The sequence below is a fragment of the Mya arenaria genome, chromosome 2 (genome assembly GCF_026914265.1).
Source record: "Mya arenaria isolate MELC-2E11 chromosome 2, ASM2691426v1".
Classification (NCBI taxonomy): Eukaryota; Metazoa; Mollusca; class Bivalvia; order Myida; family Myidae; genus Mya; species Mya arenaria.
The window spans coordinates 3,755,698-3,883,217 of NC_069123.1; the positions used below are offsets into that span (position 1 = coordinate 3,755,698).

The 127,520-nt window shown below is 36.0% G+C and overlaps 1 protein-coding gene and 1 pseudogene across 1 annotated transcript; both read left to right on the forward strand.

The window, feature by feature from the left end:
* The first annotated feature begins 16,779 nt into the window (after positions 1-16,779).
* LOC128204515 (chitotriosidase-1-like) lies at positions 16,780-52,322 on the forward strand. The gene is made up of 13 exons (XM_052905932.1): positions 16,780-16,823; positions 19,526-19,580; positions 22,588-22,774; positions 25,797-26,049; positions 28,942-29,066; positions 34,068-34,191; positions 38,174-38,362; positions 39,341-39,460; positions 39,960-40,150; positions 42,116-42,228; positions 50,223-50,455; positions 50,761-50,932; positions 51,997-52,322. Exons 2-13 carry the CDS (start codon positions 19,526-19,528, stop codon positions 52,179-52,181), a joined length of 1,947 nt encoding a protein of 648 aa, XP_052761892.1. The 5' UTR covers positions 16,780-16,823; the 3' UTR covers positions 52,182-52,322.
* Positions 52,323-56,286: 3,964 nt separating this feature from the next.
* Positions 56,287-70,204, forward strand: LOC128205336 (chitotriosidase-1-like; annotated as a pseudogene).
* The last annotated feature ends 57,316 nt before the right edge of the window (positions 70,205-127,520 follow it).

Sequence of the window (127,520 nt, forward strand, 5' to 3'; positions counted from 1 at the left end):
TTATTCATGTGAAATGAAACTATTTATTATGAACCGTGCATAAAGTACATGATTTCACCTCAAGATTTTACCGTTTTATACGACAAATTATTCATTGCATGATAATACCTTGATGGTATTTATGAAATTATTCTGGGAGAAAAGCTATCCTCTTCCCTTAAGATTTCTATAGTGTCGGATATATACCAATATTTACCATTCTCATTTGCAGTTAATTCTTTCAAGATTAACCACTAGAATTCAAAAGAATATACAAGTTTAGGGTAAAAACCCAGGACTGGGTTTATAGCGTATTAAATTACCTATTCTTACCGATAACATCTACATGTGCACTTAATTTGAAAGCAAAACATACCATTGCACAAACAGCAACCAATCGAATCGTGGCTAATATCGAACATATATAATGATCTATTTATAAACACACAAGCGCACTCACCGCAAAGGGAAACTACCAAAAAATCACAGCGGTACTTGAAACAGGGAGTAATGCTATCATTTTAGGATATGCATAAAAATCCCATTCAAAACGATTCAGAAAAATATGAAACTGTTATTAAGAAACGTAACAACTAAATGAACGAAAGGACTTTGTGTCATGTCTCTTTCAAAGAAATTAAGCAAGGTATATTTTCAATTACATATTATACTGTGGCGTAGCTACATAAATTAGGCCTTATAGGCCTCGGCCAACATTTTTTTTGAAAACTGACAAAATTTAAATGACCAAAAAAGCCCTAAAAAATAACTACTCAAAACACTTTGTACAAAACAACACAACAGTTTGTTTGATTTTAATCAAAGCAAGTTTGGTGTTTATTTAAACTAGATGCAGGGTGTATTGCTTAATTTAATTGTAATCATTGCAAGTTTGGTGTTTACTTAAACTAGGTGCAGGGTTTATTGCTTAATTTTATTGTAATCATTGCAAGTTTGGTGTTTACTTAAACTAGGTGCAGGGTTTATTGCTTAATTTTATTGTAATCATTGCAAGTTTGGTGTTTATTTAAACTAGGTGCAGGGTGTATTGCTTAATTTTATTGTAATCATTGCAAGTTTGGTGTTTACTTAAACTAGATGCATGTGTATTGCTTAATTTTATTGTAATCATTGCAAGTTTTGTGTTTACTTAAACTAGGTGCAGGGTTTATTGCTTAATTTTATTGTAATCATTGCAAGAGTGGTGTTTATTTAAAATAGGTGCAGGGAATATTGCTAAATTTTATTGTAATAATTGCAAATATAATTGAGTTTGTGTTATGTGCATATAAAAGTCCCAAAACTCACATGGAATCATCGGGTCTACATGTTGTTGAGGCCCTAGCTACGCCCATGCATAAAGTGTTAGGATTTAAAAATGCACTCTGACAGATTGACCGTTTAGGCAACTTTTTTTGTCTTGGAATGAGCCAATTTAAATGTCTGGAAACCGGTGATATATGACAACTGAAAAAAGATCAGATAGTAATGATTCAGATGTACGCTCGACAATTGATGTTTTATGGCAAAAAGTATTCCCAACGCTTTAAGAAAATTTAGTATTTTGGCAGTTTTCCAAACAATTGTGATCTGTTATTTTGTTAGTTATCTTATATGATTACAATAAAGGCTTTAGTGAAAAAAAGTGAAAAAATAAGCTGATTCTGAGACAAAAATAAAAGAAACGTCAAAACTGTCAATCTGTGTGAGTGCAGCCTTAATAATCGAATCTTATTTCAATAACTGCATCCTAATGCCAGCAAGAAAACATACCTTGCTGTTGTATAGTCATAAGATGCCCTTTTCAATTCATATTTTAATCAATCATGGTCAGGATGAGGAAGTCAAGTGAAAATGATGGCCAAGGATTGCATCATTAAATTACAAACAAATCTTTCACACGTGTAGAAGTCGAAAATATCATAGTCCTTTCTAGGTTAAGCACTATTATTATCTGTTTTCTTTCAAAAAAATTATTTAGAAATTTACGTCAATTACTTGTTTGTTTACATCGGTTGTGACCCGTGGTGACCCAAGTGAGAACCCCTTTGACGTCACGTGATTCCTCACCCTGTGAGTCGTAATTTAAATCATCTCAGTTCCAGACTTGTTACAAACTTGTGTGATTTAAACCTTTTCCAGAATAACAGAAAGAGTATAGAAAATAAGAGCAATCCAATTTGATGCAATTTGTGACGTTTGTATAATATACAGATTTACGATTATTACAGCTGAGGCTAAGAATCCTAATAGTAACGGGCCCGTTTTATAGAAATATCAAGTCTAAGTTCAATAATCATAAACCTGAATAAATGCTACAAATAGCAACAAGTTGAGTGAGTATGTGTTCATTTTTGTGATAGATAAAGTTCCATTCACACACATGGATGTATAAAAAAATAACGAAAATGACACTAAGATCAATTCACGACTCAGGTCGACTAAGACCTTTATGAAACCTGGGCCATGATTACGAACTGTTTAACAGTCTCTAGTCTGAGTTCAGACTCAATTGTAATTTCCTTCTAGCAAAGCATTGATGGTGAACTTTGCCATATTATATCACAATTTGAATGATTTACTTATATTTACATATTTGTTAAATAAATGAAAAAAAATAATAAAAAATGTTTCTTCTTAACAATGTTTATCTGAGCATGAGTCTAGACTCAGACTTGAGACTGTTTTTAATTATGTCCCCTGGGCCCTTGCATGAGTCTAGACTCAGACTTGCGACTGTTTATAATTATGTCCCCTGGGCCCTTGCATGAGTCTAGACTCAGACTTGCGACTGTTTTTAATTATGTCCCCTGGGCCCTTGCATGAGTCTAGACTCAGACTTGCGACTGTTTTTATTATGTCCCCTGGGCCCTTGCATGAGTCTAGACTCAGACTTGCGACTGTTTATAATTATGTCCCCTGGGCCCTTGCATGAGTCTAGACTCAGACTTGCGACTGTTTTTAATAATGTCCCCTGGGCCCTTGCATGAGTCTAGACTCAGACTTGCGACTGTTTTTAATAATGTCCCCTGGGCCCTTGCATGAGTCTAGACTCAGACTTGCGACTGTTTTTAATTTTGTCCCCTGGGCCCTTGCATGAGTCTAGACTCAGACTTGCGACTGTTTATAATAATGTCCCCTGGGCCCTTGCGTGGGTATAAAAATCAGTATAATAAAAAATAAGTATTATAAACCCTGTTAAGAGAAAGGCACAAGGTATGAGCCCTAATGTACCAGTCAATTGTAATACCCCCCCCCCCCCCAGGTCCGGGGATTAGCGCGGACTTTGACTTTCGGTCCAGTCAAACTCGGGTAAAATCCTGGCCCTTCGGGAAATAACAGCTGGTAAAATCTCCGCCAAATGCCCCCGCATCCCAGCTACCCTAGGTAAGGCCCTCCCCCCGCTATTTTTGGCACGAAGACAAAATCACCGCATTCACCAGGCACTGCGGGGCCACCTTGAAAGTAAAAAACATGGTTCATTTCTCCGGCTAACCCCGGTATACCCCCGGACCTGGGAACCGTGGTTACAGTTGACTGGTGCATAAACGACACTGAACGAGAGGCACAAACGTACAAACACCACAAACACCAAAATAGCTTAGATAGATAGATTTATTCCTGTATAAAATGATTAAAACATGGTAACATTATACATGATTAAAACATCAAACATAACTACCGATGCTTTACCGATAAATAATTGGATTACCGCTTGATTTGCTATTGACACCAAAAATCATGCTACCATTGGCTAACATGCTATAACCCAATCACGTTTTTCACATTAAAAAGGGAAATCACCTAAATATCTTATTCTCATTGGAAGAGCACACACGATTGAGTTTTTTTTAATTACTCTAGATATCGAATCGTTTATAACGATTGGTAAATACGGAACTATTTGAGATAAGATATATAAAAGAAAGTTTTTATCAAATGAGTGATAATGCCACAGCGTAGACATTGTCAATGAAATATATATAGGAACCTATTGATAAGATAGGACAAAAATGTCTTTTATTCCCATGATTGTTTTTAATCTGCACTTTCACAGACTGACGGTATTGACAACTTCTTAATTTATTGATTTGTAATGAGCCAATTTTTGTGTGTGGAAACCAGTGATATAAGACTGCTGAAAAAGGCTCAGATCACAGTTTCTATATTAAGGTTCAAAGATGATGTTTTATGTCGAAAAACTCATTCTCAATAAAGCGTTAGTGACGCTTTTAGCCATTAAACATTAAAGCTCTTATTCAAATCAGTACATACACATGTCTGACAAATATAAATTTTGAGTGATAAACCTTTAACTACTTACAAAATAATGCATTTATGGATAATATTAGTTACTGATAACAATATTGTAACCGTGGATTTTATAGCTGAAAACACACAAAAAATATGAGATGAACGGTGAATGCTATGGTGAATTACTGTGGTCTTCTACAATCCCATATAATACTGTGTTTTCTGCACCTTTCTTTCAAATTAAACTCGGTATCCTACGTAAAAAACATTGTTTCGACAGTTATTCATCTTCTTGTTTTTTGTTCAAACAAATGTGTTAAATCTTATTTGGGAGTAAGAGTGCATCTTGAATTTTCGAACGTAAATAGGAAAACTGCGATCTGATCTTTTGTCAGCAGTCGTATATCACTGGTTTCGAGACATTGACGCAAAAATCTGCTGATTCCAAGACAAAAAAGTTGTCAAAACGGTAAATCTGTGACAGTGCTGCTTTAAGGTGTTCGGTGTACAATACTGTGGTGACATTCTGATGCCTGGTAGCCCTATATACTGTTTAAGTATCAGTTGAAATGGTTTTATGTGTATAAAAGGATTGTATATTGTAATTAATGAGGCATACATAACAATATGTAGTTCGGCCCGGAGGTCTCTATGCACTGGATAAAGTTGAGTGGATGGAAAACATGTAAACAATATACCATACAATCACATTTAAGGTTTTCTGGTACAAAACGATTGCAAAATAGATTATAGCAAAATTGATTATTGTTCAATTTCAGGTAAAAATAGAACAAAACACACACACTGCAGTAAATTTATCTATCATCAGTCATCGGCCATTTATTTTACATAATCTTATTATCAGCAAGACAAACCCTGTCAAATGATACCAAAGTTATATCGGATCACCAGGCATAAATAATTAAAATTATTTCCAATGACGCCAAACAGGAAAATGATTATTGTATATCGGATATCTGAAGACTTCCTTAAAGGCCTAGTTAAAGGAATGTTTGGCATGATAATCTCCTGTTGCGCATCTCCTGCTAATTGCACTGATGTCACAGTAGGGGCCAATTTCCTGTTTAATTGGTAATTGGCTCAGGGCCATTTAAGGTCGATTTCTATAATAAAACCTCCAAAACTACACAGCAGGAAACCTAGATCGGAGATCTGATACGATAATTAGGCATTTAGATTAAGATCGATACACAGACAGTGTGTACAATACACAGTTGTTGTTTTTTGTATATAAATATATATATATATATATATATATCATTTATTTTATTTTATTATTTTTTTTTTGGGGGGGGAGGGAGGGGGTCACTTATGGAAGGATTAAACTAGGCATTTAAACTATACATGTGTTTTTGTTAAGGAGTTTAGTCTCGTAAATAAAATCGAATATTATTGATTTCGGGACGTTTTTTAACTGAACAAGTTGATCTCATTGATAACGATTGTTACGTATATATACGTGTATATATAAGCCATTGTATTATATTAATTTGATCAAGGGTCATATGGGCCTATTTCAAGTATGTAGTGTGTTATACATTGCTTTTGAATAAACTTTCTTCTTCTTCTTTTTCTTCTTCTTCTTCTTCTTCTTCTTCTTCTTCTTCTTCTTCTTCTTCTTCTTCTTCTTCTTCTTCTTCTTCTTCTTCTCCTTCTTCTTCTTCTTCTTCTTCTTCTTAATCCATAAGTATGGAATAAACAAGGCTTTTTTTAAATCTAAAGACTTTTTACCCGTAAAAGGGAGGCTGCTGTTCCATCTAACCGAGACTGCTGTTATATCTAAGCGAGACAGTTGTTCTACTTTACCGAGACTGTTGTTCTAGCTATGAGAGACTGTTGTTCTATCTAAGCGAGACTTTTTTTATCTAAGCGGGACTGCTGTTCCATTTATCCGAAACTGTTGTTCTATCTAAGCGAGACTTTTTTTATCTAAGCGGGACTGCTGTTCCATTTATCCGAAACTGTTGTTCTATCTAACTGAGATTGCTGTTCCACTTTACCGGGACTGTTGTTCTATCTAAGCGAGACTGCTGTTTTATCTAAGCGAGACGGCTGTTCCATCTAACCGAGACTTTTGATATCTAAGCGAGAGTGCTGCTTTTTTCTAAGCGAGACTGGTGTTCTTTCTAAGCGAGACTGCTGGTCTACCTTAGCAAGACAGCTGGTCCATTTTAGCGTGACAAATATTCTATCTAACACATAGACCGCAGTTCTATCTCAGCTATGCTACTGTTTCATCTAAGCGAGACTACCTTTCCATGTAAGCTAGACTGTTGTTTTCAAACTCCATGTTTTCTGTGCTTAGAAAGGATCTTTCTAACGTAGAAGCCAGCGTGGGACAACCAAACACACGAACAGCACTCACAACAGTTTATTTGAATCATTTAGTGACTAGGTAAATATTCATGCAGGGTATTCATTTTGCTATACAGTTGAACCCCGATGGTCCGAACTTCCAGGGCCCGGTGAAAATACCTCGATGCTCGAAAAATTCGAGCCAAGCGGGAATGTTTACCTTCAATATTAAAAAATCGGTCCAAGCGAGTTCGAGCCAACGGGTTCGTCTGTGTTGTTGTTTTTCTTTTATAAAAATACAACTTTCTCAGTATATACTGGAGTTCCATTCTGGCGATATACAGAAAATAGAGCGGGCGTTCCTCGGTGGCGGTTTCGGTAGCAGTTCTATTTTCTGTTGGACGCCTAGGCGTACCTAAAGAAATCTAGCAAATACTCGCAATCGGTATGTAGGGGGGGGGGGGGGGGGGGTCCGGGGGCATCCTCCCCCGTGATTTTTTTGACTGGGCAAGTTGGCGTATATTTCATGGCATTTTTGTGCTTTAAAAACTCTAATATTTTACATAAATCACATTCCGACCTTTTTCAACCATTACGTCTTGTACTGAACTGTAACATTTGCTGTACATGTTACTATTATGGGTACCATTGTACCTTACCCGTGTAATGGTTGGAGTTTTACATGAAATATCGCATTTAAAACGTTGTTATTTTTTCAGAGGTACGCGCTCGAGTATTTGTGTAACGGTAGGTACGCCGCTGGTCGCGTAAGTTGAACTCGAACTTATTTGGCTTTGGTATTTCAACCACCAAGTATATGCTACATTATACTACTAACACTAGTTTAACAAGTAACCCATGACGAAAAAGGGGTTAGACTGACTTAAATTCACTCTATGAAACAATTTTATGTGCATTTGTCAGAATCAATCTGCAAAATGAACGAAACATTTGAAAAGTCCTCGTTTGACATTGACATTTTGTCTAAAATTGATACAAATGTGTTTATCTATTTTAACCAACCTTTTCCATATACAGTCTGGACGTTGCCTACAGATATATAAGCATCCGTTTATAACTGTCTTGAGCCCCATTCATAAGTGACTTCTATCTTATTATTCCAACCATTTTACATCTACAATTCCCACAAGATTGAATGTGTTCGACATACAGAAAGATGTGCACTTAACGTCCGTTTATAGACGACTTTATCTCCGTATTAATCAGTGTTTTCTATATTTGGCACAAAAGACTAGCAACTAATTTGTGGAGGGGATGGAATTAATTACGATTGACGAAGGCACGTACGTTTAAAAAATCCATATACACTGTACTATGATTATTCTTATTATGCACCAGTCAATTGTAATCAAGCCACCACCCCCACCCCAGGTCCGGGGGTATACCGGGGATTGCCGCGGAAATTGACCGTGTTCTTACCTTCCAGGTGGCCCCGCAGTGCCGGGTGAATGCGGTGGTTTTGTATTAGCTAAAATATAGCAGGGAATGGGCCTAACCTAGGGTCCCTGGGTTGCGGGGGCATTTGGCGGGGATTTTACCAACTGTACGTCTCCGAAGGACGGGGATTTTACCTGGGGTTGGTTGGACCGAAAGGCAACGTCCTTGCTTTTCGGGTCTCCGAACCTGTGGGGTGGGGGGGGGGGGGGAGGAGTTACAATTGACTTGTGCATTAGCAACAAACAGCGGAATAGGAAGAAACTTAGTTTAACTGAAATGCCTTTATCATTTCAGTAATGCGTCGTCTTGTTCATATATATATCGTGTTTTTCATAATTTAAGAATTTTAAAATTAAAACTATTTAGAAGAGTTGAACAATGGCGTTGTTGGAATTGCAATTCAAACCATGCATGGTCACATGTTGTCAAGTAATAAGAAAGATAACTCTAATTTGTGCACTTTCATACTTTTTACTTGATTAATCTCCCTTCGTGCACTTTCACCCTCAATCCAGTGAGTACTCTCCCTCTGCGTACTAACATCCCTTTTTCTTATCGTTGCCACCTTTATCACGTGAACACTTTCCTTTATGCACTGCCAATCTTAAAGCTGCACTCTCACAGATTGAAAGTTTTGACAACTTTTTTTATTTCTTGAGAGAGAGAGAGAAAGAGAGAGAGAGAGAGAGAGAGAGAGAGAGAGAGAGAGAGAGAGAGAGAGAGCCGATACGAGCAAAGGTATAAGTGGGGTGGGGAAAACTAGGGGTAGTGCAGAGAAGGGAGGTGAGGAGAGAAGGCGACTAGTAAAGGTGTGAGATATCTTCTGTGTGTGGGGAAAGCTTAAGGGGGAACGGGGATCAGAGAAGGGTGATGAGAGTCATAACAGGGAAAGGAGAGAACGTGGGAAGAACGACATAAATGGTAATGGATGGACAGGATGGACAGGATGTTAGGAGGGATGGCATGGAGCAAAGATGGGAGAGAAGGGGGAGAGGGAGATAAATAAGTGGGAAGATCGGGGTGAGAGAAGGGTGATGAGAGTCATTAGAAAGGCGAAGGGTGATGGTGGGAGCTAAGGGCGATGGGTTGGTACGGTTGGGTGATTAGAAGGATAGAAAAGAAAAACGGAAGAACGGTAAAAAAAGGTTGTGGAGAGAAGTCGAGAAGCAAATGATGAAGATAATGGGAAGGAGACGAGAGCGAGAGATCGGGAGAAAACATAGTAATAATAGTGAAAATGGAATCAATAGGTTTCGTAACTCGCGATTACTCTCCCTTTGTGTCATGTCAACCTTATCATGCGATTCCTCTCCATTTGTGCACTGTCACCTTTTCAAGCGATTACTCTCCCTTTGTGTCATGTCAACCTTATGCAATTCCCCTCCATTTGTGCACTGTCACCTTTTCATGCGATTACTCTCCATTTGTGCACTGTCACCTTTTCAAGCGATAACTCTTCCTTTGTGCACTGCCACCCTTACCCAGCGATTACACCTCTTGGGTACTGCCACCCTTACCCAGCGATTACACCTCTTGGGTACTTCCACCCTAATCATGCGATGACTCTCCGTATGTGCACTGCCACCCTTACCCAGCGATTACTCTCCCTTTGTGCACTGCCACCCTTAACATTCGATTGCTCTCTCTTTGTGCACTGCCACCCTAATCATGCCATTAATCTACCTTTGTGCACTGCCTACCTTACCCAGCGATTACACCTTTGTGCACTGCCACCCTTATCATCCGATAACTCTCCCTCTGTGCACTGCCACCCTTACCAAGCGAATACACCTCTTGGGTACTGTTACCCGTATCATGCGATGATACTCCGTATGTGCACTGCCTAATTTAGCATTCGATTACTCTCCCTTTGTGCACTGCCACCCTTAGCATTCGATTATTCTCCTTTTGTGCACAGCCACCCTTAGCATTCGATTACTCTCCCTTTGTGCACTGCCATCCTTAGCACGCCATTACTCTCCCTTTGTGTACTGCCCCCCTTAGCATTCGATTACTTTCCCTTTGTGCACTACCATCCTTAGCATGCCATTACTCTCCCTTTGTGCACTGCCTGCCTTAGCATTCGATTACTCTCCCTTTCTGCACTGCCACCCTTAGCATGCGATTACTCTCCCTTTGTGCACAGCCACCCTTAGCATTCGATTACTCTCCCTTTGTGCACTGCAACCTTAACCATTTGATTACTCAACCTTTGTGCACTGCAACTTTAAGCATTCGATTACTCTCCCTTTGTGCACTGCAACCTTAAGCATTTGATTACTCTCCCTTTTGTGCACTGCCAATTTAAGCATTTGGTTACTCTCCCTTTGTGCACTGCCAACCTTATCATGCGACTACTCTCCCTGTGTGCACCGCCACGCTTATCATGCGACTACTCTCTCTCTCTGCGTGCACTGCCACCCTTAGCATGCGACTACTTCCCCTTTTGTGCACTGCCATCCTTAGCATGCGATTACTCTCCCTTTTGTGCACTGCCACCCTTAGCATGCGATTACCCTCCATTTTGTGCACTGTCACCCTTAGCATGCGTGCACTGCCACCCGTAGCATGCGATTACTCCTCCTTTTGTGCACTGCCACACCTAGGATGTGATTACTCTCCCTTTAGGCACTGCCGCTCTTAGCCTGCGATGCCTTCCCCTTTTGTGCACTGCCACCATTAGCATGCGATTACTCTCCCTTTGTGTACTGCCACCCTTAGCATGCGATTACTCTCCATTTGTGCACTGCCACCCTAATCATGCGATTACTATCCCTTTTATGCACTGCCACCCTTAGCATGCGAATACTCTCCCTTTTATGCACTGCCACCCTTAGCATGCGATTACTTTCCCTTTGTGCACTGTCACCCTTAGCATGCAACTATTCTCCTTTTGTGCACTGCCCCTCAGCATTCGATTACTCTCCCTTTGTGCACTGCCATCCTTAGCACGCCATTACTCTCCCTTTGTGCACTGCCCCCCTTAACATTCGATTACTTTCCCTTTGTGCACTACCATCCTTAGCATGCCATTCCTCTCCCTTTGTGCACTGCCACCCTAAGCATTCGATTACTCTCCCTTTGTGCACTGCCACCCTTAGCATTCGATTACTCTCCCTTTGTGCACAGCCACCCTTAGCATTCGATTACTCTCCCTTTGTGCACTGCAACCTTAACCATTTGATTACTCATTCTTTGTGCAATGCCACTTTAAGCATTCGATTACTCTTCCTTTGTGCACTGCAACCTTAAGCATTTGATTACTCTCCCTTTTGTGCACTGCCACTTTAAGCATTTGATTGCTCTCCCTTTGTGCACTGCCACCCTTATCATGCGACTACTCTCTCTTTGTGCAACGCCACGCTTATCATTCGACTACTCTCTCTTTCTGTGTGCACTGCCACCCTTAGCATGCGACTAATTTTCCTTTTGTGCACTGCCATCCTTAGCATGCAATTACTCTCCCTTTTGTGCACTGCCACCCTTAGCATGCGATTGCCCTCCATTTTGTGCACTGTCACCCTTAGCATGCGTGCACTGCCACCCGTAGCATGCGATTACTCTTCCTTTTGTGCACTGCCACCCTTAGGATGTGATTACTCTCCCTTTAGGCACTGCCGCTCTTAGCCTGCGATGCCTCCCCCTTTTGTGCACTGCCACCCTTAGCATGCGGTTACTCTCCCTTTGTGCACTGCCACCCTCAGCATGCGATTACTCTTCCTTTAGTGCACTGCCACCCTTAGGATGTGATTACTCTCCCTTTAGGCACTGCCGCTCTTAGCCTGCGATGCCTCCCCCTTTTGTACACTGCCACCCTTAGCATGCGATTACTCTCCCTTTATGCACTGTTAGCCTTATCATGCGATTACTCTCCCTTTTGTGTACTGCCACCCTTACCATGCGATTACTTTCCCTTTTACGCACTGCCACCCTTATCATGTGAATACTCTCCCTTTGTGTACTGCCACCCTAAGCATGCGATTAATCTCCCTTTTATGCACTGCTTCCCTTAGCATGCGATTACTCTCTTTTTGTGCACAGTCTCCCTTAGCATGCGATTATTCTCCTTTTGTGCACTGCCACCCTTAGCATTGGATAACTCTCCCTTTGTGCACTGCCACCCTTCGCATTCGATTACCCTCCATTTGTGCACTGCCCCCTTACCATTCGATTTCTTTCCCTTTGTGTACTATCATCCTTAGCATGCCATTACTTTCCCTTTGTGCACTGCCACCCTTGGCATTCGATTACTCTCCCTTTGTGCACTGCCACCCTTAGCATTCGATTACTCTCCCTTTGTGCACAGCCACCCTTAGCATTCGATTACTCTCCCTTACTGCAACCTTAACCATTTGATTACTCAACCTTTGTGCACTGCCACTTTAAGCATTCGATTACTCTCCCTTTGTGCACTGCAACCTTAACCATTTGATTACTCTCCCTTTTGTGCACTGCCAATTTAAGCATTTGATTACTCTCCCTTTGTGCACTGCCACCCTTATCATGCGACTACTCTCTCTTTGTGCACCGCCACGCTTATCATGCGACTACTCTCTCTCTCTGTGTGCACTGCCACCCTTAGCATGCTCCTACTTTCCCTTTTGTGCACTGCCATCCTTAGCATGCGATTACTCTCCCTTTTGTGCACTGCCCCCCTACGCATGCGATTACCCTCCATTATGTGCACTGTCACCCTTAGCATACGTGCACTGCCACCCGTAGCATGCGATTACTCTTCCTTTTGTGCACTGCCACCCTTAGGATGTGATTACTCTCCCTTTAGGCACTGCCGCTCTTAGCCTGCGATGCCTCCCCCTTTTGTGCACTGCCACCCTTAGCATGCGGTTACTCTCCCTTTTGTGCACTGCCACCCTCAGCATACGATTACTCTCCCTTTGTGCACTGTTAGCCTTATCATGCGATTACTCTCCCTTTTGTGTACTGCCACCCTTACCATGCGATTACTTTCCCTTTTGTGCACTGCCACCCTTACCATGCGATTACTCTCCCTTTGTGTACTGCCACCCTTAGCATGCGATTACTCTCCCTTTGTGCACTGCCACCCTTTTCATGCGATTAATCTCCCTTTTAATGCACTGCCACCCTTAGCATGCGATTAGTCTCCCTTTTATGCACTGCCACCCTTAGCATGCGATTACTTTCCTTTTGTGCACTGCCACACTTAGCATTCGATTACTCTCCCTTTGTGCACTGCCATCCTTAGCACGCCATTACTCTCCCTTTGTACACTGCCCCCCTAAGCATTCGATTACTTTCCCTTTGTGCACTACCATCCTTAGCATGCCATTACTCTCCCTTTGTGCACTGCCACCCTTAGCATTCGATTACTCTCCCTTTGTGCACTGCCACCCTTAGCATTCGATTACCCTCCCTTTGTGCACAGCATTCGATTACTCTCCCTTTGTGCACTGCAACCTTAATCATTTGATTACTCAACCTTTGTGCACTGCCACTTTAAGCATTAGATTACTCTCCCTTTGTGCACTGCAACCTTAATCATTTGATTACTCTCCCTTTTGTGCACTGCCACTTTAAGCATCTGATTACTCTCCCTTTGTGCACTGCCACCCTTATTATGCGAATACTCTCTCTTTGTGCACCGCCACGCTGATCATGCGACTACTTTCCCTTTTGTGCACTGCCATCCTTAGCATGCGATTACTCTCCCTTTTGTGCACTGCCACCTTAAACATGCGATTACCCTCCATTTTGTGCACTGTCACCCTTAGCATGCGTGCACTGCCACCCGTAGCATGCGATTACTCTTCCGTTTGTGCACTGCCACCCTTAGGATGTGATTACTCTCCCTTTAGGCACTGCCGCTCTTAGCCTGCGATGCCTCCCCCTTTTGTGCACTGCCACCCTTAGCATGCGGTTACTCTCCCTTTTGTGCACTGCCACCCTCAGCATGCGATTACTCTCCCTTTGTGCACTGTTAGACTTACCATGCGATTACTCTCCCTTTTGTGCACTGCCACCCTTACCATGCGATTACTCTCCCTTTTGTGTACTGCCACCCTTACCATGCGATTACTCTCCCTTTGTGTACTGCTACCCTTACCATGCGATTACTCTCCTTTTTGTGCACTGCCACCCTTAGCATGCGATTACTCTCCCTTTTGTGTACTGCCACCCTTACCATGCGATTACTCTCCTTTTTGTGCACTGCCACCCTTAGCATGCGATTACTCTCCCTTTTGTGCACTGCCACCCTTACCATGCGATTACTCTCCTTTTTGTGCACTGCCACCCTTACCATGCGATTACTCTCCTTTTTGTGCACTGCCACCCTTAGCATGCTATTACTCTCCCTTTGTGTACTGCAACCATTAGCATGCGATTACTCTCCATTTGTGCACTGCCACTCGTTTCATGCGATTACTCTCCCTTTTGTGCACTGCCACCCTTAGCATGCGATAACTCTCCCTTTTATGCACTGCCACCTTAAGCATGCGTGCACCGCCACCCGTAGCATGCGATTACTCTTCCTTTTGTGCACTGTCACCCTTAGGATGTGATTTCTCTCCCTTTAGGCACTGCCGCTCTTAGCCTGCGATGCCTCCCCCTTTTGTGCACTGCCACCCTTAGCATGCGGTTACTCTCCCTTTTGTGCACTGCCACCCTTAGCATGCGATTACTCTCCCTTTGTGCACTGTTAGCCTCACCATGCGATTACTCTCCCTTTTGTGCACTGCCACCCTTAGGATGTGATTTCTCTCCCATTAGGCACTGCCGCTCTTAGCCTGCGATGCCTCCCCCTTTTGTGCACTGCCACCCTTACCATGCGATTACTTTCCTTTTTGTGCACTGCCACCCTTAGCATGCGATTACTCTCCTTTTTGTGCACTGCCACCCTTAGCATGCGATTACTCGCCTTTTGTGTACTGCAACCCTTAGCATGCGATTACTCTCCATTTGTGCACTGCCACACGTATCATGCGATTACTCTCCCTTTTGTGCACTGCCACCCTTAGCATGCGATTACTCTTCCTTTTATGCACTGCCACCCTTAGCATGCGATTACTTTCCCTTTGTGCACTGTCACCCTTAGCATGCGATTACTCTCCCTTTGTGCACTGTCACCCTTAGCATTCGATTACTCTCCCTTTCGTGCACTGCCACCCTTAGCATGCGATTACTCTCCCTTCTGTGCAATGCCACCCTTAGCATGCCATTACTCTCCCTTTTGTGCAATTCCACCCTTAGCATAGGATTACTTTCCCTTTTGTGCAATGCCACCCTTAGCATGCGATTACTCTCACTTTTGTGCACTGCCACCTTTAGCATGCGATTTTTCTCCCTTTTGTGCACTGCCACCCTTAGCATGCGACTACTTTCCCTTTTATGCACTGCCACCCTTAGCATGCGACTTCTCTCCCTTTTATGCACTGCCACCCTTAGCATGCGATTACTCTCCCTTTGTGCACTGCCACCCTTAGCATGCGATTACTCTCCCTTTGTGCACTGCCACCCTTAGCATGCGATTACTCTCCCTTTTATGCACTGCCACCCTTAGCATGCGATTACTCTCCCTTTGTGCACTGCCACCCTTAGCATGCGATTACTCTCCCTTTGTGCACTGCCACCCTTAGCAAGCGATTATTCTTCCTTTTGTGCACTCAAAATACAACTGAGATTATCTGTAAACGAGACAATAGCTGATTAAACAGACTATGTTCACACAAGAATGAACTTAAAGTACAAAATTCTAACACGACGGCATTGCTATAAATATGCAGTTCATTTATTCGGTATAATGCTGATATGTCCATTTCCTTAGAACAAATACATTGCTCGAATCCACTATTATGAATAATAATGGTTCTTAATAATTGTGAATAATTAGTCTCTTAGGATAAGTACAAATACACTTTATATCAATCTTAGTGATCTTGAAAGCGTCAGAAAAATGTCCCTGCGTTTATGTTTGTCAAGAAAGAGATTCTTCCAATGAACATTATTGGCATGCATTCCAACATTATACAAATATTGCGGCATATTGACAAATATACTTTGAAGACTTGGGTGTAACATCTCCAAAATGATTAATTCAATCAGGATGATTATTGAAAAATAGTCTAACATGTTACGACTTTTTATGTGATCACAAAGTTTGGTCAAGATTGGATTAGAGCTACACTTTGGTGATTTCATATATAATATACCATATATAATCTGTGAAAGAAAGGGCGTATAAAAACAAAAGATAATATTTGAAAAATCTTAAATACAATTATTCAAACTTAAATGCAGACCCACAATGTTCCGAATAACCCACAAAATAGTTATTTGAACCATGTTTGAACCATGTTTCTTCCTCTCTATAGGAATGTTGATTATGTGTCTTTTTAAGCAATTAATCACGTTATTTTAGAGACATTGAGAACTATCTTAAGACGTTATATTGCCACCCACACTCTAAAGCCATCAGTCATCCTGAAATCTATTTAATTTGGAATTTTAGACAAAAGACATTCCATTTCGTACGTCAGTCTTTTACGTCGAAGTCCGTATATATTAGTACATCGACCAATCTGCCAAAACGGGATTTTCGCTTCAAATAAATTACCTGCATTAAAGCCGGGTCAGCAATATTGAGTTGGATACAAAGTGTCTAGCCTTAGTCCTTTTGACAAGTTCGACAATGATACGCAAATAAATTAGAAAGAATTGAGCCCTTTGCAGATAATGGCAGACCAAAAGGCCAGCACCTTTGAAAAGTGGACGGTTCACATGAAACCTTATCAGCGAGCTATCTCAGACCAGCTAACATAACTGTTTAAGGAATATAAAAGGTAAGGTCGGTTAAGTTTTCAATGTAAAATCTTAAGGTTTTATATAAAATTAATGTGTAACTGAATTCATAAATGTAAGTATGAATTATGAAATCATTTACAATATTTTATTTTATGCTGTGTCTTATTTATCATACGTAAAATTAAGTAATAATTATGAATTAGCTAAGTTCACGAACCTTGCACAATAAATGGTTGGATAGAAAAAAAGGTTTGAATTTTTTACATCGAGAATTGGTTCATATGAATACCTTACCAAGGGTTTGCCTCTTTGTGCTCTGAAGTTACGTCAAATTATTTAAACGTGAACGGAAATTTGACAGTGGTTTTAAAACTGAACTATAAATGCATATCACAAAAGTTTAACAACTTTGCGTCTTGATGGGGGAGAAGGGGGGAAGGTTTATTTGACCGTCGATCGTCGTCGGGCGTCGAACCTAGTTAACGTATTAGACCTGTAAGTTTGAGGGAGATAGTAAACGGACTGGATGTTTCCCAAGATAAAGTCGATCTGATTCTTCGACGTGCATACGTGTATTCTGTTTTAAAAAGGTTTTGCATTCATTGTATGAAATACTGTTCCAAAATGCAAAGTATTTGTTTCATTCATATACTTCAGGTATCACTTTATCAAACAAAACATTTCATTTTGGACAAAAATGGACATAATTTTCAAATTACTTTATTTCTAAATTACCTCCCTTTCAATGATAACAGAAGAAATATGATCCCTTAAAATAAAAGTATCAGTCAATGCCAGTACAAACTTCGTTATCTTAAATTATTAATAATTTGCCTCCCGTTTAAAGACTGTGGAAGCGTGTGCTTTTTCCTAATTACAATTGTAATTGCGTTGCTTGAACCACGAGTCAAAAGTTATGATATTTCAACTGGTTAGATTTATAACAGACTTCAAATCTTTGTCACCTTTTTGAAGATATGTTTATCTTTCATCTGCGCATTATTTCAATATGTTTTATTTGCCAAAAAAGGGCCTTTATTGCAATTGCTTTTATTCAAATTAGTTCATGTTCTATGCGGCATTTGGTTTTCTTGGCTATGAGTTGAAAATAACCAAATCTGTTATAATTTTGAAATTATCATGAAACTTCAGCACAATATTGCAGCACAGACATTATTAATTCATACAGGAATAATAATATGTTGAAGTAGTATTATTTACGTTGTTTTTCTTTCAGAAAAAAATGTTGCGTGATTAGAAAATTTAATAGTGAATATGCATTTACGAGTCCAATAAGATATCAATTAATATATGTACACGCGTCATCTTTCAAAATTTGAGGTTAACATTTGCACCTGATAATGGGCTTGGTTTTTCTTATCTGGTGTTCTATAAAGGAGCCGGTGAAGCCGCTTGCCTTAAGATAAGAGTGCACATCAAACTGGCACAAACTGTACTGAAAATCGGTCTTTTTGCGTAACGTATGTTAAAGATATGTATGCGTTCTATTGTTTGCGTAATGGCATCTTGATTTATGTCATTTAACATTGTTTCAGTAAATTAAAGTGAGACTCTTATTTAAAATCAACACATACACAAAAGCAAACATCAGTTTGCACTGATAAACCTTTAAAGCTGCACTCTCACAGATTAAAAGTTTGACATCTTTTTTATTTTTTGTCTTGGAAAGAGCCAATGTATGCGAAAATGCATGGAAACCAGTGATATAAGACTGTTGACAAAAAATGAGATAGCAGAATTTTAAATTAAAGTTAAAAACATGATGTCTTATGCATTTTTCTTAAACCGTTAGTGTGACGGCTGACCGAAATCTGGGTTTATTTTAGAAAAATCATTGGCGTTCTCAATGCGACCATCGGCGTTCTCCAAAATATGACAGTTTAGGACGCGGTAAGGACGCCAGTCCGGTGTGACGGCAGTATTAGTAACGTTTTAAGCCATAAAACTTTAATTTTCCAAAGGAGATATGAACATCTGCGATGTGACCTTTTGCCAGCAATCTTTTATCATTGGTTTGCAGATATTTACGCATGAATTTACTTTATCCGAGACAAAAAAAAATAAGTTGTGAAAGCTGTTTATCTGTGAGAGTGCAACTTCCAATATTTACTAAATGATGCATTTATGGAAAAGATTAATTACTGATTACAGGATTGTAACCGTGTATTTCATAGCTAAAAATGCAAAAATATTAAATGACTGGTGAATGCTAAAATATTTACTGTGCTCTACTTTAGTCTCATTTGGTAGAAATAACATGTTTTATGCTCATTTCTTTCAAATTAAACTCGGTCTCCTTCAGGATAACTGCAGTTTTGACATTTATTTATGTTTTTGGAATATTAAAACAATATAATTAATTGTGGTTAATCTTATTTGGGAGTAAGAGTGCATCTTTAAATAATAAATAATATCATAGTTTCACTCGACGGCAAAGAGCGCTATCAGATGATATGATTCAAGTACAAGACATGATAGGGGACGGTCTCTTGCCAGAGATCAGACTCACGAATCAAAACTGAATAATTTACAATCTTTGAAAATTTCCTTCTTTGCCGAAGAGAAGGAAATTTACAAGGAAATTAAAGTGACCAGTTTCGCTTCTTTTGTTTCCTATATCAAGAGGTCAAGTGCACACCTGAGCAGTTTCAGAAACGGACTGACAGCTGGAGATAACGCTTTAGTATTTTTCAACGTACATGTGTTTTCACTATTTCAGATGACTAAACTAGCAGTTGTAGTATTGGCCATACTAGCAGTCGGCTCAGCCTCAGGTCAGTCAGGTTTTACTTTATTGATTAAGTACTTTAACATGTAGCATGACAACATGACACTGTCTGACCATTACATTTGAGATACAATAAATATACAGCCGAGCCATTTTGGCTCGAACTCCCCGGCACCGGCAAAAATTCCTCGAAAATCTCGAGCCAAGCGGAAATGTTTTTCTCCCACCTCAGAAAAGTTGATCCAATAATTTGACCATGCTAGAAATTCTTATCTTGCCCACGGGCGAAGATAAAATGCCCGTTTAACTCCTTTTTAATGATCAGCACATTGTTATTACCTCCCTTGTTGAAGACTGTCGTCTGTAGCATTATGGAAATCGTGTCTTGTGGCAATATTTAGAACACTAATTAAGTATTTCTCGCTTCAAATGTCACCATAAAACAGTTTTCTCGCACCTTTCAAAAAAATAATGCTTCACTCTCCTTAGAACTATTTAAAGACAGATTAACATAATCTGAATCACTGCGCGCATATTTCCATGACAACCACGAAATATCGCATATTCATACGCAAATATTTTCAATAAGCACACTTAATTTTGTTTAACTGAGGTGGGGGTAAAAAGCATTTACCATAGCCGCTCGTGAAAGATAGGTTCATCCCAACCTTCTCACAGGGTGTTTTGCGGAAAAAATATCTCCAGGCATTGCATTTAGACATTTAGGACGTAATTAATCACGTGGTACACACACACTGATATTGGACATTTTATGATTGGTTGCATTTTTTCTCGCGTTAATGCTGTATGAACGCGAAAGGGCATGCGAACAATTTTTTTATAGCAATAGTGAAACAAACAATGACCTCATAATGCACCAGTCAACTGTAACCACGCCCTTACCCAAGGTCCGTGGAATAACGGGGACTTTGACTTTCGGTCTAGCCAACCCCGGGTAAAATCTCCGCCCTGCGGGAACGAACTGCTAGTAAAATCCTCGCCAAATCCCCCCTCACCTCAGGGACCCAAGGTTAGACCCATTCCCCGCTATTTTCAACACGAGGGAAAAACCACCGCGTTCTCCCGGCAAGCGGGGCCACCTGGAAGGTAAAACACGGCCCATTTCCCCGGCTATCCCCGGTAAACCCCCGGACCTGGGGGCCGTGTTACAATTGCCTGGTGCATAACTCCTTGCGTGCTTTAATTGCAACCAAGTCCCCGCTATTCCCCGGACCTTGGGGGGGGGGGGCGTGGTTACAATTGACTGATGCGTTATACAATATAAACTTCAAATTTCATTTACACGAAGGTCTAGGCGAATGTAAATATTAATGAGTATCAACATAATGTACAAAAGAAAGCGCTTTTATATAAAGCAAAATATATATTTAATTGTTTTGAATAATGTCATTCTGTTATGTGGAAATATGAGTTCAGATTGAGAAATTACTTCAGTACTTTTGTGATATTTTAATGCACCAGTCAATTGTTGCCACGGCCCCTCCAGGTGCGGGCAATAGCGGGGACCTTTACTTTCCGTCCAGCAAAGCCCGGGTAAAATCCCCGGGGACAAACTGCTGGCAAAATCCCCGCCAAATGCCCCCGCACGCCAGTGACCTAGGTGAGGCCCATCCCCCGCTATTTTTGTCGCGAAGACAAAACCATCGCATGCACCCTGCACTGCGGGGCCACCTGGAATGTAAAAAAACGGCCCATTTACCCGGTTCCCCGATATACCCACGGACCTGGGGGTGCCGTTGTTACAGATGACTGGTGCATAAGTCTGAATAAGGCAGACAACTACAGTAACAAAGACACAGAGTAACAGTTAGAGTTATCTCTCATTTATAAAAGGAAAACTATTAGTCTCAGTGACCTACTTTCGTTTTGTGAATTTTTGAATCCATGTTTAAGATTTTGTGTATTTTGTGTATATGCGTTTTAAATTACGTGAACGAGCCATGTATTAGGAAATACGTACACAGTAGGTATCTTACTGTCGTTGATGTTTTGAAATAATGATTATTATTATGCAAAACATATACAGTTAATATCAATGCCTTTAAACCCAATATGCTTCCGGAATTAAGGTGGAAATATGCTAAATTAGGCAATAATTGTTTTGATTAAGCGTCATATATTAATAAGGTATGATTATTTATTGAATCATTGAACAGCGAATGTACTTTTCCGCATGTAAGAAAATCAAGTGTTTGTCCATTAAAGGCAGATGATATGCAGGGGCGGATCCAGGATTTGACGTAAGGGGGCGTAACTAAGGGGCGTAATCTTCTAACTTGCGCCTCTCTCTCAGAACCAAAATTTATTTGGTTAAATTTGTTGGCATGGTGATTTGCGGGTACTTCCTTAAGAATTTTTAAAATTGCTAGACTGAATTGGCTTCTTTTTGAGCGTATAACCTTTCTCCTAAATTGAAATAAAAAGTTAACTTGGACGATTTTAGGATGAGGGCGCCGAAGGGTCCCCACCCACTGGATCCGCTAGTGTTAACTCTGGAAACTTTCCGCGTGTTTTTCTTGAATGCGTCCAATGATTGTGCTTCCCAAATAATGTTTAAACTAAATAAGATAAGTCGATGTGTAATGTTTGCAGGGCCTTTTCTACCCATTTTGGAAAAAGACCCTAGACATTTTGCGAAAATTTGCATCGCGAAATATACCGAAATTTTGAAAATTTACGGTTAAAAGAACAAACTTTTCAGTCTCTTGCGAATATGGAAATTATTATATTTAAGTTTCTTTCCCTTGCGAAAGACCTGAAAAGACTGAAATATCAGTTGCAATGAATCATGACTTATAACAGTTCATAAAAAAATGATTGGGATTTTTTTCTGAAGAGTGGGAAAAATGTCTCATGTTTTGCTTTCGGAAGGGGTCCGATAGTCGGACTCGTGGGTACTATAAAAAAAGGCCTGATTTGGCATATGCTTTAGTTTTTTTAAACCAATCCGTATATAATTTAGACATGCATAGTATTGTCTTTTCAATCCTATACTTTTAATTTATATTATCGATATATATATCTACTTACAGCCGCCCTGCGCCGAGTATGTTACCACACGAATTGGTCGCAGTACCGGAATGGTCCCGCAAAGTTCTACCCCGAGAACATTGACCCGACCCTCTGTACTCACATCATCTACTCGTTCGCCAAGTTGAACGGCAACAAACTCGCTCCATTTGAATGGAATGACGAGTCGACCCCATGGATGAAGGGCATGTAAGTGTTCAAATATATGTTTATAAGACCACTGATGTCATAATAAAAAATACCGATAAACAAAAGCCTCCGCACATGATCTGATCGTTCAACAATCTGAAAGGTAACGAACTCGCCCTGACGAGTCTTCCCCCTTAGACGAAGGGCAGTTGGTATATGTGTCATAGTATATGTACAGTATATTTGTATAAGTACATATAAGTGTATAAGTACACATATGCCCTTAAAAATACAACAACTCTAAGTCTTTGTACTCACAATCGTCTCGTTTAACAAGCTGAACAGCCACAAACTCGTTCAAACTTAATGGAACGACGGGTTTACACCTTGGAATGGCATGTGAGTACGGAACATGAGTGTTTGTACTGGGGTAGATGGTCACAAATCGTGAACTTATAAGCACATCAGATATTCGTTTACCATTAACTCGCTGCCTGCGAGTGTAATGGCAAGAACATCCCTTTCAAGTGACATATTTATCATGAGTTTGAATGAATTGAGTATCAGCAAACAAATCTCAAAGACTTTGCGAATGAATTCATGAGCAAGCATATACTGTCTTTGGATGTTTGTCTTGATTTGTCTTACAACTACATAACTATACTCACAAAACGTAGCGGCCGAAAGCCTTTCAAGGTTTTAAGCGCTTTGATTCTCATGTGATAGAACTCATTATTCTCATTTATTTAAAACATGACATTTATTTGCATAGCTTATGTGTGACAACGTAGGTACATGGATGGTAAACTTGGACTTAAAACACCGTTTCAAGTCAGGCAATTTTCTATTTTCACTTTGTAAACCGAAATCAATCGCTCAGCTTATACATTCAATAACTTTTTTGTTAAGGCCTCTAGAAACAAAAGTTAAAAAAAAACGAGAGACGATTACACGTGTGGTCTCCGGGTAAGTGTATTTATATTGCGAGAAAGGTGATGTAACTTACTTACAAGGTGAAAATATCTACCTGTAACACCGAAATATCTTCAAACGCCGCCATTTGATTCGGCTTCACAAAATTCCCTCACTTAAAATTCGGCAAACACAAATCACGTTGGACCCCCTGATATTTGTAGCTACGAGTCACGAAATTCAGTTTGAGTCATTCATGACATTTTCTATGATTTAAAACAGATGTTTCAATATTCAAAATCTTGTACTTAAACGGGAAATACAATAAAAATATATCAGCAAAAAACATTAATTCGTCATTTTTATACGTATTACAGTACCATGATAAATCGTCATAAATTTAAATGTATATTTTTGTGTACATTTTGGATGTCAAACGCGATTCCTTTAGAAAAACAATAATTATGATAAATTGATAAAAACCGTTTACGTCCCTAAATCAAATGTCAACTTCATGATTAGTAATATATGAAAAGGTGAACATTTATAGACAAAAAATTAAAATGTGGTAAAACTATGAAATATGCCAACCATAATCACTACATATAATACAAAAATATTTGCATGTTTTTTTTGTAAACAACCGATAACATGTGTTTGACACGATTTTAGTACGTCATTTGCAATCATGCGTAAAAAACGTGTGTTTATTTTTATAAAAATCATTCAGGCTGTAAGTAATATGCGGTTTGTTCAAATCTAGATTGCGTAAGAGCAGGGTTACGTTACCTGCTATCAATTTCAATTAATCATAGAAAGGTTTAATTGGTGATCTTGTATCCCATAAATCAACATAAAATTGTAATATTTCAAAATTATTTTCTTGCCCTATTTTCACAAGGAGAAAGACGTGCGTTTCTACCATAAATCTTTTAACAAAGTTTAACAGGGACTAGACACCAGATGACACAATTGCAAGACAAAAGGAAAATTGTCAAAACTTTAAAATTACATAAAATTTATATCGTTGTGAACAGCGCGTTGAATCTTACTTTCTGATGTATCACATCTCTTCCGACACATGTATCTTTCGCAGTTTTTGCGAATTTCCAATACGAAATTTAATGGGTCTATCTTCCACGCAAATCCCAGTTCATTTAAAAAAGGTGTGATATATGTATCTGTACTAATCACGTGACTATCACACTATCACATGCTTAACATAAATTATTTTTATTTTTAAACGGAAAAAAATCAGCTGTGACAGCGACAACATATTATTCCAACCATTTTAAATGATGTATTGTCGGCCTTATTTTAGTTAGTATTGGCAATTCTAGTCTTGTTTTGTGATAATAATGTATTTGCCTATTTTGGGACCATCTGGTGTCTAGTCCCTTAAATAATAGAATTGAAATAACAGGGACAAGGCCAGTCGCCAAAAGTTGAATAACGAACCTTTCATTTTATTGTCATCACGCAATAACCTCCCTTGTTGAAGACCGTCGTCTGTAACATCATGGAAATCTTGTCTTGTGGCAATATATACAATTCTATTTATTTTTTTCAATGTCAGCATTACGTTTTCCGAAACGAACTGATTTATTCGAACCTGATCTTGGAATAAATATAGACTTTTGCTAAATTTACACTCAACGTTTGACGAAAATTTGAACTACATAGTTGCTTTTCAAATTATTCAATGGACGTTATCGTTATGCACAAGTCAATTGTAACAACGCCCCCCCCCCCCTCGCAGGTAAGGGGGTATACCGGGGTAAGCGGGGGAAATGGGCCATGCTTTTACCTTCCATGTGACCCCGCTTTGCTGAGAGAATGTGGTGGTTTTGTGTTCGCGCCGAAAAAAGCGGCGAATGGGCCTTACCTAGGATGTCCCCGTTATGCGGGGGCATTTGGCGGTGATTTTGCCAGCAGTTTGTGCCCGAAGGGCGGGAATTTTACCTTGGATTGGCTGGACTCAAAGGAAAAGTCGCCGCTATACCCCGGACCTGGGGGGGGGGGGGGCGTGGTTACAATTGACTTGTGCATAAGTAGGTCTATATTGTTTGATTTGATGAATGTTATGGTGCAGCATAGGCTGAAACAAATGAATTTAAAGACTGTATTGGTTATAATAATGGAGGCTTATCCTATTATTATCTTCTTAAAGGTACGAGCGATTCGGTGCCATTAAACAACAGAATCCCTCTGTCAAGGTTCTATTGGCCGTCGGCGGGTGGAACATGGGATCACCTCCATTTACACGCATGGTTGGTTCTGACGCGAGCCGTCGGGAGTTCGCCACCACTTCAGTTGCGTTTCTGAGGAAACACGGATTCGACGGCCTCGATATGGACTGGGAGTACCCTGCCAACCGTGGAAGCCCCGCCGTCGACAAGCAGAGATTTGTTGATCTTCTCCGGGTATGCAGGCATGGTTTGTGTATATGTAATGTTTAGATGACATGAAGTAACATTCTAATGATTAAGAATGTGCGGAGTGAGCGTAGCGATCGAGCCATTCTTGATTATTAAAATATTACTTTAGGTCAGTTAACTGTCTTAGAATACTACCTCATTAGCTAACACATTGTCAACGTACAATCTGACGCTAGGGTAGTGTTTCTGATAAGGTACGGTAGGCGGACGTTAACACAACCGCGGAAGTATTCTAAATTAACGTTAGTAAATTAAGTTGAAAATCTGAATTATTAAAACGGTCGGTGAGATCGAAGTTTTTACGCAATATTTCCAGCTGACTAAGAAGATTATAACGCATTTTAAGTAGGCGTCACGTTTTTAATATGTTTTATAACACAGATAGTGGTTTAATAGCAAGTCGGCAAAACATACAACGTACAAAATAACCTTTGAAGAGTTTAGGGCTTTTAAACATACATGTAAGTCAACGCTTAAAGCCAATCAAAGCGCGAGGCGCTGAAAGACTATCTGCGGGCAAATATGTGAGAACTTCAGCAATAATTCCATTCAAGATGCACAGCTTATCACTTAAGGCGACGTATCTCTATGTATTTAAAGTCACAATCAGAGGCGTAGCCAGACTTTACCGAATGTTACGCATTTAAGGGGGAGGGTGTGGAATGGAGAATATCCCTGTAGCCGGTTGGGGGTTCGGGGGGGGGGGGGGTCTACCCAGTGGAAAACAATGGAAAATGGAACGAACATATCAATTTTGAGCTTAGCCCTCGACCTTTCATTTTTCAAATAAATGTTACGCACATGCGTAAGTGCGTAACGCTGGCTTCGCCCATGACAATGCATGCCCCTTTCAATCGCTTCTAAGGATTTTCGGTGCTTAGATTAAATATCATACGTTATGCAAGTTTTATGAACATACACGTTTTAATTGTTTAAAGAAAATGATTTTATTTTTACGAGCAACTTTAGAAATAATTCCTATCAAAATGCAGAGCTTATCAGATGGGTCGTTTTCCTGCGGTGAGGACAAACATGTTGTCAGTTAATGTATGTAGAAACTATTTTTAGATTATCGGAAACTGTTTTAAGACAATGGGAATATGATTGTGCTTTTTCAAGTTTTATTGATAAATACAGGTTATTTATGTGTTACGTAAATATCTGTGTAGAAATAATACTAGTGCTGTTATGAAGGCTTCGCACACTTTAGATGTTTTACAGGTTAAATCCGAACTACTTTGCTTCATCAAACGTATGAATGACTCAATGTCGTATCAGGGCATGTGTGTTAGAATAAATTGAAAGCCTTATGTCCAAAACAATGGCAAGAATGGAATGAAGCTACTACGCGAAAAAAATGAAAACATCTTAATAGAAAAGTATACGCCTAAAGGTCATAGAATGAATAGTATTTTGTAATTGTATAGCTGGCAAATCATAGCTAGTATTTGAAGCATTAGCAACGCGAAACCTGAGATACAACTATTTTGACTTTCAGACAATCATTTTTGTTTCTTATCTCATAAAACGGTAATATCAAAAAGACACCATTACAAATAAGCTTGCTTCAGGGTCACACCAGGTTATAATAACAAACCATGCAGGCGATGGGACACTTGCGGTCGGTAATACATCTTGGGCTAGACTCAGAGTGGATATCAGTATGTTAACTGCCTACCAGAGTCTCCATTATTTTGACCCATTAATCTCGTAAATATAACGATCTAAAAATAGTTATGTCCTGCTAAAAATAAAACGCCGGGATACAGAAATACAGCGCGGAAATAGCCAAACAAGCAAGAACTCATACTCGGAACGCAATACAACTAATCTATTTTTATGATTTTGTCGTCATTCTGCTAAAGATAGAGCGCATTGAGACAAAAACATGGGTTAAAACGACATGAATAGAAGTAGTTCTTTGGAATTTGCGGTCTTAAGACTACTTGCGCGCATGCGCAGATAGTATAAAAATCAGTCAGGTAATGTAGTTGAAACTATTTCTAGATTATCGGAAATTGTCTGTTCTAAGAATGGGAATATGATTGTGCCTTTTCAAGTATTATTGATAAATAAATGTTTTTATGGTGCTGTTATGAATGCTTCGCACTCTTTAATTGTGTGTTTTACAGGTTAAATCCGAACTACTTTGCTTCATCACAAGTATGCATAACTCAATGTCGTATCAGGGCAAGTGTGTTAGAATAAATTGAAAGGCTTATGTCCAAAACTATGCCAAGAATACACCGGAACGAACCTTTTACGCAAAAAATGTAAACATCTTTTTAGAAAAGTATACGCTAAAAATTATAGAATGAATATTATTTTGTTATTGTATATCAGGCAAATCATAGTATTTGAAGCATTAGTTTAAACATATTTATTTTACAACGATTGTGAATTACGATTATCAGAAATACACCCTTACAAATAAGCGTGCTTCATGGTCACACCAGGTTATAATAACAAAACCTGCAGGCGATGAGACACTTGCGGTCGGTAGTAATTTCTAAAACATCTTGGGCTGAGCTCAGAGTGAATATCAGTATGTTACCTTCCCACCAGAGCATCTATTATTTTTACTCACACTAATCTGATAAATATAACGATCTATAAATAATTATATTTTGCTAAAAATATAACGCCGGAATACAGAAATACAGCGCGGAAATAGGCGAACAAGCAAGAACTCATACTCGGATAATCTATTTTTATGGTTTCGACGTCATTCTGCTACTAAACATAGAGCGCATTGAGACAAAAAATGGGTAAAAACGACATGAATAGAAGTAGTTCTTTGGAGTTTGCGGTCTTAAGACTACCTGCGCGCATGGTCTAAAAATGTTTTTTTTAATATTAGTACTCGTGTTTTCACAGACTTTGCACGAGGAATTCGCCCGGGAGCAGGTCCCAGCAGGTCTTTCGCCGCTCATGTTGTCGGCGGCCGTCGGCGCCGGAAAGGACAAGATTGATACCGCATATGATGTTCCCGCGATTTCTCAGTAAGTTTAAAAACGCCTACTAGTTTACTTCTGAAATACAGTCGAACCCCGTTGGCTCGAACTGGTTTGGCTCGAATTCCTCGATGGCTCGAACTGGATGTTAAGGACCGACTTCTATAAACTTAAGGTAAACAATCCCGCTTGGCTCGACTTTTCTGAGGCTCGAGGTATTTCCCTGGTCCCTGGGAGTTCGAGACAACGTGGTTCGACTGAATACATAAAATTAATACCATATTTAGTGGCAATCGGATTCTGGTAGATTGTTTTTGTAGCTAAATAAAATTCGTGATACATTTCAGTTTCTAGTAGAATGTTTATGTAGGTAAATATAATACGTGATGCGTTCAAAGTTTAAAAGTATCAAATAGTTATTTCTTGCAAACAGATGTCTAAGTATGTTTTAAAACGCTTACTATTTGACTTCAGAAATATATACGTGGTAAACACCATATTTAGTGATAATCAGTGTCTGATAAAATGTTTTGTAGGTAAATAAAATACGTGATACGTTGAAAGTTTAACAGTATCAAATAGTTATTTCTTGTAAACAACAACAAGAACAACAAAGACAACAACATGAAAACTCGCTGGAGTGAAACAAAGAATTTGAATCGTAAGACAACAATCACAACTATGCAGAATATTTAATTCAATAAAAAGAATATTTTTATTTGTGCAACGATAAATATGTTTACTTATTTGACGATGTTATATTGCTTACACAAACTCAATCAATAACAAAAACGTAAAATAAAAATATAAATAACCTTTTTACATTGAGAACTATCAGAAGATGTCCATGCGATTAATCGATAATTAATATTCAAATAAACAAAAAATCAGGACATTTTCATCAATTTTCTTCGTATTCATATCAGCATTATTTGTGAAAATTTGAAACTATGCTCAAGTTCGAATTTATCTGAGTCGTCACTTTTAATATAGTGTTAAATGAGCACAATAATAGTTGATGCATTGTCATGTTTAATGCATTTGACACTAATGAATATACCAAAAATATGTTTTTTTTTATTAAAAGCCACGTTGCCACAAGTTCTCAAGTTGAAAAAGCGCAAAAATATCGCTCATGTTTTTTTCGCCATGACTATCAGCTTGACGATTTCTCCGAAAAGGACGACTATAGTTAAAAAAAGCTGTTTGATACAACACTATCGTTGATCAACGTTTAAGCGAAAGCTAGTACATAAAAGATGTTAAGTTCTGCAAATAGAAAATAACCTTTTTGTTGATAGAGTCTTGGACGTTGTAAAGAGCTACGGATATTTTTGAATTTGATTAAGCATGTCGAGGAGAAAAAAAAAATGATGGACCCGGTTTCATGGAGGCTTTTGTTGTTCAATCTGACAACTATGTGGTACACAGACCTTCCATGCTGGCATTTGTTGTTCAATCTTGAAACTATTTGGTACACAGACCTTCCAAGCTGGCATTTGTTGTTCAATCTTGAAACTATTTGGTACATAGTCCTTCCATGCTGACATTTGTTGTTCAATCTTACAACTATTTGGTACACAGACCTTCCATACTTGCGTTTGTTGTTCAATCTTACAACTATTTGGTACACATACCTTCCATACAGGCATTTGTTGTTCAATCTTACAACTATTTGGTACACAGACCTTCCAAGCTGGCATTTGTTGTTCAATCTTGAAACTATTTGGTACATAGTCCTTCCATGCTGACATTTGTTGTTCAATCTTACAACTATTTGGTACACAGACCTTCCATACTTGCGTTTGTTGTTCAATCTTACAACTATTTGGTACACATCTTCCATACAGGCATTTGTTGTTCGATCTTAAATCTATTTGGTACACACCTTACATACTGGCAATTGTTGTTCAATCTTGAAACTATTTGGTACACAGACCTTCCACACAGGCATTCGTTGTTCAATCTTACAACTATTTGGTACACAGACCTTCCATACTGGCATTTGTTGTTCAATCTCACAACTATTTGGTACACAGACCTTCCATACTGGCATTTGTTGTTCAATCTTACAACTATTTGGTACACAGACCTTCCATACTGGCATTTGTTGTTCAATCTCACAACTATTGGGTAAACAGACCTTCCATACTGGCATTTGTTGTTCAATCTTACAACTATTTGGTACACAGACCTTCCATACTGGCATTTGTTGTTCAATCTCACAACTATTGGGTAAACACCTTCCATACTGTCATTTGTTGTTCAATCTTACAACTATTTGGTACACAGACCTTCCATACTGTCATTTGTTGTTCAATCTTACAAAGATTTGGTACACATACCTTCCATACCGGCATTTGTTATTCAGTCTTACAACTATTTGGTACACATACCTTCCATACAGGCATTTGTTGTTCAATCTCACAACTATTGGGTACACATACCTTCCATACCGGCATTTGTTGTTCAATCTTACAACTATTGGGTACACATACCTTCCATACCGGCATTTGTTGTTCAATCTCACAACTATTGGGTACACATACCTTCCATACCGGCATTTGTTGTTCAATCTTACAACTATTTGGTAAACAGACCTTCCATACTGGCATTTGTTGTTCAATCTTACAACTATTTGGTAAACAGACCTTCCATATTGGCATTTGTTGTTAAATCTTACAACTATTTAGTACACAGACCTTCCATACTATCATTTGTTGTTTAATTTTACAACTATTTGGTGCACAGACCTTCCATACTGGAATTTGTTGTTCAACCTCACAACTATTTGGTACACAGACCTTCCATACTGGAATTTGTTGTTCAATCTTACAACTATTTGGTACACAGACCTTCCATACTGTCATTTGTTGTTCAATCTTACAACTATTTTGCACACATGCCTTCAATATGGACATTTATTGATCAGCCATAACCACTCTTTGGAGACAGACCTTCCATACTGGCCATTTTGTGCAATTTTACATCTAAGTGGTCAACAGATCTTCCATACTGACATTTGTTGTTCAAATCTTATGTTTTATGGACACAGAACTTGCAGACTTGCATTTGTTGTTCAAATCTTACGTATTTGGGACACCGAACTTGCATACTGACATTTGTTGTTCAAATCTTACGTTTTTTGGACACAGAACTTGCATACTGGCATTTGTTGTTCAAATCTGACCTATTTGGTACACAGAACGTGAATACTTGTATTTGTTGTTCAAATATTTACACTACTTGGTATGCATGATTCATAAATTTGATGAACACAGCAGAGGTTTTGCAGTCTCGAATATGAAAACAAGATTAACTTAACTGTTCTTGTACTCTTAATTTTAGTCTACCTAATTTGTAAAAACATATAAAATCGAATTGTGGTTAATACTATATCTTTGATCATATACATTTAAAGAGAAGTTTGATTTATCAATGTTACAAAAATAAACATTGGAATTTCACTTTTCTTTGATGATAATGAATTAAGCTGCATATAAATATATGCATAAACAATCCCAAACAAAACATAGGCCATTTGTTTTCAGGTTTATAAAACAACAGTGTTACGATTACAATACGTGCCCTATTCAACGTTGTAATATTATAAGTGGTCAACACAATATTTGTTTTCAATGTGAAGGCATTATTCTTTATAAATCTTTGGCATTACGTTTATTTCGGTAAATCAGCAGTCAGCGGATTTGAATTGTAATCAGGTACATTCGGAACTCATCGGCCATTTTCCATAAAAAAACTACATCGGATGAATGCCAGTACATCAGTTGAAGAAGTTCGTTAGATTTTAAATAACGGTATTGATTAATGGTAGTGTTTGAACGTATTGTTTGTATTACGATGTTTAATATGATTGCCAGTGAAGTGCATAATTGCATAAATAATTAAGATTCCCACGAGTAAAGTCATACAGTTTAACTGCTAATTTCAAATTACATGCGATCTACTTGCAGCGTATTCAATGTGTGTATACCACGTGGTAAATTACATCACCAATGCTACTTCGGGAGGCAACATTTTGCTTCGAATGATGACTTAAACAAAGATAATATTTGTTTAACTACACCATTTTAAATGAAACAAAGGGCAGTCTATGCTGCCTTCGTTTAATTACCAGAGTTTGATTAGGTGAATAGTTTTCCCGAACACTTCGACAGCCGGTTTCCATAATAATGTTCTGACAATGCTACATTAGGCGGCGGTTTTGTGAAAAGGGTTTGTCGAAGTGTTTTAAGAAACTAAACTCTCAATCAAACTCTAGTAAAAGACGGAAAGCAACGCTATGTAAGCGGCGTAGACTGCGCCATGTTTTATTTAATATGATGAATAAATAGTAAAGTTATCCTTGTTTAAAGTCTTCATTTGAAGCAAAATATTGCCTTCCGACGTAGCATTTATGACGTAATTTATCACGTGGTATACACACACTGGTAGTTAAACTGAATAAATTTCTAACATTGTAAACCGTCCATATACATCCGAGGTTGTTTTCGACCGAAAATGGCCGATGTGTTGCGAATGAATCAGGTTAAGCGGTAGATATAAACAGTGTTAGTTCGTAGTTTACGCACTATTGTGTAGACCACTATACAAATTTTCCCATGTTATTACACAAAATAAATGGTTATAAATGTGAGTGCGTTGCATCAAATCCTTTATTTTCAAAGAACATTCTCACAACCTTTATCCATTATTCGAAGCTTTAGTGTTACCATATTACTGGTTAAATTATCCCCCGGTTTTGTGAAAAAGTGTGTCGATGTGTTTTTAAAAAACTTAACTCTAATTCAAACTCTAGTAAAAGATAGAGGACAGGGCTATGTAACCGGCGTAGACCGCATATGTTTCATTTCATATGATGAATGAATGCAAACTAATAAAATTGTTTATAGTCTTTATTTGGAGCAAAATATTGCCTTCCGATGTAGCAATAACGACGTAATTTATCACGTGGTATAAACAAACTGTTAATTAAGTATACACCACAATTGCAATGCCTTTTATAATGAAAGAACAATATAATTTCAGGTACCTAGACATGATCAACCTGATGTCTTACGACCTTCACGGATCGTGGGAGGACTTTACCGGGCACCACTCACCGCTGTACGCCCGCTCCAATGAGCAAGGGAACCAGACTTACCTCAATGTGGTACATGTCTCTTGTACCCCCATTCTTTGTTGGTCATCCCTTTAAAAGAAATGAGTTAAGAAGGTTGATGTGACTGATTAGATAAGAGGTTGTATAGGTTGATAGGGAGGAGTACTAAAAACACTGCCTAATTCGTTTAAAAGCAATTGGCAATTATGTTGAGGGAGCTAATACATCGATTGACTATACTGCCTTATGCCTTTAAACTTTCAATGCAATTGTCAATGGTGTCGAGGGTGCTCATACATCGATGAACTATTCTGCCTTATGCCTTTAAAATATAATTGCTATTGGCAAAGGTGTCGAGGGTGCTAATACATCGATGAAATATTCTGCCTTATGCCTTTAAAATATAAATACTATTGGCAATGGTGTCGAGGAGGCTTATACATCGATGGAATATTCTGCCTTATGCCTTTAAAATATAATTACTATTGGCAATGGTGTCGAGGGTGCTAATACATCGATGGAATATTCTGCCTTATGCCTTTAAAATATAATTACTATTGGCAAAGGTGTCGAGGGTGCTAATACATCGATGGAATATTCTGCCTTATGCCTTTAAAATATAATTACTATTGGCAAAGGTGTCGAGGGTGTTAATACATCGATGGAATATTCTGCCTTATGCCTTTAAAATATAGATACTATTGGCAATGGTGTCGAGGGTGCTAATACATCGATGGAATATTCTGCCTTATGCCTTTAAAATATAATTACTATTGGCAATGGTGTCGAGGGTGCTAATACATCGATGGAATATTCTGCCTTATGCCTTTAAAATATAATTACTATTGGCAAAGGTGTCGAGGGTGCTAATACATCGATGGAATATTCTGGCTTATGCCTTTAAAATATAATTACTATTGGCAAAGGTGTCGAGGGTGTTAATACATCGATGGAATATTCTGCCTTATGCCTTTAAAATATAGATACTATTGGCAATGGTATCGAGGGTGTTAATACATCGATGGAATATTCTGCCTTATGCCTTTAAAATATAATTACTATTGGCAATGGTGTCGAGGGTGCTAATACATCGATGCAATATTCTGCCTTATGCCTTTAAAATAAAGATACTTTTGGCAATGATGTCGAGGGTGCTAATACATCGATGGAATATTCTGCCTTATGCAATTTAAAATATAAATACTATTGGCAATGGTGTCGAGGGTGCTAATACATCGATGGAATATTCTGCCTTATGCAATTTAAAATATAGGTACTATTGGCAATGGTGTCGAGGGTGCTAATACATCGATGCAATATTCTGCCTTATGCCTTTAAAATAAAGATACTTTTGGCAATGGGGTCGAGGGTGCTAATACATCGATGGAATATTCTGCCTTATGCCTTTAAAATATAGATACTATTGGCAATGGTGTCGAGGGTGCTAACACATCGATGGAATATTCGGCCTTATGCCTTTAAAATATAGATACTATTGGCAATGGTGTCGAGGGTGCTAATACATCGATGCAATATTCTGCCTTATGCAATTTAAAATTTAAATACTATTGGCAATGGTGTCGAGGGTGCATACACATCGATGGAATATTCTGCCTTATGCCTTTAAAATATAAATTCTATTGGCAATGGTGTCGAGGGTGCTTATACATCGATGGAATATTCTGCCTTATGCCTTTAAAATATAAATACTATTGGCAATGGTGTCGAGGGTGCTAATACATCGATGCAATATTCTGCCTTATGCAATTTAAAATTTAAATACTATTGGCAATGGTGTCGAGGGTGCTAACACATCGATGGAATATTCTGCCTTATGCCTTTAAAATTTAAATTCTATTGGCAATGGTGTCGAGGGTGCTAATACATCGATTGGATATACTGCCTTATGCCTTTAAAATATAGATATTATTGTGAATGGTGTTGAGGGTGCTAATACATCGATGAAATATTCTGCCTTATGCAATTTAAAATATAAATACTATTGGCAATGGTGTCGAGGAGGCTTATACATCGATTGAATATACTGCCTTATGCCTTTAAAATATAAATACTATTGGCAATGGTGTCGAGGAGGCTAATACATCGATGGAATATTCTGCCTTATGCCTTTAAGATATAAATTCTATTGTCAATGGTGTCGAGGAGGCTAATACATCGATGGAATATTCTGCCTTATGCCTTTATCTTTCAATGCAATTGTCAATGGTGTCGAGGAGGCTAATACATCGATGTAATATTCTGCCTTATGCCTTTATCTTTCAATGCAATTGTCAATGGTGTCGAGGAGGCTAATACATCGATGGAATATTCTGCCTTATGCAATTTAAAATATAAATACTATTGGCAATGGTGTCGAGGAGGCTTATACATCGATGGAATATTCTGCCTTATGCAATTTAAAGTATAAATACTATTGGCAATGGTGTCGAGGAGGCTTATACATCGATGAAATATTCTGCCTTATGCAATTTAAAATATAGATACTATTGGCAATGGTGTTAAGGGTGCTAATACATCGATGGAATATTCTGCCTTATGCAATTTAAAATATAGATACCATTTGCAATGGTGTCGAGGGTGCTAATACATCGATGGAATATTCTGCCTTATGCAATTTGAAATATAGAAACTATTGGCAATGGTGTCGAGGGTGCTTATACATCGATGAAATATTCTGCCTTATGCAATTTAAAATATAGATACTATTGGCAATGGTGTCGAGGGTGCTTATACATCGATGGAATATTCTGCCTAATGCCTCTAAAATATAGAAACTATTGGCAATGGTGTCGAGGGTGCTAACACATCGATGGAATATTCTGCCTTATGCCTCTAAAATATAGAAACTATTGGCAATGGTGTCGAGGGTGCTTATACATCGATGGAATATTCTGCCTAATGCCTCTAAAATATAGAAACTATTGGCAATGGTGTCGAGGGTGCTAACACATCGATGGAATATTCTGCCTTATGCCTTTAAAATATAGATACTATTGGCAATGGTGTCGAGGGTGCTAATACATCGATGCAATATTCTGCCTTATGCCTTTAAAATAAAGATACTTTTGGCAATGGTGTCGAGGGTGCTAATGCATCGATGGAATATTCTGCCTTATGCCTTTAAAATATAGATACTATTGGCAATGGTGTCGAGGGTGCTTATACATCGATGGAATATTCTGCCTAATGTCTCTAAAATATAGAAACTATTGGCAATGGTGTCGAGGGTGCTAACACATCGATGGAATATTCTGCCTTATGCAATTTAAAATATAGATACTATTGGCAATGGTGTCGAGGGTGCTAACACATCGATGGAATATTCTGCCTTATGCCTTTAAAATATAGATACTATTGGCAATGGTGTCGAGGGTGCTAATACATCGATGGAATATTCTGCCTAATGCCTCTAAAATATAGAAACTATTGGCAATGGTGTCGAGGGTGCTAACACATCGATGGAATATTCTGCCTTATGCCTCTAAAATATAAATACTATTGGCAATGGTGTCGAGGGTGCATAAACATCGATGGAATATTCTGCCTAATGCCTCTAAAATATAAATACTATTGGCAATGGTGTCGAGGGTGCTAATACATCGATTGAATATTCCGCCTAATGCCTCTAAAATATAAATACTATTGGCAATGGTGTCGAGGGTGCTAATACATAAATGGAATATTCTGCCGAATGTCCTTAAATACAAAGGGTGATTTATCGGGGTAGCTTATGAATCGATGGAACCCTCGGCCTCATACCATCAAAGACAATGGGCAATTCCTAATGTTACCATAATACCTTGTTGTATGGTAAATGGTGTCAATTAAGCATGCAGTCGTTTGGTAAGTTGTATGGTCAATACACGTGGTTGTATACTATTAGTGTATTCAATACAGTTAGTGTTGCCAATACACGAAGAGGTTAATAATAATGATGTGAAAGATATGTTCAGCATGAACGAAACTGGAAATTGAGTGCAAATGGTATTAACATTCCCTCTCAAATATGTAGGACTGGGCTGCCACCTACTGGGTTAACCAGGGAGCCCCAAGGTCGAAGATGAACATTGGCGTGCCCCTTTACGGAAGGACCTTTAAGCTGCCATATGGTCAGTCTAACAATCAGATCGGATGCAAGGCCGCGGGCGCCGGCGCTGCTGGACTGTATACACGAGAGGCTGGGTTCTACGCCTACTATGAGGTTCGTTGAAACAAATTTAGGATCAGGTTTTTGCGGCAAGTTTAAAAGCCGAAAATGTGTCCTTATGCCAAAAAGTTATTTTTTCCGAATGTTAAAAAGAAAAAGAAAAAAACCAAACAATCCCCTAAAACATATTCATACCGAGTTTTTGAAAGCGATTATCACGCTAAGTGGCTGCTATAACATTAATGCTAAAACTCCAGTTACTTTCAATTGTTATTAATCAACAGTCCTTAACTTGCAAATATTTTGTTTGCCATTGAAACTCAAAGCATAGGTCAGATATTGAGATGCAACAACTGAACAAGTGAACTCAACAGCACCCTGGCTTAAAATCAACCATGCACTTGGTCAAACGTATTGGAAAGTATCACTATTTAAATGAATGCAGTCGAAACTCGCTATGTCTAACTCTGTTATATCGACTGGTTATGTCGAACATTCAATTATTTTCGGTTCAGTTTTAACACTTTCTTTTTTCGGTTATGTCGAACGATCGTTATCTTGAAGTACTTCCTAGGTCTAAACAACTTCGACATAGCGAGTTTTGACTATATTTTGTAAGACGAATACTTATTCTCCTAAAATAGTAGTTAAAATAACTGTTTAAAGCCATATATTCCTCAAAGTCTCCAAAAGGTTCACACACCAGGTTGTGTATACTCTGCCAACATTAGGTTTTCAAAGAGGAGTTTCCCGTGTGCAGACATGTACAACGATCTATTCATTATATGGTGCATGTATATAGCGAGTTTTGCCTATATTGTGTAAGACGAATACATACATATTCTCCTAAAATGGTAGTTAAAATAACTGTTTAAAGCCATATATTTCTCAAAGTCTCTAAAAGGTTCACACACCAGGTTGTGTATACTCTGCCAACATTAGGTTTTCAAAGAGGAGTTTCCCGTGTGCATAACATATGTTATATGGTACATGTATATGTTTGCTAATTTTACACGTCAATACTTATTTTAGGTGTGCCAACATTTGAAGGGCGGTGCCACCAAGTACCTTGAACCAGAGCAAAAAGTACCTTACTTTGTGGACGGTGATCTTTGGTGCGGGTATGATGACCCAGATAGCATCAAAGTCAAGGTATGACGTCATACAAATTTGAAATAAACCCTCACGTGTGACGTATTATTTGAAGATACTATTAAACGAGTATTATTTAGAGCAAAAACAAAAACACATTAAGCCGTAAATACTCCTTACCGAATATTGCTTTATTCGACTTTTTCACATGTTTCAGCTACGTTTATTCGTATTTGTTTATTACTTAAAGATGCACTCTTACTTCCAAATACGATTTACCACAATTGTTTTAATATACACAAAAATGATGAATAAACATAAAAAGCAATGGTTCTTATGAAGAATAAAAAGTGTACTTGAAAGAAAAGTACAGAAATCACAGTATTTTTACCATATGAGACGACAGTAGATCACAGTAATTCTTTTAGTACTCATCAATCATTTACTAGTTTTGCTTATTCAGCTATTAAATAGACGTTTACAATATTGTTATCAGTAATAATAATTTTACATGTGTATGTATTGATTTTGAATATGAGTGTCACTTTAATAATTCTAGGTCGACTACATTAAGCAAGGTGGCTTCGGAGGTGTGATGGTATGGGCCCTTGACCTTGACGACTTCAGCGGCATGTGCGGCCAGGGAAAGTACCCTCTGATGAGGGCCATTATTGATGAGATCAACCACTCTGGCCCCGCCCCTCCCATGACTAATCCACCCACAACAACAACAACTACCCGTGCTCCCACGTACGTTATTTGTGATTATTTGATCAACGTTTCGGTTCGCGTAAAATTTGTTGTACCTCCAGGCGCGTAGCTGCTTATACGCGACTACACGGCTGAATCCACGGGATTCTGACAAAAAATCAGCCAAAGTTGCAGTATGCGTACTTAACTACATAACCCTGAAACTATCCATTTTCCAGTACTAAATAAAGCACCTCAGAACGCCCAGATCGCACTAGATTTCACCATGGTTTTCAAACAATTTCGAGGGGGCATGCCCCCGCACCCCCCTAGCAAAATTATGAATCCACATGAATACATGGCTAGCTACGCCCCTGATTTTGTTCATGCATCTGTCGAAGTAATAATCATTTGATGAGGACAGTTACACACTTATTAAGGTTTCGATCCATCGTCAGCATATTTTATATGTACATTGAAGGTAAAATGATCCGAACGTAGCCTCGACCTCGACCGATCGCCAGTATGTGAACGACCGCCTGTTTGAACGATCGCAGTAACTGTAAATGGGCCTTACTAGGTCAAAAACGATTATTTTATAGTTAACCCCTTCAACAACAACAATAACCATCTGCTTTCCATTGCATGGATGCTAACATCTCTTTACTTAGTATTAGTATATTGGCCCTTTGTTAAAATACCATGTTTTTTTCATAAACAATTTTATATAAAAAAAACAGCACGGTTGTATGGAATGCCGTTAGGGCCATCGCCTATGAATGTGTTGATCTGAAACGCGATACTCGATAGTACGATGATGAAAACGCGAACTCACGAAACTACGATGGTGAAAACGCGACAGTACGAGGATGAAAACGCGACAGTACGATACACTACGAAATGAAATGAACTCAAAAAGGAGAAAAATGCGAGCCCATTATCATTTAGAGATTGTCACAAGTTAAGTTTAAAGAAATACTTGCAAAAACATATACAATTTGCATAAACAGATCAATTAAGAGTTTATTTATTTAATGAGAGGGTATCACTACTAAGATGTCGAGGCGAATTCGGGATTTGACGTTAGAGGGGGCGTAACATAGGGGCGTAGGGGCAGGGGGTGGTTTTGGGGGTACTGAAACAAGAAAGGTAACAATTTCTAGTCTGAAATGGTGCATTTTGGACGTATTGTATTACTTTGTGGTCCCTAATTGTAATAAAAAGTAAACTTACACGAGTTTAGGGAGTTTAGAGCCCGCTAGTGGATATATTATCAATTTAAGCGATCGTAAGGTACGTAAGTTGATAAAATGGCCCGAATATCCTTTATTGAAACTCCTGGCCTCTGAGAGTATTTTTTAACACTCGAAATGCAGAATAATCTAACATAAACAACATTCGAAGAGTAATATCGATTGCACCAAATAAAAGACCAGTATATGCATTTTGGCGAAAAAAACTTATTTTAACTTTCTTGGACATGCTCATGTTCGCGCTACTTTTGAGAAAACACTAATTGCGATAGCCAATCAGAAAGCAATCAAATCACCACGTGGTTAAGGGCCGTAAATACATTGGATGAATAAAATCCTTCTACTAAGAGAGATTTAATTTTGTATAAAATTGATGGGGAACACGAGTTTTGCACTTACCAGCATTGTGCAAAATGTTCAGGTTAGTATTCATTAGGCATCTTAGTGTATTTTCAACTTAATGAGAACTTGGTAATTTTTGACAACGATTATTGTAAATACCTACGATTTTTCATCAGATTTATTCATATGCATATATTCTTTAGACCATTTTCTTGCTTATTTTTATAACTTTGGTGTACAAACATTTTTCGTTTTCTAAATATTCAAATTAGAAAATAGGCAATTTTTGGCAAGTTGAAAATTGTTACTAAGATGGTTATTGAATACGGCCCAAGGATTTTGTTGGCATCTACTTGTTTTTCAATTACATGTTATGACTAAGCAAAGTTGAAACTTTTTGTTGTAAAATATGTTCCTCCTACCCAAACAGAACAACTACAACCCAACCCCGCCCATGGGTCACAACGCAGCCCCCATGGCAACCCAACCCAACGACCAGAGCAACCACGACAAGAGCCCCAGCACCCACAACCACAACCAAAGGTGCGTGATTTTATTTAAGGTTCAAACCACGACCAAAGCAATGTCGAACAATTCGAAAACACTCAAAGGCATTCAGAATTCCTCCTCGGCCATTTTTATCGAAAACAACCTCGAATGTATTTGGACGTTTTTCATACTCTGAAATCGGTATGTTTAAGTCCGCTGGAAGTAGATCGCGTAGTAATTTAATTTAGCAGTTAAACTTAATGACTTAACATGGAAATCTTACTTATGTTTGCAATAATACACTTCACTGGCAATCAGTTTAAACCTAGATCAATAAATACAAGCTAAAACACTACATTCAATTAATGATATAATTCAAAAAATTACGAACTTCTTCGACTGATTTACCGGCATACATCCGAGTATTTTTTCGATAAAAATGGCCGAGGAATTCCGAATGCGCTCGAAGGTTCTTTCCTTTACAACAGGTCCAAACCACGACCAAAGCAAAAACGACCACATGAGAATGTTTTGTTAATAGAGTCAAATTGGTGGGCAGTATATTATGTTAGGGAGGTGTTAAACTTTTTCCGAATTAATACAATTGCTGCAATATCAAACTTCCAAACCAACCACGCCCACTTGAAAGCTGATTTCTGGCAGATTTGTTTTGTCTTGGAATGAGCCAATTTTAAAGCTGCACTCTCACAGACTTTCCATGTTTACAACTTTTTTAAATTTTGTGTTGGAAACAGCAAATGTTTGTGTAAATATATGCAAACCAATGATATAAGATTGCTGACAAAAAACAATCGTAGATTTTTATATTTCCGTTCGAAAATTAATGTTTTATGGCTTAAACCGTTATTAACGGTTTAAGAAAAATGCTAAAACATCAATTTTTGAACTTAAATATAAAAATCTGCAATCTACATAACATGTGTTGAAACATCGGTTGATAAAACAATACTATCAATAGACACATGCATGTTCTGTAACCTAGTTTAGTACTAGGACCTGGCCCTAATTAACCAAAGGAACTGTGTGAAATAATCTGTATTAGCTTATTTAATATTAAGTCAAAACTCTTAATTAAACTTGATCTTACTCAATAACAAATAGTTATCGTGATTGTTATTAAGATAATTTCTTTAAAAATTCCAAAAAACTGTTTACACCATTTAACTTATAGGAAAAATTTACACACATTATACAGATAAAAATAGTGAACTTAACTTGATCTCGTTATAAGGGGCATAAGGAGTGTCGAAATATTGGGCCAGTTTTTGATTAACTTAACGAGACCTTATAATAAAAATCGGTCGATATCTTTAGACACAATTATTCATAACCAAAAACGGATTAGGTATACAATTACATGTTGTTTATTATTGAGCAGATCGGAATTTAAGCCAAATATTATTCGAATTTTATCTAACCACATGCGGATTAAGTTAAATAGTACACATGCCTAGACCCAAATCCCAGACAACCACCCTTGTTCCGCAAATGATTATTTCATCAGATTAAACATAATTTTTTCTAAATTTATCAAAATGACACCTGTTTGTGAAGTATAAAAATCGAAGAATATGTTGATCGCATATCATTATTTAATCACAAAAAATAAAGTCCGCTATTTTACTTCTGATTCACAAAACAGATTGATATTGTTTTTAATTTTGATGTATTTTTATGATTAACTCACTTAACTTTAATCATAACAAAAAAAGCATGTGATTGGTTTACAGATAAAAAATATAAGCGATATTTCTGCGTCTTTTTTACCAGGGGAATATTTTAAGTATCCCATTTATTAAGGCTTACATCTTTTAATCTGTACACAAATCTTAGGTTGTTGTTTTTGGCTAGGACAGTGTACACTTAGTTAGAACTAAATGCTGGGGTGACCACCTTGGCTAGGACAGTGTACACTTAGTTAGAACTAAATGCTGGGGTGACCACCTTGGCCAGGACAGTGTACACTTAGTAAGAACTAAATGGTAGGGTATTCACCTTGGCTAGGACAGTGAACACTTAGTAAGAACTAAATGGTGGGCTATCCACCTTTGAATGGACAGTGAACACTTAGTAATAACTAAATGCTGGGCTATCCACCTTGGAATGGACAGTGAACACTTAGTAAGAACAAAATGGTGGGGTATTCACCTTGGCTAGGACAGTGAACACTAAGTTAGAACTAAATGCTTGGGTATCCACCTTTGAATGGACAGTGAACACTTAGTAAGAACTAAATGCGGAGGTATCCACCTTTGAATGGACAGTGGACACTTAATAAAAACTAAATGGTGGGGTATCCACCTTGACTAAGACAGTGGACACTTAGAAGGAACTAAATGCCGGGGGATCCACCTTGGCTAGGGCAGTGGAGACTTATTAAGAACTAAATGCCGGGGGACCCACCTTGGCTAGGACAGTCAACACTTAAAAAGAACTAAATGCTGGGGTATCCACCTCTGAAAGGACACAGCATATTTAGGCAGAACTCAATGCTGGGGTATCCACCTTGGCTAGGACAGTGAACATGCTTCATTGATAAAATTCAGAATATAACTAGATATCAAAAACAGTTCAAACAATGGAAAATGGAACACGATATGCAATAACCATTATGCAAGCGAGATAAACTCATATTAGTGTTTGATGATGCTCATGCAAGGGGTGACCATACGATATTCAGCTATAGAAGAGTGATTGTGACGTCTTGTATAATTGTTTGATGCCGACTTGTCAAGACATAACACGAAATGTTGTCAACGTTATATCGACTAAGGCACATATTTACTGGATATGTTAACATATGTGTATGGACAAATCAGATGACGTTGTCAACTAAATACCGACTAAGGCACATATTTACTGGATATGCAGACATATTTGTATAGACAAATCAGGTTAAATACGTTATTAAGGCATTTATCTTATTGCGAGCGATAACTGATAACACACTTTTTGCACCTACCTTGCATTACCTGGTCTGCTTTGCCTTGTATTGCTTTGCCTGGTCTTGTATGCCCAGTCTTGCTTTACCTGGTCTGCTTTGCCTGGTCTTGCTTTGCCTGGTCGTGTATGCCCGGTCGTGTATGCCCGGTCTTGCTTTGACTGGCATTGCTTTGCCTGGTCGTGTATGCCCGGTCGTGTATGCCCAGCTTGCTTTGTCTAGCATTGCTTTGCCTGGTCGTGTATGCCTGGTCTTGTATGCACAGCTTGCTTTGCCTATCATTGCTTTGCCTGGTCGTGTATGCCCGGTCTTGCTTTGACTGGCATTGCTTTGCCTGGTCGTGTATGCCTGGTCGTGTATGCCCGGTCTTGCTTTGACTGGCATTGCTTTGCCCGGTCTTGTATGCACGGTCTTGCTTTGTCTAGCATTGCTTTGCCTGGTCTTGCTTTGTCTAGCATTGCTTTGCCTGGTCTTGCTTTGTCTAGCATTGCTTTGCCTGGTCTTGCTTTGCCTGGTCTTGCTTTGACTGGCATTGCTTTGCCTGGTCTTCCTTTGTCTAGCATTGCTTTGCCTGGTCTTGCTTTGTCTAGCATTGCTTTGCCTGGTCTTGCTTTGCCTGGTCTTGCTTTGCCTGGTCTTCCTTTGTCTAGCATTGCTTTGCCTGGTCTTGCTTTGTCTAGCATTGCTTTGCCTGGTCTTGCTTTGCCTGGTCTTGCTTTGCCTGGTCTTGCTTTGACTGGCATTGCTTTGCCTGGTCTTGCTTTGCCTGTTTTTGCTTTGCTTTTGTCAGAAAGTATTTTAAGCTGTTTGCTTTGCTTTAACCTTTAAGCTGCAACAACAACTACGACGCGTGCACCAATTACAACGGCAACAACACAACCAACAACAAAACCAACGACAACAACAGCTGCTACCGCTGCAATCACCACTACTGCCCCAGGTTTGCTTGCTTATATAAATGGCTTATATTTTTGGCATTACGCAAAACCAACCGTTTAAAAACATGCTTCGCTTTGTATCGTCAACGTACGATATATATTTATTCATACAATGTATAAGTGTGTGTTTATATATGCTACATATGTGCTTTGTCGTATATTATTTTACATGTATGATATGTAAAGCTAAATGCCTATTGCATTATCCCGATTTCCATATTTTTTTTAAATTTTATTTATCGTTTGAACCTAAACCAAAACAACTTTGGTAATATTGTTTATAAATACAGCTCTAGATGGAAGTCAGATGACCTGAAGTTAATTGTTTATGATTAAGACGGATATCATTGGCCTCATTGGCTGTTAAATTGTCAGTGTCAGTAGGTGGACTTTTAAATACCATCAAAACATGAAATTATTAACGATTAAGCCTAGTACTTAATAATTGCTTATCTGGAATTTCATTGGCTGAAAATGTAGGTTGCATTCTAAGGATTACAATTTATTTGTTTGGGGTTAATTGGAAACGTTTCATATGCCGATTCATAATTGGAAAAAGAGCTCAAACTGACCGCGTGATGATAATTGATTACGTCGTAAATAATAAATATTTTTAAAATATCGTTAAATGTTGATATATACAAATCACCCTGTTTTATAAATTATAATTAAAGACACATTCATAATGCATTATAACATGCAGTTAAGGTCATAAAAGTCTTAATATTGTTTGTAATTTATAGCATTTGTATTGATGTTACTTGACTTCATCCATCTATTTCAATAATATATTGTGTAAATCTTGTGACACTATTAAACTAATTAAATTTTCAATTTAAATCAAAATGCTAAATAGAAAAATGACTGATGACTAATATATTTGTATTGAATCTTAAGTTATGATTACAAATTTAATATTTCAATTCGCGAATTCCTGGAAATTAAAAATGTAAACGATTAGAAATTAATGGATTTATACACAAATTGAATAAAAGGAAATGCTTGTTTTGATTGAATAGGTATTTTTTTTGTAAGAAAACGCGTTTTACATTAATGAAAATAATGTTGTAATTAATATTTCGAATCAATTCTAGGGGATTTAAAGGTCATTTAGAAGATATCCATCAAAGAAAATACGTAACAATATTATGACTGGGAATTCTATTTTTTTTGTTTGGCATCCGATTGTTATTCATTTTATGCATCATAAAACGTTTCAGTATTTAATAATAATAATAATAATAATAATAATAATAATAATAATAATAATAATAATAATGATTATAATCCGAAGTCCGTCTGCCAATGTCATGCGCGGTAACATGGGCGGAAACACTTAACATCCATTTTGACGTAAGCATAATATTGATAATCGTACTTAAGAAAATACACCGGACTTTTTTAAAATTAATGTTGCAAATTTTTTTTCTTCCCTTTTTGCCGTAAATGTGTTAAACAAGATTACAATAGTGTCATCTGAAGACAGTAAACCGGGAATTAATTTAATCAACTACTGAATGTTTCTGGTCTTGTCAATTAAATAAATGTGGTCATCAGTCAGTTCATAATTTAAAAGCCTTAGCGCCATTAAATCATATTGAAATGTGTATTGTCTGCAAAACTAGACTTACAATACGTTTATCCTGTTGGACTACCATTATGAATATAGCTCTTGATAATATTGATATAATTTTCGAAAGAAAGACTTTTCTAGTAAAACCAAGAATATTTTAAATTTCATGTTCGTCTATTATTTAAAAGTTATACTGTTTTAGTGATGTAAATTTACTGATTGTATGTACATCCAACTGGCTTTTCTAAACCTTTTTAACTCCCAGATTTATAAAAAATGTAATATCAAAATGCAACAAAACCGAAAAGTATGATATAAGTATAATCTAAATTTAGCGAGCACGTGGTAATAACAAAATTTGCATACCACGTGACTTTCTGTGTACTTAAACATCTATGTTGCTTTGTATATGTTGATTTACACTTTTAACTCAGAAGTTTTTGGTTTAAATAGTTTTCCCGGTAAAACATCTGAAAACACTTGTTTTATCATTATTTCACCCTACGTATCGAAAGTTTTATCTTAATAAAGCACCGTGTTGACCTCGGGAATGCATCAGACATTATATGAGTCCCTATCATAGTTATTATAAACACTCACTAGTATTTCCCCCCCTTTATATTTAATCTTAAGTAGCCTTAATTTGTAAGTAATACTTTACGGTTAAACAATCAGTATATAATTTTCGCTTAGTGACAATACACTGCCAGTGAATTTACATGTACAAATTATTTATGACTTGACGACGGCATGATGGATGAAATGCTCTTTTATGTTTGAAGCTATGTTTATGGTCTAGAACACATAAAGTTTGTTGCTTCAATATGCCATGTCTATGACACAAGATTGATTCAAATAATGAATCACTTATATCTTGCTTTGAGACACTAAAAGATTGACGGCTTCTTATCAAGAAGCCCTACATCCTGTTCATTGTACTACATCTGATATATTCACTTCTCAGTCCACCTTGTACTACATCTGATTTATTCAAATTCAGTCAATCATGTACTACATCTGATATATTCACTTCATCAGTCCACCATGTACTACAACTGATATATTCACTTCTCAGTCCACCATGTTCTACATCTGATATATTCACTTCTCAGTCCACCATGTACTACATCTGATATATTCACTTCTCAGTCCACCATGTTCTACATCTGATATATTTACTTCTCAGTCCACCATGTTCTACATCTGATATATTCACTTCTCAGTCCACCATGTACTACAACTGATATATTCACTTTCAGTCCATCATGTACTACATCTGATATATTCACTTCCTCAGTCCACCATGTACTACATCTGATATATTCAATTCTCTGTCCACCATGTACTTAATCTGATGTATTCACTTTCAGTCAGTCATGTACTACATCTGACATATTCACTTCTCAGTCCACCTTGAACTTTATCTGATATATTCACTTTCAGTCAATCATGTACTACATCTAATATATCAACTTCCTCAGTCCACCATGTACTACATCTGATATTTTAACTTTCTCAGTCAACCATGTACTACGTCTGATATATTCACTTTTCAGTCAATCATGTACTATATCTGATATATTAACATCCTTATCCCACCATGTACTACATCTGATAAATTCACTTCTTAGTCCACCATATACAACATCTGATATATTCACTTCTAAATCCACCATGTACTACATCTGATATATTCACATTCTCAGTCCACCATGTACTACATCTGATATATTAACTTATCTGTCCATCATGTACTACATCTGATATATTCACTTTTCAGTTTACCATGTACTACATCTGATATATTCACTTTTTAGTCCACCATGTTCTACATCTGAACTATTCTCTTTTCAGTACACCATGTACTTCATCTGATAAATTTACTTTCTCAGTCAACCATGTACTACAACTGATATATTTACTTTCTCAGTCAACCATGTACTACATCTGATATATTTACTTCTCAGTCAACCATGTACTACATCTGAACTATTCTCTTTTCAGTACACCATGTACTTCATCTGATAAATTCACTTTTTCAGCCCACCATGTACTACAACTGATATATTTACTTTCTCAGTCAACCATGTACTACATCTGATATATTTACTTCTCAGTCAACCATGTACTACATCTGATATATTTACTTCTCAGTCAACCATGTACTACATCTGATATATTCACTTCTCAGTCCACCATGTTCTACATCTGATATGTTCACTTTTTCAGTCCACCATGTACTACATGTAATATATTTACTTTTTTAGCCCATCATGTTCTACATGTGATATATTTACTCTTTTTAAGCCCACCATGTACTACATCTGATATATTCACCTTTTAAGCCCACCATGTACTATATCCGATATATTCACTTTTTAAGCCCACCATGTACTACATCTGATATATTCACTTTTTAAGCCCACCATGTACTACATGTGATATATTCACTTTTAAAGCCCAAAATGTACTACATGTGATATATTCATTTGTTCAAACCCAATATGTTCTACATGTGATATATTCACTTGTTCAAGCCCACCATGTACTACATCTGTTATATTTGGGTTTTTAGCTCCAGCCCAGGGTGGCCACCACCAACTTTCTCTAGTATCCCACACTGAGTTCGACTGTAGAAACAAGTTCGATGGCTATTATGCGAACCCTACATCCTGTTCAATGTACTACATCTGCGCCGCTCGAATGACGTTCCGCACTGATTGTCACCCAGGATTGTTGTTCAACACACAGACACTGTTCTGTGACTTCCCAGACCACGTGGTATGCAACGCGCAACCAAATAACCAAGTAAGTAGAATGGGTTTCCCTAACAATAAAGCAGCACTTTCCATCGGTCTTTAAGATTTTTTTTTGAAACACGACTGTTTAAAAGGCATTCTTAAGAATTTGAATGCCAAGCCGAAAAAAGACTTTCCAGTTATCGCGGTCTTCGTGACAAATGTACTTGTTTCCTAACAAGCGTTACCTTCCTAGTTTATATTACAGTTACATGTGTAGAATTATTGAGACAAGAGGAAGATAAACATTTTTCAATAGATCCAAATCTAAACGTATAATGTTCAAAACACCTGTATCATTCATTATATTTTTAGCAGCCGACATCTGCCCCATACCAACCACCAGTCCAGCACACAAACCCACCGACAACCCGGGCGCCGATTCCGACGACGACCAAACCAACCACAACTCAGCAGCCATGGGCACCAACAACAACGAAGGCCTACGTCCCTCCTACCACCAACAACAACAACAACAACAACAACCGTTAGTAAATTTTTTAAGGGGACTTTCAATGGGTTAAAAGTGCATACCAAGGAATTAATAAATGAGTGTGTGTTTTGTGAAAAAAAACGCCACTAGAACCTGAAATACGAGATGTTAGATTTACGAAGTAAATTTTAAATTGGGAATTAGACGAAAATCTTTTGCAACGATATTGAAAATTAACGATTTGTAAATTGATTTTTTAAATTCTGTTCAAATGTTTATGGATCTGTCAGTAGCTGTTTTTGATTAACATACACACGCGCACGCACGCACACACCCAAACGCACGACCGGAACTACCAAAAAGAAAACACCCACTCGAAGAGAACAACAAACGCTCTTGAAGAAGTGAACATTATATATAGGAATTCACTAGTTTAACTTGTTATCGGCACTTTAATATCACCACGGACAATAAAGCACCACCCCCCCCCTCCAAAAAAACAACAAAAAAAACAAAAAACTATTAGTGCATAATTTTGAAACGTCAAGCACAGTTGTATTTATTACCAATGAGAATTAAAGGAATATAAAGACTATATGATATAATTGCAAAAAAAAATGAAAATTGACAAAAACTTACATAAAATTGATATCGTCGTGTACAACGCATTGAATCTCACTTACTGATGAAACAAATCGCCTACGACAAATGTATCTTTCGCAGTTTTTACGTGTATTTTTTTTTCAAATTCGAAATTTACTAGGTGTGTCTTCAACGAACATCTCAGCAAATTCGAAAATAGCGTCGGCATATGTATCTGTACGAATCACATGACTTTCACGTGCTAAATAATATACACCCTATAAACTCGGAAACCATTATGCGCTATTTTTAAACGAGGAAACTCAGCTGAGACAGCGACAAAATACAATTTTCATCGTGTAAAATGATGTATTTTCGGCCTCATTTTAGCTCCTTTTGACAATTCTAGGCTTGTTTTGTGGAAATAATGTATATGCCGATTTTGGGACTATCTGGTGTGTAGCCCATTGAAATCACTCATTAGGGTATAAATGCATTAGAAAAACAAGTTTGCATAGTGTATTCAATTATTTCAGCCCCCGGCCCTGTCGATTTCTGCAAGGGAAAGAATGACGGATTCTACAAGGATCCCCAGAACTGTGCCTACTTCTACCAGTGCTCGTTCGAGCACGGCTACCACGAGCCCTGCCCTAGTGGAACCTACTTCAGTGAGGCTCTTCAGGGTTGTGACTGGGCTGCCAACGTTCCAAGTTGCCCGTAAAACCCGTGCCTGATGGTTGTGGACTTGGTGAAATGATTATGATGATGATTCTATTTATTTAGTGTTTCGTTTAACCTTAGAGTGCAGTATCCAGCTTCTAACAATATTCAGATCTTGTAGAAATAAAATCGATAAAACATATTTGCTTCGTTATCAAACCTGTGTATAAGTGTTCTGCTTAAAACACTAGTGGTTCGTTTCAATACTGTTTTTGGACGATCTTATTAGAAAACTATAAGACATGTATTGCCATATTTTCTTCTTTTCCTACATAATAATACTATCAAACATAAACATTAATTGAAAACTAATCAAATTGTTGCCAGTTGTGATTTACGACCAAGATCCTGTAATGAAATCACGCCTAGCATTTATAAGATTTGAAAAAATAAGCACGTATGAAGTGTTCAGAACAAGAAATGGTTTCTTTCTGTATACAAGTTCTTATTACTTATTAGATTTGGCCAAGAAACTGATTCTTCTTGATGTGCTGAAATTATTCTGTCAATTATTAAACATAAGAGTGATTTTGATGACCCAGACTAGTTTAGAGGGTAAAAGTTATTAAGTCGTTTATGGAAAGTGTTTACAACAGTCGTAAATAATGGAATAGAAAACTTATAAGAGTGTCAACCTTACTAATCGAGAAGCATGCAAGGTGGTTTTCGTGCAAAGTTTTGCATAGTTGATCACAATTACTCTTTTGATTTGGTTATATAATTGTAATTATCAAATAAAAACGCTTCATTGTATATTTATTGACGCAAGGCTTTCGACAATATTGACAACTGCTTTATAGATGAAGCAAATAAAAGATAACATTGAGTGGAACATTTTTGAAACTTATATTCAACATCTATCAGAACACAAAATATTATATAAAGTTAATTGTCAGTTGTCTAATATTATTAACTACGACCACAAGGGTGTGCGGTGATAAAAGGTTCAAAATCACAGACATGTAATGGCGATGTTAAACTTTGCCAAAGTCAGACAAAACATCCACGACAATAGGCAACAAACTTGAGAAGAAAACCAGCCACAGACAATTAAACTTCTTTAACAGGACATGTCGGATGACGGTTCCATTATCCAACTCTGGGCTGTTTCTTAATACTTATGATCATTAACACAATTATCTTTGAACCTGGTCTAGAGGAAAAAAAACTGTCTTGATACGATCCTATTAATATCAGGATCCATAAAACGATCGCTGTTTTAAGAAAATATGATTCAGAATCATTACTCGTATAAATGATTGTAACATCCATTGTTAACTTGTATTTAAACAAAGCATTAGGAGTTTGCAGTCACATGATGATCAGTTAAAGAGCAAATACAAAGACCAAAGCAAACCCGACCAACTTAATCATTACCGCAAATAAGAATTTTATCAGTTCAAATGATTTTCCCTATTTGATCAGCATGGCAGGGAGTTACCTAGCTGTTTATTCACTTTAAGTATTACGTATAATTATGCAGACTATAAGTATCTTTCAAGGCCGAGAGTGTAAGATAGGTTCATCCCGACCCGAGCGTAGGGTGTTTTGCGGGAACGAAGTTAACCGAGTTTCTTCAAAACACCCTGCCCGAGGGTTGGGATGAACCTTTCTTACACGAGCGGCTATGGTAGATGCTATTTCTCCCCAAACTCAGTTAAGCGAAATTAAGTAAAAATGTATTTATTGCTGTAAATGCGATAATTTGTTGTTGTCATGGATATGCGCGCAGTGATTCAGGGTATGCTAATAGTTAAATCGGTCTTTAAATAGTTCTGAGGAGAGTGAAGTATTATTTCTTGAAAGGTGCGCGAACAAAAACTAATGGTGCCATTTGACGCGAGAAATAATTAATTAACATTCTAAATATTGCCACAAGACACGGTTCATATGATGCTACAGACGACAGTTCTCAGCAAGGGAGGTAATTACATTATGATGACCATTAAAAAGGAGTTCCATACGGGTACTTGTTTTATCATTTCCATCTTCATGTCATGTAGTATATGAACATAAACAATGCTACATTCAGGGTGAGGAATCGCGTGGCTGTGACCCGTGGTGACACATGTGAGAACCACTTTAAGTCACGTGATTCCTCTCCTTGACATTGCACAGTTTCTGTATCATTGTTGTTTTCTGTATCGTAATGATTTGGGTTTGTGGCCTTTCATTTTCATGTTTGCAAAAGATCATATTAGTAGCTACGAGTCACGAAATTTAATTTGAGTCATTTATGACATTTTGTTTGATATGAAACAGATGTCCCAATATTCGAAATCTTGCACTTATACGGGAAATACAATGAAAATAGTTCAGCAAAAACATAAATTCGTATATGTTATACGTATAACAGTACCATGATAAATCGTCATAAATTTTGATGTATATTTTTGTGTACTTTTCAAATGTCAAACGCGATTCCTTTAGTTAAAACAATAATTATGATTAACTGATAAAAACTGTTTACGTCCCTAAATCAAATATCAACTTCATGATAAGTAATATTTGAAAAGGTGAAAATTTATAGACAAAAATGAAAATGTGGTAAAACTATGAAATATGCCAACCATAATTATTATATCTAATACAAACATATTTGTATGCTTTTTGGTAAACAACCCACAACATGTGTTTGACACGATTTAAGTACGGCATTAGTAATCATGCGTAATTAACGTGTGTTTATTTTTATAAAAATCATTCAGGCTGTAAGTAATAAGCGGTTTGTTCAAATCTAGATTGCGTAAGAGCAGGGTTACGTTACCTGCTATCAATTTCAATTAATCAAATTAAGGTTTAATTTGTGATCTTGTTTCCCATAAATCAAAATAAAATTGTTATATTTTAAAATTATGTTCTTGCCCTATTTTCACAAGGAAAAAGACGTGCGTTTCCATCCATAATTCTTCCAACAAATTTTACAGTGACTAGACACCAGATGACACAATTGCAAGACAAAAGCAAAATTGTCAAAAACTTAGTACATAAAATTGATATCGTTGTGAACAACGCATTGAATCTTACTTTCTGATGTATCACATCGCTTCCGACACATGTATCTTTCGCAGTTTTTGCAAATTTACAATTCGAAATGTACTGGGTCTGTATACCACGTAAATCAGAGTTCATTTAAAAAAGGGTTGGTATATGTATCTGTACTTATCACGTGACTTTCACATGCTAAAACATAGACACTATAAACTTGCAAACCAGTATGCGCTATTTATATACGGGAAAAAATCAGCTGCGATGGCCACAAAATATTATTCTTATCATTAGGCTGGAGCGCTAGCCGAATACTTTTGTAATAGACCACAACAAATCAACTGAGTCTATGTGGAGTTGAAATCTTACTAGAATGTACCAGATTTCAATGAAAATCAATTCATGAAACATACCTGGAATATTTTTGATTTACAAAATAAGTTCATGTATAGCTAAAAGTAAGAGTGTGAAATTATTTGCATATATTAACAGTTAACACACTTATAAAACACGGGTATGAAAGGAAAACTCCTATAAACTGAAGAACACCTGGCAGTTCTGGGTTTGACCTCATTGCAATAAGATTGCATAATAATTCTAAAAATAAGGTACTACAAGGGGAGGGAAATCAGATATAAAGTACAAAATTATTCTATGCGATTTTCTCCCGTCTGTGAAAATTAGCTTAATGATGAGAAGGAAACGGCGCTCAAGCCGTTCATCATTCCGGCTCGTACTAAAATTGAATGCTTGTTTTGTGGAAATAATGAACTTGCCGATTTTGGGACCATCTGGTTTCATGTCCCTTTATTAATAAAACGAAAAGAACTAGCCCAGTTGAAGGACCCGGGAGGTGCACACTTACAACGCAAGACTGTTTTCTCCAAAGTGGAATAAACAAAGCGCTACATTTTCAGTAACGAACTGATAAATTCGTACAGTCCTGATCTTGGGCTAAATTTAGACTTTTGCTAAATATACACTAAACGTTTGACAAAAAAATTGAACTACACAGTGGCTTTTCAAATTATTTTATGAACGTTATCGTTATGCTCTAGTCAATTGTTACACCCCCCACTCCCTTATGAAAGGGGGTATACCGGGGTTAGCGGGGGAAAATGGCCATGCTTTTACCTTCCATGTGGCCCCGATGTCGATTAAATGCGGTGGTTATGTAGTTTTCGCGCCAAAAGTAGCGGGGAATGGGCCTTACCTAGGATGTCCCGGGGATGCGGGGCTTTACCTGGGATTGGCTGGACTGAAAGTCAAAGTCCCTGCTATTCCCTGGACCTAAGAGGGTGGGGGGGCGTGGTGAAAATTAACTGGTGCAGTAGTAAGTCTATATTGTTTGATTTGATGAATGGTGCAGCATAGGCTGAAACAAATGAATGGAAAGATTATATTGCTTATTATAACGCTGGCTTTTCCTATTTTATAACATCTTGTTAAAGGTACGAGCGATTCGTTGCTATCAAACAGCAGAACCCCTCTGTAAAGCTTATATTGGCCGTCGGCGGGGGAACATGGGATCATCTCCATTCACACGCATGGTTGGTTCTGACGCGAGCCGTCGGGAGTTCGCCAACACCTCCGTCGCGTTTCTGAGGAAACACGGATTCGACGGCCTCGATATGGACTGGGAATACCCAGCTAACCGTGGAAGCCCCGCCGTCGACAAGCAGAGATTTGTTGATCTTCTCCGGGTATGCAGGCATGTTTTGTGTATATGAAATGTTTAAATGACATGAAGTAACATTCTAACGATTAAGAATGGGCGGAGTGAGCGTAGCAAACGAGCCCTTCTTAATTATTAAAGTATTACTTTTGGTCATTTAAATGTCTTAGGGTACTACCTCATTGGCTAAACACATTGTCAACTTAAAATCTGACGCAGGGGTAGTATTTCTGATAAGTGGCAGTAGGCGGACCTTAAAACACCCGCGGAAGTTGATATTCTTAATTGTTAAGCCTTAAACTTAATGATTGCTAATTTGCAATTTCATTGGCTGAAAATGTAGGTTGTATTCTAAATTATAGTGAGAAAATATAGTTTATAATCTGAATAATTAAGACGGGATTGAAGTTTTTACGCAATATTTCCAGCTGAATTCGACGATAATAACGTATTTAAAGCAGGCGGCGCATTATGAACGTCACGTTATTAAAGTGTCTTTACGATTTGTGTGGGAATGGCGCTCTCATTGGAGGTCGATCCGTGATCTTATTGGCTCGAAAAATATATTATATCTTAGCTTATATTTTATGAATTATATGATCTCAATCTTTAAAGAGAAGCTGCCGGAAGAACGGCACTATTATTTTGTGTGACGTCACGTTTTTAAATGGTCTTAATGATTAGGGTTGGGGGTCTCATTGGAGGTCGATCGGAGATCTCATTGGTTAGAAATATAAGTTAAATCTCAACATTTTATAAATTATAAGAACTCAATCTTTAAAGAGAAGCTGCCCGACGAACACCAGTATCGTTTGGTCTTAAAAATGAATTACGTTATATAAACATACTCCTATAGTTAAATAACAATACACACATTCACGAAAAAACAACAACTGCATGCTGCTTTACAGAAAGCGTACTACTTTAGATGTTTTATAGCATAGATAGTGGTTTTATATTCAGTCGGCAAAACATGCAACGTACAAACTAAGCTCTGAAGAGTTCAGGGCTTTTAAACATTCTTAAATACACGTAAGTCAACGCTAAAAGCCCCAAATGATTTTTCAATATAAGTACTCGTGTTTCCACAGACTTTGCACGAGGAATTCGCCCGGGAGCAGGTCCCAGCAGGTCTTTCGCCAATCATGTTGTCGGCGGCCGTCGGCGCCGGAAAGGACAAGATTGATACCGCATACGATGTTCCCCAGATTTCTAAGTAAGTTTTAAAACGCCTACTAGTTTACTTCTGAAATACAGTCGAACTCGCTTGGCTCGAATTCCTCGATGGCTCGAACTGGATGTTAAGGACCGATTTCTATAAAACTAAAGGTAAGCATTCCCGCTTGGCTCGAATTTTCTGAGGCTCGAGGTATTTTCGCTGGTCCCTGGGTGTTCGAGCGAACGTGGTTCGACTGTATACACGTAATTAATACCATATTTAGTGGCAATCGGATTCTTGTAGATTGTTTTTGTAGGTAAATAAAATATGTGAAACGTTGAAATTTTAGTAGTATCAAAAAGTTATTTCTTGAGAACAGATGTCTAAGTTAGTTTATAAACGCTTTGTATTTTTACTTCTGAAATATAAACGCGATTAATACCAGTGTGTGTACACCACGTGATAAATTGCGTCATAAATGCTACGTCGGAAGGCAAAATTTTGATTTGAAAAAAGACTTTAAAGAAAGATAACTTCATCATTTTTTCACCATTTTAAATGAAACATAGCGCAGTCTATGTCGCTAGCCCTAGCTTCGGTCTTTTACCAGAGTTTGATTGAGAGGTTAGTTTTTTAAAACACTTCGACAAACCTTTTCATAATACGGCCGTCTGAAGGAGCACTGTCAAAACATTATTTTGGAAAAGTGTTTGATGAAACTAGTTGCCTTATCAAATTTCGGTAATGAAACAAATGCGGGGCTCTGTAAGCGGCATAGACTGCCCTTTGTTTCATTTAAAATGGACTTGTAAAAGAAAAGTTATCTTTGATTTAGTTTGTTTACATTTGTAGGTAAATAAAATACGTGATGCGTTGAAAAATTCAAAGAATTAAATAATTATTTCTTGTAAACAACAACAATAACAACAAATACAACAACAATGAAAACTTGCTGGAGTGAAACAAAGAATTTGAATCGTAAGACAACAATCACAAATTTGCAGAAAATTTAATTAAATAAAAAGAATAAACAAAATTATTTGTGCAACGATAAATATGTTTACTTATATGACGTAATATTATTGCTTACACAAACTCGATCAATAACAAAGACGTAAAATAAAAATATATAAATAACTTTTTTACATTGAGAACTATCAGAAGATGTCCATGTGATAAATCGATAATTAATATTCAAATAAACAAAAAACAAGACATTTTACACAATTTTCTTCGTATTTATATCAGCATTATTTGTGGGAATCCGAAAGTATGCTCAAGTTCGAATTTATCTGAGTCGTCACTTTTAATATAGTGTTAAATGAGCACAATATTGGTTGATGTAATGCCACCTTTATCGCATTGGACTTTAATGAATATAAAAAAATATCATGTTTTATTTTAATTAAAAGCTTCGTGGCCACATATTCTCCAGTTGAGCAAAAATATCGCTTATATTTTTCCGACATGACTGTCAGTTCAAAGATCTCTCCGAAAAGGACGACTATAGAAAAATGCCCTTTGATACAACACTATCGGTGATCAACGTTTCAGCGAAAGCCAGTACATAAAAGTGGTTAGTTAAGTTCAGCAAATAGAGAATACCTTTTTGTTGATAGGTTCTTGGACGTTGTAAAGAATTACAGACACAATTGAATAAGATCAAAAGCTGAGAGTTCGAGGAGAAGAATGATGGAATCGGATTTTTATGGATGTCACTAGAAAGGAATAATAACCTACATAGCCGTGTTACGTATTTAAAATAGAGAACTGTTAGGCCGTTTGTTCTTGATTGATTATATCCGAACAATCCAGTATTTGGTTCATAGTCCTTCCATACTGGCATTTGTTGTTCAATCTTACAACTATTTGGTACACAGACCTTCCATACTGGCATTTGTTGTTCAATCTTACAACTATTTGGTACACATACCTTCCATACCGGCATTTGTTGTTCAATATTACAACTATTTGGTACACAGACCTTCCATACTGGCATTTGTTGTTCAATCTTACAACTATTTGGTACACATACTTTCCATACCGGCATTTGTTGTTCAATCCTACAACTATTTGGTACACAGACCTTCCATACTGGCATTCGTTGTTCAATCCTACAACTATTTGGTACACAGACCTTCCATACTGGCATTTGTTGTTCAATCTTACAACTATTTGGTACACATACTTTCCATACTGGCATTTGTTGTTCAATCCTACAACTATTTGGTACACAGACCTTCCATACTGGCATTTGTTGTTCAATCCTACAACTATTTGGTACACAGACCTTCCATACCGGCATTTGTTGTTCAATCCTACAACTATTTGGTACACAGACCTTCCATACTGGCATTTGTTGTTCAATCCTACAACTATTTGGTACACAGACCTTCCATACTGGCATTTGTTGTTCAATCTTACAACTATATGGTACTCAGACTTTCCATACTGGCATTTGTTGTTCAATATTACAACTATTTGGTACACAGACTTTCCATACTGGCATTTGTTGTTCAATCCTACAACTATTTGGTACACAGACCTTCCATACTGGCATTTGTTGTTCAATCTTACAACTATATGGTACTCAGACTTTCCATACTGGCATTTGTTGTTCAATATTACAACTATTTGGTACACAGACTTTCCATACTGGCATTTGTTGTTCAATCTTACAACTATTTGGTACACAGACCTTCCATACTGGCATTTGTTGTTCAATCTTACAACTATATGGTACACAGACCTTCCATGCTGGCATTTGTTGTTCAATCTTACAACTATATGGTACACAGACCTTCCATACTGGCATTTGTTGTTCAATCTTACAACTATTTGGTACACACACCTTCCATACTGGCATTTGTTGTTCAATCTTACAACTATTTGGTACACACACCTTCCATACAGGCATTTGTTGCTCAATCTTACAACTATTTGATACACAGACCTTCCATACAGCCATTTGTTGTCCAATCTTACAACTATTTGGTACACATACCTTCCATACCGGGATTTGTTGTTCAATCTTACAAGTATTTGGTACACAGCACTTCCATGCTGGCATTTGTTGTTCAATCTTACAACTATTTGGTACACAGACATTCCATATTGGCATTTGGTGTTCAATCTTACAACTATTTGGTACACAGACATTCCATACTGTCATTTGTTGTTCAATATTACAACTATTTGGTACACATACCTTCCATACTGGCATTTGTTATTCAATCTTACAACTATTTGGTACACACACCTTCCATACAGGCATTTGTTGCTCAATCTTACAACTATTTGATACACAGACCTTCCATACAGCCATTTGTTGTCCAATCTTACAACTATTTGGTACACATACCTTCCATACCGGCATTTGTTGTTCAATCTTACAACTATTTGGTACACAGACATTCCATACCGGCATTTGGTGTTCAATCTTACAACTATTTGGTACACAGACATTCCATACTGTCATTTGTTGTTCAATATTACAACTATTTGGTACACAGACCTTCCATACTGGCATTTGTTGTTCAATCTTACAACTATTTGGAGACAGACCTTCCATGTAGGCATCTGTTGTTCAATCTTACAACTATTTGGTACACATACCTTCCATACTGGCATTTGTTGTTCAATCTTACAACTATTTGGTACACATACCTTCCATACTGGCATTTGTTGTTCAATCTTACAACTATTTGGTACACATACCTTCCATGTAGGCATCTGTTGTTCAATCTTACAACTATTTGGTACACATACCTTCCATACTGGCATTTGTTGTTCAATCTTACAACTATTTGGTACACATACCTTCCATGTAGGCATCTGTTGTTCAATCTTACAACTATTTGGTACACATACCTTCCATACTGGCATTTGTTGTTTAAACATACAACTTTTTGGTACACAGCACTTCCATGCTGGCATCTGTTGTTCAATCTTACAACTATTTGGTACACAGACCTTCCATACTGGCATTTGTTGTTCAATCTTACAACTATTTGGTACACATACCTTCCATGTAGGCATCTGTTGTTCAATCTTACAACTATTTGGTACACATACCTTCCATATTGGCATTTGTTGTTCAATCTTACAACTATTTGGAGACAGACCTTCCATGTAGGCATCTGTTGTTCAATCTTACAACTATTTGGTACACATACCTTCCATACTGGCATTTGTTGTTCAATCTTACAACTATTTGGTACACATACCTTCCATGTAGGCATCTGTTGTTCAATCTTACAACTATTTGGTACACAGACCTTCCATACTGGCATTTGTTGTTCAATCTTACAACTATTTGGTACACATACCTTCCATGTAGGCATCTGTTGTTCAATCTTACAACTATTTGGTACACATACCTTCCATACTGGCATTTGTTGTTTAAACATACAACTTTTTGGTACACAGCACTTCCATGCTGGCATCTGTTGTTCAATCTTACAACTATTTGGTACACAGACCTTCCATGCTGGCATCTGTTGTTCAATCTTACAACTATTTGGTACACAGACCTTCCATACTGGCATCTGTTGTTCAATCTTACAACTATTTGGTACACATACCTTCCATACTGGCATTTGTTGTTCAATCTTACAACCAATTGGTACACAGACATTCCATACTGGCAGTTGTTGTTCAATCGAACAACTATTGGGTACACATACCTTCCATACAGGCATTTATTGTTCAATCTTACAACTGTTTGGTACACAGACCTTCCATACTGGCATTTGTTGTTCAATCTTACAACTATTTGGTACACAAAGCTTCCATACTGACATTTGTTGTTTAAACATACAACTATTTGTCACCTAGACCTTCCATATTGACATTTGTTGTCCAATCATAACCACTCTTTGGAGACAGACCTTCAATACTGGCATTTTTATGCATTTTTATACCGAAGTTGTTACCAGAACGTCTTTATTGACATTTCTTGTTCAAATCTTGGGTATCTGGGACACCATATTGACATTTGTTGTTCAAATCTGACCTATTTTGGACACAGAACTTGCATACTGGCATTTGTTGTTCAAATATTTACACTACTTGGTATGCATGATTCAGATATAAATTTGATGAACACAGCAGAGGTTTTGCAGTCTCGAATATGAAAACAATTTGTTTTGTCACTCTGCACTCTTTGAAAGCTGTGAACGAATTGACTCATTTGTTTTTGTACTCTTAATTTTAGTCTACCTAATTAGTTATCGATCTTCTTAAACAGTTAAATAGTAACAGAAGAACATGTAAAATCGATTTGTGTTTAATACTATATCTTTGATCATATAAATTTGAAAAGAAGTTTGATTTATCAATTTTGCAAAAATAAACATCCAAATTTCAATTTACTTTGATGATAATGAATTAAGCTATTCGTATAAACATATGCATTAACAATCCCCAAACAAAACATATGCCATTTGTTTTCAGGTTTATTAATAAAAAACAGTGTTATGATTGCAATACGTGCCATATTCAACGTTATACTATTATTAGTGGTCAACAAAATATTTGTTAACAATGTGAAGTCATTATCATTTATAAACCGTTGGCAGAACGTTCATATCGGTAAAACAGCAGTCAGCGGATTTGGATTGTTATCAGGTTCATTCGGAACTCATCAGCCATTTTCCATAAAAAACAGCCTCGGATGAATGCCGGTACATCAGTTGAAGAAGTTCGTAAAAAATGATGGTATTGATTATTGGTAGTGTTTTAACGTGTTTTTTGTATTACGAGGTTTAAAATGATTGCCAGTGAAGTGTAAAATTGCATAAATAATTAAGATTCTCACGAGTAAAGTCATAGAGTTGAATAACCGCTGAATTGAAATTACTACGCGATCTACTTGCAGCGTAGTTAAACTGTATAGATCTCTGACATTGTAAACCGCCCATATACATCCGAGGTTGTTTTCGACCGGCCGAGGAGATCCGAATGAATCAGATAAAGCGATATAGATAGTGTTAGTTGGTAGTTTACAGAATATTGTATAGACCACTAAACAGTTCAATATTGTTCGTAAATACTTACACAAGAGTAATGGTTCGCATCAAATAGTTTATTTTTGAAAGAACAGTCTAACAACCTTTATCCATTACTCGAACGTTTAGTGGTACTCATATCAATAACTTTTTACCACATAACTGGTTTATTATCCTCTGCCGAATCGAAGGGTTTGGGAGGGGGATTTTGTTTTGGCGCTGTCCGTCCGTCCGTCAATCTGTCCTTGCGTAACATTTTTACTATCTGAATAATGCTCTGCAGCCGTATGCTCTTATAGAAACATTTCACTAACTTTTCATTTCCATTTCCATGATCTTTGCCTTATCAGACGGGGGATATAAATTCAACGATTGCTTGTTTAATCTCTTTCGTACCTACACATCACGATACATTATGACGGTTAAAGCATCTGCAAAACAATGATATAAGATTGCTGACACACAATCAGATCGTAGATTTTTATATTTCCGTTCGAAAATTTATGTTTTATGGCTTAAACCGTTACTGACGGTTTAAGAAAAATGCATAAAACATCACAATTTTTTAACTTAAATACAAAGATCTGCGATCTATTTTTTGTCAGTATTTTTTTTTTATTTAATTGGCTGGTTCCAACATAAAAAATGAAGAAGTTGTCAAAACGTTCAATCTGTGAGAGTGCAGCTTTATGTGACTCTATTCATGATTTAAAACAATATCACACCATTAGTCCCGAATATACTAGGGTTGTATTGAATGTTTGTGTACTCGTATGCGTACATTTTTACTTATAAACACAGTCCCAAAACGTTCAGATCAACCCTCGTTCAATATCTACAGTGTATGAGCGTACGTGCGTTATGATGAATCCCAGGAATTATTGTTTTTTATTTATCCCTTCATCAAACATACGTTTTTAGTAATTATTTAATAACAAAATGTATTGAATCATTTTTTTTTCAATTCTTGTTTCAAGATTCACCAAACTCAAAGTCAAATGAGCGGATTTCTAGCGATGCATGTCCACTCTAGAACATTCCGTAATGGATGTTTTTTTAGACAGTGTGTGTATACCACGTGAAGGCAACATTTTGGTTCGAAGGCTCTGCCATTTCAAATGAAACAAAGGGCAATCTATGCCGTTTAAAGAGCCCCGCCTTTGTTTTATTACCGGAGTTTGATTAGATGATAAGTGTTCACAAACACTTCGACAAACCTGTTTCCAGAATGTTTTGACAAAGAAACATCAGACGGCGGTTTTGTAAAAGGTGTGTCGAAGTGTTTTAAGAAACTCTAATTTAAACTCTAGTAAAAGACTGAGGGCAGGGCTATATTACAGGCGTAGACCACACCATGTTTCATTTCATATGATGAATAAATGCAAACTAGTAAAGTTGTTTAAAGTCTTCATTTGGAGTAAAATATTGCCTTCCGACGTAGCAATAATGACGAAATATATCACGTGGTATACACACACTGTTAATTAAGGAAACAACACAATTGCAATGGTCTAAATAATGAAGGAACAAATTAATTCCTGGTACCTAGACATGAACAACCTGATGTCTTACGACCTTCACGGATCATGGGAGGACTTTACCGGGCACCACTCACCGCTGTACGCCCGCTCCAATGAGCAAGGGAACCAGACTTACCTCAATGTGGTACATGTCTTGTATTTCCATTCGTTCTTGGTCATCAAATCCCTTAAAAAGAAATGAGTTAAGAAGGCTGATGTGACTGATTAGATAAGAGGTTGTATAGGTTGATAGGGAGGAGTACTGAAAACACTGCCTAATTGGTTTAAAAGCAATTGGCAATTATGTTGAGGGAGCTAATACATCGATTGACTACGTGTACTGCCTTATGCCTTTAAACTTTCAATGCAATTGTCAATTGTGTCGAGGGTGCTCATACATCGATGAAATATTCTGCCTTATGCTTTTAAAATATAAATACTATTGGCAATGGTGTTGAGGGTGCTAATACATCGATGGAATATTCTGCCTTATGCTTTAAAATATAAATACTATTGGCAATGGTGTTGAGGGTGCTAATACATCGATGGAATATTTTGCCTTATGCTTTAAAATATAAATGCAATTGGCAATGTTGTCGAGGGTGCTCATACATCGATGGAATATTCTGCCTTATGCTTTAAAATATAAATACTATTGGCAATGTGTTGAGGGTGCTAATACATCGATGGAATATTCTGCCTTATGCTTTAAAATATAAATACTATTGGCAATGGTGTTGAGGGTGCTAATACATCGATGAAATATTCTGCCTTATGCTTTAAAATATAAATACTATTTCTAATACATCGATGGAATATTCTGCCTTATGCTTTAAAATATAAATACTATTGGCAATGGTGTCGAGGTTGGTAATACATCGACGAAATATTCTGCCTTATGCTTTAAAATATAAATACTATTGGCAATGGTGTCGAGGGTGCTAATACATCGATGGATTAGTTTGCCTTATGCTTTTAAATATAAATACTATTGGCAATGGTGTCGAGGGTGCTAATACATCGATGGAATATTTTGCGTTATGCCTTTTAAATATAAATATTTTTGGCAATGGTGTCGAGGGTGGTAATACATCGATGGAATATTCTGCCTTATGCCTTTAAAATATAAATATTATTGGCAATGGTGTCGAGGGTGTTAATTAATCGATGGAATATTCTGCCGAATGTCCTTAAATACAAAGGGTGATTTATCGGGGTAGCTTATGAATCGAAGGAAACCCTTGGCCACAAACCATCAAAGACAATGGGCAATTCCTAATGTTACCATAACACGTAGTTGAATAGTAAATGTTGTCAATTAAACATGCAGTCGTTTGGTTAGTTGTGTGGTCAATACACGTGGTTGTATATTATTAGTGTATTCAATACAGTTAGTGTTGCCAATACACGAAGAGGTTAATAATAATAATGTGAAAGATATGTTCAGCATGAACGAGACTGGAAATTTAGGACTGGGCAGCCACCTACTGGGTAAACCAGGGAGCCCCAAGGTCGAAGATGAACATTGGCGTGCCCCTTAACGGAAGGGCCTTTAAGCTGCCATATAGTCATTCTGACGAGCGGATCGGATGCAAGGCCGCGGGCGCCGGCACTGCTGGACAGTATACACGAGAGGCTGGGTTCTACGCCTACTATGAGGTTTGTTGGAAATAATTTAGGACTAATTTTTACGAAAAGTTTAATAGCCGCTACTCCGTCATGTAGCCAATGCAAAAAAGTTAAACACAACTTCCGAAAAAACAACCCCCCTAGAACATATTTATACCAAGTTTATTTGGAAAGCGATATTCTCACGAAGCTGTTATTATAATATTGCTCGCTATAACTATAGTCACTTTAATTTGTTATAAAGTAACCGGCCATGACTTGCAAAACGTTTGTTCACCATTAGAACTCAAAGCTTAGGTAACATATGGAGATGCCAAAGCCGAAAAAGCGAACTCAACAGCATCCTTGCTTAAATTCAGCCATGCACTTGTTCAAACGTACTTTTCAAACTAATACAGTAGAAACGCGCTATTACGAACTCTGTTCAATCGATCGACTGGTTATGTCGAACATTTTCGATTTTTTGGTTGAGATTTACATATTCTGTTTTTATGTCGAATGTTCGTTATGTACTTTTTGAGGTCCCTACGACTTCGACATAGCGAGTTTTGACTGTATTGCGTAAGACGAATACTTAATCTACTAAAATTGTGGGTTAAAACAATTGTTCAAAGCCATATATCCCCTTAAGTTTCCAAAGGGTTCATCCACCAGTTTGTGTATATTCTGGCAGCATTAGGTTTTCAAAGGGGATTTTCCCGTGTGCAGACATGTACAACAATCTATATATTATACAGTACATGTATATTTTTGCTATTTTTTCACGTCAATACTTTTCTTAGGTGTGCCAACATTTGAAGGGCGGTGCCACCAAGTACCTTGAACCACAGCAAATGGTTCCTTACTTAGTGGATGGTGATCTTTGGTGCGAATACGACGACCCAGATAGCATCAAACTCAAGGTATGACGTCATACTAATTTGAAAATCCTCACTTGTGACGTATTGTTTGAAGATACTATTAAACGAACATTTTAAGCAAAATCAAGCACAAACAAGAAAACATTGATGCATAGCATCAATTCGGCGCAATAAAATCAGAAGAAAAACGTGCAGGTAGATAACCAACAAAAGGTTATTATTTCAATGATAACATGTTGGGTATACATATGTCCGGAGGACATTATGGTTGATAATATTGTTACAATATTTTAAGCCCGGAATTATATATATTCTGGTTTTCCCAAGCCCTATCCTCCGGTACAAACAAAATTATACCAAAAATATACACATGTTACTTCGGCAACAATAGAGTCAATGGTCTAATACATGAACTTCAATAGCATGAAATTCACCTTTTATTTGTACCGACATGTTATGTAAATTCCGAGCTTTATATATTGTATTTGTTTTTGTGAACACTCTTATGAGTGAATTGAACGGGGATAAAAAATACTATACATTAAGAGGGAATTATCTGCAATTAATTCTTTCGAATGACATTTTCGAAACAAACAATTTAGCTCAATGTTAATTTTTCAAAATTCGCCGTTTTGCTGCCTGCCAAGGGAGGTTACTGCGTAGGAGTTTTAGAAACATAAAGGATATTGTAATAATATTCATCTATTTGGGGGGAAGTTGGTATTTAAAATCAAAATTTTCAAAAAAAAAATGATAATCAAGGCTATTATAATTTAAGGTTTCATTATCAATTAAAGTGTATTTTTTTATAAAACACATTGAACTTCACATTTTATCGTGCAACGTGGAAAATATCGAAAGCATTGATCTGCAATTTATGAACTGGTGCCTTAGTTGGAGCAATTTCTTGAGTAATATCAAATATAGTCGACTTCTTCATTTGTCATTTTCACATGTGTTTAGTAATTTCTAAACGTTATTTGTTTATAACTTTATTATTTTGGTTTAAACATATTTTAATTTCAAAGAACAAACATATTTGTGCAATAGTATACAAAATAATCAATATAATGATTAGGCTGGAAGGTGATAAACAACTTATGAGAGCACTTTCCAAGAGTTGATGAATTGCAAAATGTGGACATATCATTGATTTTCGGATAATTCAATTTAACACATGTCAGGGTTTATATGTGGTTATGTTAAACTCAAATATGTTATATCAAGGAATACAATGTTTTAGATGAAACACAGTTATAGAAATATAAAAAGGAAATCTTTTGACTGTTACGTAAAATAATGGATAAATGCATGAAGTATAGTGTATGAGAATAGAGTTAATTGTTGGAGAGAAAATGAGAGCATGAGAGTAGGAGGATTGGCGGCTAAAATTTTGTTGTTTTCCTTATAAATGTGTGAACAGAATTGAATATAGACTTATTGGATTCGGGACTAAGTGATATGTTTCCAAACAACATAGTTTTTTTTATATATATTAGTTTGACTACATTAAGCAAGGTGGTTTTGGAGGTGTCATGGTATTGGCCAACGACCATGACGACTTCAGCGGCATGTGCGGACAGGGAAAGTACCCTCTGATGAGGGCCATTATTGATGAGATCAACCGATCTGGTCCCGCCCCTCACATGACTAATCCACCTACAACAATAACTACCCGCGCTCCAAAGTACGTTAGTTGTGATAATATACCCGACGTTTCGGTTCGCTTGACATTTGCTGTACCTCCAGGCGCGTAGCTGCTTATACGCGACTACGCGGCTGAATCCACGTGATCCTGACAAAAAAATCAGCCAAAGTTGCAGTATGCGTACTTCACTACATAATCCTGAAACTTTCGATTTGCCAATACTAAATAAAGCTCCTTAGAACGCCCAGAACGCACTAGATTGCATCGTGGTTTTCAAAAAAATTTCGAGGGGGCATGCCCCCGCACCCAAAATTATGAATCCGCATGGATACAGGGCTAGCTTCGCCCCTTATATCGTTCATGTATCTGTCGAAGTTAAAACCATTTGATGAGGACTGTTATACACTTATTTAGGTTTCGATCAATCGACGGTATATTTTATATTTACATTGAAGGTATAATGGTCGGGACAAAGCCTCGACCTCGACCGATCGCCAGTTTTTGATCGACCGCCTGTTTGATCGACCGCCTGTTTGAACGTTCGCAGTTTTACAGGCCTTACTAGGTCGACTACGATTGCTTTATAGTAAACCCCTTCACAACAACAATAACAACCATCTGCTTTGCATTGCATGCTAACATCTCTTTACTTAGTATTAGTATACTGGCCCTTTGTTAAAATACAAATACTACTCCGTCATGTAGCCAATGCCAAAAAGGTAAACACAACTTCCGAAAAAACAACCCCCCTAGAACATATTTATACCAAGTTTATTTGGAAAGCGATATTCTCACGAAGCTGTTATTATAATATTGCTCGTTATAACTATAGTCACTTTAATTTGTTATAAATCAACCGGCCATGACTTGCAAAACGTTTGTTCACCATTAGAACTCAAAGCTTAGGTCACATATGGAGATGCCAAAGCCGAAAAAGCGAACTCAACAGCATCCTTGCTTAAATTCAGCCATGCACTTGTTCAAACGTATTTTTCAAACGAATACAGTAGAAACGCGCTATTACGAACTCTGTTAAATCGATCGTCTGGTTATGTCGAAAATTTTCGATTTTTTTGGTTGAGATTTACATATTCTGTTTTTAGGCTATGTCGAATGTTCGTTATGTACTTTCTGAGGTCCCACCGACTTCGACATAGCGAGTTTTGACTGTATTGCGTAAGACGAATACTTAATCTACTAAAACTGTGGGTTAAAACAATTGTTCAAAGCCATATATCCCCTTAAGTTTCCAAAGGGTTCATCCACCAGTTTGTGTATATTCTGGCAGCATTAGGTTTTCAAAGGGGATTTTCCCGTGTGCAGACATGTTCAACAATCTATATATTATACCGTACATGTATATTTTTGCTATTTAGTTAGTACTAAATAAAGCTCCTCAGAACGCCCAGAACGCACTAGATTGCATCGTGGTTTTCAAAAAAATTTCGAGGGGGCATGCCCCCGCACCCAAAATTATGAATCCGCATGGATACAGGGCTAGCTTCGCCCCTTATATCGTTCATTTATCTGTCGAAGTTAAAACCATTTGATGAGGACTGTTATACACTTATTTAGGTTTCGATCAATCGACGGTATATTTTATATTTACATTGAAGGTATAATGGTCGGGACAAAGCCTCCACCTCGACCGATCGCCAGTTTTTGATCGACCGCCTGTTTGATCGACCGCCTGTTTGAACGTTCGCAGTTTTACAGGCCTTACTAGATCGACTACGATTGCTTTATAGTTAACCCCTTCACAACAACAATAACAACCATCTGCTTTGCATTGCATGCTAACATCTCTTTACTTAGTATTAGTATACTGGCCCTTTGTTAAAATACCATGTTTTTTCATAAACAATCTTATAAAAAAAAAGCCAAGCACGGTTGTGGAGATAAGGTTCGTTCTGAACTATGGTTCTCAACCTATATTCCTTGATAAGTACTTGATCAAAAGGACCTTGTGTATTTCAACAATATAAAACAACAGGTTAAGTTTAGACAAGTTCGCACATTTAAACTATTTGATTGGTGAAAATCAGTTTTTGGATAAATATTGACCAATCGATCACTATTTTGGTCAGCTTTAACCAAAGAATTATCAATTGGCTAGAGACCGTCTATTTTGTCTATTCTCGGTTTAGATGGGTTTAAAGATAACCTTATGACAGCAAGCAAATGACAGATGTGTCTATTTTGGCATGTTTAATTAAAATCATCTTATGTTCTAGTTTTTCACTTTTTTGGTTATATTTTCTAGTGAACTGAACTTCAGCCTGTATTAAAAATGAACTAAAAAGGAGGAAAATTGCGACCTATGGGGTCAATATCATTTAGAGATAGTCACAAGTTAAATTGCAAGAAATACTTGTAAAAACATATACAATTTGCATAAACAGATCAAATAAGAGTTTATTTTTTAATGAGAGGGTATAACTTCTAAGATGTCAAGGCGAATTCAGGATTTGACGTAACTTATGGGCGTAACCTTTTGACTTCCGTCCCTCCCTCAGAAACAAAGTTTATTTGTTTTAAAATGTTGGCAGGGGTGGTTTGGGGGTACTGCATAAGAAAGGTAACACTTTCAAGTATGAAATTATGCATTTTGGACGTAGTGTATTACTTTATGGTCCCTTATTGTAATAAAAAGTAAACAAACACGAGTTAAGGGGGTTTAGGAACAGCTAATGGATATCTTATTAATTCGAAAAAGCGATCGTACCGGTATGTGCGTTAATAAAATGGCTCGAATATCCTTTATTGAAACTGGCCTCTGAGAGTATTTTCTTAACACTCGAAATGCAGAATAATCTAACATAAACAGCATTCGTGGAGTAATATCGACTGCACCGAATGAAAGACCAGTATATGCATTTTGGCGGAAAAAAACTTATTTTAACGTTCTTGGACATGCTCATGTTCGCACTTCTTTTGAGAAAACACCAATTGCGATAGTCAATCAGAAAGCAAAAAAATCACCACGTGATCAACGACAACAGTGTATGTTCTGATAATAGTTAAAATGGTTGTAAATACGTTATGTCAGGGCGGTGTTTAACTTTTTCCCAATTAATGCAATAACTGCAATTTCAAACTACCAAATCAACCAAGCCCACTGGAAAGCTGAACTCTCGGAGATTTGTTTTGTCTTGGAATGAGCCAATTTTTGTTAAATGTCTCGAAACCAGTGATATAAGACTGCTGACAAAGGAGCAGATCACAGTTTCCATATTTATGTTTGAAAGTTGACTACTTACGCTTTAAGAAAACTGAAAGTTTCGGCAGTTTACCAAACAAATGAGATCTGTTATATTGGGAGTTATCTTATGACTGATCTGAAGACACGGATGCCAAAATGAGCTGATTCTGAGACAAAAGAATTAAAAAACAATGATATAAATTTGCTGACAAAAAATCAGATCGTAAATTTTTATATTTTCGTTCGAAAATTAATGTGTTATGGCCTTAATCGTTACTGACAGTTTAAGAAAAATGCATAAAACATCAATTTTTGAACTTAAATATAAAAATCAGCGATCTGTTTTAACCAGTAGTCTTATATTACTGGTTTCCATGGATTTTCGCTAAAATTAATCTCGTTCAAAGAAATAAAATAAAGAAGTTGTCAAAACGTTCAATCTTTGAGAGTGCAGCTTTAACTTTTTCACTGGACATTTTTGATGTTCGGTTTTTTTTACCACAACTTTAGGCTGTATCTCATAACATGTGTTGAAACACCGGTTGATAAAACAATACTATCAATAGACACAGGCTTGTTCTGGAACCTAGTTTAGTGAAAAGACCTGGCCCTAATTAATCAAAAGAACTTGTGTGAAACAATCTGTATTAGCTTATTTAATATTAATGCAAATCTCTAAATTAAAGTTGATTTACTGAATAAAAATTAGTTTTTCGTGATTATCATTAAGATAATTTCTGCAAAAATTCCCAAAACTCTTTACACTATTTATTTTTTAGAAAAAAATTACACACATTATAGAAATAAAAATAGTGAACTTAGCCTGATCTCGTTATTAGGGGCATAAGGAGTGTCGAAAGATTGGGCCAGTTTTCGATTAACTTAACGAGACCTTATAATATAAATCGGTCGGTATCTTTAGACACAATTATTCAGAACCCAAAACGGATAAGGTATGCAAAAACATGTTGTTTATTATTGAGTAGATCGGAATTTAAACATTAAATATTATTCGAATTTGAGGATTAAGTCAAATAGTACTCCTGCCTAGACCCAAATCCAAGACAACCACCGTTGTTCCGCAAATGGCTGTCTTATCAGATTATACTTTTTTTCTCAATTTATCAAAATGACACCTGTTTGTTAAGTATAAAAATCGAAGAATATGTTGATCGCATATCATTAATTTAATCCAAAAATATAAAGTCCGCTATTTTACTTCTAATTCACAAAACAGATTGATGTGGGGTTTTTTTAATATTGATGTATTTTTATGATTAACTCACATAACGTTAATCATAACAAAAAGCGTGTGATTGGTTTACAGATTAAAACAATATAAGCGATATTGCTGCGCCATTTTTGCTGAGGAATTTGTGGCCGCGTAACTATTATTTAAAATATCCCATTTATAAAGGCTTACATCTTTAATCTGTACACAAATCTTAGGTTGTTGTTTTATTTTGATCATTAAAATTAAATGAGTTTTACATAATAATGCATTAAAGTTAATAAAATTAATAAAATGTTTTCAACCTATATTGTGCCCCATTAAGACATGCATTTACATTTGAAATACCTTTTGCAAGGAAAATTGGTGAAAAATTAAGTTTTCTCACGAATATCATTACATAACAGACATGCATCTTTGATCAAGGAAACAGAACATTTGCATTCGATCAATTTTCGATAAATTTTGCTGAATTAAACAATTTTACCACAATTACGCACGTCAATGTGGTTTTATCGTTTGAACCATTAGTTACCGTTTTCATTATAAAGCCTTGAAAACTTTTGATGTATAGCTTTTGCGCAAGTATTACCATTGTGGCTTCGTTAACTGCTTTTAATTTGTGTTTTCATCAGCTATCGATCAACGTTTTATTAGCCCATTATCGTAGTTTCCTTGTTTATTATGGGAACAGATCAACCAGTTCGTTTTCGCTACTAATTCAACAATGAAAACGAACAAGAAAAGCCCATAAGCCTAGCTTTTAACGAAGATCATATTTAAAGGCACAAGGATGACAACCACAAACCAACATACGAATTGCAAAATATAAAAAGAAAAGTCTTTACTAGTAAATACTAAGATAACCGCTTTTTCAAGGACAGAGAACACTAAGTGAAAACTAAATACTGGGGTACCCACCTTTGAAAGGACAGAGATCACTTGGAGTGCTAGGAAATCCACCTTGGCTGGGGAAGTGAACACTTAGTTATGCTCCAGTCAATTGTAGCCCCCCCCCCTCCCCAACCCCAGGTCTGGGGGTATACTGGGGATAGCCGAGGAAATGGGCCGTGTCTTTACATTACAGGTGGCCCCGCGGTGCCGGGTGAATGCGGTGGTTTTGTATTCGCGCCAAATAAAGCGGGGATTGTGCATTATTGGGTCCCTGGGGTGCGGGGTCATTTGGCGGGATATTACAAGCAGGTCGTGCCCGCCTTCACCCGGGCTTGGCTGAACTGAAAGTCAAAGACCCTGCTATTCCACGGACCTGGGGGCGTGGTTACAATTGGCTGGTGTATTAGAACTAAATGCTGGGGTATCCACCTTGGCTTGGGCAGCAAACACTTAGTTAGAACTAAAGGCTGGGGCAGCCACCTTGGCTAGGACAGTGAACACTAAGTAAGAACTAAATACTGGGGTGACCACCTTGGCTAGGACAGTGAACACTTAGTAGGAACTAAATGGTTGGGTATCCACCTTGGCTAAGGCAATGAACACTTAATAAGAACTAAATGTTGGGGTATCCACCTTTGAATGGACAGTGAACATTTAGTAAGAACTAAATGGTGGGGTATCCACCTTGACCAAGGAAATGACCATTTAGTAAGAACTAAATGGTGTGGTATTCACCTTGGCTAGGACAGTGAACACTTAGTAAGAACTAAGGACTTGGGTATCCACCGTTGAATGGACAGTGAACACTTAGTAAGAACTAAATGATGGGCTATCCACCTTTGAAAGGACAGTGAACACTAAGTAAGAACTAAATGGTGGGGTATCCACCGTTGAATGGACAGTGAACACTTAGTAAGAACTAAATGTTGGGGTATCCACCGTTGAATGGACAGTGAACACTTAGTAAGAACTAAATGGTGGGGTATCCACCGTTGAATGGACAAAGAACACTTAGTAAGAACTAAATGGTGGGGTATCCACTTTTGAATGGACAGTGAACACTTAGTAAGAACTAAATAATGAGCTATCCACCTTTGAAAGGACAGTGAACACTTAGTTAGAACTAAATGTTGGGGTAACCACCGTTAAATGGACAGTGAACACTTAGTAAGAACTAAATGGTGGGGTATCCACCGTTGAATGGACAGTGAACACTTAGTAAGAACTAAATGGTGGGGTATCCACCGTTGAATGGACAGTGAACACTTAGTAAGAACTAAATAATGGACTATCCACCTTTGAAAGGACAGTGAACACTTAGTAAGAACTAAATGTTGGGGTAACCACCGTTGAATGGACAGTGAACACTTAGTAAGAACTAAATGGTGGGGTATCCACCGTTGAATGGACAGTGAACACTTTGTTAGAACTAAATGCTGGGGTATCCACCTTTGAATGGCCAGTGAACACTTAGTAAGAACTAAATGCTTGGGTATCCACCTTTGAATGGACAGTGGACACTTAGTAAAAACTAAATGGTGGGGTATCCACCTTGACTAGGACAGTGGACACTAAGAAGGAACTTAATGCCGGGGGATCCACCTTGGCTAGGGCAGTGGAGACTTAGTAAGAACTAAATGCCGGGGGATCCACCTTGGCTAGGGCAGTGGAAACATTTTTTTAGAACTAAATACTGGGGTATCCACCTTGGCTATAACAGTGAACATGCTTCATTGATAAAATTCAGAATATAACTAGATATTAAAAACAGTTCAAACAATGGAAAATGGAACACGACATGCAATAACCATTATGCAAGCTTGATAAACTCATATTAGTGTTTGATGATGCTCATTTCAGGGGTGAGGATACGATATTCAGCTATATAAGAGTGATTATGCAGTCTTGTATACTTGTTTTATGCCGACTTGACATAACATAATAAAAAAAAATGTTGTCAACTAAATACCGACTAAGGCACATATTTACTGGATATGCAGACATATGTGTATAGACAAATCAGGTTAAATACGTTATGAATGCATTTATCTTATTGCGAGCGATAACTGATCACACTTTTTGCACACCTGATTATATACGGTCAAGGTAGTGTAAATTTAGTAAGTATGTAATTGCAATCCATTATTGTTCATTCAGAATTTAAATTATATGAAATATTGGTTTATTTTATTTCAGTTAATAAAGCTTACAAATTAATACCGATAATCAGTTTGATTCAAAGTGTTGTATCGTAAAACGCTTTCTTATTAGTTGATCATTGTATCAAAAACGCTTATTATAACATTTCTTTGCTTTAAACTTTGCCAAAAAGTCTTCTGAATATGCTTTGTCTGACTTTGCTTTGTCTGATCTTGTTTGCCTTGTCTTGGTGTGCCTGTCTTGCATTACCTGGTCTGCTCTGCCTTGTCTTGCTTTGCCTGGCATTGCTTTGCCTGGTCTTGTATGCCCGGTCTTGCTATACCTGGTCTGCTTTGCCTTGTATTGCTTTGCCTGTCATTGCTTTGCCTGGTCTTGTATGCCCGGTCTTGCTTTACCTAGTCTGCTTTGCCTGGTCTTGCTTTGCCTGTCATTGGTTTGCCTGGTCTTGCTTTGCCTGTCATTGCTTTGCCTGGTCTTGCTTTGCCTGGTCTTGCTTTGCCTGGTCGTGTATGCCCGGTCGTGTATGCCCGGTCTTGCTTTGCCAGGCATTGCTTTGCCTGGTCTTGTATGCCCGGTCTTGCTTAACCTGGTTTGCTTTGCCTGGTCTTGCTTTGTCTAGCATTGCTTTGTCTAGCATTGCTTTGCCTGGTCTTGCATTGCCTGGTCTTGCTTTGCCTGGTCTTGCTTTGCCTGTCATTGCTTTGCCTAGTCTTGCATTGCCTGGTCTTGTATTGCCTGGTCTTGCATTGCCTGGTCTTGCTTTGCCTGGTCTTGCTTTGCCTGGTCTTGCTATGCCTGATCTTGTTTTGCCTGGTCTTGCTTTGCCTGGTCTTGCTTTGCCTGGTCTTGCTTTGCCTAGTCTTGCATTGCCTGGTCTTGCTTTGCCTGGTCTTGCATTGCCTGGTCTTGCTTTGCCTGGTCATGCTTTGCCTGGTCTTGCTTTGCCTGGTCTTGCATTGTCTGGTCTTGCTTTGCCTGGTTTTGCATTGCCTGGTCTTGCATTGCCTGGTCTTGTATTGCCTGGTATTGTATTGCCTGGTCTTGCTTTGCGTGGTCTTGCTTTGCGTGGTCTTGCATTGCCAGGTCTTGCTATGCCTGATCTTGTTTTGCCTGGTCTTGCATTGCCTGGTCTTGCTTTGCCTGGTCTTGCTTTGCCTGGTCTTGCATTGCCTGGTCTTGCTTTGCCTGGTCTTGCATTGCCTGGTCTTGCTTTGCCTGGTCTTGCATTGCCTGGTCTTGCTTTGCCTGGTTTGCTTTGCCTGGCCTTGTTTTGCCTGGTCTTGCTTTGCCTGGTTTTGCATTGCCTGGTCTTGCATTGCCTGGTCTTGTATTGCCTGGTCTTGTATTGCCTGGTCTTGCTTTGCGTGGTCTTGCATTGCCTGGTCTTGTATTGCCTGGTCTTGCATTGCCTGGTCTTGCTTTGCCTGGTCTTGCTTTGCCTGGTCTTGCTTTGCCTGGTCTTGCTTTGCCTGGTCTTGCTTTGCCTGGTCTTGCATTGCCTGTCATTGCTTTGCCTGGTCTTGCTTTGCCTGGTCTTGCTTTGCCTGGTCATGCTTTGCCTGGTCTTGCTTTGCCTGGTCTTGCATTGTCTCGTCTTGCTTTGCCTGGTCTTGCATTGCCTGGTCTGGTATTGCCTGGTCTTGCTTTGCCTGGTTTGCTTTGCCTGGCCTTGCTTTGCCTGGTCTTGCTTTGCCTGGTTTTGCATTGCCTGGTCTTGCATTGCCTGGTCTTGTATTGCCTGGTCTTGTATTGCCTGGTCTTGCTTTGCGTGGTCTTGCTTTGCCTGGTCTTGTATTGCCTGGTCTTGCATTGCCTGGTCTTGCTTTGCCTGGTCTTGCTTTGCCTGGTCTTGCTTTGCCTGGTCTCGCTTTGCCTGGTCTTGCATTGCCTGTCATTGCTTTGCCTGCTCTTGCTTTGCCTGGTCTTGCTTTGCCTGGTCATGCTTTGCCTGGTCTTGCTTTGCCTGGTCTTGTTTTGCCTGGTCTTGCTTTGCCTGTTTTTTTTTCAGAAAGTATTTTAAGCTGTTTGCTTTGCTTTAACCTTTAAGCTGCAACAACAACTACGACACTTGCACCAATAACAACGGCAACAACACAACCAACAACAAAACCAACGACAACCACAGCTGCTACCGCTGCAATCACCACTACTGCCCCAGGTTTGCATGCTTATATAAATGGCTTATATTTTTGGCATTACGCAAAACCAACCGTTTAAAAATATGCTTCGCTTTGAGCTCATCTTTGTATCGTCAACGTACAATATATATTTATTCATACAATGTATAAGTGTGTGTTTATATATGCTACATATGTGCCTTGTCGTATATGATTTTACTTGTATGATATGTACAGCTGAATGTCAATTGCATTATGCCGATTTCCATATTTTCTTAAGTATTTTTAATCGTTTGAAGCTAAAGCAAAACAACTTTGGTGATATTGTTTATAAATACAGCTCTAGATGGAAGTCAGATGACCTGAAGTAAATTCTTCATTATTACGAATGGGCGGAGTTCATTGGCCTCATTGGCTGTAAAAGTGTCAGTGTCAGTAGGTGGACCTTTAAATACCATCGAAACTTGAAATTATTAACGATTAACTCTACTTAATGATTGCTTATCTGCAATTTCATTGGCTGAAAATGTAGATAGCATTTTAAGGATTACAATTTATTTTACTTCACACAAATGAATTGGGAGAGAAATTCCTATCATTCTACATATATTAATACCTATAAATATACCAAGATCTTTAAGGTTTTGTAACACTTGTAATAAAGGAGTGATTTAATGTGAATGCCACTTTTATTGATATGCTAAAACTATTCAGACTTTAAAGAGCCAATAATATAAAAAGAAAGTGTTACATGTGGCCAATAAAGCCAGAATTTGACAATTTATAGCTGAAAACTGAAAAGAAATCAATGAATAACCTGACAAAGTATTTTTTTCTATGCAAACGTCTTTAGAAACTAGCAATTGTTTTTCCCTTTATCCATAATAATAATATTTTGCTCTCCTGTTTCAAAACCTGGTTGATATTGCTTATGGTCATGCCTTTACATAAGTTGTAGCTTTTGAAGCATGTTTATAAGTTTAATGAAATAAACTGATTTGAGTTGAATATACGGAGAGACAATGCATAGCAAATAAGTATGTCCAAACATCAGGCTGGTAAAAAAATGCATCTGGATCTCAATGAGTATAAATTATAAACCTTAAAAAGATTTATGTTACTTAATGTAAAATCACTGCTTTCTTTGATTAATAATTCTTTGAAATGAATCATTTGAGTAAGGTCTCTTTTTACCTCATTTTATTTTGTTTGAGGTTAATTGGAGATGTTTCAGATACCGATGCATGATTAGAAAAAAAGCTCAAATTGACCGCGTGATGATAATTGATTAGGTCGCAAATAATAAATATTTTTAAAATATCGTTAAATGTTGATGTGTACAAATCACCCTGTTTCATAAACTAGAATTTAAGACACATATGTAATGCATCACATGCAGTTAAGGACATAAAAGTCTTTATATTGTTTGTAATTTATAGCATTTGTCTTGGTGTTACTTGACTTCATCCATCTATTTCAATACTGTATTGCTTAAATCTTGTGACTCTATCAAACTAATTAAATTTTTAATTTGAATCAAAATGATAAATACAAAAATGACTAATAACTAATAAAATAACTAATATATTTGTATTGAATCTTAAGTTATGATTACAAATTCAATATTTCAATTTGCAAATTCCTGGAAATTAAAAATGTAAACGATTAGAAATTAATGGATTTATACACAAATTGAATAAAAGGAAATGCTTGTTTTGATTGAATAGGTGTTTTTTATAAGTAAACGCGTTTAACAATAATGAAAACAATGTTTTAATTGATATTTCGAATCAATTCTAGAGGATTAAAAGGTCATTTAGAAGATATTAATCTAAGATAATACGTGACAATATTATGACTGGGAATGCTATTTATTTTGTTGGCATCCGACTGTTTTTCATTTTATGCACTATAAAACGTTTCAATATTTTATAATAATAATAATAATAATAATAATAATAATAATAATAATAATAATAATAATAATAATAATAATAATCACCATCATCATCATCATCATCATCATCATCATCATCATCATCATCATCATCATCATCATCGTAATAATAATAATAACAATTATAATAATGGTAATAATAATAATAATAATAATAATCATCATCATAATCTACACGGCTGCCGAATTAATTTTTTATCGAAGCAATACTATTTTTTACTATATTAGTGCTTTGCGCGAATATCTATATATTAACCAACGCGCATGCGCGAAACAAAAAACACTTTATATAAAATAATTATAATTAAATGTTGTTCGGCTCAGTCATAAGCTTTCTGAAATATAAAATCAAAATCCGTCTGCCAATGTCATGCGCGGTAACATGGGCGGAAACACTTAACATCCATTTTGACGTAAGCATAATATTGATAATCGTACATAAAAAAATACACCGGACTCATTTTAAATTAATGTTGCAAATTAGTTATATTGCCTTTTTGCCGCAAATGTGTCCAAAAAATTACAATGATGTCATCTGAAGACAGTAAACCTGGAATTAATTTAATCAACTGCTGAATGTTTCTGGTCCTGTCAATTAAATAAATGTGGTCATCAGTCAGTTCATAATTTAAAAGCTTTAGCGCCATTAAATCACATTAAAAATGTGTATTATCTGCAAAACTAGACTTACATTTCTTTAATCCTATTGGACTACCATTATTTAAACTTAGCAACGACCGTTACGATGGTAGCGATTTCGAATATTTTAGCTCTTGATAATGTTGATATAATTTTCGAAAGAAACACTTTTCTGGTAAAACCAACAATATTTGAAATTTCCTGTTCGTCTATTATTTAAAGCATTATAATGTTTTAGTGATGTAAACTTTATGTTTGTATGTACATCCAACTGGCTTCTCGTAACCCTTTTTAACTCACAGAATTAAAAAAATGTAATATCAAAATGATACAAAACCGAAAAGTATGATCTTAGTATAACCTATATTTAGCTAGCACATTGCAATTACGAAATTTGCAAATCACGTGACTTTTTGAATATCTAAACTTCTTTGTTGCTTTATATACTAATGTTTTGCATTTTTTTAACTAATATGATTTTGGTTCAAATATTTTTCCCGTTTATGCATCTGAAAACACTTAGTTTATCATTATTTTACATTTAAAATACAGTTATAGTATAAAACATGTGGTTTCAGTTGGATGCGATCACACAGAGGTAGAGTAAAAAATCTTGCTACTTTTCACATGAACAATGTCTATATTTTGACATCTTCATCGTACGTTAATAACATCAAGTGATAATGTCAATGGTCTTCAAAGACGATATCAACATTTGCTGAAGAGTTCCAGTTTAAAGTATAGTAAAGTATAGTATAGTATAGTTTAGGAGTTTAGTATACTCTAAATGTGTTGCCACATTTTATATCGGCATGCACAATAAGTGCATATTAGAAAAATCAAACAGCGATATTTCACTAAACAACATTGATGCTAGGTTCCGCCCACTTATCTGCCAAGTTAACATATAGTAAGTCAGTAGACCAATTTGGAAATTGTGTTGGTATGTCCCGTACATATATTTTAATAAAGCATCGTGTGGACCCCGGGAATGCATCAGACATTATATGAGTCTCTATCATAGTTAATATATACACTCACTTTTATTTTCAACTAGATATTTCATCCTAAGATGCACTGAGGCTTTTATTTGTAAGTAAAACTTTATGGTTAAACAATCAGAATATCATTTTCGCTTAGTGACAATACACTGCCAGTAAATTTACATGTACAACTGATTTATGACTTGACCACGTCAAGATGGATGAAATGCTTCTTTTATGTTTGAAACTTTATGGTCTAAAACATAAAGTTTGTTGCTTCAATATGGCATGTCTCAGACACAAGATTGATTAAAATAATGAATCACTTATATCTTGCTTTAAGTCACTAAACGATTGACGGCTACTATGCAAGAAGCCCTACATCCTGTTCATCGTATTACAGCTGATATATCACTTTTTAGTCCATCATGTACTATATCCGATATATTCACTTTCAGTCCATCATGTACTACATATGATATATTCACTTTCAGTCCATCAAGTACTAAATCTGATATATTCACTTTCATTCCACCAAGTACTACATCTAATATATTCACTTTCAGTCCATCATGTACTACAGCTGGTATATTCACTTTCAGTCCATCATGTTATACATCTGATATATATATATATATTCACTTTCAGTCCACCATGTGCTATATCCGATATATTTACCTTTTCAGACCACCATGTACTACATCTGATATATTTCCTTTCTCAGTCCATCATGTACTACATCTAATATATACACTTCTCAGTCCACCATGTACTTCATCTGATAAATTTACTTTCTCAGTCAACCATGTTCTACATCTGATATATTCACTCTCTCAGTCCACCATGTACTTCATCTGATAAATTCACTTTCTCAGTCCACCATGTACTACATCTGATATATTCACTTTCTCAGTCCACCATGTACTACATCTCATATATTCACTTCCTCAGTCCACCATTTACTTCATCTGATATATTCACTTTTTAAGCCCACCATGTACTTCATCTGATATATTCACTTTTTCAGTCCACCATTTACTAATTCACTTGTTTAAAGCCACCATGTTCTACATCTGTTATATTTGGGGTTTAAGCACCAGCCCATGGAAGCCACCACCAACTTTCTCTAGTACCCCACACTGAGTTCGACTGTAAAAACAAGTTCGATGGCTATTATGCGAGCTCTACATCCTGTTCAATGTACTACATCTGCGCCGCTCGAATGACGTTCCGCACTGATTGTCACCCAGGATTGTTGTTCAACACACAGTCACTGTTCTATGACTTCCAAGACCACGTGGTATGCAACGCGCAAGCCAATAACGAAATAAGTAGAATGTGTTTTCTCTAACAATAAAGCAGCACTTTCCATCGGTTTCAGAGTTGCTTTTTAAAACACAAAGTTTAAATGGCATTCTCAAGTATTTGAATGTCAAGCCGAAAAAAATGACTTGTTTCCTAACAAGCGTTAGCTTCCTAGTTTATGATGCAGTTCCATGTGTAGAATTATTGAGAAACGAGGAAGATAAACATATTTCAACAGACCCAAAATCTAATCATATAATGTTCAAAACACCCGTATCATTCATTCTAATTTTAGCAGCCGATAACTGCCCAATACCAGCCACCAGTCCAGCAGCACACAAACCCACCGACAACCCGGGCGCCAATTCCGACGACGACCAAACCAACCACAACTCAACAACCATGGGCACCAACAACAACGAAGGCCTACGTTCCTCCTAACAACAACAACAACAACAACAACCGTGAGAAAATTTTCTCACGGGACTTTCAATGGGTTAAAAGTGCATACTGTGGGAGTAAATAAATGTGTGTGTGTTTCGTGAAAAAAACGCCACTAGAACCTGAAATACGAGATGTTAGTTTTACGAAGTAAATTTAAAATTTGGGAATTAGACGAAAAGCTTTTGCAACAATATTAAAATTAACGATTTGTTAATGGAATTTTTAAGATTCTGTTCAAATGAGTATGTTTCTATAAGTAGCTATAACACACACAAACGCACGACCGGAACCACCAAAAAAAACACCCACTCGAAGAGAACAACAAACGCTCTTGAAGAAGCAAAATTTATATATAGGAATCCTCTAGTTTAACTTATTATCGGCACTTTAATAGCACCTCGTAAAATAATGCAAAAAAAACAAAATACGCTATAATTTTAAAACGTCAAGCACATTTGTATGTTTTACCAATGATCTTTAAAGGAATATAAAGACTATATGATATAATTGCAAAACATAGGAAAATTGACAAAAACTTACATAAAATTGATATCGTAGTGTACAACGCATTGAATCTCCCTTACTGGTGAAACAAATCGCTTACGACGAATGTATCTTTCGCAGTTTTTACGTGTTTTTTTTTTTTCGATATTTACTACGTGTGTCTTCAACGAACATTTCAGCAAATTTGAAAATAGCGTCGGCATGTGTATCTTTCACATGCTTAATAATACACACCCTATAAACTCGGAAACCATTATGCGCTATTTTTAAACGAGGAAACTCAGCTGAGACAGCGACAAAATACAATTTTCATCGTGTAAAATGATGTAATTTCGGCCTCATTTTAGCTCCTTTTGACAATTCTAGGAAATTGTGGAAATAATGTATAAGCCGATTTTGGGACTATCTGGTGTGTAGCTCCTTGAAATCAAACATGGTACAAATGCATTAGAAAAACAAGTTTGCATAGTGTATTCAACTATTTCAGCCTCCGCCCTTGTAGATTTCTGCAAGGGAAAGACTGACGGTTTCTACAAGGATCCCCAGAACTGTTTCTACTTCTACCAATGCTCATTAGAGCACGGCTACCACGAGCCCTGCCCAAGTGGTACCTAATTCAGTGAGGCTCTTCAGGGCTGTGACTGGGCTGCCAACGTCCTAAGTTGCCCGTAAAACCCGTGCCTGATGGTTGTGGACTGGAAATGATTATGATGATGATTCTATTTATTTAGTTTTTCGTTTAACCTTAGAGTGCAGTGTCCAGCTTCCAACAATATTCAAATCTAGTAGAAATAAAATCGATGAAACATATTTGCTTCGTTATAAAACCTGTGTATAAGTGTAATGCTTAAAAACACTAGTGGTTCGTTTTAATACTGTTCTTGGACGATCTTATTAGAAAATTATAAGACATGTATTGCCATATTTTCTTCTTTTCCTACATAATAAAGTGAAATATCAAACATAAACATGAATTGAAAATAATCATAGTGTTGCCAGTTGTGATATTACAGATTGGCGTTTGTTAATTTTACGACCAAGATCCTGTAATGAAAGCACGCCTAGCATTTATAAGATTTGAAAAATTCAAGCACTTATAAAGTGTTCAGAACAAGAAATGGTTTCTTTCTAAATACAATTCTTAATTTTTTATTAGATTGCGGCCAAGAACCAGATTCTTGGTGTGCTGAAATTATTCTGTCTATTTATAAACATAAGAGTGATCTTGATGACCCAGACCAGTATAGAGGGTTAAAATGATTTAGTTGTTTATGGAAAGTGTTTACAACAGTCGTAAATAATGGAATAGAAAACTTTTAAGAAGTGTCAACCTTACTAATCGAGAAGCAAGGTGGTTTTCGTGTCAAGTATTGCAAAGTTGATCACTATTACACTTTTGATTTGGTAATATAAGTTTTATTCATTAAGAAAAAATACTTCACTGTTTATTTACACCGAAAAGTCTTAAGACAATATAAACTTTAAACAATAAAATTATATTCAATATTTAGTCGTTTACAACGACGACGGGGACCTACTTTAATAAAAGATTCATAAGTACTGACATGTTAAGGGATGTTCAACTTTGCCCAAGTCAGACAAAACATCCGCGACAATAGGCATACAACTCGACAAGAAACCCAACCACATTCACTTTAACTTGTTTCACAGGACATGTTGGATGGTTCCTTTAGTAAACCCTGGGCTGTTCCCCAACAAATCATAAACAAAATAAAAGGTTTTCGCTGAACCTGATCTCGTGGCAAAAACCTGTCTTGATACGATCCAATTAATATCATGATCCATCAAACGATCGCTGTTTTTAGAAAATATTAATCAGAATTATAACAGGTATAAATAATTGTAGCATCCATTGTTTTTATTTCCGTTAAGTTGTATTAAAACAACGCATTAGATTTTTGCAAAGCCACATGATGATCAAGTTAACGAGCAATTACAAAGACCAAAGCAAACCCGACCAACTAAATCATTACCACAAAAAGTGTTGTTTTTTCAGTTCAAAGGATTTTTCCCTTTTGATCAGCGTAACAGGGGGTTTCCTGTGTTTATTCACGTTAAGTATTACGCATTACTACGCAGACTATGTTCTATTATAATCCATTTTTTTCGATGACCGTTTATAAAACGTCAATGTCAAAACCCGACAGGCACAAAGCTAAATTCCAATAGCAATTAAGCCAAAGTTAAAGCAAAACAGCCATCAATCCAAAGTCAAAGTCCAACAGGCATCAAGCATAAATCAGAGCCCAGCAGCTATCTAGTCAAAGCTCAACAGCCATCAAGCCAAAGCTCAACAGCCATCAAGCCAAAGTCAAAGCGCATAAGCCATCAAGCCAAAGTCATAGCCCAGGCGCCATAAAGCCGAAGTCAAAGCCCTACATCCATCAATGCAAAGCTAAATACTAACATCCATCCAGCCCAAGCTAAAAATTAACAGCCATTAAACCAAAGTTAAAGCCTTGCAGCCATCATGCCAAAGTCAAAGCCCAGCAACCATTAAGTCAAAGCGCAAAAGCCACCAAGCCAAAGCCAAAGCTAAAGCAAAAGGTTGAACATTGCGAACCACAAAACACAAATAGTGTGCAATTTGGAACTGTTTTCTCGTAATGTTCCATTTACTAAGCCATTGATCATCCCAAATATGCATTTTTGATCAAGGACGCAAACATTCATGCGTTCGATTATTTTCGATTAATTTTGCCCAATTATAAGACTCCCCCACCATAAACCCGCGTAAATGTGGTTTTATAGTTTAGAATTATTATCCACTGTTGTCGTCGCAACAGGCTCAGCCATCAAAACAAATTCAAAGCCCAACCGCCATCTAGTCCAAACTAAAGCCAACAACCATCCGGACAAAGTCAAAACCCAACGGTCATTAAACCAAAGCTTAAGCCAAACATCCATTAAGAAAAGTCAAAGCCCTACACAATCAAGACAAGTTTAGTGTCCTGGAGCCAATGTTTAAGCAAACGGGTCATGTAAGTACAATTTATCACGATAATCTCGTGATGTCTCATTTATTCAGACAATGATCACTTAAAATACGCACATTTGATGAAGGAAATAAAAATTCATTCGTTCGATCATTTTCGATGAATTCTGCCCAATTATAAATCCCCAATCAACTCGCGTCAATGTGGTTTCAAAGTTTCAATTATTATCTACTGTTGTCGTTGCATATATCTTATAAAACTTCAATGTATTGCTTTTGCGCATGTATAACTATTGTTGCTTTGTAAAATGTTTTAAATTTGTATTTTTCATCGGTTATCAATCAACGTTTTATTTGCCCAGCTTCATAGTTTCCTTGTTGCTATGGGAACATATCAACAAATTCGTTCTGAAATAATATAACAATGAAAGCGAAAGAGAAAATTCAGCCTAGCATTTTTCCAATATCATGATTTTTAGTTGATAAGGAAATAGGGGCCGTTAATATAAAGTGAATATTTTAAACTAAGCGAAAAGATCGTAATTTTTGACAAAGATTTTTTTAAAAAACTCTCGACTTGTCATCTAATTTATTCATGTACATAAATTGTTTGATTATTTTTTTTTGCTTCTTGTCATAGTTTTGTTGTACAAATGAACAAACATTGTTAGTTTTCTTTAAATTCAACAAAAATTAACGGCAATTTTCCAAGTTGAAAATTATCACTTAAACATGCTTTGTGAATACGGTCCCAAATCAACCAATTCGTTTTGCTAAAACACAACAATTGAAACTTCAGGAACAGGCTTTATAGTCAGAAAAATAAAGATACTGTGAACAGGCAAAACGATCAGATCAAACAAAGACAATATTCAAGTTGCACACAATTGGTTATAAGAAAATATTAGTGCAACCACCTTGAGCTTAATAAGAAATCACTGGGCTTGAAAGAAGTGTACTAGCGCAGAACCTTACCCTAACTGTATCCACAACATGACATAACCATTAGGTAAACCAGATTTCATACACTGAAAACAGATTGACAATTCAGCTTTGCTAATGTACGATATTTTACCGTAGACAATAGCTTATTGAGTAACTCAATGTTATATGAGAATACAATGAAAACTAAGGGACAAGCCCAGAGGTCGAAAATTCAATAATACATCCTGCTTAGAGGCAGAATGCAAAACCCAGAACGACAATGTACTAGAGGCACATACACAAATTCAAAGACAACAATCAGACCACACACACGCATCGAATTAGCTTTACCAAAATATGATTGGATGACCACCTTGTAACAGTCCATGGAACACGTTTTAACAAACGAAAATATATTATGTTATTAACGATATATTTATGTTTTGATCAGCTGGAATTATTTCATGTCTAAGAGATTATGTTATCTACATTGACGGCTTTAAAGATAACCAAATGTCCAAAAAGGAGGAAGTTAGTGTAATAATGTTTAAATTTATGACGTGAACTAGGAAGTCGTCAAAACAATTCAATTTGGCATAATGAAAGCTACTCCTCTTTTAGAGCAACAATAGATCCAATATCTTTGCCGCACGTTTTAGCCCTTCTCAATGAACTGTTATGTGCTTTAAGAAAGATAAATTCTAGAATCATTTGGGTTTAATTTTATCCCAAGTCAAATAAAACTACTTTGCTTGGTCCTCTTTTGTTTGGTCTTGCTTTTCTTTTGTCTTAAGATGTTTTGAAGATTTCATCTTTGCTTAAACTATCAAGCTGCACCCGCAACTTCATCGCGTGCACCAATAATAACGTGGAAAAACAACAACACCATCAATAAAACCAACGTCAACAACAGCTGCTTCTGCTGCAACCACCACTATTGTCCCGGGTTTGCTTGACATTATTAATGGCTTTAATTTCTTTGCGTTACTTTAAACCAAGAACGTTAAATACTCGCCTCGCTATTGGTGCTTTTTGATCGTCAACGTATGATAGATATTTATTAACATACGTATGATAGATATTTATTCACATAATGTTTTTGTTTGTGTATATGCCTTGATCTCTGTCGTATACGATTTTAGATGTATGATACATACATAACGTAGTCATATATTTGCCATTTATTAAAGATCTAAAGCATTATTCCGATTATTTAAACTGAATCATTTGAGATAGATGGTTTTTCGTCTTGTTTGTTATTTAGGGTTAATTGCCAATATTACAGATGCTACTGCATAATTGAACAATTCTCAAATTTGACCGAGTGATGATCATTTATATGCAATAAATGCTAACTATTTTCAAATTAAAAATAAGACTTCGATACGTGCATAACGAGTAGATTCATAAATCAATGGAGGGACATTTGTAAAGCAGTTTGGGTCATACGTTTGATTGTTTGTAAGTGATACAATGTGTCTTAATGTTATTTGACCTCACTAATCTATTCCAATTAAACAGTATTGATATCAAAATTAATTCAATTTGAAAATGAAATGAACACAGATCAAGGAAATGATTGATGACTTTTATATTTGTATGGACTCTTAATTGAGGATTACTAATCTAATATTTTAATTCGCAAGTTCTTAGAAATAAAAAAAGACGATGAGCAGCTAATGAATGTATTCATAAGACGAAAATGTTTATTTTGATTTAAAAGTAATTTTATAGATTTTTTTCTAAGACCTCATTTAACACTACATATAAAAGGTGATAATATATAGTTCAGATGCATTCTGGGGGAATGACTGGACATAGAATATATAAGTCATATAGGTACGTTTTGACAACCTGTCAACGGCATATACAAGTCGCTTTTATTTTAAATAATGTTTTTCTTTATTTGTTCCCAGTTTTAGTACAATGATGCTTTTTATTTTGAAACTCCATGATCACACAGTTGTAAACCCTTTATTTTATAAGGCAGACTGTGTGTGATGTTTTTGGTTTCTAACGATGACTGCATCGTATCTTTGAAAAGTATTTGCAATAGGTGCTCTGAATTGTTTCCCTCCGTCAGCAGATAGAGTTGGGATCTCTAATCATTGAAGTACTTGAGGTTTACCTTTTCGTTTTTTATTATTATTTGTTGTATTGATAAGTTTCCTCAAGTTAATGCATACTTTGATAAGATTTACCTTTTGCGTTTTATCTTTATTAAGAATTGTTGGGATAAGAGTGAGGTTTGTCCACATAAACTGGTTTAAACTCCCAGTAAATTTACATTTTACTGACCGTTCCAAGGCGGTACCTAACAATTCTTGATAAACATACCAATTATTTATATATATAGTATTTATGCACTGTGCTGTTTGTAGAGTTTTGTGCTGTTCTATGTTTCTTGTTTGTGAATTTTTGTTCTATGTCTTTGGCGTTTGCTATTGCCACTAAACCGGGTTTATGTTTAAACTTTTTGCTACTGAGCATGTTTCTGTAGCTTTTTGCATGTATACTGTATTCAAACAAAGAAATAGACTTTAACAAAGCCACACAATGATAAAGACAACGAGCAAATACAAAGATCAAAGCAAACCCGACTAACTAAATCATTACCACAAATGAGAGTTTTGTTTAGTTGAAGGTTTTCCCCCTATTTGTTCATTCAATTTAAGTATAACATGTTATTATGCAGACTATTTTCTACTGAAATAATTTTAATCTGTTCAAAATGTTCGAAAACATTAAAACATTAATATAAAAAACATCAGGGGCATGCTCAGTTCGATGACCGTTTGTAAAGCGGTAATGTCTAAGCCCGACAGCCATCAAGCTAAAGTCAAAGCCCAACAGCCATCAAGCAAAAGCTATAGCATATGGTTGAAAATTGTGATATTTATATGAAAAAAAACGTTTAAACATAAACCCAGTTTATTAACACTGATATCTTGTGATTTCTTATTTACTAAGTCAACGGTCATTGCAATTATACATCATTGATCAGGGAAGCAAAAACTAATTCGTTCGATCATTTTCGATGAATTCTGCCGCGAATTTCAACGCGATTGGTTCCCCCGTACACCAGCGTCAATGTGGTTTCATCGTTTGAAATATCATCTGCTATTATCGTTACAAATAATTTATATAACAGCCATTTATTGCTTTTGCTCGTGTACAACCATTGTGGCTACTTTGTTAAATGGCTTAAATTTGTATTTTTCATCAGCTATCAATCAACACTTTATTTGCCCTGTTTCCTAATATGGGAACAGATCAACCAGTTCGTTTTGCTATTAAAGCAACAAAGAAAACGACAGGAAAAAAGCCAGAAACCTATACTTTTCCAGAATGATAGTTTCCTAGTTGATGAGGAAATAGGGGCCGTAAAATAGTAAATATATATAATTATTTCGTATATTATGCCAAACATTATTTAAATCCTCTATACTTGTCATCAAATTCATTTATATACACAAGTAAGTTAGACTATTGTATTGCTTATTTTCATATCTGTGTCGTACCAGTGTACAAACATTGTCAGTTTTCTTTACTTTCGACTAAGACAAAAGGCAATATTCCACTACATGGAATACATATGTATTTAAAGTTAAAACTTATCGTTTTCACATGCTTTGTGAATACGGCCGTAGATCACAGAATTAGTTTTGCTATTAATCTACCAGTTAAAACTTCAGGAACAAGCCTTATAGTCAGAAAAATACCAATGCTGATGTTTAATGGCAAAACGATCAATGCCAAACAAAGACAGTTTTCAAATTGCACATATGATACAAATGATATGTTTATTAGAAATTGTTAGCGTAACCACCTTGAGCTAAGTAAGAAATCAGTGGGCTTGAAAGTAGTTGATGGGGGCTAAACATCACCCTTGCTGTAACCACAACATGAAATAACCATTAGGTAAGCTGGATTTCATACATTGATAACAGATTGATTATTCGGCTTATGTACGCTATTTTTCCTTTAGAAAATAGTTTTTTGAGTAACTTTATATGATAGATAAGAATACCTTGGAAATAAAGGGATAAGCCCTGTAGTCTAAATTGAATAATATGTCAATCTTAGAGGCAGAAATCAAAGGCCAAAATGACACATTCAAACACAATAAACTGACCAATGACGCATCAAAATCGCTTTACCGAAATATAATGGGAGGACCGCCAGAAACAGTCAGAGAAAACACGTGTTCACAATAGAAAATAATTAATCTTATTAACGATATATTCATCTAGCTATCTGAATATAACATGTCTGAGAGATATCTTCTATATTGACGGGTTTAAAGATAACCAAATGTCCAAAAGTTGGAAGCAAGTACAATAGTGTGTTTTAATTGTGACGTGAGCTGGAAAATCGTATGAGAAAAATTCAACCGGGCATAATAAAAGCTACAATACCTTTTATATAGCAACACTAGAACCAAAATCTTTGCACGATTACTATTAAGCCCTTCTCTAGGAACGGTTTTATGCTCTAAGAATAATAACTTCTAGAATCGATTGGGTTTATTTTTTATCCCAGGCCGATTTGATTAAACTACTTTGCCTGATCTGGCTTTGTCTAGTCTTGCTTTTCTTTTGTGATTGTGATTTATTTTGAAGCTTTTATCTTTGCTAGAACTTTCAAGCTGCACCAACAACTACAACGCGTAAACCAATGACAGCGGGAAAAACAACAACGGCATCGATAAAATCTTCGAAAAAAGCAGCTAATGCTGCAACCACCACCAATGTCCCGGGTTTGCTTGTTTTTATGAACGAATTTAATCTCTTCGTGTTACGTAAGCTAAGCACGTTAAATATTGTCCCGCTATTGGTGCTTTTTGATCGTCAACGTACGATATATATTTATTCACACAATGTATTTGTTTCTGTATATGCCTTGCTCTCTGTCGTTTTAGATTTTAGACGTATGATACGTACATAACGTGGTCATACATTCGCCATTTTATTAAAGACCTAAGGTATCATTCCGAATTGCCATAACATGTGCAAACTTTTTAATCGTTTGGAACCTCATTAATATTGTTATACAATATAGATCATCAATACAGCATCATTAATAATATCTTTAAAAATAAAAATTGAGTGCATTCATGATAGCTAACCATTTTTTTCGGTACGGGCAAGTCTAAGATCAACATTTAAGAAGATATTACAATACTGATTGAAACATACAAGATTATAAAATGAGTATGACTATATAGCTTCAAAATGTATTCATTATCGTTCTGTAACTTTCTTTCTTTTTTGTTTAATGCAGTTTATAATTAATTACAACAATCATTTAAACTGAATCATTTCAGTTTGGTGTATATTGTTCGTGTTTTTTTTTATTATTTAGGGTTGCAAATGTTTCAAATGCAAATCCATAATTGAAATTCTTAAATTTGACCGAGTGATGATAATTCATATGCAAGTAATGCTAATTACTTTCAATTAATGTAAGACTTCGATAAGTGCAAAACGAGTGCAAAATATTTCAACAGTGACCATAATAACATTATCTTTAATTGGTAAAAGAAATTTATTTGTCAAGGAAATATTTCAACTGTTTATTTATATCGCAAGGTGGCCTTCGATAATATTAATTAAACTGTTTAAGCTGATCAATGAATATAAAAAAAAAATGAAACTTTTATTCAATATTTATTTAAATGGAAAATATTGTGTGAAGTTAATTGTGAGTTGTCTAATATTTACAACGACCTCAGGGACGTGCTTTGATTAAAGGTTCAAAAACACTGACATGTTATGGCGATGTTAAACGTTGTCCAAGTCAAACAAAACATCCATGACAACAGGAATTAAACTCGACAACAATACCAATCACAGCCAAATGAACTTCGTTCACAAGACATGTTGGATGACGGTTCCTTTATCCAACCCTGGGCTATTTCTTAATACATCATAAACAACCAAAAAGGTTTTCTTTGAACCTGGTCTTGTGGAAAAACCCTGTATTGATACGATCCAATTAATATCAAGATCTATAAGAACGATTGTTTTTAGAAAATATGTTAAGAATCATAACAACTATACATAATTGTAACATCCATTATTTTTATTTCAGTTAATTTGTATTCAAACAAAGCATTAGGTTTTTGAAGCCACATGATGATCAATTTAATGAGCAATTACAAAGACCAAAGCAAACCCGACCAACTTAATCATTACCACAATTAAGTATTTTTATCAGTTCACGGAGTTTTTCCTATTTGATCAGCAGGAGGTTATCTGCGTTCATTCAATTTAAGTATTACGTAAAATTATGCAGAATATTTTCTATTATAATCCAGGAGGTTTTTAAAGGCTCGTAATCATTATAACATATATAACAAAGAAAACTTCAGAGACATGCTGTTTAAAGATGACCGTGTTTAAAGAGACAATGTCAAAGCTCATCAGTCATCAAGCCAAAGTTAACGCAAATGGTTGAACATTAAGAATCATAGTTCAAGTAAACTGTGCAATGTTTTACGGCAATCTCGTTATGTATCACTTACTAAGACAATGATCATTCCATATATGCATCTTGATCAAGAAAATACGAATTCATTCGTTCGATCATTTACGATGAATTCTGTCGAATTATAGGTTTTCGACGCGATTTGACCCCGCCCCATAAACCCGCGTCAATGTGGTTTTATCGTTTGAATTATTATCCTCTATTGTCGTTATAAATATCTCATATAATTTTCATATATTGCTTTTGCGCATGTACAACTATTGTTGCTTTGTTAAATGTTTTAAATTTGTATTTTTCATCGGCTATCAATCAGCGCTTTATTTGACCAGCTTCGTAGTTTCCTTGTTGTTATGGGAACAGATCAACACATTCGTTATGCTATTCATACAACAATGGAAAACGAAAGAGAAAATCCCAGAAGCCTAGCATGATTGTTTCGTAGGTGATAAGAAAGTAAGGGTGGTAAATAGCGAATATTTTAAAACTAAGCAAAAAGATCGTATTTTTGAAAAACATTTATTTAAAGGCCTTTTAGTTTGAGGTTTGTGCACTTATAAGAATACCTTTGATACTAAGGGACAATCCCTGTAGTCGAAATTCAAAAATATTTTCTTCTTAGAGGCAGAAAGCAAAGGCCAACAACAATGAACAAGAGGAACATACATACATTCAAACATCATAAACTGACCACGGACGCATCAAAATAGCTTTACCGAAATATAATGGGAGGACCGCTAGAAACAGTCAGAGAAACAGGTGGTCAAACTAGAAAATAATTAATCTTATTAACAATATATTTTATCTAGTTATCTGAATATTACATGTTTGAGAGATATTCTCTATATTGACGAGTTTAAAGATAACCAAATGTCCAAAAGTTGGAAGTAAGTTGTGTTTTAATTGTGATTTGAGCTGGAAAATCGTATGAGAGACATCTCGTCTTAAGGTCATTTCAAAAGAATTCAACCGGGCATAACAAAAGCTACTTTACTTTTTTATAGCAACACTAGAACCAAAATCTTTGCCGCACGATTACTATTTAGCCCGACTCTCTATGAACGGTTTTATGCTCTAAGAATTATAAGTTCTAGAATCAATTGGGTTTATTTTTTATCCCAGGCCGATTTGATTAAACTACTTTGCCTGATCTGGCTTTGTCTGGTCTTGCTTTTCTTTTGTGTTAAGTTATTTTGAAGCTTTTATCTTTGCTAGAACTTTCAAGCTGCACCAGTAACTACAAAGCGTGAACCAATGACAGCGGGAAAAACAACAATGGCATCGATAAAATCTTCGACAACAACAGCAGCTTCTGCTGCAACCACCACCATTGTCCCGAGTTTGCTTGTTTTTATGAACGGATTTAATCTCTTCGCGTTACGTTAAACTAAGCATGTGAAAACTTTTAATTCGTTTAAAACTTTATTAATATTGTTAAAAGTACAGCATCATTAATCATATCTTTAAAAAATGTGAACTGAGTCCATTCATGATAGCTAACCATTTTTTTGCGTACGATTAAGTTTTAGATCAACAATTAAGAAGATATTACACTACTGATTGAATTAAACAAGCTTATAAAATAACTATGACTACATAGCTTCAAAATGTTTTCATTTTCGTTGTGTAACTTTCTTGCTTGTTTTGTTTTCTGGAGATTTGAATGTATAACAACTATTATTTAAACAGAATCATTTCAGTTAGGTGCATGTTACTCTTGATTTGTTTATTTATGGTTAATTGCAAATGATTTAGATGCCAATGCATAATCGAAAAATTCTCAAATTTTACCCAGTGATGATCATTTATATGCAAGTAATGCTAATTATTTTCAAATTAATGAAATATTTCGATAAGTGCAAAAGGAGCTGTTTCATAAATCAGCGAAGGAACAATTGTAATGCATACCTTGCATTGTAAGTAATGCAATGTGTCTTAAAGTTGTTTGACCTCAATAATCTATTTCAATAAAAAAGTATTGATATCATATGTTTCTATGAAAATTAATTCAATTTTAAAATTAAATGAAAAAAATATCTAGGAAATGATTGATAACTTGAATAGTTTATATGGACTCTTAATTGAGGACTACTAATTTAATATTTTAATTCGCAAATTCTTGGAAATAAAAAAAAATGGTTTATTTTGATTGAATAGTATATTTATAGATTTTTTGAGAAAAATCATTTAACAATATTAGTAAAAGGTGGTAATATATAGTTCAGATGCATTCTGGGGGAGTGATTGGATATAGAAGATATTCGTCATAGATACGTTTTGACAACCAAGTGTTATTCACCTTTGACCAGAAAAAAGTTGTTACGTTTAATATTTACTAATAAACGCAAATTTTGACGGTCGTTTTAGTCATAATTTTTGTACATGGTTTGGTGGTGACGATTGTTATAATGCTAAACGGTTTATAGTCTCAATATACATACACACAAATAGAATAAACATTAATATATAATATATATATATATATATATATATATATATATATATATATATATATATATATATATATATATATATATATATATATATATATATATATATATATATATTATACAAAGCAATTATTAGAGAAGTACAAGAGAATATAGCAATTACTGCTACTCATCAATCATATATACACACTAAAAGTAATATGTATGTTCGCTATTCGTTATACATTCACATCATGAATGAATTTAAATTAGGAGATAAAATTTATGTCTATAAAATCGTTAGGCTAAATGTGCTCTCCTTAAACTGATTTAAGAGACCAAGTATCAACACATATCAGATTGTTAATGAACAGATTGGCAAATATATATATTACCATTAATGAAATATTGATAATTATAACAAAACAAAACGTCAGTTATTGAAATGGTATAAATCAAAGTTCAACATGTATGTTCACCTTACAATTTAGTATATTTACACAAATTAAGCGTCACCTTTGCAGGATTAAGAAACAGGTTTTGGCTTGATTCTTGTCAAATTACTGTAATTACAGTATATACACAATTTGTCATTTACAGCAAGATTCATGGCGTTTGAACTAAGAGGCGATTCATGGCATTTGAACTAAGAGGCATAACCTTTTCTTTGAGGCTATCTGTTATATATTTTTTTCAAAGTACAGGAGAATAATGCATGAATTTTAACTTGAATTTCATTTCTTCTGTTTACATAAACGGCAACAAAGATATCTTAAGATAAACCTTCTTTACGTCCAGTCTCAAGCCATAGAGGTGCAACTATACATCTAAATGCATTAATGATTTATAGTATTTAATCATGATTTGTACAATATTTCTCAAATTTCATAATACATTATATGTTCTTAATGTATTGCCACCTCTTTAAGTAGTGCCATTAACATGATTTATTTTATTTAACCAGTCATTTGTTTATCTTTGTAAAATAGATGTGTCTATGTAGATATATGTTCAAACAAGAAATTTGTGATGTTAAAATATACTATTAGCGCCTTGGTAAAAAGAAGAAAAGGAGTCGTGTATTAAATACAAATGAAGGCAACCGAAGGGTTGAAGAACTTAACTTTCAAATTAATGTGCAGGATACCGTATAAGAATAAACGCCTTGCCTGTGCATTTATAGATGTTCAGAAAACCTTTGACAGTATATATAGAAACGGTCAGTGGGTAAAATTATACAATGTATGTGTTCGTGGTGGAACATGAATATGTAATCCAAAGTTAAATCACGTGTTAGAAACTGTAGTTTCTGATCTGATTCCTTTAAACGTTCTATAGAACTGTAGCAAAGGAGAGTTAATGTCCTCAATATTGATCTTGTTAGTTTCAGAAGATCTCGAGTTGTATTTAATTATTAGTGTTGATACTGGTATCATTCTTTGAGAAGTTATCGGTTATTCTTACCTTCTTTGTAGATGATACGGTTATAATGGGTCATTTACCCGAAGACGTGCAATATAGTTTTAATCTGTTATATTCATATTGTACGAGTTCGGGAATCAAAGTTAACTCAAATCTTACTCTAATTTACATTTTACTGACCGTTCCAAGGCGGTACCTAACAATTCTTGATAAACATACCTATTTTATATATATATAGTATGTATGCACTGTGCTATTTGTGGAGTTTTGTGCTGTTCTTCTATGTTTCTTGTTTGTGATTGTGTGTTCTATGTCTTTGGAGTTTGCCCAGTGCCACTAAACCGGGTTTATGTTTAAACTTTTTGCTACTGAGCTTGTTTCTGTAGCTTTTTGCATAAATATCCATAAAAGTAAAATTGTTGTGTTTAAAAAAACGACGTTTATATGTAGAAAAGTGCACATATAACTGGTGTACTCTAGAAGTTGTTTATAATTTCAAACACCTTGGTACTGTGTTTAATCATATTGGTAGTTTGTTTTTATTGAATCAGTCAACGCTAACTAGAAAAGGCTCTACACATGCTACTTACAAATCTCTTTAAACTGCACCTATGGCCATGTAATGATTGCTGATTTTTTAATGCAAAACTATTCGACTATAGCCCAATGTCTGTTGCATTAACAATACTCGTGGAAAGTTATAATCCTATACCTATTAACCTTCGCCAATATAGCAATACACACGACTATAGCTACGTAAATAGCATACCAATGATAGATCATATGATGGTAACATCCGATTTATAAACGTCGTTCGAAGTCAATGTCGAAAGTAAAATACTAAAATCTGATCATTTGCCATTTGTCATTACTCTAACTTCAGATGTTTAAGTCGCAATGTCGTTAACGATATAAATGGTAGGCCAACTCAGGTCGCTTGGGACAGACTTACATCTTAAAACATTTGCATGTATCAAACAGTGTTTGATAAAGCGTCTAGAACAGTTATTTATGCTCCCAAATGCTGATACATTAAATGAGATCATTGTGTCAGTACTAGTATCAACGTGTAACAAATATTTATAAACATACAACCCATTAAACTAACCAAACACTGGAAAGAAGAAGTAAAACAAGTATATTTAACTGACAAATACGAACGATTAGAATGGGTGTGAAAAGGGCGTCCGCGCAATCCAAAAGATCATTCGTTTAATAGATTTAAGCGGGCGATATTATCTACTCAGCAAAAGCTCTCCGAAACGTATATTAATGACGGTTTTGATAAAATAAATAATGCGGCAAGAACTGATGACAAGTTATTCTTAGGCGCCTTTTTAGAAAGCTGTAATCTTAAAAATCTCTAACGATGTAAACTACGAAGGTGAGACGATAAAAGACGGTTTTGCTAGTTTTTACCTTTCTGTATTTGATATTGGCTATAATGACCACCCTCAGAGTTTCAGCATGGAATTTAAGACTTAAATGATGAAAAGAATTTCGAATCTTTACCTGATGATATTACATTTAATGAAATTTCAGAATATGAAATTAGGGTAGCGATTAAAAGCGTAGAAAAGCGCCCGGTTCTGACTCGGTTTTAAATGAACACATTTAATACGGTAGACAATCAGTTATTAATGTGCTAAGGGATCTGTTTAATAATAAAATACACTATGAAGAGTATCCAGATAATCATTCCTATTTTCAAAGGAAATGGCAAACCAGGGTCAAGTCCTAATAGTTACAGGCCGATTTCACTTATTTCTATTCGCAAATTATTCGAGAGTGTCATCGTTAATTGATTAAATGTCATTTTAAAATTTTCCGAACCAACAAGAAGGATTTTATAAAGGAATGAGTGTTATAACTGCAGCCTTAAATCTTGAGGAAGTCAATACGCATAATCAGGATAGTAGAAGTATTGCCTATGTAGCTCAGTGAGATATGTAAGGCGCCTTTGACTGCGTATGGCACGACTCCTTATTTTTAAAAACAATATACGATCTCAGCACTCAAGAGAAGCTATAAAAAAGCTACTTAATGGTTACCAAAACCCTACAACCTTCGTTAGTTAGTCTGGTTCAACTTCTAACTATATAAATGTACGTAGATCTGTCCGCAAAGGGGGCGTTATATTAAGTTCTTTATTATATCGTGCATATTAAATATTATAATCTACTTATAGATTAGAAAAATCTGGCAATGGCGCATATATTGGTACAATTGCTGCAGGTAATCCTACCTTCGTAAACGACATTACACTCGTTGCTTTGACGCCCTCTGGTCTTCAGCATATGCTTGATATGATTCAGGACTAAGCAATCTTGTTGCTTTTCCTTCTCCACAAAACGCTTGTCAGTACCAGTATTAGTAACATTTGTCGGACAATTGCTTAATTATGTCGAATCTTCCACTCATTTAGGGAAATTAGTTCTAAATATGCGACGCGGGCTACAACACGTATTGAAGAACTGTGCTAAAAAGGCAAAAACTCATTCCACGCGTTATGGGAAAAATGGCGATGGTTTTAGTCGTTCCGACATGACTAAGTCAATGGTGGGACTATCCTCTAGTAAGCTTAGTCGAGATATATAAGGACCTATATAACATTTTTAATCGTCAAACAAAAATCCAATGCTTGTCTTTTAACCAGACAGATGCGCTTTTGTAAGTGTATTTCATTTCAAAAACATTAATTCGTCATAAAAACATCGTTAATGTAGTATCTTAATCAAAAGAATTTTATTAAGTGTTGTGTATGTATTATCACACAGCATAACATAGTGTATACTTATCTCACATCCTGTTTGACTGTCTGTTAGTCCATTCTCACTTTTTCTATTAGAATCTTTAATTTGTTGTTGTTGTTTTTAATTATATTATCATATTTCTTTCAGTTTTCAACTTCATACCTATCATGTAATATATAATGTATCATGTACAACAACCTATAAAAATGTAATGAGTAGCACGTTTGTGTTCGAATTACGTAATAAATTTGATGATTCCTGATACTTAATTATTAAATCAAAAATTGTCCAGCGATCCCATTGGCGGAATTATAAGCGTAAACACTAAACAATTTAAACATCATATTGTTAAAATGTTTCTTTAAAGACAACGTATTTACTTTGAAAAAACAATGTTTTAAATCATATTAATTGTTTTAATTAAATGTCTTTAACAATGCTACAAGTATGTAATTTGACAGTAATATCTGAAATTGACAGTAAGATCTGAATTTAATTAACCCATTGCAGATTAGGGTCACAATATATTGTGCTTTCGCTAACAGGAAAAACTGTTTCTGGTTCTGTCAATTAAATTCAAGTCCTCATCACTCAATTACTAATATAAAAGCTTTAGCGTCATTAAACACTAAAGCATATAAAAGCGTTATATTTCTTATATACTTGAGCTGAATAAATAAACGTACACAAATTCAGCCTTTTGGACTACAATGACTAAAGTAGCAAGGACCGTATCGATGGTACAGTGCGTTTTCCAATAGTTTGCTCATGGAACTGATGATATATATTCCAGAAAATTTAATCATACTTTTCTTGTAAGACCATGACTATTTGAAATTGCATGTTCAATTTTTACTTCTGCTGTTAAACTTACTTCATGGTTGAACCAACAGTATATAATGTTCACTAGTTGACAAAAACTTTCATTAAATTTGCACATATAATACAGTTATTTTATGACGACGTCATAATGAACCGAATTAGTCTATTATTTTTGTGTATTTATGGTTTGATAACACATGAAGTATGTTGCTTCGCACTGGCACAACTTAGACAGTGTTTTGATTTAAATGTTAAATGTATAATTTCTTTCTTTTAAATCTTAACGATTGACGGCTACTATTCAAGCCCTAAATTATTTTCCATATACCACATCTGACATTTTTACTATTTCAGCCACTAATTGTTTTCATATACTGAACTGTCAGCTCAGTTCTTAAGTAAATAACGTTTATTTGAAAGAGAACGTTTTAGGAGTAATTCAAAACAAGCTTTACCATTTGTTACAAAGAAAACGTTGGTTTAGTTCGCTATAAAATATTTTAAATGATTTCTCCACATGGCCTCATATTAAACTAATTAAACCTATTTTATCAATTTAATGAAACTGCTATATTATTTCAAACATCGGAAAGTTCCATACTGTCACAAAACAATAAAAATATCTCGTTTTTTTCAGTAACTTATCCAGAGACTATAGTGTTTTTATGTCTTAATATATGTTAAGGTGATATAAAGAATGAATTCTCAAAAGATTGTATTTGAAAACAATAAATAAATTATAAAATCATCATTGTATTTTCAAGTGATTCTCTCAAATAACAAATTCATAAAGTAAGATCATTTCCAGCCATTGTTATTTTTAAAAATATTAAAACACTGAACTATCAAACATAACTTACCTAAATTTACATCTGTACAGAGAGCATTCAACCTTTAACACTAACACGGCGAGTACTTTTACACCTCCTCCGGTCAGCAGAATTAACTTATAGATATCACTGAATGTGATTCATGACGCCGAATGCCGCCCGTATAGTAAATGACGGTGAAATATTTTGAAATCCCACCTAAACATAACAATGTTAAAGACATAGTAATGGTTCTAGTGCAGTGCATTTCAGCTCATTGTGCTTAACCATTGGGTAGTAAGTAGTTCCATCTCCCAATAAGCTATAAGTTGAAAATTGTTATATTAATGAAGTGCTCGCCATTTACGTAGAAAATTTAAAATCTAACTACGACATATTTGAAGGTTTACAGTTAAGGAGAAAAAATCTTAAAATCGAAATAGTTGGTACTATAACTTAAGCTATGCATGTCATTAATCAGTTTCCGGGGTATGACTTATGGTTGCGTGAACATATATCGTACAACAGTGTATAACTCCAGATCTTTGTTTTGTATAAATATATATTGTACTTGCAATATTCAAAACATATGTTGCAATAATAAATCAAAACATAAAATACAAATCATTTCAGCTTCATCCCCTAACGTTTTCTTCGAGAAAAAGGTGACAGATTACACAATGATCCTCACGACTCCTCCATTTACTACCAATGCTCGACTATCATATATCCTATGCAAGTGGAACCTTGTTTAGCTGGTTTCATTAGTCCCAAAATGTCCGTGAAACACGTGCCTGATGGCTGATGACTTTGTGAAGTTGAGATGATGATGATGATGATGATGATGATGATGGTGGTGGTGGTGGTGGTGGTTGTGATTATAATGATGATGATGATACTCTATATTTTGCTTTTTGTTTGATCTAAGATTTAATTGGCCCATCCAATAGTTTTAGGATATTGTACAAATGAAATCAATGAAACACATTAGTGTTGCGTTATAATGGTGCTTTAAAACAACAGGCGCCCGTTTCATTAACGACCTTTGTTGATCTTAGTCATGATATCTACTGTTATATGTTTGATATATTGCTTCATATTTATGAAACTTTAACTAGTTTTTCATATTAATATTGAGCAAGAATTAAATATAATGACAAATGGAAAACAAATAAGTTTTGCCAGTTGTTAGGTTTACACGAAGGAAAGATTGATGCAATTTCGACACAGGGGGCTATTATATCAACGAATGTATGTAAAAATATCGTCAGGTCATCAATGATGTTGTAAAATTTCAAATGACATTCAATGTTTAAACTGCATAATCAAAAAATACTTTGTCTAAATATATTCTTGTTACTCAATGATACTGATTTATTTTTCAATAAAATCGCTGATAAGTTGTGGGTGCCAAAATTGTTTATCTCTATATCAAGTATTCTAAACAAGAAATGCTTTCTATATATGTATCTTGTGTTGGTATTATGCTGCCAATGTTTAACAAATATGGGTAATCCCGATAATCCTGACGATGACAAACAGTATTTGGTAGTTTAGGGAAATAGTTATAGCAGTTTTAATGATAGTATGATAATTCCTTTCTTGACTATTTAAACTTACTTATCGTGCCACAAAGAGTGTTTTGTTCATAGTGAGACTCAGTTGATCACATCTATACTCTTAAAATATACGTTCGTTTGCATCAAGTTAAACCACACACACTTTGTTGTTCAATTATAGATTACTTAAGACGATCGACAACATCAATAGAAGTGTTTTATGGAGGAAGTTATTAAATAACGATATTGATGAGAATGTTTGGCTAACCAAAACCATCAATAAAACAAAGGGTTATTTTGATAACATCTGAAGTTTGTACTTCCATACAAGTGATTGTGGTTACATGTTTTGATGTAAGCGGACGATAAGTGGAAATGTTTTGCAAACAACTCTCAACGCACTGTTTGCGTATTGTCAGAATCGGCTCCTTACTGTACAATCAGCTTAAACCAAAGTAGACGTTAGTAAGTTTAATGAAGCCAAAATCATTTGCGATGAAGCAACCTACCCGATCTTTTCAGTATTTTTGATAATCAGAAAACTTTTGATTCTCAACAAACTTCTTATTCCTATAGATATTCAAATACAGCTAATTGAAGTGTCTACATTTTATTGTATGGAAATGAGGATTGGGGCTCTGAAATATTCTATTTGATGTCGATTTCAACTTAAATTTTAGCATTTAACCAAAGATAATTGACGACCTTCAAACCCTTTGAGGCATTCACAATATTTATGAGACTCGCAAAATTCACGATTTTCTAAACATTCGGACAACATTCACGACAATCACAACATTCTCAACTTTCGATATTCACAACATAATGTTCACAACACATGCATTCTTGTCGTGTATGTTGTGTTTGTCGCGAATGTTTTGCATGTTGTTATTGGCGGAAATATCGTTAATGTCGTGAATGCTGTGAATGCTGTTAATAACGCTGAGAGCATAATACTCCATTGCCGCGAATGTCTTTCATATATATTTTCAATTGTCGAATGTTGAATGTTCAGCCAACGACAAACAGCCGAGTAAAGACTGGATAAAGCAATGGCCCATTAAGAGAGCGAAAAATTTCAGATGGTCGAACGACAAAGTGGAGCCATACCTTTATCGTTACAAAAACGCTCATGAGTGTTATAGCTTTTCTCCGAGACATTGTATACAGAAACAGTGCTAAATGTTTGGCAATTATTGAATAATGGTCAAGCTAGGGTTCGAACTAAGTCAATTAAGTCAACCTTCGTTTCATCCTATTCAATATGCCCGATTCGGTAAGGATAGATAAAATTGCACAAGTCAGAAAGCGGACAGTGTTATCATAGCCACTTTCTGACAAGTATATTGAGAGATGAGGCATGGCGAAGATATATTATGTTTGGTTGTTTTTTAGAGTGATTGAGATGTTTCTATATTTATATTGGTATTGAAATTGATAAAGAGACTCCAACATGTATATGCTACTTTTTCAATTAAGGAACTATATAATTGATTTCAGTTATATTGCTGTGATATATGTTACTCTGTAAGCAAAATCTAATATAATGATAAAGAAAATTACAATATTTATTTATGAGTACTCTCTTACAAGCATGAGTTGAGTTAATTTGTTTCGATAAATTGACAAACCAGGATGGAAATTCAATATTTATTTAAATACTGTGCGTTTATCTTTTACTCAAATGAAAATGAAGCCATCATTGGGTTGCGCCAATCTCTATCGTTTTCTCTATCTTACCATTTTCAACCTGAATGAAATCGGCACTTAAAAAAATACACAGATTATTGTGAGTTCTGTGGTATGGATTGATAAAGTAATACCTCTAGTAAATATGTAATGTACTGTTTGGTCCTTGTTCAATAAGCAAATGAGGACAAGTAGGAGACCAGAAGACATTTGTGGACTGCCTCCAGTGTTTGTAGCCACCTGTCCGCCACTTGTCAGTCATTAGTTATACCAAAATTGAAGATAATGATATTGTTTCGTAAAAGTTGTTTTCGAACAAAGTTTAAAAACAAGTGACTCAAACAACAAACTGAACGTTTCAACAATTTACCTACTTGACCTTTTTGTGAGTAATGACTTTTTTAAAGTTTAGGATGAGTAATTGTTCGTTGTTCGTGTGAAAATTGGTATTGGTATGTGAATGAAGACCATAAACGTTTCTTAAGTTGACCTTTTATTTATAGTGCTTTCTACCTGTAATTGATCAAAAGGTCTTGTACTGCGCTCACGACATCGGAAACGATATTTATGTGTCAAAACTTATACAAATTTGTCCAATTCGATGGGACATAAACTTTCTCTGACACACTATGGAAACAATAGCGATATATCAACATTTTTTCTTACAAACATGACTAAGGCCTCTTTAAATGTTACAGAGGCTCAAAACAGAATAAATAACATTTCTAAAAACATATTCAAGCTGTTAGATGTGGGTAGGTACAAGACTTGAAATATAATATATAATATGTCTGATAACCATTTGCATTGCTTTATTTTGAGATAGGTATTTTGAAAGAAAGTTCTTTAATCCGATATTATATTCCAAAACCAAGATATCACTCTGTGCGTTTGAAGTAAACATAGAGTCTGTTATATGATTTCCCTTTTTACAACACATTCTTTGTGTACGTTTGCTGTGTTCACTGATGGCCTTCTTTTCAAATCTCATCTGCGGTGATATATCTTTATGTCCTCTTCATTATCTGCATTATACGATAAATAAAGCATTAAAATAGGTAGCATAGATAAAAAATGAAACGTATGTAATCGGTTCTATTCTTGGGGTATAAAAGTTGTTTATTTTAATCATCTGAACAAAAACGTTTCCTACCATGAACAAAATTAAAAAGGAATACAAATAGAGTCGCCGCCTTCAGACCGGCGAGTCATGATATGTTTTTCATTATGTAAGAATGCCCGAGTATGAGCAACTGTACATTGGGTTTCATATTAATATAGACACCTGAAAAACTAAAACATACATATTATTGTAACGTTTTTCTTTGGATTCGTACCACATTTTGAAATAGCAACTAAAATACTTTTAATATAAGGAGAAGAGTTTGCAAGCGGATCCTTCATCTAAAGACTATAACACTTTCTATGTGTATCTTTTTTCGAGACACCCTCACCTAAGAAAATAAAAAAAAACATGTATTTTTTTAAAGAATTACAGAAAATATCTGCCTCAAATTGACACAAATGCACTCGACCTTATTTCGCACTACATCTTTTTTTCAAATTTGTTTGCTACTTAACATTTTTCAATTTTAACTCTATTGTTTATTTCAAATATAAGACGAAATCAAAAGTTTCTGTACTATCAATATTCATTTTTTTTTCTTTTCTCAGAATTTTAAATTTAGAATTATATTATTCAATTCGATTGGACCTAAACCAATCAGCACAAAGACGAAACAATGGTTATTCCCCCCAAAAATGAAAACATGAATGACTTAATGTTTTGTTCACACTTTAAAACACCTTGGGCGGTATTCATAAAACTTCTTAGTCATTTTCTCACTTAAGTCACTGTCCTAGTTTTAATACCTCTTTAGTCATATGAAATGAAAACAAATAGAAGATAAATTATTCTAATTGACCTTATTTGAAAAACATACATTAATGTTAAATGCACTCTTTTAACTATGAAAATGTTAAGTTATCGACTTGAGATGCTTGAGGAATACATCCCCTGGTCAAAATATCACGAACTATTTAAGTCTCCATCTCATCAAAGTTACCATTAAACAACAAAAGTTAGTAAAAACTGTAAATGTTTTACTCCTTTTAAAAGTGAAGTCTCTCTTTCTTAACAACAATTATACCACAGCAAAAAAAATGCAATTACGTACAACTCATTGTTTTCTAACAATAATTCAAGTATGTTTTCTGCACTAGAACTAATTTCCTTGTAATACTGACAACAAGTTTTTGATCAACACATGTAATGAGAAAAAAAACGTTCAAAATAGAGTAAGCATAAGATTTTGAATAATACTGTGCTTTTATGTGGTAAAATGAGTCATTTTTTTGTATTCGTTGAAAGTGCTTTATGAGAGAAAGAGAGAGAGAGAGAGAGAGAGAGAGAGAGAGAGAGAGAGAGAGAGAGAGAAAAGAGAGAAAGAGAATGTTGAACATAATCTATAATATATGTCAAGTCATTTCAATTACATACAAGTAATCAACAAGCAATACAACTCCATATGGTACCAGTAGTTACTACATTGGGTCAGCTGGCATCACGATTTAACATAATGTTTCCAATGACTCGTTAAAACGCCAACCTTAATTGTACATTAAGTGATGTAGCCCGTACCGACCAGTTTGATTGTTATACGTGTTTGATTTAACTCAAATGATCTATAAATACGACAACAGCGTGTTCAGATCAATTTTGAAAATAATCATTACATCTTTTTTATCCCCTTTTACACTAGACAATTGTTTTATGTGAAACAAATCCGTCATTATTTTAAAGTTTGCATATTAATAACTCTATACAAAATCTATCAAATAAATTCAATATTTCTGGTTCGAATACTATTACTATTTCTACCTCTACCACTCCTTGGTGACAATCATCAACTTCAAAGATAACATTTATAGAAAAACATACATCAAATATACACAAAACAAACCTTTGCGGTGAAATTAAGTTCTGTAGAAAGATCAACAAAAAGTAGAAAAATAAATGTTTGGAAAGATCAACAAAAAGTAGAAAAATAAAAGTTTGGAAAGATCAACAAAAAGTAGAAAAATAAAAGTTCGGAAAAATCAACAAAAGCAAAAGAGCTGAGAGTGTTAGACTTCAATAGCAAAAGAACCCTTTCAAGTTTGCTTTTATGTTTCGATGCTATATTGTGTTTATACAGACTATTTGAACGATTTGAGAAGCCTGAAAGTCCATGATATATTAAAGGGTGAGGAAGATAGATATATGAAGGACAAAGTGATGACCAACGAGGAATTGACAAATGTGAGAGAGATTATTCGAGAGAGAGAGAGAGAGAGAGAGAGAGAGAAGGTGAAAGAGAGGGGACATGAGTGAGAGGATTTGGCTAAGAAGAGATAAAGGAAAAGACATGGGAATGCAAAATAAATAATTAGGAGAGTTGGACAAAAAAACGATGGGAAGCGGAAACGGAAGGATGCGGTCAGAGGAATTATGAATTAAAAGAGAGAAAGGCGGAAAAGGGAGTTTAGGGGGAATAGGGAGAATAACGAAGATGTGTGAAAGGAGAAATGAGTTGAAAAGGTGGATTTAAAAGAGGAAACCCAAAAGGAAGTGGAGAGGGGTGGGCGAGATAGAGGCTGAGAGAGTATGTGGAGGGAAGAGAAGGGAAGGGAAGGGAAGTAAGAATTAAGTTTCAGCGGGAAAGAGATTTTTTTCAAAATAAAGTGAATTAACGAGGTTAAGAAATGTCGATTCTGTTCGTAGCATGCAGGACCACATATGCATGTACGATTGTGGCTGGCCAGGGGAAAGACAGGCGAGAAGACAAGACTCATTTAATGCACGGCCACTCGTACGGGCGGTGCTAATGGCCACGGTTGAATATCAGCACAGCCTGTTTCCATGGACAAACTTTGTCCCAGATTGATGAAATATTTAATTGTATAAATGCATATTCGGTTGCGTATACAGAAATAGCATGCAATAACAAATTGTTTTAGGTGTTCGTTCTGATATATTAATTCGTCAAATTGTGCTACTTGTCATAATTAAGGGTATAATTAATATATTCCTGTCTCCCGGTTTTTGCGTCAGTCTAATAATATGCTAAGTGTATGTTTCTTTAAATAAATTTATTATTACCATACTTCGCTGTATGTTGTTTGGCAAATTCACTGAAAGGTGCGAAAATGTGCATGTATGAAAGAAAGTTTTAAAATTAAGAAGCATACCGACGCATGGACGCACAAACACTTCATCGATCAGTGTTTTATATATAACACGGTTTTCGAGCAATTCGACTTTTTCCCCATTTTACAAACAGTTCAAAACATCCAATAACAACACTTGTTTACAAGAAAGAGTTTGTACATACAGGCCCTTCAAGACAAGTGCAGTTATTAACCTAAAATAATTTGAGATTTCAAAACCCCGCATAGTTTGCGTTTAGTAAGCTACCAGAATTCAACGCAAAAAGCGTTTGTATAACCTATATTTTCTGTACTATGTCGTTTTTAGACCTAACCTTTTTTAAGGATGTTTGTAAGTATTTTGCGATTGTTGGATTTTATCTGAAGGCACTGATAGATGTGCTTGTTAGACACTCAGTTATTTTATCATTTCAAAACGCTTTATGAAGATGACAGCCTATTACACAAACAACAACATTTTTTGCGATAAATATATAAAACTAATGAGTGAAATAAAAATCCGCGCACCCTCTTAAATTCAATTCTGATGAATGTGCAGGAATTTTTAAGATAAGTTTTCTCCAACCTAACTCTCGGTGTATGTTCTAATGATCTTACACTAAAAAGAACAATTATCTTCATTTATCTCGGCAAATGGTTGTTACCATGTGAATGATTGGTATATACGATGTATACGGTGAATACGATGCATCATAATTGTTTGTCAATGGTCTATGATATAGTTATACCTATAAATTAGTCACCGAGTCATTTGAGGTAGTTTTCTATACAAGTGAATTGTTCTATGCACGCCCTGTTTAAAATTGATCGGGTTTTTTTGTGTGTTTTTTTAAATTATTAACAACATTATTCATTTTAAGGTGTTTGTATATATTTTATTTCACGCGCAAATCTAATATTTATGAAAATTTAGTCACTTCATTAAGCGGTTTATTGGTATTTATGACAATACTTTATAATACATGCAATAAATTATCACTTAACTATATCATTCACACATTTATATATTATGTTGTTGTTTTTCTTTTTGTATCATAAACTCGCTGGTGATGTTCATACAGGTGATTTACAAACTTTGCTATGCAATTTAAACTATTTTTATTTATATATTGCTTTATAATTTACATCATATACTGTTTTCTGATTAATTTTGTATTTGGAAGGGGTTGCACTTTTCCCTTAAAAACATCCTGTGCTTCTGCTGATTTGCGACGTTACGTCATGTGTCATTTTGACGTTCTTATACTATAAAGTAATTACCTATATAACGCAAATTCTAGAAGAGTGGCAATAATGTCTTTGTCAATATTTCGAAAAAGGCCTTTAGGCCGAAACATTTATAAAAAGTTAACTAAATGATAAATCATAATCTCCCATCACAAGAAGAAGACTTGCAGATTTCTACATTTTGAATAAGCATTTAACACACGGATGGAAGTAATCATACATTTAGATATTAATCTCTCCCATCCTAGACCTGGATATCCGAACATTTCAGTAATGGAAGATAACCTTTCATTCCAGTCCAAACCTGGATATCCGGACATTTCAGTCATGGACGATAACCTTTCATTCCAACCCAGACCTGGATATCCTGACATTTCAGTAATTGAAGATAACCTTTCATTCCAGTCCAAACCTGGATATCCGGACATTTCAGTCATGGAAGATAACCTTTCATTCCAGTCCAAACCTGGATATCCGGACATATCGGTAATGGAAGATAACCTTTCATCCCAGTCCAAACCTGGATATCCGGACATTTCAGTAACGGAAGATATCTTTTCTTTCCAACCCAGACCTGGATATCCGGACATTTCAGTCATGGACGATAACCTTTCATTCCAGTCCAAACCTGGATATCCGAACATTTCAGTAATGGATGATAACCTTTCATTCCAGTCCAAACCTGGATATCCGGACATTTCAGTCATGGAAGATAACCTATCATTCCAGTCCAAACCTGGATATCCGGACATTTCAGTAATGGAAGATAACCTTTCATTCCAGTCCAAATCTGGATATCCGGACATTTCAGCAATGGAAGATAACCTTTCATTCCAAACCAGACCTGGATATCCGGACATTTCAGTAATGGATGATAACCTTTCATTCCAGTCCAAACCTGGATATCCGGACTTTCGGTAATGGAAGATAACCTTTCATCCCAGTCCAATCCTAGATATCCGGACATTTCAGTCATGGAAGATAACCTATCATTCCAGTCCAAACCTGGATATCCGGACATTTCAGTAATGGAAGATAACCTTTCATTCCAGTCCAAATCTGGATATCCGGACATTTCAGCAATGGAAGATAACCTTTCATTCCAAACCAGACCTGGATATCCGGACATTTCAGTAATGGATGATAACCTTTCATTCCAGTCCAAACCTGGATATCCGGACATTTCAGTCATGGAAGATAACCTTTCATTCCAGTCTAAAACTGAATATCCGGACATTTCAGTAATGTATGATAACCTTTCATTCCAGTCCAAACCTGGATATCCGGACATTTCAGTCATGGAAGATAACCTTTCATTCCAGTCTAAAACTGAATATCCGGACATTTCAGTAATGTATGATAACCTTTCATTCCAGTCCAAACCTGGATATCCGGACATTTCAGTCATGGAAGATAACCTTTCATTCCAGTCTAAAACTGAATATCCGGACATTTCAGTATTGGATGATAACCTTTCATTCCAGTCCAAACCTGGATATCCGGACATTTCAGCAATGGAAGATAACCTTTCATTCCAACCCAGACCTGGATACCCGGACAATTCAGTAATGGATGATAACCTTTCATTCCAGTCCAAACCTGGATATCCGGAAATTTCGGTTATGGAAGATAACCTCTCATCCCAGTCTAAACTTAGATATCCGGACATTTCAGTAATGGATGATATCCTTTCATTCCCGTCCAAACCTGGATATACGGACATTTTTGCCGGAGAAGATAACTTCATTTCAACCCATACCTGGATATCCGGACATTTTAGCTATAGAAGATAACTTTCATTTCAACCCAGACCTGGATATCCGGACATTTCAGTAATGGGTGATAACCTTTCATCCCAGTCCAAACCTTGATATCCGGACATTTCAGTAATGGATGATAACCTTTCATTCCATTCCAAACCTGGATATCCGGACGTTTCGGTAATGGATGATAACCTTTCATTCCACTTCAAACCTGGATATACGGACATTTCAGTCATTGAAGATGACATTTCATTCCAACCCAAACCTGTATATCCGAACATTTCATTAATGGAAGATAACCTTTCATTCCAGTCCAAACCTGGATATCCGGACATTTCAGTCATGGAAGATAACCTTTAATTCCAACCCAGACCTGGATATCCGGACATTTCAGTAATGGAAGATAACCTTTCATTCCAACCCATACCTGGATATCCGGAAATTTTAACTATAGAAGATAACCTTTGATTCCAGTCCAAACCTGGATATCCGGACATTTCAGTAATGGATGATAACCTTTTATTCCAGTCCAAACCTGGATATTCGGACATTTTAGCCATAGAAGATAACCTTTCATTCCAACCCAGACCTGAATATCCGGACATTTTAGCCATAGAAGATAACTTCATTTCAATCCATACCTGGACATCCGGACATTTTAGCTATAGAAGATAACTTTCATTCAAACTCAGACCTGGATATCCGGACATTTCAGTAATGGATGATAACCTTTCATCCCAGTCCAAACCTGGATATCCGGACATTTCAGTAATGGATGATAACATTTCATTCCACTCCAAACCTGGATATCCGGACATTTCAGTGATGGAAGATGACCTTTCATTCTAGTCCAAACCTGGATATCAGGACATTTCAGTCATGGAAGATAACCTTTCATCCCAGTCCAAACCTGTTTATCCGGACATTTCAGTTATGGAAGATAACCTTTCATCCCAGTCCAAACCTGGATATCCGTACATTTAAGTTATGGATGATAACCTTTCATTCCACTCCAAACCTGGATATCCGGACGTTTCAGTAATGGAAGATAACCTTTCATTCCAGTCAAAACCTGGATATCTGGACATTTCAGTATTGGATGATAACCTTTCATTCCAGTCAAAACCTTGATATCCGGAAATTTTAGCCATAGAAAATAACTTTCATTCCAACCCAGATTTGGATATCCGGACATTTCAGTAATGGATGATAACCTTTCATTCCAACCCAGATATGGATATCCGGACATTTCAGTAATGGAAGATGACCTTTCATTCCAGTCAAAACCTTGATATCCGGAAAGTTTAGCCATAGAAAATAACTTTCATTCCAACCCAGATCTGCATATCCGGGCATTTCAGTAATGGATGATAACCTTTCATTCCAACCCAGATATGGATATCCGGACATTTCAGTAATGTAAGATAACCTTTCATTCATGTTCAAATCTGGATATCCGGAAATTTAAGCAATAGAAAAAACTTTCATTCCAACACAGACCTGGATATTAGGAAATTTTAGCAATAGAAGATAACTTCATTCCAACCCTGACCTGGATATCCGGACATTTTAGCCATAGAAGATAACTTTCATTCCAACCCAGACATAAATATCCGGACAGTTCAGCCATAGATAATAATTTTCGGTCTTACCAAGACTTGGATATCCGGACATTTCAGCCATTGAAGATAACTTTCATTCCAACCCAGATCTGGATCTCCCGACAGTTTAGCTATAGAAGATAACTTCATTCAAACCCAGACCTGGATATCCGGTCATTTCAAACAAAGAAAATAACATTCATTCCAACCCTGACCTGAATTTCCGGATATTTCAGCCATAGAAGATGACTTTCATTCCAACCCAGACCTGGATATCCGGACATTTTAGCCATAGAAGATAACTTTATTCCAACCCAGGCCTGATTATCCGGACATTTCAGCCATAGAAGATAACTTACATTCCAATCCAGACCTGGATATCCCGACATTTCTGCCATAGAAGATAACTTTCATTCCAACCCGGACCTGGATATCCCGACATTTCAGCTATAGAAGATAACTTTCAATCCAACCCAGACCTGGATATTCGGACATTTCAGTCATGGAAGATAACTTTCATCACAACCCAGACCTGGATATCCCGACATTTCAGCTATCGAGGATAACGTTCATTCCAACCCAGACCTGGATATCCCGACATTTCAGCTATAGAAGATAACTTTCATTCCAACCCTGACCTGGATATCCAGACATTTCAGCCATAGAAGATAACCTTCATTCCAAACCAGACCTGGATATCCAGACATTTCAGCCATAGAAGATAACTTTCATTCCAGCCTAGACCTGGATATCCGGACATTTCACCTATAGAAGATAACTTTCATTCCAACACAGACCTGGATATCCGGACATTTTAGCAATAGAAGTAAACTTTCATTCCAACCAAGACCTGGATATCATGACATTTTAGCCATATAAGATAACGTTCATTTAAACCCAGACCTGGATATCCGGACATTTTAGCCATAGAAGTTAACTTTCATTTCAACCCAGATCTGGATATTCAGACATTTTAGTAATAGAAGATAACTACTTTCATTCCAACCCAGACCTGGATATCCCGACATTTCAGCTATAGAAGTTAACCTTTCATTCCAACCCAGACATGGATATAACGACATTTCAGCCATAGAAAATAACTTTCATTCCAACCCAGACCTAAATATCCAGACATTTTAGCCATAGAAGATAACTTTCATTCCAACCCTGACCTGGATATCCGGACATTTCAGCTATAGAAGATAACTTTCATTCCAACCCAGATCTGGATATCCGGACATTTCAGCTATAGAAGATAACTTTCATTCCAACCCTGACCTGGATATCCGGACATTTCACCTATAGAAGATAACTTTCATTCCAACCCAGACATGGATATAACGACATTTCAGCCATAGAAAATAACTTTCATTCCAACCCAGACCTAAATATCCAGACATTTTAGCCATAGAAGATAACTTTCATTCCAACCCTGACCTGGATATCCGGACATTTCAGCTATAGAAGATAACTTTCATTCCAACCCAGACCTGGATATCCGGTTATTTCAGCTATAGAAGATAACTTTCATTCCAACCCTGACCAGGATATCCGGACATTTCACCTATAGAAGATAACTTTCATTCCAACCCAGACATGGATATAACGACATATCAGCCATAGAAAATAACTTTCATTCCAACCCAGACATGGATATCCTGACATTTCAGCTATAGAAGATATCTTTTATTCCAACCCAGACCTGGATATCCGGACATTTCAGCCATAAAAGATAATGTTCATTCCAACCCAGACCTGGATATCCGGACATTTCAGTAATGGAAGATAACCTTTCATTCCAACCCATACCTGGATATCCGGACATTTTAGCTATAGAAGATAACCTTTGATTCCAGTCCAAACCTGGATATCCGGACATTTCAGTAATGGATGATAACCTTTTATTCCAGTCCAAACCTGGATATTCGGACATTTTAGCCATAGAAGATAACCTTTCATTCCAACCCAGACCTGAATATCCGGACATTTTAGCCATAGAAGATAACTTCATTTCAATCCATACCTGGACATCCGGACATTTTAGCTATAGAAGATAACTTTCATTCAAACTCAGACCTGGATATCCGGACATTTCAGTAATGGATGATAACCTTTCATCCCAGTCCAAACCTGGATATCCGGACATTTCAGTAATGGATGATAACATTTCATTCCACTCCAAACCTGGATATCCGGACATTTCAGTGATGGAAGATGACCTTTCATTCTAGTCCAAACCTGGATATCAGGACATTTCAGTCATGGAAGATAACCTTTCATCCCAGTCCAAACCTGTTTATCCGGACATTTCAGTTATGGAAGATAACCTTTCATCCCAGTCCAAACCTGGATATCCGTACATTTAAGTTATGGATGATAACCTTTCATTCCACTCCAAACCTGGATATCCGGACGTTTCAGTAATGGAAGATAACCTTTCATTCCAGTCAAAACCTGGATATCTGGACATTTCAGTATTGGATGATAACCTTTCATTCCAGTCAAAACCTTGATATCCGGAAATTTTAGCCATAGAAAATAACTTTCATTCCAACCCAGATTTGGATATCCGGACATTTCAGTAATGGATGATAACCTTTCATTCCAACCCAGATATGGATATCCGGACATTTCAGTAATGGAAGATGACCTTTCATTCCAGTCAAAACCTTGATATCCGGAAAGTTTAGCCATAGAAAATAACTTTCATTCCAACCCAGATCTGCATATCCGGGCATTTCAGTAATGGATGATAACCTTTCATTCCAACCCAGATATGGATATCCGGACATTTCAGTAATGTAAGATAACCTTTCATTCATGTTCAAATCTGGATATCCGGAAATTTAAGCAATAGAAAAAACCTTTCATTCCAACCCAGACCTGGATATCCGGACATTTCAGTAATTGATGATAACCTTTCATCCCAGTCCAAACCTGGATATCCGGAAATTATAGCCATAAAAGATAACTTTCATTCCAACACAGACCTGGATATTAGGAAATTTTAGCAATAGAAGATAACTTCATTCCAACCCTGACCTGGATATCCGGACATTTTAGCCATAGAAGATAACTTTCATTCCAACCCAGACATAAATATCCGGACAGTTCAGCCATAGATAATAATTTTCGGTCTTACCAAGACTTGGATATCCGGACATTTCAGCCATTGAAGATAACTTTCATTCCAACCCAGATCTGGATCTCCCGACAGTTTAGCTATAGAAGATAACTTCATTCAAACCCAGACCTGGATATCCGGTCATTTCAAACAAAGAAAATAACATTCATTCCAACCCTGACCTGAATTTCCGGATATTTCAGCCATAGAAGATGACTTTCATTCCAACCCAGACCTGGATATCCGGACATTTTAGCCATAGAAGATAACTTTATTCCAACCCAGGCCTGATTATCCGGACATTTCAGCCATAGAAGATAACTTACATTCCAATCCAGACCTGGATATCCCGACATTTCTGCCATAGAAGATAACTTTCATTCCAACCCGGACCTGGATATCCCGACATTTCAGCTATAGAAGATAACTTTCAATCCAACCCAGACCTGGATATTCGGACATTTCAGTCATGGAAGATAACTTTCATCACAACCCAGACCTGGATATCCCGACATTTCAGCTATCGAGGATAACGTTCATTCCAACCCAGACCTGGATATCCCGACATTTCAGCTATAGAAGATAACTTTCATTCCAACCCTGACCTGGATATCCAGACATTTCAGCCATAGAAGATAACCTTCATTCCAAACCAGACCTGGATATCCAGACATTTCAGCCATAGAAGATAACTTTCATTCCAGCCTAGACCTGGATATCCGGACATTTCACCTATAGAAGATAACTTTCATTCCAACACAGACCTGGATATCCGGACATTTTAGCAATAGAAGTAAACTTTCATTCCAACCAAGACCTGGATATCATGACATTTTAGCCATATAAGATAACGTTCATTTAAACCCAGACCTGGATATCCGGACATTTTAGCCATAGAAGTTAACTTTCATTTCAACCCAGATCTGGATATTCAGACATTTTAGTAATAGAAGATAACTACTTTCATTCCAACCCAGACCTGGATATCCCGACATTTCAGCTATAGAAGTTAACCTTTCATTCCAACCCAGACCTGGATATCCAGACAGTTTAGCCATAGAAGATAACTTTCATTCCAACCCTGACCTGGATATCCGACATTTCAGCTATAGAAGTTAACCTTTCATTCCAACCCAGACCTGGATATCCAGACAGTTTAGCTATAGAAGATAACTTTCATTCCAACCCAGATCTGGATATCCGGACATTTCAGCTATAGAAGATAACTTTCATTCCAACCCTGACCTGGATATCCGGACATTTCACCTATAGAAGATAACTTTCATTCCAACCCAGACATGGATATAACGACATTTCAGCCATAGAAAATAACTTTCATTCCAACCCAGACCTAAATATCCAGACATTTTAGCCATAGAAGATAACTTTCATTCCAACCCTGACCTGGATATCCGGACATTTCAGCTATAGAAGATAACTTTCATTCCAACCCAGACCTGGATATCCGGTTATTTCAGCTATAGAAGATAACTTTCATTCCAACCCTGACCAGGATATCCGGACATTTCACCTATAGAAGATAACTTTCATTCCAACCCAGACATGGATATAACGACATTTCAGCCATAGAAAATAACTTTCATTCCAACCCAGACATGGATATCCTGACATTTCAGCTATAGAAGATATCTTTTATTCCAACCCAGACCTGGATATCCGGACATTTCAGCCATAAAAGATAATGTTCATTCCAACCCAGACCTGGATATCCGGACATTTTAACTATAGAAGATAACTTTCATTCCAACCCTGACCTGGATATCCCGGCATTAATTTGGATATGAACATGAGACGATTTTACGGTTATTGGTTTTTTTTACAAACGATGTTTATTCTTAAAATTGTTGGCTTACTATTAAGTTTTTCAACCAAACCTTAAAGTAGATGCTGAGGAATATGTCAAAACAGCTTTTTCCTTTAACGTTTAGTTATACTGTGAATTGAAAGATATCGACTAAGAAAAACTGCTGAATCACGCTGAAAGTAATCGAAAATAATAACTATTCATCAAAATCTAATGCCAAGTGAATAGATTATTAAGTACAAAAATGTATGCATTCTGAGACTGGAAAGTACATGAGGCTGTATTCATAAAGCTGTTCATTGTCACTACCTTGTATGCATGTCAAAACCGGCAAAGCCCCAGAGGAAAGCAAAACCCATGAATGAAAAGTAAGCTTTAACAATAAGGAAGGTATATCAGAATATTGTTATCAAACATTTTAGCATTGAAACACAGTTTTTTTTCCGCATTGACAAAACTATTTACAAATGAGTTTGGTATTATCATACTTTTGTAAAAAGAAGATTTTCTCAAGCCAGAATGAAAATGATAAAATGTTTACATTTCACAACAGCCAGAGTGAATTATCATTCATCAATGTTTGCCGCTCTTTATCCTTGATATGCATGTATAAAAACGCATGTTAACCCTCGAGAAAAGATAAAACACAATGATGTTGGGGAATACATCAGGCAGTCCGTTGTTAAACATACGTATTGTGTACGATGTATGTTTTTGGTTAATGTATTTATAATACGAAAGAATATTTCTAACGAATATTCGCCGCCCAAATTTAAAACACAGGAATTGAGAAGGGATGTAACTGCGTAAATGTGCCTTTGTTTGTAATATTAGTTGTCTTAAACCTCTCAACAATCTTGACTCGTGCGATATTATTTTCTCCCACCTCAGATAAGTAGATACAAAAGTTAGAAATTCTTGTCTTGCCCACGGGCAAAGATAAAACGCCCGTATGGAACTATGTTTTAATGGTCATCACATTGTAAATTACCTCCCTTGTTGAAAACTGTCGTCTGTACCGTCATAGAAACCTTGTCTTTTGGCAATATTTAGAATGCTTAATAATTTTTTCTCGCTTCAAATGTCACCATAAAACAGTTTTCACGCACCTTTTAAGAAATAATGCTTCACTTTCCTCAGAACTATTTAAAAAACCGATTTGACTATTAACATAATCTGAAAAACTACACGCATATCCATGACAACAAGGAATTATCACATATCCATACGCATTTATTTTCACTACGCACAAAAGAGTTCCAGCAAAAAATACATTTTTACTTAATTTTGTTTAACTGAGGTGGGAGAAAAAGCGTCTACCATAGCCGCTCGTGTAAGATAGGTTAATCCCAACCCCTGCGCAGGTTGTTTTGCGGAAACTCGGTAAACCTTGTTTCCGCAAAACACCCTACGCTCTGGTCGGGATTAACCTATCTTTCACTCTCGGCCATGGAAGATACTTATAATCTGTAAATGAACTTGAATTCATTGTAATCGCTAGAATTTATAGATCGTCATTTTTATAAGAAAATAATCTATGAATTGTTAATTGTTTCATGTTGCTCAGCTTCATCTTACACTTGTATCATTGTACGTGAGTATGTATTTCGGATATGCTTTAAGGATCGGACACCATATACTCCAAACATATCCTGTCGACTTATCAGTAAATGTAAATAAATGCAATAGAAATACGCCAACATTCAAAGTAAGTAAAGAGTTTCAATGTTAACTATATAATACAATATTAAAATGTACTGTATCTAACGATATGAAATTGTTTGAGTACAAATATTCTATTTGTGTGGCTCAACACTATTTCCTTTCATAAATCTTCAATTTATGTCAATTTGTGTCCATACTATGAATATGACATTTTTTTCCATATAGGAACCTGGAACTAGATTATGTTTGTTTCATGTAAAATACTACCAATGCGAAAATGCTAAAAGAGTTCCAGCAAAATAAGTATCCTATCCGAACACCAAATTTAAAATAAAACTTGTTTTTAGCAGCATACATGTACTGTTATTGTATTTTAAGATCCAGTCAAGTTCAAAAGGATTTTCCCCCAATATTATAAAAGTTATTGGAAACAACGATTTAACCCAATACCTCAAAACGTACAACAGAACTGTAAAATTCCCTAAAATTGTTTTTTAAGAAAGCTGTAAAAGGATCCATCCATAGTTAATTAGAAAAGAATATGTAAGGTCGAGTTGATCTGACACTAACTTATGTTTTTATTAGCAAAGTCGAACGAATAATGAAGCTTATGGTACTTTTTTCAAGAAAATATTCTTGTATGAATCTGCAATACACTTTATTAGTTATTTTATTTCAAGAAAATACGAAATTATATAATTATGTAAAACATTTGGATTAGTAACCAACGAATATGATTCACATATGATTTTTACCTGTCTAGTAAATGAAACGGTAAGAATACATTTTTGCCCAGAATTAGTCACCATTTTAGGAAGCCAAGAGTTTATACTGGTTAAATCTTTGGTTTGGTCAAAATTAACCGACATGTTAAATGATTATCCATAATTATTATTAACCAATCAGATCACTTAAATGTACTAACTAGCCATAATTCGGAACTCCTCGGTCATTTTTATCGAAAACAACCTTGGACGGTTTACATACTCAAAAAGCGGTACGTTTAAGTCCGCTGCAAGTAGATCACGTAGTAATTTAATATAGCAGTTAAACTTTATGACTTAACTCTTGGGAAACTTAATTATGTTTGCAATAATACACTTCACTGGCAATTCGTTTAAAATTCAATAAATACCACTCTTATACACGACATTTAATTAAAAATATATTTTAAAAAATACGAACTATTTCAACAGATGTTCCGGCATACACCCAAGGTTGTTTTCGAAACAATGGCCGAGGAGCTCCGAATGAACTAGCCGTATGTTAACCTGTGGACAACTTATGCAAGTTGTATACAAAGAAAATGACCGTGATACTCAACATTTTGCAATTTAGATTACTCAAATCAGTTGATATAATGAATAAGACGTGTTACCACATTTCATATGACCGATGATGTTCGGATTGATTGTTTTCATGTTGTATTTAATTTAATATACAAAAAAAACGCAATTAATTATTACGAAATCTAAGAAACATGGTTATATATGAAACGATTTGTCTGTGCTCGGAATTATTTGGTAATTGAATTTACTGATGGATTATAATCTGACAATGCATATTTTGCCTAACAACGATTGCTATTTTTTTATTAAAGGAGCATTATAAGCTTCATCATGGGAGAGTTTCCAGTAATTGTTATCTTTTATTTGTAAATCACACCAAGGTGATAACTTCATATAATAAATTAATTTTAAAAGCAATAATAAAGACTGAAATTTAGGAAAATGGAAAAAAATGAATCGCCAGCAGCGGGGACACACGTGTATAATAGAACATAAGCCATCGTGTCCTCTAGGTTTGCATTTGGGCACCTTATATAATTACCCCTTACAACCTGGATGGATTGTCTTTGGGAGTAATATGTTGCGTATACATAACCCTCTTCAAAAACAATTAACACTGAAACCGATGTTGTCAACATTTGAATAGTTTTGTTTTTGAAAAGTGGTTTGAGCTGTCGGTAGAATGAAGAAGAAACAATGTTATCGTTTTGGTCGGCATCAATTTGTTGGTAGGTAATTGGGTACTGAGAAGCTTTCAAGAGGCCTTATTCAACAAGTTATGTATTTATTCTGAAACATGTACAAGTAAACCACAAAAGCCGATATGCCCCTTTAAATATTTCGTAATAATAAAATCACCTTCAATTAGAAAAAATAAGGGAAATTAAATTGTTGTTTTGTATGAATTGCAAAAATATAATATCTGCATGTCTTTGTGATGTATCATTTCTAAGAAAACAACCTACATTTTCAGCCTATGAAATTGCAGATAGGCAAACATAAAGTACTAGGTTTAATCATAAAGAATTTCAACTTTCAGGGGAGTTTAAAGGTCAGCCAACTGCCTCTCATCCGATACGCAATCCCTGTCAGATTTTGCGTTGACATTGTGTCAGCCAATGAGGTTGTATTTTAAGTCAGTTAGATGACCTAAATTAAGATCTTAATCATTTAGATTTTAATTCATGATAGCTAACTATTACTTTGTTATAAGATTGTGTTGCCTTAGTGCAAGAACTCAATATCTGCTTCAACTTCTATTTGCAGTTATTGAGTTATTGCATTAGGGTGACGAAGTTAACTGTTATTGTCCCAGCCAGGATTTAACAATTTTTGTTTTGTTTTGTATTTGTAACAATACTCTCATAAGATTATATTTTTTGGAGCCCATGTGAAACTGTTGTTGTTGTAGTTGTTGTTGTTGTCCAAGTTTTTATTTAAAGCTCACACAATTTTATCAATTTTGAAATCAATATTATGAACAAGAACACACGGAGGCGTCTAAAATATCATGTATTTAACAAGGGAATTAGGCTCGGGTCGGCCTAAAAAGTTTACATATACATAAAAATATGTTTAGCTTCGCGCCTGTGGGTAATGATGCAAATGTAAATTGATTAATTTTGTGTTTTTTTTCATATCAGAAAAAATACATACATTGTCGTTTTAACTTAAGACCTAATGTCATGAATTTTAGTGAAGTTTTAAATGTTTTCGAAGTAAAGTGAATTGTGTGATGTTTTTGTACAAACCCGGATACCTTATGAAAAACAGCATTTTTTGTTAAAATCTTAGTTAATCACTTTAAACGAATCTGATCATGAGTTCAATAGTGTTTCATTAGTTACCTCATTACTGTATCGATTGTATTGTAGCTTAATTCAATTAAGTGAATTTGTTTTGTTATAAAAATAATATTATTTGAACTAACCACATTCCCCTACTAATTATACAAATTATATTTGTTTTGTATAATGATGAACACCAAACCTGTTGTGAAGCCGCCATTAACCCACCTCTTTATACCTGTGTTAACAACAAGTAGTTATATTGAGTTTTCACATGCTTTTACTTAAATGTAAACTGTGATAGATTAAAATAAAATTGAGTTGAGTTGAGTTGATAGATTTTTGTAGTATTTTTACACTTTGGGTACCATTATTGTTTAAATACACGAGCTCCTAAGTTATTGTAGATTCAATATTCACTCTAACATTTACGTGTCAAAAATTCAAAGTTTATACGATTTCACCTAATTCGATGGTACATTACCTTTCTCAGGTTGAGAGTAAAGAAAAACAATAACAATCTATCAAATGTTTTAAAAACTTACATGATTAAAACAAAATGTAATATTGGAATTTCAAAAAAATCATAAAAAAACAAACACATTTTCTGTTAAAGATTTCTTTATAAAAGTTAAAACATTTCAAACACAATTAAATACACACAGATGAAACAATGATTATCCATCAAAATATTGAAATTACAAATTGTTTTGTAACCTTCCCCAACTTATACGCTTGCTATATGAAACAAAACTGTTTAATGATATATAGTCAATACAAAACATTTTGATTATTTAACGCTATTATAAAATAACTTGTCAGAGCTTATTGTATATCTAGTGAACTTCTGTTTCAAAGACCACCCAAAGGCGGTAATCTCGTATGTTATTGAATAAGCTATTTGATGCGTGTGTGGTTTGTTTTTGGTGTTCAAGATGTTGTACGCTTGTGTCTTACGTTCAGTATATATGCACTGTGTTGTTCGTAGAGTTTGGGGTGTTTATCCATGTTTCTTGCTTGTGATTTTTGTTTTGTTTTTGTGTTCTATGTCTTTGGCATTTCTGTGCCATGAAACGGGGTTTATGTTATGGCTACTGAGCTTGTTTCTGTAGTTTTTCATATGAATATTGTTTGGGCTCTTACCTTTTGCCTCTATGTAATAACTCATGTTTTTAACTTTGGTCTCCTTAACAATAAAGTCGGCTGGCCGATCCCAGCACGGCGCCATCAAATTGTTTAGAAAATCAGAAATAAATGTTAATTATCTTAGTGTTCGGCGGAAAAATCCCCGCGTATGCCTTTCTATTAGCCAGAGAACATGTTCAAGCTTTTAAAAAACTAATTAATAAACCAATAAATGACTAAACGCAAAATTGGCACTTGTTATCGGTACTAAATAAAAAATTAACGATGGAACTATGCTTAAAGTGACACTCTTATTCTAAATCAATACAAACACATGTACAACAATTATAATTTTTAGTGATAAACCTTTCACTACTTACTAAGCTGAGACAGTGACGAAATATTCTGTAAATCGTGCCAAGTGATGTATTATGGACCCAATACTAGCTCGTATTGTCAATGTTGGCTTTGTTCAGCGGTACTTCTGTGTATTTTCCGATTTTAGGACCATCTCGTGTCTAGTCCTTTTGACACATGTGCTCATAAGTCGATATACATTCAATATTCACTCCGACATTTACGTGTCAAAAATTCAAAATTTACACGATTTCACCTTATTCGATGAGACATAAACCCTTTTGAGGTTGACATTTAAAAGAAACAATAACGATCCATCAAATGTTTCAAAAAATATACATAATTTTGACAACCTCAAAGGTTTCGTTAAAAAGTCAATGAGTTCATGTTGAAACTTACTTTATTCAATTGAAAACATATCAAACGCACCTGGATTTAAAAAACGTAATTTATTGTATAACTTAAACGAATAGAAACGAACTGCAGGTCCCAATTTCTCGAAACTTAAATCCCTTACACCAGGATTAAGCTAAGCTTACTAAAAAAAATAATCAATAAATTGAGTAATATTTGTTTCTTTAAGGGTTTTTATACTT

Bases quoted from the DNA above. Each gene is read 5' to 3' on its own strand.
- LOC128204515 (XM_052905932.1), top strand. From the start codon at position 19,526: ATGACTAAACTAGCAGTTGTAGTATTGGCCATACTAGCAGTCGGCTCA. The intron at 38,363-39,340 runs GTTCGTTGAAAC...TACTTATTTTAG, and splicing joins GGTTCTACGCCTACTATGAG to GTGTGCCAACATTTGAAGGG. The intron at 40,151-42,115 runs GTACGTTATTTG...CTACCCAAACAG, and splicing joins ACAACTACCCGTGCTCCCAC to AACAACTACAACCCAACCCC.